This window comes from Camelus dromedarius, chromosome 18, assembly GCF_036321535.1.
Source record: "Camelus dromedarius isolate mCamDro1 chromosome 18, mCamDro1.pat, whole genome shotgun sequence".
NCBI classification, from domain to species: Eukaryota; Metazoa; Chordata; class Mammalia; order Artiodactyla; family Camelidae; genus Camelus; species Camelus dromedarius.
The window spans coordinates 5,964,047-6,108,225 of record NC_087453.1 but is presented as its reverse complement, the minus strand read 5'-3'; the positions used below and the strand labels follow the sequence as shown (position 1 = coordinate 6,108,225).

At 44.3% G+C, this 144,179-nt stretch overlaps 1 protein-coding gene across 10 annotated transcripts; it reads right to left on the bottom strand.

Moving 5' to 3' along the window:
• Positions 1 to 49,174: 49,174 nt before the first annotated feature.
• On the bottom strand, positions 49,175 to 134,666 carry BCAS1 (brain enriched myelin associated protein 1). Of its 10 annotated transcripts, XM_031433583.2 has the most exons (14): positions 134,547 to 134,660; positions 124,523 to 124,599; positions 122,195 to 122,273; positions 109,742 to 110,298; positions 109,089 to 109,130; positions 91,787 to 91,933; positions 90,558 to 90,602; positions 88,061 to 88,195; positions 81,449 to 81,625; positions 73,930 to 73,971; positions 66,317 to 66,487; positions 58,503 to 58,568; positions 53,079 to 53,327; positions 49,175 to 50,184 (listed from the first exon to the last, which is right to left on the bottom strand). In XM_031433583.2, exons 2-14 carry the CDS (start codon positions 124,592 to 124,594, stop codon positions 50,110 to 50,112), a joined length of 1,857 nt encoding a protein of 618 aa, XP_031289443.2. In that variant the 5' UTR covers positions 124,595 to 124,599; positions 134,547 to 134,660; the 3' UTR covers positions 49,175 to 50,109. The 10 variants fall into 10 exon arrangements, with proteins under 10 accessions (XP_031289443.2, XP_031289446.2, XP_031289445.2 ...); XM_031433586.2 differs by lacking the exon at positions 88,061 to 88,195 and having other exon boundaries at positions 134,547 to 134,666; XM_031433585.2 differs by lacking the exon at positions 73,930 to 73,971.
• Positions 134,667 to 144,179: the final 9,513 nt, after the last annotated feature.

Sequence of the window (144,179 nt, the reverse complement as noted above, 5' to 3'; positions counted from 1 at the left end):
ATGTGTCTTTCTGATGACTCCCCATCTTGGAGCAAAATCTAAAGTCCTTCAGTGAGCTTCACGCATCTGCTTCTCCCTGACCCCCTCCCCCACCCACCTTCTTTCCCTTGCTTTCTCCACTCTAACTGCAGTAGCCAAGGACACACCCCCTCAGGCCCTTTGCACCTGCTGCTCTTTCTGGAATGATCCCCTAGATGTCCCACGCTGCCTCGACTCGCCTTCGGGGTCTCTGCTCAAGGAGGTTTTCTCCAGCATCTCTCCTCAAAATTGCTCCCCTGCATCCTGACCCTATTTCTCTCTTCTACTTAATTTTACCCAAAGCACTTGGGACTCCTCGGACATATGTCACAACGTAAGTTCGAGGAGGGTGGAGATTCTTACCTCCTTTTGTCATGGCTGTTTCCTCATTGCCCACATTAGTGCCTGGCAGATAGTAAGCACTTACAGGTGATTACTTAACTGAACGAACTTATGATGAGATTCATCACGAAAAGTACATGCTAAAGATTTAAGTCCTCACTGAGTGAGTGAATAAACAATAACAAAACTACCAAAGTCATTATTAACTCAACAAAGACATACAGAGTTTTTACTGTGGGTCTGAAACCAAGCTAACCTGATCTACAGTTGTATATACAACAGAGAAGATCTCTGGTCACCTGGAATTTGCAGTCTATTTGGGAAAAGCAACAGATGCAACAATTACAAAAGACACACCTCATTACAAACTCGGTATTGCTGGGGAGAAAAAGAATGCTCTGAGAGTGTAGCTCTATTAGAGAGATCTGGGAAGGCTTCTTGGCGGAGGTGACATTTGAGCTGAGATGAGAAAGTTCAGGTGTACAGGGGAGGGAGGGGCCAGGGAGCTGGGAGAACATTTGTGGAAGAAACTTCCAATGCAAGGGCCTCCCAAAACTTCCAAGCCAATGGGTATGGATTAATCATTTATATCTTACTTTTTCCAGGATCCTAGTGAGGTTTGATATTTTGTTTCAGATATTTACCATTAGGCTGATTTTTTTAGCTGCCGATATAATATAGTGATGGTTGTGATTTTTTTTCTCTAATGGAGGTGGGAACCACCTCCAAACTCAGGAATCTGATTAAATTCAGAGACATCAGAGTTTATGCAGTGCGTGGGGTTGGATTTTTACTTCGTCCTTGTTTGTTTTCTTCTTTTTTCCAGTCCTTCAACACTGGCTGGTCATTAAAATTTAGAGCTCACCCTGGGTTAAGTGGATGATTTCCTGGAAAACAGCTGGTTGAGCTTCCCCCTGTATGCCTCTGAAATAAACATCCCCTTTGGAGAAAGGCTTTCTTTAGTGCCTTCCTGCTCAGAATCTTTTTTGCAATTTACATTCCTGTTTTGCATGACTTCTCAGAAGAAATCTAGAAGAATAATCACTGAAATAACAACCAAAGGTTATTGTGCACTTCTCTGCATTACCAGCCCTGGGAGCTGGGCACTATTATTATCCTCTATTCAGAGACGAGGACCTGAAACTTGGGAAGTGAGTAATAGGTCTTGTATCCATCAATAACTAAATGTGGCAGAGGTGGGTTTTGTGTCCAGACCAGTGGACTCAAGAGCTTGTGCTCCTAACCATCAAGCCTCAAGGCCTCCTTGACCCCTAATTTGAAAGTCTCCTCTGAAGTTTAATTTCTCCCGCTGTCAGATGAAGGCGTGGAGGCCAAGGTTCTAATTCTTACGGTCCATGCGCAGACAGATGGGTTGGTATTTTCTCTTGCTAAGGCAACCAACTCTGCCTTGTGCTGAGAAGAGTTTAATGGATTGATAGTGAGTAACTTGCAGGTGGGGATTTGAGAACTAAGAAGGGAAGAGAAGTAGGGAGGGAAGGAGAGACAGAGAGAGACCTAGAGCAGTCCCATGCATCTAGGGAGCAAGCAGACATCTCAAAAATGTTCTTCTGAAGTTGGGGAGCTGTACCGTGCTGCCCACCCTGCCTCACTCTGGGGAAGACTGACCATCCCAGCACCTAGAGTGTGATGATTTACCTTGGCCGTGGATTCATCCCTCGGATAGGAAAGGGCAGGGTGCCCTGACAGTCCCACTGGGGTGACTGACAACGGGGTGGGTAATTCCTCAGCAGAAAATCAGTGCACTACAACCGCAGGAGCGGGAAATGGATGCTGGGCTTCTCCAGAACTGCTGACCCCACTCTAGCTTCCTCTTGCTCACCTCCTATAGAAAGGCTGGGGGTGAAAACTCCAGTCTTGCCCCCACTTTGAATGGCTCATCCTTATCTAAAGGATGCCTAGTGCAGCACCAGGCCCGGGGTAGGTACTTAGCAAGTAGATGTGGAATAAATAAGTGAACTGAGAAGAAAAAAGCACATCCCCAGGGTTGAATCACTGCTCCTGCTCAGAGACCAGACCTCACACCTCACTAAAGCTCGCGTCCCCTGCGATGGGCTTTTGGGGGGAAGTCCCTTCCCTGCTGGCGTTCTTAACCAACTGAGAAACAAGACAAAAGAATAAGCAGGTTGTCTCAGTCCTTTCGAGCTGCTATAACAAAAATACCACAGACGGGGCAGCTACCAACAATAAAAATGTCTTCCTCACTGTTCTGGAGGCTGGAAGTCGGAGATCAGGGTGCGGCATGGCCAGGGGAGGGTCTCTTCCGAGGGACTGACCTCTCACCGCATCCTCATGGGACAGAAGGCCAGGGCACGCTTGGGGTCTCTTTTATAAGGGTGCTGATCCCACACATGAGGGCTCCACCTTCATGACCTACTTCCTTCCCAGAGGCCCCCACCTCCTAATCCCGTTACATTGGGGGTTAGGTTTCAAGACACGGATTTTGGGAGGGGAGGGACACACAAAGAGCCAGCCTATAGCAGGGATGGGCGCCAAAATGTCACCTTTATTGCTGATAAATCTAGGTATCTGTGGGCTCCTGGGCTTCCAACACTGACCCCAGAATGAAGTGAGTCTTCCAACCCTAACACGGGAGGAGAGAACAGCTCCCCGCCCCACAAGGAGACAAGAGCAGAGGACAGCTCAGTTGCTCCCCAGTTCACGCCTCCCCGCCTGCAGGGGAGTGGGCGAAGGGCAGAGAGGGCCGTGGGGCGGCCTGGGGAGGCTGCACAGCGGGTGCTGATCTGGGCTGATAACATCTACTCCGCAGTCCACTCCTAATTCCTTGCTTCTCTGCTGATTGCGTTTTTACAGCGCTGGCTAGAGGTTTTCCCCACACTCGGGAGACACCCAAACACCTGGTTTTGAAAAGCGGAAAAGTTTGTCCAAGCGCAGTGAAAGTTCTCTTAAAATAGAAATGTTAAAAGCCCCAGAAAGGAAGATATAGTAATTATGATCATCATCAACTCGGTGACATTCGAAGGCCTGTCTGCGCGACGCTGGGGTGACGGGCCCGGAGAACAGCGGACACTGAGCTTCCAGAAGTCTGAACTTCGGCTCGCTCCTTACTCACCGTGTGAGCTGAGGCTGGCTGGTGCTTCTGGACCTCGTTTCTGCAACTATAAAATGAGAATAATAGCTTCCATTCCGAAGTTTTTTTTGGTGACGATCCACAGAGATAATGCACTTCAAATACACAGACCAGGGCCTGGCACAGCATGAGCTCTTAACGCATCGCAGTTAATGCTATTATGACAATTTTTTGGTCGTTGGTGATGACAGTTAGGGTCCTTGTGTTCCCAAGAAACATTCTTTTTATTCTTTTGCACCATCCTCTCGTTGTCTGTTTGCTAATGTGCAACAGAAACAACGCTGGGAGAGGAACCTGGGGGAGTCTAAGTTCAAATCCAACCTCTGACACTTTCTAGCCGCGTGGTAATTGACAAAAATCACAAACCGTCCCTGTACCTCAGTTTCCTCATCAGTTGTGGGTGACAAAGAATAACAGGAGAGCTTAATCTGAACTTGGAACACGAACTTTTCCTTCCTTGAAACGTTCTTTCCTCGCCTATTCAGAAGTGTTCAGCCTGGGTCTCAGTTCACCCAGCCCCACTGCGGGCGGCCCTCCCCCGACCCGTTGTATGTACCCATTCACGCCACGAAGTTTAACCCCGTGCGCCAGACACTGTCCTAGAGCCAGAGCGATGGGTAAGCAAACATGATTTTGGGCTTTCAGAATCAGGAGGAAAAAGTCAGGAGACTCTTCTCTGTATTGTGTCCCCCAGAGTAACCCCCTCTCCTGGGTCAGGCTTGCTCTAAGTTGTGGACACAATCAAGATGACCCAGATCTAGAAAAACACACACACACACACACACACACACACACACATACACACACACTCTCTCTCTCTCTCTCTCTCTCTCACCTGCTCCCTGGACCAGGGCCTTGTAAATCTACTTATTGGATACCAGCTGACAACATATTGAATTTCCCCAACAATAAGTTCTCGAAGCCTCAGGCCTCCCCTTCACCCCACAGGGGGTTATTCAGGCTCATTGACTAACTTCTCTCTCAGAGCATATCTGGGCAGTCATGACATTATAGGGGCACCAAGTTCCTGACTCACCTGAGAGGTCTTGCCATAGGCAGACACATCCAGAAAAGCAACCAGAAGTGGGTAGGACCTGTCCTTTCTCACTGTGCCTGCTGAGAGGCCCTGGGCCAGCTTCCCCGGGCAGGCAAGCTGGTGAGCTGAGCTTGGACAGCACGCGCTTGGGCTCCCCCTCTCTTGGTGCCAGCGTGACCTTGGGCAAGCAACTGACTTTTTAGTCCTCAGTTGCCTCATCTGTAAAATGGGGATGATGGTATTTACTTCCTCTGATCATCATGAATGTTAATGGAGGTAAAGTATGAGAAGTGTCATGCTTGGGGCACAACTGCTCAATAAATATTAGCTCCTATTCCTATGCGGACACATGGCATTATTCTCACACAGGGAACAGACCAACATGGTTTGCTAAAAATGCATGATGCAAAGTGCATGGCCTGCAGCGGAGCCTTCTCCTCCTCCCCTCATGGCTGAATCCTGTTCACTTTTGAGGTCACAGCTATAATGTTACCTCCGTTATTCTCAACCTTGGCTACACAGTGGAAGCACCTGGGAGTTCTTACAATTAGTGACGCCTGGTCCAACCTCCCGAGGTCCTGATTGAACCAGCCTGGACATGGGGATTTTTAAATGCTCCTCCAGGAAATTTGCCTATTTTATGTTACTTCAGGTAAGTAGAATCATACATGATTCGTCCTTTTGGGTCTGGCTTATTTCACTCAGCATAATGTTTTCAAGTTTCATCTCTGTTGTAGCATGTGTTAGGATTTCATCCTCTTTATGGCTAATTGCACTGTATATATATATACATATATATATATACACATATATATATATACACCTGTTTATTCACTTATCTGTCAATGGACATTTGGGTTGTTTCCACCTTTCGGCTGTTGTGCGTCGTGCTGCCGTGAGCACTGATGTACACATATCTGAGTCCCTGCTCCCAGTCCTTTGGGTGTACGTCTGGATGCTGAATCACATGGAAATTCTATGTTTAACTCTTTACTCTTTTCCTTAGGGGCTGCAGCATTTTACATCCCCACCAGCAAGGCACAAAGGGTCTAATTTCTCCACATCTTCCTCAACCTTTTTTTTTTTTTAATAATAGCCATCCTAATGGGTGTGAGGTGGTATCTCCTTGTGGTTTCGTTATAATTCCTTTTGATCTCATCCAAAGGAGATTATCCGTCCCCTATTATTCTCTCCCCCACAGAACGCAGCCCTTTACTTTCACGCTGTTCTCACAGCGTGTCCTTCTGTTTGTTGAACGTCTGTCTTGCTGTGTAGCCCAGGACTTGGCAAACTCTGGCTCGAGGCTGCGGGTCATGTCCGGCTACTGTTTTTGCATAGCCCACGAGCTAAAAATGATTTTCACAGTTTTCACTGGTTAAAAAAAAAATAAGTAGTTTGTGAAATGTAAAAACCATAGGACATTCAAATCTCCTTGTCCGTGATTAGTTTCCTTGGAACGCAGCTACGGCCGTGTGTTTACACATTGTCTCCGGGTTAGTGCACTATGCATTTGCACTATGAAGGCAAAGTTGAAAAGTTGCAACAGGGACCATCCGGCCTGTAAAGCCAAAGACAGTCCCTACCTGGCCCTCTTTCTATGTAAAGAAAAGATCTGCTGAATCCTGCACTCGACCCTGAACTTAGGAACAGCCATCCTGATGTCTGCACAGTGCTGGCCGTGGAATTTGTTGATCTGGATCTCCCCCACTAACTCCAGACACACAACTTTGAGATGGGTCGGAGGACCAAATGTAAAAGCTAGAACCAGTACTCTTCTGGTAGAGAAGACAGAAAAATAGCTTTGCAAACTTGGGTCAGGCAACGACTTCTCAGGACACAAAATGCACTAATCATAGTATAACTTGGACAACATCAGAAGTTTTAAGTTTTTGCTTGTTCAGAGATACTATTAAGAAAACAGACCAAGCTACAGATTGGGATAAAACTTTTATGCCCGCATGTGATCAAGAACTTGCCTCTAGAATAAACAAAAATTTCCGACACCTAATAAAAGACAAAGATAACCTATTTTAAAAATGGGCAAAAGACTCAGGCATTTCACAAAAGAAGATGGAGGCACGGCCAATCAGCACATGAAAAGGTGCTTAGCGTCATTAGTCATCAGGGAAATGCAATCTAAACCCGCAATGAGATACAATCAATTTCACACACGTTAGAAAAGCGGAAAGAAAAAAAAAAAAAAACACAAAACAGTGAGTGTTGATGATGGGAGAAGCAACTAACACCTTCACTATGGCTCTGTTATTTAACTGCTGCAGGAAGCACGGCAGCTTTGGGGAACTCTGGCAGTTCCTTACAATTCTACTCCTAGGTAATACCCAAGAGAAATGAAAACAAATGTCCACACAAAAGACCTATACATGAATGTTTATGGCATTTCTATTCACAACAGCCACAAGCTGGAAACAACCCAAATGACATTAACAAAACAGATTTTTAAAAAATAAGGTGCATTCATTGGACGGACCTACTCAGGAATAGAATGGAAAGAACTGATAAATGAAAGGACATGGATGAATCTCAAAATTATGCACAGCAGGAAAAAAAAAAAACCAGACACACAGGAGCCCAGGCTGTATGAAGTCATTTATATGAAGCTCTAGAAAAGACTAATTTTCAGCAACAAAAGCGGATCAGTAGTTGCCTCTGGAAGGTGGGTGGTGGTCAGTATTGCTTAGAAAGGGGGTTTCTAAGGTAATGAGCACTTTCTATCATTAGTTTGGGGTGGATGTTAATTACAGGGGTGTACATAAATCGTCAAAACTCAGACCAGTTAAGATCTGGGCTTAGTATGTAAATTTTACTGCTATTTAAATAATGAGTGGATGGCTGAACTTGAAAGGGAAAAATACCCCTTTATAGTGACCAGTCCCTAAGGGTCAGCCTCTCCTGCCCCCGATGAACCCAGTCAAATCTGCAAAGGAAAAAGAGAACGCCGGTGCCCCGATGTCTGTCAGCCCTCCAGTGTCCCAACAGCGCGTTTCCTGTTTTAATCTGAGCTCTCGTGTGAAGGAAGTAACAGCCACCGCTCCTCCTCTAAGCCTGGAACTGGGAGACTAGAAAGCCATTTCCTAGTCTTGCAAAAAGACAGCTCCCTATGCAGGGCTGGAAACACCGTCCACCTGTTCCCGCATGGAAACTGCCGGTGGCTGGGGCCCCACCGGAGGGCAGCCTGGCCGCTATGGCTACAGAGACCCCCCCCCCGCCCCCCAGCGAGCACGCGGGTCCCCACGCGCAGGGCGGTGGGAGAGGCAGAAGCAGTGGCTGTCTCTGTTTTTTTTAGAAGACAAGTGAAACCCCAGCTGCCTCCGGGAGACCAATGGTCCAGACCCTAATAAACCTGGGGCCGGAGTCTGAATCCTTCCTTCTGAGTAAGTTTCCTAGGCTGCTGGAACACATGACCATAAACAGAGTTGCTTCAAACAATATCAACGTATTAACTTACATTTCTGGAGGTCAAATTTCCCGTGCAGGCCTCCTCGGGTTAAAACTAAGGTGTTGGTGGGGCTGCGTTCCTCCCGGAGGTTCTAGGGGAGAATCTGATTCCTCGCCTCTGCCAGCTTCAGAGGCCGCCACATTCCTAGGCTCACCACCCCGTCCTGCATCTTCAAAGCCAGCAACATCGACCCCGCCATGACTCGCTTCTATCGTTCCCCCTGCCTCCCTCTTTTAAGGACCCTGTGATTACATTGGACCCACCTGGATAATCCAGGCTCCGCGCCCTAACTTCCATCTACTCCGTACTTTCAGCTGATGAGCAAGCTTAGTTCCATCTGAAACCTTTATTCCCATTGCCATGCAAGGCGCCGTATTCACAGGTCCTGGGGATTAGCATGTGGACCGTTCTGGGAGCCATTAGTCCACCAGCTCCACCTCCTGATGATCAATTCCAACGTTAGCTCCCAGCCTCTTCACTCCCTTATAGTGGTCCTGGATGGATAGTTCAATTCTGAGATTTACAAGTTGTGTGGATGACGACAGCCACAACAGCAACAGTTACAGCGACCCTATATTGAGAACGTGCGGTAAAGCAGGCACAGGGGACACCAGGTCTCATCTGATCCTTCCAGGACCCCTGTGGAGCAGATAGCACCATCCCATTAGAGATGGGGAAACTCAGGCCCAGGCAGTATAAATAGCCAGCCCAAGCTTTTAAGTGGCAGATCCAAGATTGGTGCCCTCGTTTATCTGACTTTAGTGTCTTTGGTCTTAACAGCAACTGTCTTAAGAGCAAACCTCTACTACATCTCCAAGTCACCTTTTTTCTGGGCAAAGATTTTATATGATGATTAAAGGTAATGTCTGCTCAATGCTTAGCACGTGGTAGACCCATGACATGGAACTTTTACAGGTCACTCAAAGATAGCCCCGTTGCCTCTTTATGCCTCTCCTATTCCTTCCTTCCATCTACCCAACCACTCATCCATCCATTCATCCATCCAAGGCACCTTTTAAAGTGGATTCAATGTTGTGTAATAGGATCTAGTCCAGCAATCCCACTCCTGGGCATCTATCTGAAGAAAACACTAATTCTCTGATTCAAAAAGACAAATTCACCCCAATGTTCATAGCAGCACTATTTACATTAGCCAAGACATGGAAACAACTTAAATGTCCATCGAAGATGTGGTATACATATACAATGGAGTACTACTTAGCCATAAAAAATAATAAAACAATGCCATTTGCAGCAACGTGGATGGACCTGGAGATGGTCATTCTAAGTGAAGTAAATCAGACAGAGAAGGACAAATATCATATGATATCACTTATATGTGGAACCTAAAAAATGATACAAATGAACTTATCTACAAAACAGAAAGATTCACAGACATAGAAAACAAACTTATGGTTACCAAAGGGGAAAGATGGGGGGGGGAGGGATAAATTAGGGAGTTTGGGATTAGCAGATACAAACTACTATATATAAAACAGATAAACAACAAGATCCTACTATATAGCACAGGGAACTATATTCAATATTTTGTAATAGCCTAAAATGAAAAAGAATGTGAAAATATATATGTAACTGACTCTGTTGTACACCTGACATTAACACAATATTGTAAATCAACTATACTTTAATTTTTAAAATTGTTTAATTAAAAAAATTTTTTTAAAAACTGGGATCTGGGCTCAAAGTTTAGGCTGCTGTCTAGCTTCAACTACTAGTTTTAGCTGCTTCCACCTGGGCCCACGTCACCTCTGCAAGCCTCAGATTCTTCCCCGTTTATGAAAATTGGCATGTAATTATATCTACCTTATCAAGTTATTGGGGGAATTGGGAACAATCATGAATTCATATAACACACAGTAAACCGTCATGATTACGTCACTCCCACGTGTCCACTGCTGACGCAGGGAGTGTGCATACGGAAAGAAAGTATGATCTTTGTTCACAGGGATCTCTCCCTCTCTCTTTCACACACACACGTGCCAGCTAATGACATAAAGCGGGAAGTTAGGAAGGACTTAAAATAGGAGCCCAAGACAGTTGATAACATGGTTCTAATTTGTGGTTAGGAAATCCATTAAGGGCAAGGTTGATGTGTACCCAGAGAAAGGAAGGATTCCGTGAGAAAGAACGTAGGGTGAATCACACAGGCCGTCACTGCCTGCAGCCCTTGAAGAGGCCCCTTGACCGTCTTGCCGGGCTATTTTAATCACCAGATGTGATCCAGCACAGAAACTCACACCCAGCCCTTCACATCTGAACGTCATGATTTTTTGCCAGATCTGTCCCTGCCTTGTCTACTATTTAACATTTTTCTTTAGATAATCCACTACTTAATTAACATTTATATCAAAAGGAAACTTAATCAATGGGAGACTGACTCTCTTGCCACAGGTAGAAAGAAACTGTGAAAATAAAACCAGTGTTAAAATTAATTTAAAAATTTTGTCCATACATCCCCCAGTGTCATTCTGTATCCCACCAGTGGCCATCATAACATCCTTTGGGATGCACCATTCTTACGGAAACACACAGAGAGGGGAAGTGGCTTGGCCCCATCACACAGCTTATGACCGGAAGAGCAGGAATGTGAAGCCAAGTCCATCTGCGTATTAACTCTGGACTGCCGTGCCTCTCTGTGCTACCACATCCTGGGGGCAAGGAGCAGTCAAATTAGCTCATGCTTAAGAGAATGTCCTGGGAGAAAGAGGGGAGGATATTTATGGGTGATTAGCATGGCCAGACCTCTTCTACACACTTTCAGTATTCACTCATCCCATCCCCAGAGCAGACCGTGATGGAGGTCTTACTGTGGTTCCATTTTACAAACAAGGATGCCAAGGCACAGAACCTGTAATTAACCTGCTACTAGTCCATGGTGACCCTGGATTGGAACCCAGAGCCTAGGACTCCACAATTCTATCAAGGCAAACATCATGCAGATGGCACGACTGTTTATGTCACTGCCTGTGACAGTTCCCACTTTGCAACTGAACATTTATCAGTTGGCCCCAGGTCTTACCTAGCCCCTTGCCAAGCCCCACCTTGCTTTATTTCCTGTTTAAGGTAGAATTTAGATGACGTTGGCCTTCTAAGAAATTAACCTCATGCCAAGAAAGGGCTCGTTCATTCATTCAACCCTGTGGAGGCTGACTCTCTGCCTGGTGCTGGGCTCGGTGTCTCAGAAACAAGGAAGCAGCTGGGGGTGGGGTGGGGTGGGGCTCAGATGGGAGCCTTGCGATCACAGAGACCCAGGATCCACACCCAGCACCAGCAGTTTGCCAGCTGTGGGGCTTTGGGTTCAAAACCCTCTGAACATCTGTTTCCTCACCTGTAAAATAAGATTACTAGAACTGCCCATAACTTTTTTTTTCCCGCATAATTTACTTTTTGGAGAGAATTCTTGGAGTGAGCGTTTACTTAATGATACCCCATTCCTCCATTCTGTTCTGTGGAGTAGAGGAGTTTCATGATACTTTCCATGTTTTTGTTTGTTTTGCTGATTATAAACGTCACATGGACCCACGGTCTTACGTCCTAGATGGATTGTGTAAGCCGGATTTTTTTTTTTCCGATTTGAGGTATGTTCTTCCCACACTGAGTATCAAATAACACATTAATACTTCTTTAAAAAATATATGCATTTTCACATCACCTGAGACCATCAGAGCCCTCAGATAAACTCAGGAAAGTTCAGATTTGCTGTCCAACAAGCTCTGTGGATTTTTGAATTGTGGGTGAGGGATAATGTATAAGACCTGCACAGGGCTATGGTGGAAAATTTGGGAAAACACAATGATGTATTAAAAGCCAAATAATCATATTAACAAGAGATAATGACTAAAATTTCCACCTGTCTTTCCTAATTCACTGAACTATTCAACAATATTATTGAACACCTATTATATGGCCAGGCCAGTGGTTTTCCACCAGGGGTGGATTTGCCCCCCAAAAGACATTTGGCACTAACTGGAGGTATTTTATTTGTCACAACTGGGTGGACAGAGGGTACCACTGACATCCACTGAGTGGAAGTCAGGGATGCTCTCCACATCCTATATTGCACAAGGCACCCCACAACAGAAAATCACCCAGCCCCAAACATTAATAGCACCACGACTGAGAAATCCTGGTCTAGTCAGGACCTTGATTTGAAAAGTCACATTTTATCTGAAACTAAGTGACAACAGCAATAATATCATGTAGAGTAGGGGTTGACAAATTCTCCATAAAGAGACAGACTGCAAATATTTTTGTGCAGAACTCCAGGCTCTTCGTCAGCTGCTGAACTCTGCCTTGGTAGGCTGAAAGCAGTCACAGACAGGATGTCAATAACATGCATGGCTGTGTCTCAATAAATCTTTATTTATAAAAACAGGCAGGGCCCAGGGAGCCTGGTTTGCTGACCCCTGATCTGGAGATGTGGGAGAGAGGCCGTGTATAAGAGTGAGGATATTCCAAGAGATCCAGGCTCAAATCCCATCTCTACTACTTAATGGCTGTGTGACCCCAGGCAAGTTGATTAACTTCTCTGAACATCATTTTTCTTGACTCTAAAAGGGGACTCACTGGAGTATCCACCTTATGAGTTTGTTCTCCGAATCAAATAGAACAATGCTTGAGTAACGTCTGGCATAGGCCTGGGCACATAAAAGTACTTAAATAAAAGATAGGTTAAAAAAAGAAAAAAGAATACAGGGGTTGTTAAAGTTCTTATCTCATTGTGTTTGGGTTTGTGTAACTATTTTCTCCACGAACGTGAACGCCTGAAGTTCAAGGACCACATCTCATTTGAGTGGTCAGTGCCTAGTGCCTTGGCACATCGTGGTCTCTAGAAGCGGAAGTAGGGATGTGGACTTGGGGCACATGGTTTAGCCCGGGAAAGCGCAGCAGGGGAGGGAGGGAGCAGGACATGGCAGGGGACAGAGTTAAGCAGGACTTGGAGTCTCACTGCAGTCTGGTCCCATGGGGATGTCCAAAGTATATACTGCACCACAGTGTCGCCTGGAGGCAAAGGGGCTGGCCCTGTCCCATGGATTGTGAGGGACCATCTCCCGAGTGATTTGTTGCCTGTGGCGCTGATGGGCACCTCTGAGGATGAGCAGCTAAAGCTGCCATCAGCACCACAGCAGCCCGGGGAGGTGTTCTGCCCAGAAGGGAGATCCAAGGGGACACAGACCACCTTCCAGACAGCGCCCAGTTATTGCTGGTTTCATAAACACCGATGTGTTCTGAGGTTGTGCTCTCAGCCACCTGTGAGACACAGCTGCTCAGAGGAAAAGGGAGAAGGGCAGAGCGGGGGTGACTAGGTCATCATCTGTCATGCCAAAGACAAATTGTTTAGCTTAGAGGCTGAACCCAGTGATGATGAGTACCTCTAAGGGGATGTTCTCATTCTGCAGGGACAGGAAGTGGCCTCTTTCCCAGTCACCTGTGGCATTTCCTTTGCCCTGAGTAATTAATGAGTGGCATCACCTTGATGATCCAACAGGGTGCTTGGCACAAACAGCAACGACATCACCGTTAACGCCTGCCCAGGGTGCTGATGTCTGGCGGGAGTAGGGTTGAATCCTGGCTATGCCACTGTTGCCGTGGCACCTTGAGCCAATGACTTAGCATTCCTGAGCCTCAGTTTTCTCATCTGTAAAATGGGGATAGCAGTATTTCCTAATTCACAGTGTTTTTGTGAAGATTAGAGTTAAAACTTAGAAGATACTTTATAAGCGGCAGGTGCCAGGCATCTAATTAAGCTTTAATATGTGGTATTTTTTTTCTTAAGGTGGATTCATTGTTTTTGTTTTGTTTTGAGAAATGGTACTGTCCAGCTCACTGTCATTTGCAAATTACTTTGGATTTTTGCCATATCTGTTACCACCTGCACTATTTTTTATTTCATGTACATGAACAGACTCTAAAAAAAAAATCTTAAACACTATAAACTTGCAAATAAGACCAGGGCAATAATGGTTTAGATGAACCAGGGCCTGGCACTCGACAAGTTTGCTATAAATGAGAGCTACTGTCACTATCCACGTCGAAACTGAATGCCTGTCAGTTTGGCTCATTTCATTCCTTTCTTTTAGAATCAAGTCTCTTGCATTCCCCCCTCTGAATGAGGTCACATCTTCGCTCCTGCATGAGCTCGTCGATGTGTTCTTAAAGAGGCTGGCCTGGCTAGGAATTTTATGCATAATATTATCAGGGGAATTTTTTTATTCCTGTTAAATAACTTGGGCTCCGACAGATTACAAGGAAGTGGTTACTCAGAGCCGAGAGCTCACAACTGATTGGGGGAGGAGTGGAAATTCCCCTTCTTTGCCTAAAATAGCTAGAACTGGAACACGACAATATGAGCTTTGTCCAGGCTTGAAACAGTATCCTTTCCAAGCAAATTTTGTACGGAAATACTCACCAATATTTAGTGGTAGTTCTCACTGACAGAAAAAGGTTAGTCATTCTGTGTGCGTAGCTAAAAGGGCCATTGTTAGGGACCATGAGTCCCAGGGGAGTGGAATTGAAGGACGTGGACGTGGTAATATTGGATTCACCTGACTTCTCTCTGCCCCTCAGCCCCTTTGATTTCTTTCCTATCACACACACACAAAAAAATCTAATTCTGGAAATAGACATGCTCTCCACTTATTTAATTATTTTTATTGCGAGTCTGTTCGTGACAATGTCCTCCCGGATACTCTCAGGCAGATTCGGAGGAAATGAGAGAAGGAAATGCCCAGGTTCTTAGAGTGGAGCAGAGTTCAGAGTGGCTGAGTCAGGACACACGTCTGTGAGTTCAGATTCCATTGCACTTCTAATCCCATGCCTGGAGCTGCCTGGGTCAGAAGGTCCGTCATTAGAACGAGGGCAGGTGCTCTGCCTGGGTCCGACCCAGGAGGAAAAGAGCGGGGACTTGGTTTGGACAAGTATCCTAACGCTGAACTGTGATTCTGACTGTTGCAAACTTTAAAAAAAAAAAAAAGGACTGGGCAGGATCTCAAGGAGTACTTCACTGTCTGTGTTTAAAAACGTTATTATCATTTACAAAAATGTAGTAAAGGCTAAGAGAAGGGGGGCAGGAATGAGAGGGGGGCTCATAAATCAGTTTTTTTAGGCTTGAAGAAACTCTGTTATTTCTAGTTGTGTTAGCCAGTGTTAAGATTTTCTCTAGGCCTGAAGTCTACTGTGTATGATTTATTACGATGAAGCATCCATGTCAAGGAAGTTTTCCTGCTAAAGGAAGGAGGCAGAATGTAAAGGTCCTTTGACTTGGTTTTCCTGGCTGAGGCTCTGTCTGTCCACACTCTGGACACAACAGCTCCAGCAGGGTCCCCCTTCCCGCTGGTGCAGGATGGAAGCAGTCAGGACAGGGATTGGCTCCATCCACAAAACGAGGCTCATTGATCTGGGCATTTAGCAGTGACTTCAGAGCTCACTCATGCCTTCAGCCAGTGAGATTCCTCCCTGGGACTTTTGTTCCAGGAATTGGGAAGAAGGTGCTTGTGTGTTTCCTTTGGACTCACCAGCCATGAGGATCGTCTAGGCCTGAAACTACAGATGATTACGCCACAGTCACATGGAGAAAGTCTACCTGAAAATAATGCCAACATAGGGGAAAAGAGAGCCAAGAAATGGAGACTGGCATGCTCCTGCTAACAGTATTTGACACCTGGATCCAGCTATACCTGAAGTCAGCTGTAAATCTGGATGTGTCAGTTACATACAATGATAAATTCCTTTTTATTCTTAAACCAGATTGAGTTATGCTGCTGTCACTTGCCACTGAAGTAGTCTTGGCTATTACCTCATCCTTCTGATCTGAACTCCAAATGGATAGGTAAATACTTATCTTGGTTAATGACCAAACTTTGTAAGAGAGAAAAATCCACGAATCCAAGAATCGTGTTCTTAGGCTTATCTACGCGCAAGGTTGGACTTTCATTTTAAGAAATTGGGCTGCTTCAATTGTAGACAATTTGTCCAAGGGAAACAGAAAGATATACTAATTGAAATGTCTACTGAATAGACATGGCATAATTTGGGATCAGTCAATGTTTGTATCAAATGCTGACATCTGTGATAAGTGCAAAGATCTCTTTAACAACCTGTTTTCATCACAGACATATAAACTCACCCTCTGAGTCACTGCTTGGCTAATAGTTCTTTCTGCCACTGTGGGATGGCTTTTCACCCAGATTCTGAGTTTATGGTAAACACACGCACTCCCAAATATCTACCCCCAGTGAGCCTCGTAACGCTCTGGCACGTGGGATGTTGCCTCGTAATCCCGCGGCTTGAGTCTAACCAGGTACCCATTTTTCGTGGCTGCCCACTGACGGAGCGCTGATTTCACCATCCGGGGCACAAGCCTCCGACTTGTTTTTCTCGTAGAGATAGTGCTTCGTGCTAAGTCATCCACAGAACAGCATGTCACTGGGGACAAGGCTGAGCTGTCTAGAGATGCAAAAGGAAAATTGTGTAAGCTGGTTGCATAACCATTACCTCCTGTTAGGGCTTGTGCCTGAGAAGTCTGTCTCTCTTACTCAGCCTCCCAGAGAGCTGTGTGGCCCCCGGCAACGAGGATGACGGGGTTCTATCTGGAAGAATATGGATATTAAACGGGTATAGGACTCAGGACCACAGAGAGTCTGGGAGAGGCCAGGCTATGCCTACTTGCTGAAACTTCTGCCACCTCAAGAAATGAAAATGAAAAATTGCCAAAGCAAGGGCTACCAAAAATTACAGAATATTTTCAGGTTTACACTGGACAAAATAAAAGTTTGAATACACACACAAATTACTGCGCCCTGCAATGACATTGTGCTATATATGGAATTATAGGATTTATGAGACATAATATCTTAGAATGAACTATAGGCAGCATGATCTGCGGATGGAACACAAGTGCAAAGTTGTCCTATTACCATGTCCCTGTGAAGGCCTGCAGTATCTTTGGAGATGACATCAGAAGATCAATACGAGGCCCAGGTCGAATGTCCCCTAGACCTCATTGCCAGCCGCACTCCATGACATTGAAATTAATTTTTAAAACTTAAGATTAAAAATGATTCAGGTGTGTCTTGTTACTCTTGACTTCTTAGACCTGGAAATGAGGGCAGCTTAAAGTAGCAGAACCGTCACTTGATGGGGATCCAAAGGAATTCAATGCTGCCTTTGTGGCTTTGCTCCAGCCAGCTGTGTGACCTTGGGGAAGTCACTTAACCTCTCTGGGTCTCCCCATCTATAAAAATGTAAGCCTTGGATGAGGGCCTTACAAGTTCCTTCTACAACTTTATGATCCTACCAGTTCCATGTGAGCCGTCTAAGTACTAGGGAAAGAGTGGCGGGGGGGAAAACCCCACTCCACCCAGATTCAGTCCCTGCCCACAGGGAGCTTCCATTCTACGTGGGGGTTGGGGGATGAGGACAGGGAGGGGTGTGTGTGTGTGTGTGTGTGTGTTGACAATCAGCAAAAATGATACTATACCATGGAAGAGGGGGTGAACGCCACGAGGAGCAACACAGGAATGAAAGGAGAGAGAGCGGTCAGGGAAGTCCTCTCTGAAGAGAAGACTATCAAAGCTTCCCATCTGATGTGATACTCCTTCAGCAAGACACCAGTAAAGGATGCGCCGTCCTGGTAGGTGGAGGCCTCAGTGGGCAGAGAGGCCACTGAAGGATCTACTGAGACAGGAAATGACTCCTGGTGAGTCAAGAACAGAAGCGAAAGAGGAGAAAGGAGAGCAGTGATGATCAGAGCAGGATTCCTGCAGCTCTTCTGAGCGCACGTGCCGTCAGGCAGGTCTGGATTTGAATCCCAACTCTCACCACTTTCCAGCCGTGTGACCTTCTGTCCGTCCACTGGTCTGATCCTTAGCCTCACCTGTAATAGCGGAGTAAGTAGGTGAGGGTGAGATGGAATCACGTCTCCAAAGGGCTGAGCACAGGACTGGGCATGTGACTAAATGTCCAACCTATAGTCAGTATAGTGCTTGCCAATATGTACTGAGCACCAACCAAGTCATACTCAATATGGATTACCCCCCTCCCCCAAACAAGCCTCAAGGCAGACATTACGATGATCCCATTTTACGGATGAGGAGGCCAAGGTCCCTGACTGGGTCAAGGCGTGAGCATTAGTCATTGCTATTATCTGCCCTCTGACAACAGCAGAGGAGGTTAGGGTGACCCAGCAGCTTAACAAAAACATCAGCAGAGACAGGCACCGGCTGCTGAGGGTGGCGCTTCTCCAAAAGTGGAAAAGGGAAGAAATATCACAGTTGCCAGAAATATGTTTTTTTTTCAATCCAGCATGCTTGTATCTTATTGTAGTCTGATTTACATGCAACACAACGCACCCATGTTAAGTCTTGTTCGGAATTCGGACAAAGACATATCGCCCTGTAACCATCGCTACAACCTTGGCAGTCACTGATTTGTTTGGCCTCTTCTAGAATGTCATATCATACGTGTCTTGCCCTGAGCGTCTTTTTGAGATTCACGCATGTTCCTGAGCGTGTTAGTAATGCCTTCTCTTACGCTGCTGTGTCCTAGCCCATCGTAGGGATGTACAGCAATCTGTGTATTTCTTCATCAGTGGATGGACCTTCAGGTTATCTCTAGTTTGGGGCTTTTATAAAAAGAGCTGCTATGAATGACGTAGCACAAGTTTTTGCGTAGACGGATGCTTTCATTTGTCTCGGTGACGCCTTGGGAGTGGGATTGCTGGGTCTTGTGCTGAGTGTATGTTCCACTTTATCAGAGACACCGAACTGCTGGAGCAAGTGGCCGCACCATTTTGCTTTCCCATCAGCCCTGGATGGAAGTTCCAATTGCTCTGCACCCTTGCCGACCGCTGGTATTATCGATCTTTAAAATTTTAGCCATTCTAGTGGGAGAGTGATGATATCTCAGTTGTGGTTTTAATGTCCGTCTCCCTAACGACCGATGATACCGATCATCTGTACATGTGCTTATTTGATATTCTTATTTCTTCTTTGGTGCAGTGTTTGCTTAAACATTTTTTCCACTGAAAAAAATTTTGTCCTATTATTTATATATCTAGAAAATATAAGGCATTCTTTATATATTCTAGATTCGAGCCTTTTATCAAACATATGCTTTGCAAATATTTTCTACACTTGTGACTTGCTTTTTCATTTTCTTAATAGTGTCCTTTGAAGATCAAACGTTTTTCATTTTTATGAGGACTAATTTATCCATTTTTTCTTTTATACAGGTGATCTTGTGTCATAAGAAATATCTGCCTAACCTAAGGTCATAAAGATTTTTCTCCCACGGTCTTCTAAAAGTTTTGTAAGTTTATGTCTCACATTTAGGTCTATGAGCTCATTGGTCCATTTCAAATTAATATTCGATGTATCCTGTGAGGAAAGGGTCAAGGTTCATTATTTTTTCATACAGATACTCAATTGTTCCAGCATCATTTGTTAAAATGACTACCATTTTCCCATTAAATTGCTACCTTTTTATAACATCAATTGATCATATTTGTGTGGGTATATTTCTGGATGTTCCACTGATCTACAAATCTTTCCTTTTATCAATAAAAACCCTGTCTTGGTTATTGTAGCTTTATAGTTAAGTCTTGAACTCAAGTACTCGAAGTCTTCCAATTTTGTTCTTCTTTCCAGGGCTCATTTATGGAGTGCCAACTGTGTGTCCAGTCCTGTTCATTTGTTCACTGATTCATTCAAGAAATACTCTAGAGTGTCTGTTATGCCAGGCTTGGCTCTAGGAGCTGGGACACAGTGATGATAAAAATATACAATTCCCTGCCTTCGTGGAGTTTGTAATCTACAGGGGGTTGGGGAGATGGAATGAGAAACAGAAATCTGTGTAGATTATATTTGTCTGACACATACTCCGTGTGTGTGCAGTCAGACAATAATAAGTGCTGGAAAGAAAAATAAAACAAAGGAAGGAGGAGGCTGTTGAGAGAAGGGCTCCCTGAGGGGGTGAGAGTGAGGGGGAGGGGTTGAGAAGACCAACAGTATCCTCTTCAGGGCAGAAAGAAAAAGAAGAGCCCAGAGCCTGAGCAGAGTGGGAAATGTTCAGATAAAGTTTCTGCACCCTATTTGTATGGAGCTTTAAAAAAAAAAAAAAAAAACTGCACATAGGGGTTATTTCTATGATAAATGGAGCTGGACAACAGGTGGCATTGAGACTGAAATCATCTTAGAAGATGAAGGCAGTTATGTGAAGCACTGGATAAGAGCTTCCCAGGATCAGGAACAGCACGTGCAAAGTCCCTGAGGTAAGAAAGGGCTTGGCGTGTTTGAGAACCAAAAAGCAGGCTAATGTGGAAGAGTCTTTGAGACAAAAACCCAACACAGAAAAAAGACCTATGGGGTTTCGTGAGCCAGAGGTTGAAAGTTTGGATTGTATTCTAAGGGTCAATAGGCACCACTGGGAAGCTTTAAGGAGGAGGAGTGAGAAGATTGATTTCTGTTTTTAAAAGGCTGTGTGTCCTTCAGTGTCACTTAGTGGCCTGTATTTCAGAAACTTCTAGAGTCCTGAGAAACCGCTGGGGTGTGGCTATGCCATCTGGCAGCTTCCTGTAAAGCCCCTGATTGGGGAGAATTTATGAAAATGTTAAGGAACAAACTTTATATTTTGACTGTTGGACTGTCTTGGTGCAAACAGGAATGCTTCCTTTTATTGAGGTGAGAAGCCCCATGAAAAAGACCAGCAGGACCCCTAGGCAGGGCCACTACTCTCCTGCCAGCACCATCCAGTTCCCTGGCGCAGGGTCTTTATCTCACATTTTGCCTCTAAAATGGCTTACAATGAGGAAGTGGAACTTACCCCTAAGATTCTATTGGTTCCCTGAGCTAACTCCTGATTGGTCCATTTGTAGCACCTCATTTGCATGTAGCTCACTCCTGGTTGGTTCATTTCTGTCACTCTTGATTGGTCTATTTCTACAAAGCTGGTTCCTAAGTAATCAACTTTGTTACACCTTATTTGCATATGATGTTGCAAAGTGTAAACTGGCAGCCTATAAAAGCCTGTGTAACCCTACAGACGGGGTCCAGAGCTTGGAGTGTTAACTCCTCTGGGTCCGCTGGCATAATAAACCTGAGTTCTCCAACTCTCCGAGTGCTGCTTGGTCTCTCACCCGGATCCAGGTTGCTGCCACAACTGAGCTGTAACACACTTTGTTGCAACATTATTAGTAGGAAGTCTGACTTTGATACATGGAGAGGGGGGTGTGTGCGTGCGTGTGTTTGGAATTCTTAATCTTGATGAGTCACCAAGTGTACTTCCACATTTCAACTAAACGAACATTCTGTTTATTGTTTACAGTCTTTCTCTGTCCCCAGCTTTTAAAACATTTTTTACTTGAAAATAATTTCAAATTTACCCACTAAGTTGCAAGTACAGAAATCTTATAGATAACCTGTATACCCTTTGTCATATTTACCTATTAATATTATTAATGTTTTACTCCATTTGCTGGATCATTTTGTCTCTCTCTACACACACACACACACACACACACACACACACACACACACACACACACACGTCTTTTGTGATATTAGCATGAAGACTACAATCCTTCACAGGCCACCTGCACCATTGTAATAGAATGTTCCTCAATTTGTGTTTGTCTAATGTTTCCTTGTGACTCGGTGTAGGTTACACACTCTGGGCTGGAATGAGGGGCAGGGAGGGTGCTGTATCCTTCTCAGGATATCAGCTCTGCAGGCACGTGATGTCCATCTGTCTGTCACTGGTGATGTTAAACACCCACAACCTTTAATCCCATGTTTGTGGATGACATGAGGTGGGGGAGGGAGGAAGAAAGTTGAAAAAACAAGGAGGCATATGACTCAGCATTAATTAAGTTCCTGAGTCATCTGTGTGGCTGATTTAATCACACAAAGGAAGGTTTTGTGTAATCACAAGGGACGAGTGCACACAGACACACAGATGCACAGACACACACAAGACACAGACGCACAGACACACACAAACCTAAGCTCAGTTCTACTCTGCATTTATTTTTTAGCTCCCACCAGAGTGGCACATGGGGCACTGGAAGAAATAACATGGAGAGATTTCCAAATTCTGCATCGAAGCTTCACATATAATCGTTTCTTCCTAATACTTCCTTGGGTCTTAAAGGATGTGGTGCTATGTTTAAGAGATTTGTGGGCACCAGCCAAGCGTAAGTATTAGCTTAAAGCAGCAGTTTTCAGCTTTGTGCATTACATTCTCCGGGGTGTCTTTAACACCCGCTGTTGGGCAGACCCCATCCCAGATCCACTGAATCAGAACCTGATGGTGGGGCTCAGGGATGGAAGAGTTTTAAGGTAAAGAACCACAAAGACAAAGAACCACCAGCTTAAAGATTCTGAAGCTTCAACGATCCCCAGTGGTCTTTAACTTTCGGTCAGCTGCTCCGTTTAATAGCTAAAGTATATCAAGCACTTACTGCGTGTCAGGGGCATTTATAGATTTTGTTTACACAGCATCTGCTTTCCATCCTATGGGAAAAAGCCCCCTGGCTTTTCTCTGGCTACCATCACCCTCGCCTGCAGCTCACATGGTTTGGAGGGAGGCTGACCCTGAATCCTGACTTCAGGGATGAACGTTATTTCCCAGGCTTGGCAAATTGATCCATTCATGAATGGCCTAAGTTGATCAGATGAGACCTGGGCTAAGACTTTTGCAGGAATTGTTGGCAAAGAGGTGTTTTATTTCCACTGGGACTTAAAACTGAGAGAATGTAAATGTGAAGTTACCAGGGACACCCCTAGAAAGGGGACCTACCCAAGAGTGAAGCCAAGATAGAAGAAAACAGAAAAAGAGATGAGCTTGGTGGATATGGTTTGAGCCTGGGTCCTGGATCCAGCCATGCCTGAAGCTATCACCTCCTAGATCTTTAAGTTATATAAGCCAACAAACTCCTACTTTGCTTAAGTCAGTTTGAGTTGAGGTTTAAGAAGCAGGTAAGACAAATCTCAGCTATAAGGACCTGATAACTTGACCCAAGTGAAAAAGTATCAGAGGCAGGAAAGCCTTAGGGAAGGAGGAGAGCTAAGACACTGGCCTCTGGCCCTTGGCTGTGGGACATAACAATCGCTCAGTCTCCCTGGGCTCCTGCTTCCTCCTCAGTGGGGCAGGGGTGGGATAATGGGGCTGATCCCACAGTGTGGCCTCAGGATTCGGACCCACAGCCTGGTAAGACCATTTTTAGGAGCCTAGTAAAATTTAAGCAGGCGTCTGGGGAATTGGTGAAGCAGGAGATGTGGATGTGTCTGAAATGAAAACTGCTTCCTTCAGCTACTGCCACATCCGCTCTGTTTGGGGGTAAATGTGAGCAGGACATGGGCAGGAGGTCTGGGCTCCTGTTTGCAAGGTCACTTTGTCTTCCCTCCCCCTCCTGTCCCCCAACGTAGGCAGGAGACATCATGCATTATCCTTGCCCCTGTCGCATGGTGTGTGTCCTCCACCCTAGCCCTCTCCCTCTGGGCTGGCTGTGTCACTGGCCCTTTAGATGAACCTAATCTCAGAGTTGAGCCCTAACAATGTGCAAGGCCATCTGAGAGGTACCGATGGGCCCCTCTCCCCAACCCCAGATGAAGTTCAAAAGAAAAATATACTAAACCATTGAACAGAATCCTATCCTTGACCTGACATGCAGTATTATATGCTACAATTAAGTTCTTTCAAGGTGTTCTCTTTCTTTCTTGGGGAGGTGAACCCCTTCCTCGCTAGCCTTCAGCTGAGCCACTGGTTGCCTGCTGAGAAAACCCACGCTGACCATGCACCAGCACAGGCCAGAGCACCTGCCGGCTGGTCACCCCGCCGGCTCCAGAGGTGGGTACACCCAGCAATGCCTGGTTTCAAATGGAAAAGTGGACACGCAGAGAGATGAGGTGATTTGCCCATGGTCACGGAGCTATTCAGCTCCGCAGGTACAATGTGATGCCTGGTCCAGCTCTGTTTGTCTCCTGTTTGTCTCTCTCTCTCTCTCATTTATCTATCTATCTATCTATCTATCTATCTATCTATCTATCTATCTATCTATCTACCTGTTTCATCTCTCTACCTACCTATCAACCACCTATCATCTGTCAATCTATCTGTCCATCCATTTATCTATCACCTACCTATTTATCTGTCATTTATCAATTCTCTCTCTCCATCCTCTATTTATGGGTCTTTGTCCCTTACTCCTGACTTTACGCTTACCCACGCCTGGTGTTACATATCCTGTAGGGCACCCTTATCGGCTACCTGGTCGAGCACAGCTGGGGCGTGGAAGGAGGCACAGTTGGTACGGAGGTGAGCCCTGGTGCTGCCCCAGGCGCCCTGCGGTGAGTGGCCGTGAGGAGGGCCGCGGCGGGCGCTTAAGGGCTCCACAAAGGTGTGTTGCGTGTGTTTTATCAGCAGTCTCCGAGGGGTGGTAAGGAAAGAGTGTTTGTTTCATTCAGAGAGAAACTGAATCACAAAGCCATGACGCGCAGAGGAAGTCACAGTCACACAGGTGAGGTGGGGCCAAGCCTCTCCCGCAGGTTCCCAGCTCAGGTAAATACAACGCTCCTTCCATCAAGTGTTTGCGCTCAGAAGCCAAGCTCTAGCCTCCTGGAAGGAGCTCAAGGCAAAGAAATAATAAACTAGCGCTCGCTGGTGTTCAGCGAACCCATGCCACGCCTTCCGTAAGCGCTTTACCTGCCCTGTCTCACTTATTCCTTAAGGAAGGAGCGATTATTACAGAAAAGGAAACTGAGACTGCAGCCGCCAGATCACTCGACCCCAGGAGACCAGCCGCAGGCTTGAAGGCTTGTCTCCTCCGGACAGGCGCAACGGAGTAGTGCTGGGGGCTTGCCCCTGAGAAGCCCCTTCAGAAAGCTTTTCCAGGAATCTTAAAAAGGGCGATGAACGTCCACTCAGAAAGGAGCTTTTTTAATCTCATAAACATGTTCATGGCACCCAAACAGGCAAACAAAATAACCCAAACCCAAACTTGCCTCCGCACCTCTTAGATACAGAAAAACAAATCACAAACTGTGCTCAGTAATGAATTAGTAACTCCGAGGGGCGGAGAGCAGGCAGCTAATCGCTGGGAATTTGGGCCCCCTGCCGTAGGGGGAGGGGGACACTGCTGGCAGAGGATGTGGCGCGAAGAATGAGGAGAGAGGGAGATGGGGGTGGGGGTGGGGGAGGGAGAGAATGAAACAGAGACTGGGAAGGAGGGGGTGGGTGGGGGAGAGAAATAGATTGAGAGAGAGACTGGGGAAGACAGAGAGAGAAATGGGGGAGGGGAGAGAGACTGAGAGGGAGAGAGATGGAGGAGGGAGAGAAAGAAAGACTGAGACAGATGCTAGATGGCAGAGAGATGGACAGGTACTGGAATGTTGAGGGTGGTGTGGAGAGCGGCGGCTAGGCCAGTTGCACACAAGTCCACATCTGGTCCCTGCAGCCACCTCCTTCCAGTCCCCACCATTTTGTTCGCCGGCCGGGGTGTGAGATGCCAGGCTGATTCCAGAATCCCCACAAGCAGCAAAGCCAGCATCGGTGGGGAGCTCCCGGGGGCGGCCTCCAGCCCTCCAGCCCTCCAGCCCTGGCTCGCGGGGCGGCAGGGACTGCATGGAGCACAGCCGAGGTCCTTCCCTCGGAGCTCCGTTCTGCAAAATGGTGTCGCCGCGTTTGCACCGCGGCTGCCAGCGCTGGGCGCGCGCGTGCGGTTCCCCAACCAGACCAACGGCTCTTATCTCCACGCTCTGATGACATGTCCTTAAGGTGACCTATATAATCTGGCACCTCAGATTGCTGCTCACAAAAAAAGTAACACTGGAAGGAAAAAAAAAACCCAAAAACCTAATGATTGTGTAAATATTCTTTCCCGAGAATATTATACTCAGACGCCCTCTGCTGGGCGAGCAGGGAAGCGCGCTGCTGGCCGGCCGGGCCCCTGCGCTGCGAGGTCTCGGGAATAGAGGCCGCGCCCAGGGGTCAGGGGCCTAGATGGGTGGGGCCTGCCTCCCCTCCTGGTGTGACCCACCGGCATCACTCGGGGCCACTGCGGCCAACCTGAGCTCTTTCAGGCAAGGGAAACTAAAAACCAAAACTGAAACTGCTTACAAGTAAATCATTCATCTTGGGAGAACTGACAATTTCTTCACGTGAATTTTTTTTTTCCTTTTAATAGATACTGTTGAATTTGACAGGTGAGAGACAATTGGGGAAAAGGGCAGGGGACTTGCTGACATTGCCAACTTTTTCATCAAAGCAAAGGATTTGGGGTCTCAAGGAAGTCCTGGCAAAGGAAGTCCTGGTGGGGGGTGGGGCGCTGCAAGGAGACGGTGACCAAGTTCATTTCCATTCTCAAATTATTATTTCCTAACTTGGAGAGTAAAAGAAAGTGCTAATGATGACACCAGCTCAGTAGGTGGAATCCAGGAGAGCCCCAGTAAGGTCAGACTCTAGCCCAGCACTGTCCAAAAAGAACTTTCTACGATGATAAAAAAAAAAAAAATTCCAGATCTGTGTTGCCCAGTATGGTAATACCAGCCCCATGTGGCTACTGGGCATTTGAGGCGTGGCTAATGCAACCCTGGAGATGAATTTGTAACTTCCTTTCATCTTTCTTAATTTAAATTTAAATCATTGCATGTGTTTAGTGGCTAGTGTATTAGGCAGAAGAACTCCGGTCATATTTTTCACAGGAAAAGACCAGAATCCAGACATAAAACTTACTGAGAAAGATCCTCAATAAGAATTTGTTGAACAAATAAAGTCATTCATCAAAAATCACTCATGCTGTATCTCCGCGGTGGCAGAAATTCAGACCATTTCTTGAAGATTTCCAGGAACTTCGAGAAACACAGCTTTGCCTGGAGACAGCCAAGATCGCATGACATTTCCTGTCAAACATTCAAGGCTAACCCCAGGTCTTGGGTCCACCCTGGCGTGTGGCACTGGAATCAGCAGTTGGAAAGATTATTTGCTGTTCCCAGTGCCTTCCTGGTAGTGTCCCAAAAGCCAATGGAGTTTCCGGCTGATCAGAAAAGACCTCTTACATTTGGGGTTTCACTAACAACTTTGAAAATTTCTTTGGTTGTCTCCTGGTGTTCTAGATATGGAAAGAGATATTTTTGTTTCTAATTATAAATTCCTGGGTGATGTCATTGAGTCCCCCAACACCCACTGGGGCAGTGCTGAATAGGGGAAGACGGCATGCTAACAAGTTATCTGGAGGTGTCAGAAAGAAATGATGGAAAACAGTACAGTTTGGGGAAATGTTTTCCAGGCTGCTTTCTGGTTTTAGCAACTGCACTGGAAGAGATAAGATACACATGGCTCTTATAAGGAGGCAGCAGGATCTCCAGGGGACATGAGGCAGGAGAAAAGAATCAGGCTGAAAACATCCAATCATCACATTTTCACTGAGACACAGATTACAGTATAGCAAAGGAAGCTCTTCAAGGAAGGGCCCCTATGAGGACTTTTGGGGCAAAGATTCAGTGGGCTCTGGGACAACCTGACTTCAACTCCATGGTATTTGAATAATCTGCCAGCAAGAAAGAAGATACAGCACACACGGTCAGCGTTGAAACTCTCCGTTTGACTATGAGTAATGTTCAGCCATGCCCAGAGGTCAGGCCTACGCTCACTGAGAAACAAGCGGGGAATTGAAGCCGTTATTCAGAAATCCAAGACGTAGCTACTGGCCAGGGCTGCTTCCCTGATTTAGCCCAGAAACAGTAACACCATTATAAGCTGTTTGCGATTTGTAGGGCTATCTTGAATTTATTAAGGAAAGGAGATCACTGAAAAAATCCAGAATGTCAGTGGGACCTCAGTCAGGTTGAGTCACATAGACAGAGTGAAGTGGGAGGCTGAGGGGCTCTTGCCGCTGAAAGGAACATCTTGCTTTCAGCCAAAATGGGACTAAAGATTTGGGTTTAAATATTTCAGATGGTCAGTTCTTTATATCACTCTTTATTATATGTGCACAGTTGCTAAATTTCCCGTTAGATTGCACTTGGGCCGAAAGACAGAAAATGTTAAAATAGCACATTAAGAATTTGAGATACTATGGGTAAAGGAATATTTACAGCTGTCCCTTAATTAGTCCCTTCTGGTGATTTTTTTGGTGAGCTAGCCAGAGGTGGAAATGTTTTTTCTCCCTGCTTTTTCAAAGTAGCTTTGAATAGAATATAGTTTACCTGCCTATGAGAGAAAACCTAAATTCCAGATGCCTAAATAAAATGAATTTTTCCCATTTAGTGAGAAAAATATGTTGATGTAGTATGTAATGTGTTGGTGTAGGATGGATTTTAAGGCTAAAATTGTGGATCCTTTTCCCATAATCACAGTTTTTCAGCTAGCAGAAAAGGAGAATGGCAAAAGAGATCACCTGAGTCTTGACCACACCTCCCCACCCCAAACCTTAAGGAGATTTATGGGAAGTCCACCCAATTACTTCTGACTTCTTGGCCAGTGCCATGTTAAATGGCCCCAGGTTGCAAAGGATGCTGGGAAATGTAGTTTTAAAAAATGTTTTTAAAAAATAATTTTTAGAGGGGAGGTAATTAGGTTTATTTACTTATGTATTTTCAGAGGAGGTACTGGGTGTTAAACCCAGGACCTCATGCATGCTATGCCTGCGCTCTACCACTTGAGCTATACCCCCCCTGTGAAATGTTATTTTTAATGCTGAAGTTTTTAGTCTCCCCCATCTCCTCCATTAGAGTTGGCATTCTGTTAATAAGAAAGAAGGGAGACTGGATATGGGATAGGCATTGAGTAGACTTTACCACTTCAAAGCATCTTCAAACAAACAAAATTTTAAATCTCGTTTTGTAAAAATAATCCTTACTCAGTCTTTCTGAACGATTTATTTATCACTAATTACTATGTGGCAAAACAGTGCTCAGGCCCACTGTTAAATACACGTCTCAAGGAAGAAAATCAGTTAAGAGGAGCATATGTGTCTCTGTGGGTTTTCTCCACGAGGGTGAGCTGCATTCCTACTGCCCGACAGTCTTCAGGACATTTCTCCTGGGGGTTCACGTGAAGTAGCCGTGCCTTTGTTCTTCAGCCCCCAGTCCCCTGCCAGTAGAATGTGAGCTGAGCGGGACATTCCTGAGAACAGACTGCAGAGCTTCAGTAGGAGTTTCTTCAGCCTGAAACGCACTGTCTACAGCAAGTTCAACTTCATTAGTGATTTGAAGGGAGATTTACTGAACCAAAGGGAAGACCTCAAGTGTGTCTACCTTGGTTTAAGTAACTAAAACAGTTACAGTATTTGAGTGGTGCTGAGAGTCAGGTCTGAAACAATTTCTTTGTGAGTCGGGAAAGGGGGAAGAAAGGAAGTTGAAGGGAGGGGCTGAGGGAGTCGAGGCAGGGTGAGAGTGGGGCAGAGGGGCGAGATCATCACACTAACAGGTTGAAATTCAGCCTGTAGTTCAGGGTCAGGCAGTAACACAAGTACATGAGGCTGGATGGGGTGAGAAAGTAGGGATGGGGGCAAAGCCCCCAACTCCCCACTGCTGGGGGCCAGCCAATTAATTCCATGTGAGACCGCAGATCCAGTGCTGCCAGCCAGCCAGATCTTCCAGGAGAAGCCCAGTATCTGAATGTTTACATGAACTCCAATTTGATAACATTGGGTCAAATCTTATAATGCTGGACCAAGGGCTGATCAAATGTGGCTGCTGTTGGCAACTTTGCTTCATGAGCAACATGGCGCTAGTAAGGCTATCTGAGCAGGTCATGGGGTGTGAACTCTCTAGAATGGCGAGGAGGGTAGCACACGGGTGGGGGCAGTGGGTTATCAGTGGGTGGCAGGAAGGCCACCTAGAATGCTCTAACACATCGCAGTCACAGTCAGGGTGAGATTTGGTGAGTTCTGGAACTCAGGCATGAGGACAGAAGGCTGGGCTGGATTCCGGCACAATTTCTCAGGCAGAATCAGAGGATTAGTGATAGACCGGATAAGGGACAGGCCCAAGTAAGGACAAGGGGAATTGGAGAAAGAGACAGGTTTTATTTGAGGTAGAAGTAATCATCTGGCATCTTGGCAGCTGAATCATCCTCATAGGTGTGTTTTGTGGACCACATGGTACTAGAATTTCTTTTAAATTCCAATTCTTAAAATATGTGAGCATTTGACATTCCAGTCTAGATTTCCAAATCCTTTTGAAAAAAAAATTACCTGAGAATATTATTAAACAGAGATTCCAAGAAAGCAACCACGTCTAGAGTTGGGGGTGGGTCGGGGCCTGGGTGGTGGGGAAGAGGTGCCTGGACTCCCCAGGGTTTATTTTACCCCCCTGACTCCTACACGTATTTGAGTCTGTGACCCCTGAGGGAGCCAGTTGTGCAAGTCACAGGAATACAGGGGATCACTCAGGCAGAACACGAAGTGAGGGATTCCAGGCAACGGCTACATTTTAGGACAGAGAGAGTAGAGGAAGATTTCAAAGGGGATTTAGAAAAGACAGGCTGGGAGAACGAAAAAGCAACAGGAAGGAGAAGCAGAGTGAAAGGTAGAAGGGTCAGTACTCCCTCACATCACACACAAACACAAACCCCAAATGGTTTAAAGACCTAAATATAAGACACGACACCATAAAACTCCTAGAAGAGAACACAGGCAAGACATTCTTGGACATAAACTGGAGCAGTATTTTCTTAGATCAGTCTCCCAAAGCAAAAGAGATAAAAGCAAAAATAAACAAATAGGACCTAGTCAAACTTAAAAGTTTTTGCACAGCAAAGGAAACCATCAACAAAACAAAATGACATACAGGATGGGAGAAAATATTTGCAAATGATGCTATGGACAGGGGCTTAATATCCAGAATATACAAACAGCTTATACAACTCAACATCAAAAACCAAACAATCCAATAAAAAGGGCAGAAGACTTGAGTAGACATTTCTCCAAAGAAGACATGCAGATGGACAATAGGCACATGAAAATATGCTTAACATTGCTAGTTATGAGAGAAATGCAAATCAAAACCACAGTTAGGTATCACCTCATTCTGGTCAGAAGGGCCGTCATCAGAAAGTCTACAAATAATGAATGCTGGAGAGGGTGTGGGGAAAAGATAAACACTGTTGGTAGGAATATAAATTGGTGCAGCCACCATGGAAAACAGTATGGAGGTTCCTGAAAAAATAAAAATAGAGTTACCATATGATCCAGCAATCCCAATCCTGGGCATATATCCAGAAAAGACAAAAACACTAATTAGAAAAAATACATGCACTCCAGTGTTTATAGTAGCACTGTTTACAATAGCCAAGACACGGAAACCACCTAAGTGTCCATCAACAGATGAATGGATAAAGAAGATGTGGTCTATAAATACAACAGAATATTACTCAGCCATAAAAAAAGAATGAAAATTGCCATTTGTAGCAACATGGATGGACCTAGAGATGAGCATACTAAGTGAAGTAAGTCAGATAGTATCACTTATATGTGGAATCTAAAAAATAATACAAATGAACATTCTTACATAACAGAAACAGACTCACAGACGTAGAAAACAAACAGATGATTTGTTTTCCAAAGGGGAAAGGGAGGAGCGGAAGAGGGGAAGGATAAATTAGGAGAATGAGATTAACAGATACAAACTACCATACATAAAAAAGATAAACAACAAGGTCCTACTGGATAGCTAGGGAACTATATTCAATATCTGGTAATAACCTATAATGGAGAGTGATCTGAAAATAATATAATTATAACTGAATTACTTTGCTGTACACCTGAAACTAACACAATATTGTAAATCAACCATATTTCAATTTAAAAGAAAAAAGAAGTAGGAGAGATAGTATAACTGTGCCATGCTACGGAAGAACTCAGCATAGAAGGACTGACACCAGCTGTTCATGTAAACCGGTGCCGCCACCTTGGAGGCGGTGATTCATCAGCATGTGTGAACGTTAACGGGAAGAAGTGAGCGCTCAGCGGCCTGGAGGTCCAGTCTCTGCGTTTGCCCTAGAGGAGTGAGATTCCCACACAAGTGCCCAGAGAGACGGGGTCAATTATACTCTTTCCTGCATCCTTGTTTGTGACAGTAAGGAACTAGAAGCCACCTACTGTCTATTTGTAGAGCTACTGAGGTGGGAAGCCCCATAAAAAGACCAGCAGGACCCCCACGCAGGGCCACTGCTCTCCTGCCAGCACCATCTGGTTCCCTGGCCCAGAGGCACTCTCTCACTTTTTGCCTCTGAAAGGCCTTACTTACCCCTAAAATTCTATTGGTTCCCCGAGCTCACTCCTGATTGGTTATTTCCTTCACTCCTGATTGGTCCATTTCCCTAACTTTTGATTGGTCCGTTTGTAGTACCTCATTTGCATGGAGCTCACTCTTGATTGGTTATTTCTCTCCTGATTGGGCCATTTCTACAAAGCTTTTTCCTAATTAGTCAACTTTTGTTATACCTTATTTGCATATGATGTTGCAAAGTATAAACTGGCAGCCTATAAAAGCCTGCGTAACCTTACAGGCAGGGTCCAGAGCTTGGAGTGTTAACTCCTCTGGGCACAGTGGCGTGATAAACCTGAGTTTTCCAACTCTGAGTGCTGCTTGGTCTCTCGCCCGGATCCATGTTGCTGTCACAACTGAGCTGTAACACATTTTTCTGTAACACTACAGGTAAATAAACTGTGGTCCACGGTATTTCTGAGCCAAGGAGACACAAGAAACACTTTGAAAGATAAGATACACTAAGAAACTTCCCAACAAAGCAAGCACTACCTGGCACGTGTTTTGTCTCCCTCTCTTTCTCTCGGTCTCTCTGTATGTGTAGGTACAGGACCTGAATCAGCCCCCGCCCCAGCGCCCCCACCATACCTGCAACGCTAGCTATCCTTGTTGAAGGAGAAAGTTTCCAAGATGAGGGATGGGTGTTTACCAGGGACTCTACCTTTATCTTTAAGTGATTAAATATTTTAACTAGGAAGATGCCTTTCTGTATCACTTGTGCAGTTAAAAATTAATTGAAAGCATAGTTCAGTGCACCTGGTGTTTTGCAACACTGTTACAGCAGGGCAATGTGTATGGAAAAGAGATGGCAGCATCCTGAGGGGTGGATGGGAGGTTAAGAGGCAGAAACTGAAGCAAAGGGAAAGAGGAACGCTAGGCTACAAAAAGGCTCGGTCGGGGGAGGGTCAAGGAAAGTTGTTTATTGGTTGGCTTTTAACTGGGATGACTGGAAAATCTCAATAATAGGGCATTTTAATATAGCACAGGGAAATATATTCAATATCTTATAGTAGCTCATGGCGAAAAAGAATATGAAAATAAATACATGTATATTCATGTATAACTGAAGAATTGTGCTCTACACCAGAAATTGACACAGCATTGTAAACTGACTATACCTCAATAAAAAAAAAAAAAAATAGGGCATTTCGACTTCTTACAGGGTATTGCTTCTTCAGTGGAGCATGGGGTTTGCTTCTGATTCAAGATCATTCCTATGATTTTCCCCCCAGCTCTACTGATGTAGAAACGTCTAGAAGGATTTTGATGGGAGATTAAAATTGTTTGGTGGGATTGGACCATGATACCTGTGTAAAGCCAAACATTCATAAGGATAAAATGTTGCTTGAAATAGCATAAAAAGGAATGGCCACCAGTGGAGAAATGATTAAATGTTATAATAATTGGTGGGGGTAGACTTGTAGGTAGTTATTAAAAATCATGTTTTCCAAGTTTTTAAATTTAAAAACATGGGGAAATACTGGTAATGTAATGTTTCATTTAAAAAATGCATGCCACAAAACTTTATATTCAGTTTACAATCGCACTTACAAAAATAAATATATATGCATAAGGGAAAAAAAAAGAAGGAAACATTCAGTTGTTAACAGTGCTCTTCTCTGGGTGATGGGGAAATCGGTGATTTTATTTTTCGTGCATTTCTGTTGACACAACAATTTTCTATCGAAAACATGATTGCTTTTATAATTCCTCATAGGAATCGTTTTTAAAACTGTAGTTTGAAAATGACTTCCAAGGGAAGACAGCCAAGAGAGGATTCCTGTTTGGCGAAGGATCAGGAAAGCAGACCTCAAGCAGCCTTTCAGAGACTTTCCTCCGCCCCTTGCACCCAAATGTCAATGTCAGGCATCCACACAGTTAAAAAGGACCTAAAACAATCAACTTCCCTAACGTTGGGTGACAAATGTCAACTCCTTCCCTCCTCACAACCCAAGGGGCTGTTGTGTGTTCTTAAATTTACAAGAAAAACACAGAACTTGAGTAGCCTGGAGTCACAAGCTGGCCACGGAGGTCTGGCCCCCGTCTCCTGAGACTGACCCTGATAGAGTTCTAGAATATGTGGACGGGAGAACGAGGCTCGCTCCCTCCCACTGAATCTTCCTCCTTCCCACCAACATGGCAGGAAGCAACACAGCCTCGTGATTAAGCCTGGAAATTTGGGAATCAAACAAACCCATGTTGGAATCCTTGTGTTTTTTTGTTTGTTTGTTTTTTAGTTTTTTTTTTTTAACTCAACAGCTCTGCGGCTTCCGGCCAACTCTGTGACTTCTTTGTACTTCTGTTTTCTCATGTAAAATGGGGATGGAGATCCCCACCTCGTTGGCTTCCTTTGAAGATTAAATAGGATAAAAATCCAAAGAGTGGACACGTCATAATCATCAAGTCAGTGGCTTTATTCTCAGGTTACCTGTTTTTATGTTCTTCTCACCCTACCTGAGGGTCACCATTCATGGGATGGAAAAAGAAAGGACAGTTTGTGGAGGAAGATGCTCTTGTTAACCTGCGGATTTTCCTGTGAAAAGCTGAACCTCCCAATTCCAGGCTGGCATCCATTTGGAACCAACGAACCAATTTGTTGAGCATTACGACCTCCTAGCCAGTGTGCCAAAGCCCCCTTTCAGGCTCACGACCAGATTCCACATAGCTTGTATTATCCTGTCATGTTTTATTCAAAGAAGTCCTGAAAATGGCCACTTCTCGCCACCTCATCAGCACCCATGCTAGTCCCAGCTGACATCTTCTCTCAAGAGGGGAACAACAATAACCTTCTTGGCCTCCCCGCTTTCATTCCTCCCCTTTGCGGTGAACTTCGGGATCAACCAAAATAGGAGAACAACCAGTCTGGAGAGAGTAGCATTATATATGGAAGCCCAGGGACTTTGGAGACAGGGACACCAGGGACTGAACCGTGCCTTGGTCAGTTACTAACTTAGCTTCAATCACAACGTAGTAAGTGGCAAAGGTGCTTTTCATGCCCTTGGGAGCCTGGCTCCGGAGACCCGACTCTGGTCCCCCAGGCTTGCAGTCACCCATCATTGCTGTGACAAGTAAACACCAAGGTGCGGCTGGCTGTCTCTGCGTTGCTAGGTAAGTGCCTCTCACTTAAATGGACTGCTGTGATTCCTCCTTCCTCCCTGCTTTGCCAGCACCATGACAGGGGTGTATCCACCCATCACTTCCTAAGACGTGGGGGGCGCTGCTTCAGGAAACATAATACATGGCTGAGAACTTTTCTCTGTAGCTTTTTAAAGCAGATCTTTGAATCAGCCAGGGCTCTGATGAGCTTTTTTTTTTTTTTTTCTTTTTAACATATATCTACTAAGAGTGAGTGTGTTGTTTTTGTTTATGAATCCATCCAAATATTCATGTCTTTGATTGGTCTGTGTTGGGGAAATTGTGGGTTTTCATACAGTTTTTGTTTTTGCTCTTTTTTTTTTGACGTTTTTACTTTTTTTTAACATTTTTTATTGATTTATAATCATTTTACAATGTTGTGTCAAATTCCAGTGTTCGGCACAATTTTTCAGTCATTCATGGATATATACACACTCATTGTCACATTTTTTTCTCTGTGAGTTATCATAACATTTAGTGTATATTTCCCTGTGCTATACAGTGTAATCTTGTTTATCTATTCTACAATTTTGAAATCCCAGTCTATCCCTTCCCACCCTCCACCCCCTTGGCAACCACAAGTCTGTATTCTCTGTCTATGAGTCTATTTCTGTCCTGTATTGCTTTTGCTTTTTTTTGAAAGAGTGAAAAGCAATATTTCAAAATGAAACTAGGCTCAGACTTGGTTTTTACCACCTTGTGGAGTTCATTTCATTACAACTTGGTCTTATGGAAGGAATCCCATATTGGTTTAATTTTCTGGGGGCTCCCTTCTCAGCTAACTTAAAGGTTTAGCTTGGAAGGTTTAATTACATAGTCTACGATTGCCTTAGGAAATTTTACAAAAGAGGCAAACCACCTTTTATGTTTACTGTAGTGGCGTCTAAGCAGAGCGATCTGTAGTAAGTCTGCATATGTCAGTACAGCAAGAGAGAAATGGCTTCGCTCAGCCAAAGCTTGCACGTTGACTTGAGATATCCTGGAGCCATAAAAATGATAATCACACAGCTTATGAAAAAACATAAGGGGAATGTACATGCTATAATGATAACATTATCATATATAATTACAATTTAGGTTCACAAAGTGTAACACAAAATAGTTTGCATTGAATTGATCAGTCAGGCACTCAGTATGCATTTTATTGACCACCTGCTATATGCCAGGCACTTTCATAAATATGAAATAATCAGTATAAAAATATTTGAAGGGACTATGTGAAAATAAGACTGGGAAGTCAGGGAGATGGGATTCTCATGAACTGTTTAACCTTTATTCTCCCCCAGCATTAAAAGTATATACATATATATGGTTTCAAAGGGACTGAATTAAGCTTAAAATCTTTTGCACAGCAAAGGAGACCATTAACAAAACAAAAAGGCAATCTACGGAATGGGAGAAAAATGTCTGCAAATGATGTGACGGGTAAGGGGTTAATATCCAAAATACGTAAACAGTTCATACAATTCAACATCCAAGAAACAACGTGATTTAAAAATGGGCAAAAGACTTGAATAGATTTTTGTCCAAAGAGGACACACAGATGTCCAACAGGCACATGAAAAGATGCTCCACATCACGACTTATCAGGAAAATGTAAATCAAAACCACAGAGTTATCACCTCGCACCGGTCAGCATGGCTATCATCAAAAAGTCTACAAATAACAAATGCTGGAGAAGGTGAGGGGAAAGGGAACTCTCCCCACTGTTGGTGGAAATATAAACTGGCGTAGCCACGGTAGAAAACAGTATGGAGGGTTCTCAAAAAACTAAAAATAGAGTTACCGTATGACCCAGCAATTCCCCTCCTGGGTGTATATCTGAAAAAAATGAAAACACTAATTTGCAAAGATACATGCACCCCAACGTTCATAGCAGCATTATTTAAAATTGCCAAGATATGAAAGCAACCTAAGTGTTCAACAACAGATGAACAGATAATGAAGATGTGGTATAAATATACAATGAAATACTACTCAGCCATAGAAAAGAATAAAATCCTGCCATTTGCAATAACGTGGATGGACATGGAGGGTATTATGCTAAGTGAAATAAGTCAGACAAAGACAGATATGGTATGGTATCACTTTTATGTGGAATCTAAAAAAATACAACAAACTAGTTAATATAACAAAAAAGAAACAGACTTACAGATAGAACAAACTCGTGGTTACCAGTGGGGAGAGGGAAGGGGGGAGGGGAAATACAGGGGGAGGGGATTAAGAGATACAAGCCAGTACGTATAAAATAAGCTACAAGGATATACTGTACAACACAGGGGAAGTAGCCAGTATTTTATAATAACTATAAATGGAGTATAATCTTTAAAAAATACAATTTCATATTTTTTTTTAAAAAGGAAAGAAATATTTGAAGCAGCATGATGATACAAGTTGCAAATGCTAATTTTGGGCTAACTTAATCCCAGGCACTGCTCTGAGCAGGCTGTGTATTTTATCTAATTTACTTCTACAATTATGTTATTATCAGTAATATCACTCCCATTTTACAGTGGAAAAAACTGAGGCAGGGTATTTTATACAGGCCCAATGTCTCAGAGCTAGCTCACAGGAGAAATGAATTCTAGAATGTTCTTAATTACTACTCCAAACATATTGCACAAGGGTACAGAACACAACTAGGCATGTGGGATTTCCTCCAGCGTTTCTTTGTTATTTGGCCTTGGGAGTGGGTGCTTCCTCAGCTAAACTGGAGTGTTCTCTGCTTGTCTTGTGTCTCTCTCTCCCAGGCCCAGACTCACAACTGATAATCAGTGGGTTGAGCAATACACCAATCCCACTTTGATAAAAAGCAGCCAGGAATTCAGGCATCCACTTCATTTTTTCAGAAGCATCTGCCAACTCCATGGGCCTTTCGTAGACATTTTTCTGTGCGCCCACCATTCCCAATTGAAACAGGTGATACCAACCTAGTTCACAAGATCAGCAAACACTAGCTGAGAAAACAGTGATCAAATCAGGGACACAGTTCACCCTGGGAATATTCCAGAAACCAAGTTTGAATAATTGCTTCATGTGCAGTAGGACACAGGTTCACCCCCAGGTTGACTCACACGTATAAATATTCCTGTCTTATGACTGCTCGTACAAACACCCCCCCACACACACCGACTCACACACTCTTATCTTTCCAAAATGCTAATTATGCAGCAAGAATCGGTCACTTTTGATTTCAGAGCACTGAGTCCTTCAAGGTCAACCTTGCCTTCTGTCTTTCTCGCATACTTACATTCAATCCAACAGCAAACCCTGCCTGCCCCATCTTCTAAATGTGACGCCTCCTGTATAGGCCAGCACATGTCAATTTTGGTAAATATTCCATGCGTACTTGAAATAATATATATGTATATTTTATACATATATGCAGTTATTGGTTTCTTTGTTCATAAATGTCAGTTAAACCAAGAATGTAAACAGCGTTGGTCAAAATTTCAAAATTTCTATTGATTTGCTTTTGTCGGTTTGTCTGTTAGTGACCGATCTAGGAATGTTGGCACCTACCAGCGTGACTGTGAATGCCTCCATCTCTCCTTTTAGAGCTGGGGGTTTCTGCTTTACATTAAAGCTATATTAGCAAGAGTTTGTAGATTTGGAACTGTTCTATCTTTCTGGTGGGACTGATCCTACTTATTATAAAATATCTCTCTTTAGCTAAGTTATTGCTTCTCACCTGAAAATCAACTTCGCCTGTTACTATCCTTTCTATACGTTTATATTTCAGTGTAATCAGAATATAGTTATTTTTTTAATTTAGTAAGACAATCTGTATTTTAATTGGAGTATTTAGTCTATTTACATTTCATGTAATTACTCATACATTAGTAATAGAATATTAATATATTACTAGCTCTTTTCAATTATTTCCGTCTGTTATAAGTTCCCTTTTCTCCCCTCTTTGACCTTTTACATTAATAAGGTCTTTTTCCACATCATTCCGTTTCTCTTCTCTATTAGCTTGTGATCTCCATATTTTCTTTTTTTAAAATTACCCTACAGATTACAAGTATGAGCCTTAACTTATTAGAGTCTAATTAAAAATAGTGCTTTTACTACTTCTTAGGCAATACAAGGAACTTAGGACATGCTTAATTCCCTTTTCCTCTTATCTTCCTTATTTTGCTGCCATAAATTTTAATTCCGCATATATTTTAAACTTCACAAGACATCATTGTTACGTTTTAATGCAGACAATATTCATTTAGATTGATCAACACACTTATCTTTCTGCTGCTCTTCATTTTTTCCTAAATCTTTATTCTTCCATCTGAGATTATTTTCTTTCTCCTTAAAGGACTTTCTTTAGTCTCTCTTTGGGTTAGAGTCCACTGGTAATTCCTTCACTCAGTTTTGGATCATCTAGAAATATGTTTAAATTCATCTTAAGTTTTGATGAGTATTTTTTATTGGATGCAGAATTACAGATTTGCAGCTATTTACTTTCAGCCTTTAGGATTTTTTTTTAATTCTTTTTTTTTCATTGATGTATAGTCAGTTACAGTGTGTCAATCTCTGGTGTACAGCACAATGTACATTGCATATACATACATATATTCATTTTCATATTTTTTTCCTTAGGATTCTTTTTAAAGTGGTTTTATATTTTGGCTTCCATCAGTTCTGCTGAAAGTCAACTTTCCAGTCTCAATGTTGCTTTCTTTTGAAGTAGAGAACTGTGTCTCTGTTCTAGGAGGCCTTCAGACCAATTTTTAAATTTTTTTGTCTAACTTTTGCAGTTATTTACAGTAGCTGAGATGGTCTGCAACTAGCCATTTGGACATTTTTGCAAAGAGAAGTTTTATGTGTTTAATGGCTTTGGTTTTCCCCCAGATGATGCTGGAGATAACGGTTGGAGGTTGAGGCGATATGAGGCCATCAGAGGGAGCGAGGTTAAGACAGGGGTAGCTTTACTTAAGAGGTGTAGGCCCCAGAAGATTAGCAGCAGTCTGGGGCCAAAGGAAAGACACAGGGGACAGAATGACACTTCCTGAAAATAAGTAGCCCCAGAACTTCAGAGGCTACGATAGCCAACATTACATTTTACTTTCCTCTTTATTACACTGCACTTCCCTGAAGTAACTGAGTCCAGAGAGGCTAGTCAACTTGCCCAGTCTCACACAGCCAGTATACTTACTAAGACTCAAGCCCATACCAGTGGAGTCCAGAACCTACACTTTTAAACTTCTAAACTATGTAGCAGCCAGAGTCTTTTAAGCTTTTCTGATTATGAACCAAGGTAAGAAATATCTTGAGTCTATATTCATAGTCAAAACTAACCTTTCTCAAATCAGTATTACCCATATTACCTGTAATACATCATGAGATCTATTCCATCTCCATCCATCCCATCCCATTCTGTATACTGGATCAACGTTACTACGATTAACAACATTGATCCCAGTTTCAGATAAAAACCACTGCTAAAGACAAGAATTAATAAAGTACACAGCTCTGAATTGCCAGGGAATACTCAGAAAGTGAGAAGGAAAGGTCAGAGGAGCCACTCATTATTGTCTTTAGAGACTTTAACCACAGAGCAGGTTTGCTTGGCCCACTTCAGACCCTCCACCTCCAGTGGCTGCTGCGACTTTCTCACCCAGCACTGAGCAAGCGGGAGGTGATTGTGGCCACGTGGGAGCCCACCTCATCATCTCAGCGCAGTGCCAGGGCAGATGGGCACTGAGCAAATGTCTGCTGCCTGAGTCAAATAAAGGGTCAGATGGGGGACAACTCAGTCTTTCTGCTCCTCTGCTCTAATAGTCTCTAGCCCCTCCAACATTTCCCTCTGAGTCAGAGTCAACAGCAAAAAAAAAAAAAAAAAAAAAAAAAATCTAGCATGGTCATTTTCCCCGAGTTTCTATCCTAGGCTGCCACGGCACCGAGGGATTAAAGAAAGCTCACCCACCCCCCCACCCCCACCTCCCCATTCCAGAATTTCCTGTCTCGTTCTGCGGTTGACTTAGAACATTTCAACTCCCGCCTCCCTGTTTCTCACCATCTCTTCTTCATGGTTAAAGAGGTTATACATTTGCAAAGGAAATGATTAAGCAAATCCAGAGATCTGGGCTCAGGGACCTGAGTTTTCAAGGCCCTGGTTTTTGAGAGAAAAGTCTGTCTGATGAAGGGTTTGCACATGAGTTTTTAGCTTTAGTCAGGACTGGTGCATAATTTCCTGTTTTTGTATCCTCAAAACTGCTAAGCTACTTGTGAAGGACGGGCAGGCCGAAGAGGGAGGGGGTGGGGGCTGCAGAGAGGGGGTTGTGAGCCAAGACAGTGGAGGAGGCGGTTTCTCCTTCAGTTCTGGCAGGACTTCTGTGAAAGTGGAGAAGTTTTTTGGGTTTTTTTTCTTTCTGTTTAAAGGCAATGAAAGTGGGGGGGGGGTAATAGCTCAGTGGCAGAGCGCATGCTCAGCATGGGTTCTATCCCCAGTACCTCCATTAAAAAAAAAATGAAGGCAAAATAAAAACTTAGCAAAAAATAATAAAGCCAATGAAGTAGAGGCTGGAGGCAGATTCTGAGATTCTAGACTGGGAGTTGGGGGTTTGAGTGCTGAAGAAGAAGTGAGTTTGAGCAGGAATTTTAATGGGTTTCCAGATACTCCAGTGACAGTTGACTCTCAAATGTTCCGATAAGAGTGAACATTTATTAGGCACTTACTATGTGCCAGGCGCGGTGCTGATTGCTTTGCAGGGAACGTGTCACTCAGTCCCCACAGCAACCCCATGAGGCGGATTCCGTTATCATCTCCATTTTGTGGACAAGAAAGGGAAGCTGGAAGAAGTTAAGTGACTTGGAATTCCAGCCAACAGGCCTTTGGACCCAAAGCCCGGGGTCTTCACCACTCCTCTGTTCTGAAGATGAAGAAGGTGGCGAGGTTGTCACGGGGACTGGGAATATGCGTGCTCATTTATCTCGATTCAAGGGAGGGGGTGAGGCCCTAACCAGACTTGCTCCCTGATTTTTCTTTCTCAAAGCAGGGCCTCAGATTGTGCTGGGCATTCTCCTATTTGCTCTTCATTCCTCTTTCCATGCTTCCCTGCAAACTGCCTTTCCCAGGTCCCGCTGCCAACTGGCTCGGTTCAGCCAATGGGAGGCACTGGCACCAAGACTCTTTTCCCTCCCATCAGCAGAGAAGCAGTGCTTCCGGACAGCCCCACTCTGGTCCCAGCCCCGCTCAGGCAGTCTTCCCCACCTTCCCGCCCCAGACCCCTACCAGGCGCTCCGTTTCCCACAGGGCGTCCAGGGTCTCTGGCCCTGGTAGCATCACCACTCCCTTTTATCTGTCTGGTCCAGGGGAGGGTGTAGCTCAAGTGGTAGAGCGTGTGCTTAGCGTGCCTGAGGTCCTGGGTTCAATCCCAGGTACCTCCCCCAAAAATAGATAAATAAATAAACCTAATTAAAAAAAAAAAGAGAGGAAGGAAACCTTTTATCTGTCTGGTCCTAACAGTAATTACAGCTTCCTTCTGTATCTCATCTCTGGTTGCTCACCTTGTCAGCTCTTCCGACACCTTTAAAACTAGTACCCATAAGAATACCCCTCTATTAAAGGACTTGGCACCAGCTAGGTGTCCCTGACAGAACCCTAAGAGGGATGCAGATGTGTGTGCTTTAGACACAGACCCTGAGAAAAGAAGTCGGAGGCAGGTAGTTTACTTGGGAAAGGATCCCAGGAGCACAAACGAGGGAGAGTGTGTTCATGAGGGTGTGTTCATAAGGGTGTTACCACAGTGGGCAGCTGGGTTCAACCTTGCTGGGGACACTTGTGGGAACATGCAGAAAACACCTTCAAATGGTCCTTAAAACAGAAGACATACATTCTACCGTGGGCAGATGTCTCCTGCATCCTCATCAATAATGCCTACTGAGCACATATTGCCCGCCAGGCACTATGCGAATGAGATCTAATTCATTGTCTTGCTTACTCTTCTCAGCAAGTCTCTAAGTTCCATCGTTCTCATTCTGCAGAGGAACAAACTAAGGTGACATAACTTAGGGAGGATCTCACAGCCTTGTGTCATAAGTGTGGAAAATCGGGATGGATTTGGGGGCCAAATTCCAAGTTCACATTTATGATACTTGGAAATAAGCATTTAAGCATCCTTTTAAGGACCAAAGCCATTTAGAGGTTTTATCTAAATGAATATTTCTTATATGCATTAAAGAGTCTTAAAAATAAAATGATTACACACTTTATGACATCTAGTAAATACTTCAGGTCACTCAGTGAATCCAGTGAAGATTAGTTGAATTGAGTTTGTACTAGATCCTACCTGCAACCAAAATACAAATCTGATTATGTCACCCTCCCGCTCAGATCTCTACCATGGCTCCCTACTGCCATCAGGAGAAAGTTTACACTTCTGATTCCAGGCTCCTCACTGCAGGTCTTTGTTAATCTGGTCTGTGCCTCCTCTCCAGCCGTCACCATCTTCTCTCTCCTCCCACCCCACAGCCTCACTCCAGCCATCCTGAGCAACTTGCTGTTCACCCTGTGGACTCTGGGCTTTTGCATTTCTGTTCTGCTGGAAACCCCTTTGGCCATCGTTGTGAGTTAGCTCAACTGTCACTTCCTCAAATGGCCAGCCTCCATTCCCAGTAGTCTGGCGGCAGTGCCGTCTGCTGAGCTCCACAATGCCCTGCATTTACTTATCTGACATTATATTATGATGGTCTTTTTATTTGCCTGTCTCTCGCACAGACATGAAAGCATGCCTTTAAGAGCTTAGGTTGGGCTTCAGCCTTGGCTCTGACCTGTATGTCCTCCGGCAAAATTGCTTCACCTCTCTGAGCCTTGGTTTCCTCATCTGTAAAGTGGGCAGCAAACAGAGGGCATCGTGGGAAGCACAATATCTGGCATATAGTAAAGTCCAATGTTAGCTGTTATTATCTGTGCATCTTCAGGGCTGGTCTTTTTTAGTGGATGCTCAGTGAATTAATTGCTCTACCTAGACCAGTGATTTTCAGTTTTTTCTTTCTGCATCAGAACCCTCTGGAGGGCTTGCTAAAGCACAATTGCTGGGCTCCACCCCTAGAGTGTTTGATCTAATGGGTCTGGATTGGAGCTTGAGAATTTGCATTTCTAATTAGTTCCCAGGTGTAGTGGGACCACACTATGAGAACCTCTGGGCTGGGCACCTGGGGAGGGTGGACATCTGATTATAGTCATCAAACACTTGGACTTAAACTCATACTGGAGCATAAGGCAATCCACTTCCCAATGGATGTAAACATGGAATATTTATCTATCAATGTATCCATTCAACTGCTACTGATTGAGTATCTCTTAAGCCCTAGCATTGATGACAGAGCAGCGACAGAGACAAGACGGTCCCTCATGTTGACGAGTTCACAGTCTAACGACCCTGCTTTGTAGGGCAGATGTCTTAATTGCTCAAGTCCCATCAGTTTGAATCGCAGGGGCATGGCTGGTTTGGGGGATGGCGAACTGTAAAAATACTGATACTCATAACTGCTTTGCAACTGAGTGCATCACCATAGTTGCCTTCTCAATATCGATTTCAGCAAAACGATAAATCAAAACTGTCTGTGGTCATCCCACTAGCCCCTTGTCCGGCACCGTGGCCAGCATTCAGCACTGGTTTTAGGATGAATTCAACTCCCGGAACATGGCAGAGTCCCAGAGAGCCAGAGCCGGAGCCAGGCTGTGACGGAACACCTGTCACATGAAATGATAAATATCCGCACCATTGTCATTATTGGTATTAGCCAATTTGAGGAGGAGTTTCTCCATTACTTGGAGCTAAAATTCCCTTTGCTGCAATAACTCTCCTTTACTGTATGTTATGCATCAGCCACCGCACGAAGTGTCTGGCATGTTCCATCTCGCTCCACGCTTACAGCAACTCCACCAAGTAAGCCCTGCTATTGCCCTGTTCTTTAGGGAGGAAACCAGCAGGTTAATTCATTTGTCCCCTCCTCTGGTTGGCTGAGGAGACGGGAGAGGTTAAGGCTGCTTTGCGGACCATGAGAGGCTGGTGAGGGTGACTTACATGCTTGGCAATGACACCGACTTAAATGGTTTGCAGTCACACCATCCTTCCTTACGCTTCTTGCAAAACTGAGCTGATAAGAACGGAGAAACCGTGCAAACAAGCAACGTTATCTTTGTCTGGGGGCCTGGGAATCACAGAAGGCAGTTGACTCACCGGTCTGGCCCTCTTGCTTTAGTTCTCTTCATTAAACTTGACCGCTTTCTGGAAGTTCATCAACAGACACATTCGTAAGAGTTGCCTCAGCTCAACCTCCTGGTTAGGCAGTCAGGGAAAAGGGCGGGCTAGGGACTGCGGGACCCCTGGTCCTGGAACGCCCCCACGTGGCCAGATTGAAATGAAAATGTCCTTCAGTTGAGAATCAGTCACGTGGGCAATGAGCAATCATTGCCAGAATTGCAGCTGGGGGCCATTTTGTCAAGAAATGTGCCTTTGGGGGAGAGGAAAAAAGCCACACCGGCCCCCTCATAGTAAAAGGTAACAAAGGAGGTAATTAAGTTCAGGTGGGGGCATACAGCTTTACATTAGGTAGTGTATTCACAGAGCATCCTGTAGACTGTGGAGTGTGATCATGGAAGGCATTATTATTACCACCCTTAAGTCTGTGAAATCGCACGTGTGGCCCGTGCACGGCTCATTAAAGGGCCAGGGGATGGAGAGGCACCAGGGAGTAGCTTTCTGGGGAAAGGAAACAGCAGCGAAAGGGTTAAGCTCCCCAGAAAACCAATTTATGCAAAGGGCTGGATCCTGACTGGCATTCAGGCCAGCGAATGGAGATCTGAATTACAAATTTACAGAATTTGCTGCTCTGTAAGTAATTTCTTTTCTTCCTAATGGAGCCGGTAATTTCCAGTGGGCTGGTGCCACTTTTATTTCCCCCGACAGAGTGAACAAGACCTAGACCACAGAGGAGACTAATTCTACTCCCCGTGCGAACTGCCTTTTTAAAAGGCTGAAAAAGGGACATTGGGAGGAGAGTTAAGTGTACATTTCTGCAAAACGCACTCCCTGCGTTTGCAACTTGGACGAGTTAATAATTGAAATCATTTTCCCTTCCTTCTCCTGGAAGTCCTAAGGGTAGGGAGGCTAGCTGATTTTATTTTGTTAAGGCTTAAGATCAACTCGGGACTGTTTGACACAAGAAATGAGGCTGGTCAGGTCTGCTCCCTTCCAGGCATTTGGAGAAGACCCAGCAGGACACAGATCCTAGTCTCTTGGAATCTAATTTAAGGGGACCCCAGTGCATGTGGACTGTTTGCAAACAAACAAACGCAGTCCTGCTGGAGAGTCTGTGTGTGTGTTTAAAGCCCTGATAATCTGTTTAAAGAGCAGGGGGTACAACAAAACCTCACTCTTTCTTTTCCTTCCCTTTGGGCACTTCTATGCGTGGTAGGTGCCCCCTTCCCCAAGATGATGACTTCCTGAGGGACCTCAGGGCTGCTGTGCTTTTGAATGAATTCTTTTCTGGATCTCAGTCCAAAAGTCACCTTTGGCAGGGACTGGAAAGCAGAGGTTTTTTTGCTTTTGTTTTTCTCCCCCCAAGTGGCAGTCATTTCAGCTCAATAGTCCAATGCTTGGAAAGGCACTTCGTCTTGACACTGGAGAAGACGCTCTTCCCTCTGCACCTAAAAATAAATAAGTAAATAAGTGAATGAGTATGTCAATTTAAAAAAAGTACCTTTGCCCCCTCCTGCAGGTTTTAATTTCTCTTTCAGTTTCAGGCTGTTCTTAAGACTGCAGTGTGTGCACTTTTGCTACTCAGATGGCATTCCTGGGCTCTGCATCTTGGGGAACTTCAGTCCCGCTGTGAATTCGCGTCCCAAGAGCTCTCCTGGGCCCACTTTGGGGGAGGAGCATTTGTTCTTTTCACACTAGTTTGGCAGAAGGCATGGATGTTAGTATTTACTGTAAACGCATCAGGAAGCAGCGCTCCACCCAAAAACAAACCAACCTCACAAAATCCAAAAACACAGTTTTAACTCACTTCTTAAGCCACAGCTGGCTTTAGAATCCTCCTAATAAGCCATTTTTGAGTTTTTTTCTGGCTAAAATGTTCTTGTCTTAAAAAAACAAATTTTTTTTTTTAAAGGTTGCTCTCTTTTGGCCAAGAGGATAGGAAACCAGTTACAGAAACTGTTCGCATGCTTTGCAGCAAGATTCTCAGCAGAGAACTTCTTTTGAAAAATTAAAAAAAAAAATTTTCCGGGGCGGTAGGGGATGAGAGGGCTCCTCCTGTGTCAGTGACTCAGTCCTGCCCTGGGGACATTTCTCATCGGGGCCAAAAGCCCCTGTGTCCAGTGAGGTGAAACTTGCAAATCACACTGTCACCTTTCTCACTAGACTGGTATGCCTGGGAGCTCGAAGGCTGTACCAGGCAACCCCCCTGGTGCTTAGAGACAAAGTAACCAGCTGCCTGGTTTCCTTGAATCATCCCATGTTCTATGATGGTACTGGTGGAGGGAAAGTCACCCCCAGCCAAGGGCTTCCCCAAAGGGTTTTTTTTTCCCCTGTTTTGAGCCCAATTAAGCACTCAGACATGAAGAAGCATGCGGTCGTTCTCAACTGGGTGAGTCATGGACACTGAGGAATCTCCAGGTTTGGACAGGAGGTCTGAAGATGCCAACCCAGCTGCCAGGAAAAGGTCTCTCGTCTCTATTTGGAACTCAGCATTCAGCCAGTGCAAGCTGGGAGCCATGAGACTCAGGAGCAAAGGGCCCCCGAAGTCTGTTTTATAGAGATACCATTTTTGTCCCCAACACATTTTCCAAGTGCCTTTTTGCCCAAGCCCTGGTTTTATTTGCCTAAGGGACAGACTTGTCAGGAGAGGAAGGTCGATGTTAGTTCTAATCACTGGGATGGACTGTACGTGTGATGGATTTGCACGAGCCAGTGTGTGCGTGCGGGTCTGTGTCAGCTACACGCATCTATTTGTATGTGTATGAATGTGAATGTGTGCGTGCATTGATCTAGTCCTGTATGTAAGTCAGCCTGTGTTTGTAAGTATGAACGTATGCACGTGTGGCTATAAATCCAAGTCTGGATGTGTATGTGTGTATCTGTGGTGGACACTGCCGATGCCCTCAACTTCTAGCTGTTAAGGAAGCCCAGCTTCTCAGCTCAATGGGAGCAGCTTGCCTGTCCCAGCCCCTCCCAGGGTGGCCCACGACTCACCAACAAGGGTACAAAGGCTGGCCCCCTTGCCCATACATAGAACCAACTTTATGGTGCAGTTCATGCTCTAGGGCCCCCTAGGGAGATCACGATGGAAACTTGACTCCAGTTGAGACCAATCCCTGCCCTGTCGGTCTCTTCCTCCCTCTACCCGGGAGCCCGCCTTCAGAAGATCATGTGCATCTGAATCCCTGTCTCAGGCTCTGCCCTAGGCAGCACAGCCTAAGGCAGTATTTATATCTATGTGCACGTGTGCATATATGCAAATATCCATGTGCACACATTTGTATGTGCATGTTCTACAAGGAAATCTAGGAGGATCTGGGAAAGAAGACAAGATGGTGGGAGATCACTGATTTTACGCTGTGGATGATGAAGGCATCTCAGACAGAATACGAGAGACCTGCTTTAAAAGTTGAAAATTAAAAGATCCTTTAGATGTAAATGTATTTTTTTTTATTAAACCAGAAAAGAAAGATACAGTATACATGATATCAGTCAATCAGATGGCTACTCTGAATTACATTTTAATCGACTCATGGTCCTATTTACTCCTCTGTACAAGTATTAAAACAAAAAACTCAGGTATTTGAATAATCTTCTGTAAATTTTTATTATTAACTGGGGTTACGGGGAGGGTTTTATCAGAGCACATCATGAGAACATTAGGAAATTACAGACAGACTTGAGATAAGTGTCAGACAGAACAGATGAAGCAAGCCCCTCCGCCATCTGAGAAACATTAATAATGTAAGATTGCAGAGACCAAATCTTTGTTAGGGATACAGGATGCAGGATTAAAAATGGAGACCTCGGCGCCCCCTAGTGTTGCAAAGTAAACTCGCCACTTCATTTGTTTTGTTTTGTTTTTTTGAAGTTGTAATCATCGCCCTTGTCACTGAGCCTCAAAAAAGCAACTGTTTTCCCAAATCATTTCAAGTCCTCCCCAGTCACCCTCTTCCCTCTCGTCAGTAACGTTCAAGGACCCTATCTGAAAAACAGCTCTTACTCATTCCTTTCTCGTTCCCCACACATTCCATTCCAGGAAATTGGCAACCTCCCAACACAGAGCCCACGTCCTCCCTCCTTTAAACATGAACTTAAACAAACAGGGTTTTCGTCTCTCCTCTTGACGCTCCGAGGATGAGCACGGATTTACTACAAAGCTTAATTCCTTCCAGAAGGCATTTTCCTTCTGCAACTTACTTGTCACTGTCATTTTTCATAACTTTACCAGAATGCCTTCCTCCGCCCTCTTCCCCAAACCCTGCTTGGCAACCGCCAACTCTTCTGACCCGGCTATAGTTAACCTGCTAAACCATCTTTACAGTTATGTACCAAGAAAAGACTGGACCAGAGACGTAAATTATACACCTTAATATACAACAGCTCAGGCTTAATTTGTAGGCAGAATTTCATTGGATGGCCGTCAGAAGAAAAACTATGTACATGGAATGGGGCCGGGGAGGAGGTGGAGTAGGGAGAAGGCATCTTGGTGACAGAACTTGGTGGGAACCGTGGTGATTTGTTTACTTGGATTTGCCAACTGGTCCGATGGAGACGGGGTCTGTTTGCACTTGAGCATCCGACATCCGCTTTGGGCCCTGGAGAAAAATATGAAAGAAGGTGCATTGTAGTGAAGATCTGTAATAGCAGCAGCAACAATGGCCATTTATTTAGCGTTCACTCTGTGCTAAATCAATACACCTTATTCACAGTGGCGGATGGGAGAGTGGTCTCCAATGAGATGCCTGAGTTCAGTGCCCAGTTCCACGACGTCCTAGCTTTGTGAAATCTTGGACAGAAGACTGAACTCTTTGCGCTCCAGTTTCTCCATTTAGAATAGGGGGTGATAGCATTTGTCTCAGAGGGTTGTTCCACGCTGAAGTGAGTTCTCACTGGTAATGCCCTTAGGATGGCGCCTGGGGTGTAGAAGACCTTCCCAGGTAGAGCCCACATCAGTCACCCTCTCTAGTCACTTTCTAACCACATTGCCCTGTTTAACTTTCTTACAGAACGTATCTTTCTCAGAAATGACCTCATTGTCTCTGCTGTTTGTCTAACATCTGTCTGCACGAAAGCCCCGTGGATTCTGTCTGTTGCATCCTCCGTGCCTCACGAGGGCCTGGAACGTCGTAGACGCTCTTTCGCATCGACTGAATGCGGCTGAATACACTCCACGAGCCAAGTGCCATCTCTGCTGTTGTTATTATTAGTGTTATTTCTCTTTCTGTGAAGTAATTTACATACACTAAAGTCAGCCCTTTCTGTGTGCAGCTCTGTGAGCTTCGACTAACACAAATAGTCATGTAACTACCACCAAAATCAAGATACTGAGCAGTTTAATCACCTCCAAAATCCCCCTTGTGCCGCTCTGTAGTCAACACCTCCCCCCACCCCCGGGCCCTGGAAACTACTGACCTGCTCTCCATCCCTAGAATTAGTTCTGCCTTTTCCAGGATGTCAGCTCAATGGAATCAAAGAGCACAGCAACTCTGAGTCTAGCTTCTTTCACGTAGCAGGATGGAGCTGAGATTCACCCATGTCGCATGTGTCAGGGGTACTATCATTGTGGGCCCTGACTCACAGTACAGTTTATATAGTAGAGTATAACATGGGACAGTATAGCATAGCAAAAATAGTCTTCAGAGGTTATAAACAAGGGTCCAACGCTCCCTTGCTTACCACCCTTTCACAGCTTCCCAATTTACGGAGGATTTCGTCAGCATTCTTTGCTCAGCCTGCACAGCCTGCATGAGCTGCCCCCTCCAGCATCACTCCCTTTATTACCCACCTGGCTCACCACCTCCCAGCGACTGGGGCTTCCTTTCTCGTCCTCAAACACGCTAAGCTCATCCCCACCCCAGGGCCCTGGCACATGCTGTTCTCCCCTGGAATAAAGAGCGCCCCTCTCTTCCTGCTTGGAACCAATCATCATTGCTGTCTCATTTCAAATTATTAGCTCCTTAGAAACAGAGGATCCATCAATTCCAAGGAGCACACATACCCCCTCCCCGTACCCAGCATGACTCTATCACATTGCCATGTTTCTCCCCCTTCCACGACTTCCCACACTTAACATTTCTGTTTTCTAATTTATCAGCTTTCTAGTTCCACCCTTCCCCACTAGAACATGAGCTTCAAATTGAGGTTTTGCACACATCCTCAAGGGCACAAAGACTAGATAGAAATAGATGACACTCATCACAAAACTTTAAACTTTGGGCCTGAGATTCAGCATTTCTATAGTTCTTTATTCTTTTTTCATTATTTATTTTAATGGAGGTAGTAGGGATTGAACTCAGGACCTCCTGCATGCTAAGCATGTGCTCTCCTGCTGAGCTACAACCCCCCCCCCCATTCCAGATTCTGCATTTCTAATGCTCCCTAGGGATGCTTCTGGAGACCAAACCTGGACCAGGGGAACCAGAGCTTCACCTACCTCTATCTATTAGAGGTCACCAATGCCTACGGATAGTCAGAGAAGGAAAGACTTACAAATGAGCAAATAGGTTTAGGACACTTTCCTTCATGTAACTATCTCACCTTTGTTGCAACATGAAGGTTAACCCCAGTGCACTGGCCCCACAGCTGAAGTCAGTATTACCTCCCTGCCTGGCCCTCCTGGCTCCACCCACACTCCCACGGGGGCTCGCAATGACTCCACTTGTCTTTCCTCCTAGTTCACGCTTGAACATCTTGCTTATTATTTGGGTAATGAGTCTTCAGACTCTCCTGGCCAGAATTTCCATTATCCCAGACATAATGAAATGTGTACTAGTGTCATATTTTGCTCCATCTATTCGCCCATCAACAAACACTGCTTGGGTGTCGACTGTGATCTAGCCACCACGCTGAGGAGGACAGCACGTCTGCCCGGGACACGTAGGGTCACTGGCCTCCCACAGCTACCAGTCTCGGACAGGAGACAGAACAGACACAAGTAAAGAACCCAAAGCTGAACTCATTATTTAATGTCTGGCATCCACTCACCCTCCTGGGCTTTTGGAAGAAAGGAGCTAAGTTTTAGCCTCGTCCCTATACCCAACACCCAGGGCCAGGCTCAGAACAGTTACCCGGGTGTAAACTCCTCAAGGTTCCCTTTGGCCACAGACAAACATCGCTGTTTCTCATCATTACCTGTTCCATGGCCTGGAACACACCTGCCTTCAGACCGCCCCTCGCCGCCCCCCTGGACAGGTTAATCTGAGGCCCTACCATATAGGCAACCTCCTCTGAGAAGCCCTCCCCACACTCCCCTCAAACCCAACGCCAGGCCGTCCTCCCACCCAGGCTCGCTCCGCGGCCGGCCTCTCCCTTCCCGCGCGCGCAGCCCCTCAGCCCCGCACCTGCCACGGAACAGCGAGGCCCGCCCGCGGCCGCCTGGCCCCCCGCCCCGCGCCGGGCGCCGGGCAGGTGCTCGCCGAGTATCCGTCTGGCAAACGCCCCCCCACCCCGGCCCCAGAGCCCAGGGAGAAGACGCGAACCGCCCACCCACCAGGCCTTTGAAGAAGCCCCCGAGGGACTGCCGCCGCTTCTCCGGTCTCTTCTGGGACTTGTCCCCGTTCTGCAGCGAGTTGGCCTCCGCCGCGGCCGGCTCGGCACTCGGGGCCGGCTCTCTGGCTTCCTGCTTGCTGGGCTCGGCAGCCGCCTTCTTGTCCTTGGAGGAGCCGTCTTTGCCCTTCTGGGCCGCGGCCGCCGGTTCCGGCTCGGGCGGCGCGGCGGCCTTCTCCGGGGACTCGGATGTCTACGGCGAGTTCAAACAGAGCGCATGTTTAGTGACTGCAAGACGGTGCTCACTAGCAGCTGAATAAATACGTTAGAACAGAGAAGTTCAGAGGTTGGATGGTGTCTACGTTTTCATGAGCCGTGCGTGAGACGGTAAAAAATAAGGAGAATGTGTAAAATACTTTTTACTGTCGGAGGTCACGGTAGGGGACACATTTATCTGAAAATTCATTCATTCATTCATGCTTTCCCAGGAGGCATTGTTTAAGACTTCTTGAACTAGAACCTGGATTTTCCTTGGAGAGCCACCCTTCATTCATTCCCTGTAGTTTCACGCCTGGACAAAGGCATGTGACTCAGGCCTGGCCAATCAGAGCACGACATGTGACTGGGCTGCTGTGATTGGCTTAGGCTGGCCAAACTCACATAAAACTGAGTGAATCTCAGAGCTTTGCTAAAACCACCAAGAGAGAGGTCTGTTCCCTTCCCTTTGGACTTGAAGCTATGAAGATGGAATCCTAGGGCTTGCAGAACCACCACCATTTCCAGGAAAAATCTGCTTGAAAAAGAAGCCATGTGACACAGAGGAAAGCAGAGCTGAGAGATGGAGAGAAGAAGAGAAAGAGCCCATGGAGGGATGGCATGATATATGATCCTGGATCCTGGATCTAGCTGTTCCTGAAGCCCTTTTTCACATGCGTCAGCTTTGAGAGGATTTCTCCCACTGGCAGCCACATGTGACTCTTCTTGGGGATGCCTATTCTTGTCTTCATGATTATGCCCATCTTAATTTCTGGTGTGAAAGTGTCCTTTCATTTCATAAAACAGTGGTAAAAGAAGATAATTGTTTGATTTTTAGTTTTGAACATACATCTTTTCATGCTAAAGTGAAATGTTTGCAATGCTACTTGGATCCTAGGATTTGGACGAATGGGGGCTATAGAATCCAAAATTCTAGAAACTACCAGGTATATTGCAGACAACCAAAAACCTGTTAGGAAGTAAGAGCCTTCTTCCCCATAATTTACATGAATCGAAATGGCTATGGGGGCCAGGCAGATAAAATAAAAACACGAAACAGGTTAGGGGTAAGAATGTGGTGACCTTATTTCCCCAGTTGTGCAAGCAACATAAGGCCAAAGAAATACTCCTCTAGTGTGAAAAACAGTTCAAGCAATGCTGGGTTTGATGCTGGGGAGACAATTTGGAGTAGGGGGGGATTATGGTGAATTGAATGTCACATGCCTTGTTTAAAGGGGCAGCAGTGGCTCAGACCCACCAAAATATCAGAGGTAGGACTACAGCCCCTGTTCTGTCAGATCCTCTATTTTTTTTCCCCAATGGACACTTGCATTTGAATTACTTTAAATTCAAAATATGTCGATTTTAAAATACTGACATCAAAAGTTTGCAAGCCCTGTTCACAGCAAACCACCACAGCACAAGTACCCCTGTGGGCTACATTTGGCCCAGTGGATATATATTTATATTTTATGATTCATAAAAGTTACATATTATCCCCAGGTCACAAAGTTCTATGACAAAGTGGCAGTTCTGAGTGAGAGGGCAGCAAGCAGAGAACTGTCCTTTCACATCAGTGGATCAAACACATCCCTTAGAAATGAGTGAGAAGATAGTGAAAACCCCCCCAGTCCTGAAGGCCTCCCCAGGCTGCAGCTCCCAGGAGGGCAGAGTTCCTTGGAGAATGAAGCATCAGACATCCAGTGCACCCCCAAGAAGTGGTCACATCCTGAATATTTCCATCCGATCCCGACTGTCAAAGTTGTAGCAAGTGCTAAGACACAGATGCCAAGTACGGCAGACAGATACTCGTCTTAGAAGGATACAGAAACTCCCACCACGCTGCTCTGCAGGAAGGCCGGAAACCAGCAGCCCCTGTTCAAACACCCTGGTAACTTTTTGTTGTGTGGAAGATTTTAAGACACAGTGAGCAGCTAAGAGCTTAGTGTCTGGAGTCAAAGAAACAGTGTGTGGTTCTGGTTTCATTTCAGCCTTGCTGTGTGACCTGGAATAAATTGAGCTCTCAGCTTCCTGTTCTGTATGGGAGGAACAACAACAACAACAAATCATATCTCACGGCGTTGTGAGGATTAAATTAGCAATAATGGAAAGCCCACTGGACATGGTGTCGGATGCCAACATTTAGGGACCAACTACTTCGGTCTGTCTAGGAGTGAGGGGGTTCCAGGATATGGAACTTATAGTTTTAAAACCAGGCAAAGTCCAGGGAAAACTGAGATGAGCTGGTTGTCCTGGCTTACCACTACCGGCGGTGACTGAGAGACCGTGGGTCCAAGTGCCGGGCACAGGTGAAGCTCTCAAGAAATATCCTGGGGCATCGAGTCCCCCTGCCCCTCTCTAACCTCGTCTCCCACCCGTTTCCCTTCTGCTCTTTCTGTTCCAGCCACATGGCCCTTTTCTTCCTTGAACAAGCTTGTTCTCAAATCAGAGCCTCCTATTTGCTGCACTTCTGCTTCAGGACTGCTTCTTCCCTCTCAAGTCTCGGATCCCAGGCCCCTCCTTGGAGATGCAGTCCCTGATTGGATGGTCTAAAGAAGCCTGGGTCCCTTCTTGGGGAACACTGATGAATTTTCTTTGTATTTACAGTCATCTCGGGGATTCCCCTGCTCACTTGAAAACGTTCTGTCTGACTCTCTCTGATGGAAGGAAGCATAAGAGCCCCAAACCCCTGTCTCTTCCACTGCTGTATCCTTCGCGCCTAGCCCGACATATAGTAAGTCTCCATCAAAATGGGTTGAATGAATGGCCTGCAACTCGTCTTCCAAATGTCGCCAAAATATTTCCCTAGACATTTCTCTTAGGTGCAAAGTGGGAAGTCCCCACAAACCAATGGTGCTCATTGGACATTGATTTCTTTTGAGGGGAGATTTCAATGGATCATGTCCATTTACCACATTGTCACTCCATCCCTATTAGGCTTAAGTTTTCTTTTTAAGGCTTAGAGGCTAACTTCTGAAAACCATACATGGCTGGCTCCTTATCTTCAGAGTAAGCCAAGAGTCTAAACTGTGTATGAAATGCAGATGACTTAGAACCTGTGCTTGATCCTGCCTCAAAATTTACGACAAAAATTATTCCCATGTGAATCACTGGAGTGTATCCTCTCCTAGAACCCAATGATGCTGGCAGGAAGCTGGACAAGGTCATGGGAACAACCCATTTGATTCAGACACTAGAAGCCAATCAGGCTGGGAATTCCTTGGGCTTTTTTTTCATAGAAACATTGACTAAGGCTCTTATAACTCTGACAGGGCAAATCTAAAACGAGATGAAACTGTCTGCTCCCACCCCTCAAAATTAAACTAAGCCTTGTCATCTCCCAGTGGTACACACCAATCTTCTCATGACTGGATCCAAGGCCCTGGAAAACAGAATTCTCAAAACATCCCTTGATGAGTGTAAATGGAATGACATTTCCAGCTCATTCAGATTTCCACTGACTTCATTCAGATCTTGAATCACCAAAATGATTGGTAAAACTGTTTCACTGTCAGATTCCAGACAAAATGTACAAACACATTTAAGTGTCTCATGGTAAATGAAGTAAGTTTATCATGTTTCCAAGGGAGTTACCTTTGGGATTATTTGTTCCAAAATGGCCTATAATATGGGTTTGGGGGCCAGGTATAGCAGTCAGTTAAAAGAGAAAAATGAAAATAATTTGAATGCAATTAAAAGCAATATATTCCATGTTGAAGTACATAGGATAGACCAATTATTATGGAAACAGAAATATAAATTATTTAGTCATTGCTGGTGTGTGTGTGTGAGATAAACAACATTACAGGGTGGTAAATCCTTAGCAGCAGCATAATAATAATAGTCATAAAACAACAGCAACAGGTCTGGCTTTATATGTCAAAGCCCTAACCCCCAGTGAAGGTACGTGGAGTAAGAAAGTAATTGAGGTTAATTGAGGTCATGTGGATGGAGCCCCGATCTAATAGGATTAGTGTCTTTGTAAGAAGAGACACCAAAGAGCTTGCTCATTCTCCTTTCTATGGTATTTTGTTATGGCAGCTCATGGTGACTAACACAGCAACTAACAATTATTTATTGAGCCTTTTGTACCAGAAATGTTCTAAGTGCTTTACATGTAGAGATTCACCTAAATATGACAGCTCTATGAGGCAGGACTTCTCCTGGCTCCATTATACAGATGAGGAAACTGAGGCACGGAGAGACTGGTAATTTGCCTTTGGTCACCCAGCTGAAAAACAGCTGTGCCAGGATTCAAACCCAGGTAGTTTGAGTCTGCAACCCAGTCTCTTAACCACCTCTCTGTACTGCCAAAATTAGTAGAAGAATATTTGATGACATTTTTGCAGAGGTATATTTTCAAGCTAAGAAAGAGTACTAGCTGAGACGCCGCCTTCCTGGGCTTGTCTGGAGTGGTTCACTTCCGACCCTTCCCTACTTGGACAGCACACTGTGTTGTGTGCTACTTATGTGTAACAAACCAAGTGGTACATAAATTGAAAAAAAAAAAAAAAGAAAGAGTGCAGATTATAAAATAGAGTGTTGAACATGAGATGATCCCATTGGGGAAAAAGGAATACATATAGTTATAAAAACATCATAGCTGTTTCTTTAGGATAGAGAAAGTAACAGAAATGAACCATATGAGATCCCATGTCTTTCACTCACCAATTCCAGAAATGGCTCCTACTCTGTACCAGGCACCATGCAAGGTGCTAGAAAAATAGAAGAGGCCCCTTCCTTGCTCCACACATGCTCCAGATATGGGCAGGAAGCGGGAGGGGAGACAGGTAACTAATGGGCAAATGATTTATTTCAATGAGTAATAAGTACCATGAAGTAGAACAGGATGCAGTGATGCTGAGTGGAAAGGGAAGGGCTCTTTGAGGAGGTGATATTTGGGCCAAGCCTTGAAGGCTGGGAAGGAACTGTCACATGGAGAAGAAGGGAGAGCATGTGTGAAAGCTTTGCAGTAAGAAACAGCCGAGGAACTCTAGTTCGTTCATGCGTGTGTCTGCAGAGCCCAAGATGGTGCCTGATATACAGTAGGTGCTCAGCTTAGAGATGGCAAATGAGTTGGCCGTGATTGAGGACTGCATTGGAAATGAGGATGGATAGAATCAAGAGCATGCCAACTAAACCCACCACCAAACCGAGTTTCCAGAACACTTACTTGGTAGCTGGAGTCTTTCCCATTTATTTCTTCCGAGTGGGTGGTCCCTCCATCCCCTTTCACTGACTAAAACAGCAAACAGACAATGGCCTCTCAGCTACCAGAAGCACAGCAACGTGGCGAACGCAACAGAAGTTCTGCAATGGATGACCTCAGTCATTCATTGTTGAGAGTCGAGGGCAAGGCAAATGGGAGACTGACTAGAAACATATTACTCATGAGACATACACTCTCCATGCGGTCTGTAACCAGAGTCTGATTAAATTCAAGTGTTGGCCTCTAAAAATAACAACAGTAAAAGTCTTAAATCCTGGAATTAAGTAATTCTGGGATAAATAAATGATGATGAAAATACTAATGTTGGAACCAGAAGGTGGTTGAACATATTGAATGAATGAATAAATAAACAATTAAGCCATTGGAAGTGTTATCTACTGGTAACACTTAAGTGGTGAGTGCTTTGTTGTCGTGTTACCCACCACCCACCCTCACCTCCTGTAGAGAGACGGGTTATGTTGAACATTCTATTTTCCAACCTTTAGCAGCCCCTGTGGCCAGTGGCATCAGTGACAGGGCTGAATGGGGTTGAACTCACAGCTTTGGCTCCTTCAACCAACAGTCTAAGCTAATGGTTCTAAAAGTGTGTACCGGGACCAGCAGCTTAGGCATCACTTGGGAACTTGACAGTAATACAAACTCTTGAGAACTACACCAGATCTCCTGAGTCGAAAACTCTCAGGGGTGGGGCCCAGCAATCTGTGTTTTAACCAGCCCTCCAGGTGATTCTGAGGCACACTTCAGACAAATGCCGACCAATATTGGGGTCTGTAGGTTCAGCTGCGGATTTAGTAATGCTTCTCTATGCTTGATGCTTGATAAGAGACCTAAGAAATTTGGCGATTAATCGTTCAGTTATTATCAACAGTTCAGACTGTGTTCTAATTCCTGCATATTTTCTCAGTGCTTATGGTCTCCTGCTCCTGGCTATGGAGGGAAGGGATTGTAGGAAGTGAGCGTTAAGCTCTGTGGGGCAAAGAGGAAGACTTCAGATTCCACGGTTATTTTCTTGGCTATTCTGCTTGTAGACAGCAAGAATCCATAACACTTGCACTAAGAACAGTTGAAAACATCAAAGGCACTCAAAACTTTTTTGGCTGATTAATATCACATGCCCCCACAATCTTAAATTAGCAAAGGTAATGAAAATTATTATTTATGAAGACTAAGTTTTAGTGGAGTGCTTACCAAGTGCCCAGAAGTGTACAAAATGAGATAACAACATGTGTTAGTCCATCTATTTATCATGCCAGAACCTTGAGATAGAGGAACAATTTTATTTCTCTTATTTCACAGGCAAGAAAATGGAAGCTCTGAGAAACTAGCACGAGTCATGAAACTAGCAGGTTAGGGAGCCATGATTTGTCACTATGGCAACGAGTCCGTATTCTGCACTCTTAACCACCCCCTGATAGTACCCCTAGAAGGTAGGAGGTACCAGTCAGCGAATAGATATTTACTGAGCACCTACTACGAAGCTGCCTAATTAGGAAAAATGATCAGGGCTTGGATAAGATGAAGGTTGAAAATCTCAAATATGGATGTTTGTGGGACACGCCTGTCATCAGGGCACAAATGTGCTCATCTTTACTGCTTGTTCTCCAGTTCAGAAGTCCTGACTAGGACTGTCAGTGCTTTAACGCAGTATGAGAATTCCTAAGTCCCCCGTACCCCTAGAGCAACCTTTGCAGAGCTAGCCATAGGTTAGAACCTCAATACGTACTTCTCCACTGGTCAGGACTGGAAGAAGTCTTTCCTCAGCCCGAACTCCTGGTGTCCAGAAATTCCACACACTTTTCTTAGCAGATATCATTGCCATGGGCTTCACCAAGCTGTTCAACCCAAAGGCAAATGTGGATCTGTAGGTACGACTGTGCTCAGACGGAAAGTGGTTTTTGCCTTCCTCTGGGTCTTCTGTCCTGTTGTACAAGGCTCATTTTGCTTGAGAACATTTAGAAAAATAAATGGACTCTCTTGGTGATTCTCTCTCTCGCCACAGTCAGGTCTCTTAGCTCTTACCCAAAAGTTTTGTCATCTCAGGGTTTCACTGGGCTTCCAGAAACTCAGGCTGTGTTGTAATCGTCCCTCCTACTCAGACACACTCCGGTAAAGTGTCCTTTAGGTCCTGTCCTTGTGAGCTGGCTGTTAGGGAATGTCGAATAGCGAAAACCAGCCAGCCAACCAACCAGACGAAACGGCTTTTCAGGCAAACCGAATGCTTTTCAGGTGGCATGTTACTCCCCCTAAGGGAGAGAGGTTTTTAATTTCCCTTTAATTGTTTCAATTTGGTATCATGAGGTAGTCTGCCAGACTGAGGTTTAAATTGACCTTCTTCTTTCCTCCTTTCCCTGCTAGGAGGAGGTGAATCTGGATTGAGTCAGAAGGCTCTCTCAACAGCAGTGGACCTAGGCTACCCTCCTAAAAGCAGACCCTCCTGATGCCGGACATCACTGCAAAGAGGTTCCAACTCTTAAAAAAATAAATAAATAAAGGAGAATGCCTCAACCCTCTCCATGATTTTTCTCTGTTGTTCATTTTGAGGCATATAAAGCTACATTTATACAAAGGTGACTGCTGAGTTTAGTCTAAGGGTCTTATTAAGCCCACCTGAGGTGTCTTCAGCAGCTGTTATTGACAATTCCTTCCTTCCTTCTTTCCTTGTTCCTTCTCTCCTTTGTTTTCTTTCTTTTAAAAAAAATGTTTTCTTCTTTGTTTTCTATCCCTCCTCTTTCCTCTTTGCAGAGCCCTCCTTCAGGGACAAATTAAAATAGTTTATGTTGGGCTTTGTATTCGAAGGACCATAAGCACAGAAGCTTATTTTTTCCAGCTGTCAAAAATAACAGAGTTGCTGTTGAAAGAGACTAAAATTCTTTCAGAGACTATTTAGTCCTTTAAAGAACAGTTTGAAGACTATTAAGTAATTTCAGAGATTTCCCAGTGTGATACTGAGCAACTTTCCTTACAGAGTTTATTTTTATTCATGAGAATCAAAGACGAAGCATCTTAGGGCGTCCAGCCTGCAGGGCTGAGATGGGATCTTAGTTGTGAATCCAAGCCTTGCATATTAATGAAGTCACTTCTAAATTTCTTTCATTGTGTCAGGCATTCCTATAGCTTGATACTCTGAAGGGTGTTTGAACCACCTCCCATATGTATCACGTAGATAACTCAAAATTCTGGTGGAAGTGTTTGTTTGGTGGCCAGTTCACCTTTCTTTGAAAGAAATGCAAATGTATTTTGATAGAGATTTAATCCAACTGAAGTCAAGATTTAAAAGAAGAATTGGGATGACATTTTAGTTTACTCTGAAGACCTCAGCACGATTATTTACCAGATTAGCCTTATTACAACAAATCCAAGGAACTGGACCTGCTAGAAATTCCCAGGATAAACAAAGGCTTTGGGTCCAACCTTCGTGCTTTTCCAAGATACTCGCTTGAAATGGAATCGGATGATTCAGACAAAATTACACAGCCTACGTAAATCTCATTTTAGTGACAGGCATATTCAGAAAACTCGCGCCCAAGCGCTATGTGAGTCATGCGTTAATTCTTCTTTCTTTTGCCTTGCTGTAATTTCAGGTAAGTGCAATTTTAGGTAAGCCCAATACATAAAAATGATGCTTCCACGGAAAAGGTTAATAAGAGAATCACAAACACGGAGCTATGGTTGTTCTCTGTTTACTCTCAAAGAACACAGCTGGCAATAATGTGCAGAAAGCGGTAATAACATATGAGTTCAAGGGTGAGCTTCAGCACCACTGAAAACCTGAGTCAGAATTCTGGCTCTGCCCTTTACCGGCTCTGTGACCTCGGGCGGGTCACTGAGACACTCCGAGTCTTCCTGAGCTCATCTGCACAGTGGGGCAGTAAGAGTGTTCGTTTCACAGGGTTTTTATCTTCATAAATGAGTTACTGCCGGCCATGTGCTTAGCACAGGGCTGGCTGCATCATTTGCATGCAATAAACAAATGGGAGCCATTATTATTATTACTATCAATAGCTGAGACATGTGCCAAATGACTACCAAATCCCCTTTTGGGGTGGGAAGGAATACAAGTCGCTGGTGAAGACAGGAATTGCCCAAACAAATGCTACTTTCAGAAACCTCTCCTCAAAGAACAACTCAGTATTCATATTTAGTACTCAGGGAAGAATCTGAGATCAAAAACTTTGGCTAGAAGACTCTTGGTTTTTGTTTTATAATGAACCTTACAACCCACCTTCTTTTTTCCTCTAGACAGTGCATTTCTGCAGATTTTCTTAGACTTATAGATTGAATGTAATCAACAAAAAACCTCTGATTTCACAGCTCTCTCATTTGGGTTTTAAATTTGCCCAACATGAAAGCTCACTGTCTTTCTTACCTAAACCGGAGAAGGTTATTTCAACAAAGACTTTCTTACAAAACTATGGTCTAAAGAAAGAGACAGGAGGAGGATTCAATGAAACAATGTGTGTGATAATAGTTTGGAGGAGGAAAGCACTTTTCAAGTGTAAGGTGTTATTAACACTGACAATTTATAAATCTTCATCTCTGCTTTTCCATCTACCACCTTTCTGGTTTCATCTGCCTACCTGGTTTGCGGAAACATGAATACAGTTCTCTACCCACTCACTTTGTAAAAATATACTAGTGCTTCAACTATCCAATTTCTTGACATACAGTTGAATTAATACATATAAGAATCTTTTTCTATTTAGGGCATGACAGATGTCTTCGTTATTCCTTGTGATTATTCCGAAAGTCTGCAGGAGCACACGGAATTTTTGTGAAGTGCTGTACCTACATGTGTCCCGTGTGATGTTAAGATTTATAGGACCCGACTTCCTTTTCCCTGAAATATAATTATTTGAAAAATGATATTCATTCTATTTTGAATTCTTACGAAAGGTTAACTTTTGGAAAGAGAAAGCTCTCTTTAGAAATGAACTGGGCAATGTATTTATTAAAAAAAACCAAAAAAACCCACTCAACCAAGAGGTCCTTTGCCCTGGGAGAGTCAAATATGTTATCTGAAAGAAATTTAAGGGAGGGGAAGGCTAAAAAGTAAGAAATCAATGATCAGATGAATGGAAACGCTGATGACAAAAACAGGGGTGACTCATTTGCAACTAAGTTTTCTCTTCAATTAAATCAATTACTTTAAAAAACTATATTTTGCCAAAAATATCTAAAATTATTTTAAAACATTCACTTACTCAATTATAATGCTCAGGCACATACTCAAAGAAAATTTTTTTTAATCCCATAGTGATGGGGCAGATGCCGTCTCTATTTTCAAGCACTTAGAGCAGTTGTTTTTTTTTTTTTTAACCTCTGCATAAATCCAAAGACTAATAAATTAGTTTGGAAGCCATGAAATGTTACCTGAAAGTATTTCCTGGAAATAATTGCAGAAGCTGACTTCCAGGAGTCTACAGGATGGGGATAGTAACACATGTGCACAAAATCAGTGTACAAGGATGTTCATGCAGGTTAGTGAGGCAGCTGGGGTCACGTGTGGAAGACACATGGTGTGCGCTCACTGAATGTGGCAGAGGCTTAAAAATAAATCCCTGTTTTCCTAATTAGGCTTTGTTCTCCATGAGGACAGGGCTCACATCTATTTATGCTCCCTGTCGTATTTCTAGTGCCTGGAATATTGTGGGTGCTTAATAATTAATTATTGATTGAATAAGTGAATAAATGAAATGTGAAAAGTTGGAAACAAACCAAGTGTCCATCAACAGAGCAATGGTTAATCAGAATGTGATCAATCCAGACAATGTGATTCAGTGAAGTTGTTACAAAGAGTGAGGTGGCACTACATCAGGGGCTGCAAACTCAAATACCCACAGGGATAGGACCAGTAATGTAAATGAGGGAGGTGGGTTCAGTGTGATACCGGGGAGTGGCGGGGATTGTGGTGAACTGGAAAACCCACGTGCTTCGTGCATTTGAATTAATCACAATGGTAATATAATATTCTAATGAAAACAAAACAGAATGTCAGACAAGAATAATTAGGATTATCTGGAATTTTAGGGGAAACCCCAACAAGCATGGAAGCCTGGGGGTTTAAACCTGAAAAGGAAGCAATAATATTCAAGCTCCCAGGCCTAACCCTTTTAATGGGCAATAGAAAATAAGACCAATGGACATTTGGGGAAAATGTGTCCTTTTTTTAATCCCTATCGCTGTCCCAGGGAAAATCAATTCCAAAGGACTCTTGTTTCCAATTTGTTCCCCCTAAGAGTTCAGACTCACACAGTTTCTCCTGCTAGAAAATATCCCCCAGTTGCATACAATGGGTAACTCTGGAGGATGAACTGAAGCATGGAACCTCATTCGAATTTCAGGATTTGTTTTGAATGTATGCAGAGGGTGGTTTGGAGGTCTTTCACGCTTTACTTGGAGTCTCTTATATTTCCCCCCTTTTTAAATGAAGAAGTCTCATGTTGAGTACTTGGAAGAGAAAGTCATTCTGTTTGCTTTTTTTTTTTTTTTTTTGTATCCCTCAACTCCATCCAGAAATGAGAAAGCTGGATCATCCTCAATGTTATGATGAGCTATTTGGGGATCCCATTTGTAATTCAGATGGGTTGCCAGAAACAGGCCAAATGTTCTTTTCTTTCCCGACGTTGTGGAAAAATGGATTTTTCAAAAATCTCAAACCTTGATGCCCACGTTCAGGGCCAAACTGCAGAGTAAATGGCCAGGAATGCAGACGGGGCTCCAGCCGTACGGGTCGCCCACCACTTCTTACTCCAACAAGAATCCGACAGCAAAGGAAAAGGATTCCTGGCAACAATTTCTAAGAGAGTGATTTCTAACACGCCTTCTCTCCCGCTGGCAAGGTTTTGTTCTGTTTTGTTTTGTGGACGAGAAAGAATTCCTTAACAGGTTGAGCTTGTGAAATGAAGAGAGTTGCTTTCTCAAAGGATTATATTCCCAAATATTCCTGAAAATAAAGGCCCATGATGATGAAATTCTTGTTTTTCGTTAAGAGAGAATTAAACCAATGATCTTTTACTTGGGTTTTTGGTTTTTTGTCTTCCAACCAATCTGGGTCTTATTGCATAATATTATTTAAGTTCCTGGATGTTTAGATATTCAATGCATGTGACTCTTCATAGACACGGAAAGATGTCTGCCCACTTTCTATTCAGAAGATTAAACGCATGACAAATCCACCAACAAAATTATACATACTCACTATTAGAGAATTACATTGTCATTTCCTTCCTGGAATTATCTATAAACCAGCTTTGCCCAAATTTCTGCCACTCATATGTTCATAATCTTTCCAACATCAATATATAACTTGAACTATTTATCACTTAATCCTTTAAAAATGCCTTATGTTCTTTATGTAAATAAACATTTTCAAAGGAAACTGCATATCATTACACAACGAGAAAAGCAGTCTCATTTGCCATAAATGGAAGAAAACTTAAAAAAAAATAATTACAACGGAAAGTAAACAATGATATTAACTTCCTGGTGGATGCTGTTGTCTGCTGGAGCTCAGGACCCAAAGCCAGCTCCTTCTTTGTTAAAGAGGTGGTCAGTGGAGGTGAGAGAGGTTAAGGAATATGAGCCTCTGTGATCGAATCACAGGGAAGAAAGGAGATTTTCTCACTGCCCAACTCCTACTCCGTTCCTATTCCATTGACACCACCTAGAAGCACGTCTCGCCACCTGTGACGTGGGTACTGTGGTCTCGGAGGCTCAGTTCGTATTTCAGTTTCCCTGCCCCGGAGGCAAGGGCTTACCATTTGTCTGAGAAACGCCATCAGGGAGGGTCTCTGCGGTTTGCGTTCTTCTCTCTTGGGTGTCACTTCCGCGGGTTCAGGTGCGCTATCTCCCTCCTCGCTGAGATCCACTGTGTGTAAGGCTGCGTCTACCTCCTCGGACTTTACCTCTACTGCTGATTCACACACCACCTGGATTATTTTGCCAGGTAACAAGACAGTGAAAAGAAAAAAAAAAACACCCCCAAAACATGCTTTATAAAGTCAGGTCCTGGTTGCCCCTTGTTCACACAGCAGCTACAGGCTGGAGTCTTATGGCCATTTCTCCGCGGGCACATCTTTGAAGAGAAACACTCACATCATATCACGTGCTCTCCGAATACGCTGGCATGGACGTGGCAGCATGCCTGCCCGACGAAGGTACAAGGCTTAGACCTTAGGTCAGGGCGGCCCTTCAGAGCATCCTCAGCACCACTTCCAATCTAAGAGACCCACCTGTTTGGTCTGCCATTCAGGTGAACACACCTGGCCTGTGTAAAAACCGGGAGCAATCATTTCCTTGAGGGTCCAACCTTAGAGATGGGGGCCGTGACGCCGTCCAGTCCTCACCCTGGCTCCCCTGGGGATGCTGGAGAAACTGTGCTCTTTGCAGAAAGGATAGTGTGAAAGCAATGGGCTCGACTTCCTCGTGAACTCATGTCCCACCTCTCCCCAGCCCAGTCACTTGCTCTTGTTCCTTAACTGAAGTTCCTGCTTTCAGAAACAAGATAAACTTGGCAAGAAAACTATTGCTAAGTTCCTTAAGGCCCCCAGCGAGCTCCTGAGTGAGCTCAGCGCCCTGACTGTCCGAAGGGATGGGCCAGCACTGGTGAGGGGTGGTTAGACGGGAGGTCCGCTTCACCTGCGCTCTGATTCCAAATTTTGTTCATTTGCGTCACCTCCCTCCCTGTGTGCTGTGCCCAGTCACGTCTGAGACAGCTTTTGTATCTGCGTTGGTCCCTGAAACACGACAGAGTTAACTGGCTTGGAGAGAGTTTCATAATTTTCTTTTTGTTTCCTCAGGCAAGGTTGGCGAACTACTACCAAATTCATCCCAGAGCCTGTTTCAGGATGGCCCCCGAGCTAAGAATAGATTCTACATTTTTACAGGGTTGTAAAATTGTTTTAAAAGATGAAAAGTAGGCAACAGAGACTATATGTAGCCGGCAAAGTCTGAAACATTTACTACCCGGCCCTTTACACGAACGTTTGCCGTCCCTGCCTCAGAGGGACGTGCTCTAGAGCCAAAGGCATCTTGGCATTTGTTTTGGCCGATGCCAGACCCACAGCTTCCTTGGAATCTCATTCTGTGGGGGAAGGGAACTTAGTCATTTCCAAAAACACAGAGTGATTGTAGAGAAATCATTTCCCTTTCCTTCATGCAGAATATACTATTGGTTTGCACATAATCCAGTTGATCTGAATTGAGAAGGACCCTTCATCTTGACCCCATCAGCTCAAGCAGGAAGATGGCCATCAACACATCAGCAGACAGGAACATCCCGAAACACGGCAATTAAATCATAGCATCCTCTCCCCACCTTCCATTTCTTAAGATATTGACACAACTTCCAGCATTTCCCCTTTGTCATCAAAGGTCTAGGTTGGGGAGTTATAAATTCAAAAGTAACCAGGATACAAAGCAAAGGGAGTGATACCAGCGAGGTCTGACCAGGTGTAACACAAGGCGGAGTGGTGGGGACTATGGCAAACAAAAGTCAAATTGCCCCCATCTAAAGACGTTCAAAGAACAAAGGCACCGGACTGGCCAAACAAAACACGCTTGTGAGGAGGCTTCTGCTGCCGGGCTGCCCATCTCTGACCCAGGCGTGCCTTTAGGAAACCAGGCAGAGACTGGCACCAAATAAGAAACTGGACTGGTGGTCCAACGTGGTCATGGGCTTCCCCATCTAGGCCCGATTTAATGCAACTGCATTTCTGAAAAATAAGCTTCAGCCACGAGAGTCCTGGAGTGAGTCTGAAACGTAGGCAGCCTGGCACAGGGGTTGCGAGTTCACTTTCTAGTGCCAGCCTGCCTGGGCCTAAATCTTAACTCTGCCCCTGAAAGGGGCTCTAAGCCAACGTCTCTACTCAACAGCTCTGTGCCCTCGTTTCCTCATTTTTCAAAGGGGAGAGTACACACATCAGAAAGTTGTTCTGAGAATTAAATCAGGCAATGCGTGTACAGTTCTTAGAACAGTGCCTGACACTTAACAGGCACTCAGTTAATACCAGTGGTTCTTACGCTAATTGAGAGCCATTTACACCATGGCCATGAATTATCTGGAATCACCCACCATGCACATGTCCACTATTTGGAGATGTTATTAATAAATATCTCTTACTATGTCAGATGCTGTGCAAGGCATTTTTAATAATTACTTCAGTAAATAGTTACTACTTACTCAAGACAGTTCAGAGTAAATAACATTATCCCTATCCGACAGATGAAGAATCTGAATGATTGAATGACTTGAGCAAAGTCACACCACAGGTAAGAGCCATTTCAATGAGAGTGGAGTTGTTTACCAGTAACTGAATATCTAATCATGACTTAACAAGTAACAATAAGGAATAACAAGTTCGAAAGTAGGAAGTTATGGGCTTGGCTCAGTGGCTCCACAATATTTCCAAGAAGCTGGGCTCTTTCTATCCTTTGGCTCTGCCATCCTTGTCAGGCTGGATTTTCATCCTTTTATTTGCTATCTCATGGATCTAGAGTAGCTGCCACAGCTCCAGGCATCACATCTTTAACCCAATGTCCTAAGAAGGAAGGAAGGTCACAGCAAAGTACCTGCTCCAACTGAACTTCTGTATTTTGATCCTCTACCTCAGGGTACATTTCATCGGCCAAACGTAGGTCACATCCTTACCCCTAGACTAATTATTGGTGAAAAAAAAGGGATTATTGGTTTAGACAAATCACAGTCAAATACTTCAGGGCTGTGGTAGTTGCCAACCTTACATAAGATCAGGGGGAAAAGGGTGGAGGAATGGGAAATGGCCTTTAGTTAAGTAATGAACAGAGTCTGACTCACTGACTCTGTGTTCAGAATTATTCTGTCTTTGAAGCAGCAAGTTCTTTTTTTGTGTGTGCAAGGTCCTGAAGGGACAATTACTCATATGATAAAACGACTGTATGGTAATAACTCCGTAAATCAACTTTATTTGAGCACCAATGGTTTTCTTGCTGGGCCTTTTCAAACGTCAGGGGTTGTCAACTTCTAAATTCTAGCCCAGCGTTCATTCTTCAAAACACAACTATTTTTGTAGGCCAAAAAAATAAAAAATAAAAAATGGAGGGGGGAGGGAACTTCTAGAGACTCTCATTAGCTTTGAAGTCAGGCCAAGAAGTTGGCTTTCAGCAGCCAAGGAAAAAATCCACCGACATCCAGTGTGGAAATCTAGAAAGATTTGAGCTAAGTGAGGATCTGATTTGCATATACAGACATGAGAATTTGATTTTTATTTGGATAGTTTTCTGATTTCCTTCCAGGCCAGAGCTTTGGAAAAAGTTGTTCCTTATTCAGAATATGTGACTGCATCTGCACATTTTAGTTTTGGGTATGAGGGGCATAATGAAAATCCAATTTCAGCGCTGTATTTTGGAACTAAATCTCCTTTGCTTGATGTCAGTAGGAGATATTGTATGTTGCATAAAGATGGCTAGGATGATTAACACAGACAATACACATTTCAGCAAAAGGTGTCACTTTTTTGCCTCTAATATGATACCATACTTATTCTTGAAATTTGGTTTATACAGTTCTTACTAGAACTGTGAGTTTTTCAAACAGATATATAGCAAAATAGATTTCCTCCACTTCAACGACACCCATGACATGATCATATTGATATTAAAATTTTTTATTTTAGAATCTTTTTAAGATTCTTTTTGATTTGATTTATAACATGATTACTTGATTGCAAAGACAGCGTAGAGATTTTATATTCCTACCCAGTGACTCATCCACATTCTTCCTCATTCACAGCCCCCTAGTATTGCTTTGGGGGAAAAAAAATCTTCCCTAACTTTAAGACTACGTGATTTGGATGAAGTTGGTTGAGCGGATGTAAGCCAATCACCATGGTCTCGCTCTTTGGCCAAATGAGTTCAGGGATGGGAGTATGTGGCAGAAAGTACTATTTTCCCAATTATTCACTCTGTGTGTCTTCCTCTGGAGAATGGAGCATGAGTGGATGTGATGTAACCCTCGACTGAGTGGCTGTTTTTGAAGCCATTCCCTGGCCCACCCACGGTACTGTTTTCTCTGTGTCACTCCAGCTGCACATCCTTGTTGAAGGGGCTGCTTTTTCCATCTAGATCTTAGCAAGAAGAGGCCATGAGGATTACCCACAAGCCAACTTACAGCTTATATGCAGCATGAATCAGGGGGGACAAAGAATCTTTGCTGTTGGAAACCGCTGGAATGTGGGGCTTGGTTGTTACTGCAGCGCAACCTGGTGAATGCTGACTAATGGAGCACGTGAAAACACTTAAGTCAATGAAAAAGAACAAATTCCAGGACACGTAGGGCTGCTGCTGGACCAGTCTTGCCTTTACTCGGCCCTGGGTTACGTGAAGTTGGGAAGCTGAGAGTGTAGCCAGGCCAGGAAGTCTGAGCCAAGGGAGAGCCCTGAATCCAGATTCATCCGAAACCAATTCTACTTCCCGTTGATGAGCACCAGAAATTCCATTTTTTTAAAAATCCAGGTTGACTTGGGTTTTCTTTCACTTGCAACTGAGAAGTTTCTCACTAACAGAGAGAAACAGCAGAGACACCTGTTTTCTTTGATCTTATAGGTGGCACGGAAGGAAAGCTGTTTCCCCCCATTAGTTAGAACACTAACTAAATTAACCAGTGGACCAAACGTTTTCAGATTACAACAAAAGGACTCAATATTTCCTGTGGTCAGGATAGAGAGATTTTATTTCTGGTAGGACCAGAAGCTCACTCTAGGAAACGCGCTAAACTTCCATGGGCTTACCTTATTTTTCTTTCCCTGAAAAATTTTGAAAAACGTTGAAATCCCTCTATCCTTTGCTCTGCACTGGCTGACAGACTGGTTTTAGAGACTTGTGGTAGGGAAATTTAACATCACACTTTAGCCAGAAGCAGTTGCACGTGAAAGGACTCTTGTAATATGATTAATGACTCTGAATGGTCCTGTCCTGAAGGTCTAGAGTACTGTCCATTGTTTTGACAAATGCCATCTCTCTTATCTGGGAAAAAGAAAATTAAACTAATTGTTTTCCCCACACCTTCACTCCACGTGGTCGCTGAGTGAGGTGTGTAACTTCCTGAGGAGATACAGTCACCGATCACAAGGAGGCACACACCTCCTGTCACAACTCCTGTGCACGGACATCACCGCAGGGGCGGCAAACCTCTCCTGCAAAGGGCTCTGCAGCTACTCAGCTCTGCCCCTGTAGCCGCAGAGCAGCCACCGACCGCGTACAAAGGAAGGGGAGTGTCTGTGTTATGATAAAACTGTATTCATAAACACTGAAATTTGAATTTTGCATAATTTTCACAAATCACAAAATTTTTTCTTTTGATTTTTTTTTTTCAACGATTCAAAATAAAAGAACCATTCTTAGCTCATGGGCCATGCAAACACGGGTGATGGGCTGGATTTGGCCCGTGAGCCATAGTTTACCAACCCCTGCATAACTGAATTCTTCCTGCGTTTCAGGCACTGAAGTACGCACGTTATGGGCATCATTCAAGGAATTCTCACAAGGATCCTAAGGGGTAGGTAATATTATTATGGCCATTTAAGAGATGAGTAAACTGAGGTCCAAGAGGGAGCACAGCCTGGGGGTCATGGGGCCAAGATCACAGCTTTTGAGCCTCGTTCTTTCCAACTCATAGTCAGTTAGGAGCCGAAACGTTGAAACTTAAAAACAGAAATGTTATTTGGAGGGCTAGGCAATGTAAAGCAATTTCTTAAATGCTTCTGTATTTTCTTGACAAAATATTTTGCTTTCACTTGCATCTCATCCAATTTTGTGTTATCTTTTGGTAGCAATCATTTAACTCTGACTCATGTTATATTTCTGTTTCAAATTTTATACTAGAAAATGACATGTTTTCTGTTTGCCTGCTAGAGATCACCTCTGCATTTTTGCACACAAGCTGCAAGAGACATGGGGTCCCTCAGAGAGACAACTACACAAAAAACTTCTGAAAAGAAGTTGTTCTTCAAAAAACTCGGAACCTCAAAACTGACAGATGCTTCAGATTTAACCTGAGGCTCTGACATTTAAAATTCCCGGGAAAAAGACTCATGGAGTCCCTCCTTGGTGGGTTGCTGAAATAGAGACTTAGACTCTCTAGAAAATAGCCAGTAAGTTTATGAGAATTTTCTGGAATTACAAGAGACCAGAGCTTTGTGAGCTACTAAGTTTGGCTCAAAAAAGAGAGAGAGAGAAGAAAAAAAGAAAGAGAGAGAGAAGGAAGGAAAGGAAGAAAGGAGAGAGGGAGAAAGAGAGGAAGGGAGGGAAGGAAGGAAAGAAGAAGGTAGGAAGAGAGGAAGGAGGGAAGAAGGAGGGAGGGAGGAAGGGAGAGGAGGAAAGAGAAACAACAGTAACAACAAAGCAGATTTCAAAGCTCCTTCTCCCACCGAGAATGACCACACAGCCATTCTAATTTTTATGCCACATCACAGACAATGTTTCTGGAACATATTTGGGTTTTCCATTTCTGCTCAGTTCCAGCAATTAAATACAAGTGGAAACACAAGCGCTACCCATGGCAAGCGAACAAGAGGCACCTAGGAAGAGCCAACATATTTTGCTTTGGCAAAATGGTAACCATCAGTTTCTATCTTAAGGAGCCATGGACTTCCTCATCCCGCTTATAACATTTTCCAAAGACCGTGCTTCGTTCAGAGCAGGAAGCGGCTGTTGTGGGTCTGAAACTCACGAGGCCAATTGATTCATCTCCCCAGAAGATGTTCTGGAATGACACATTTTGGTGGTCTCATAGGGAACCATCTCCTTCAGACGTGAGCGCACTGTCTTGAAAGTTTTGACCATCACTCTTGGGAATTAAAGGCCAAAAAGAGTGAGGTTCAACCTAGGTCTGTCAGCTGTCGACCCACACAGTCGGCTCTCTGGCCCGAGACCAGCAGTCTCCCAGCATCTACTGCAGCAACATGCTCCCATGCCTGATGCGCCCACCTGTCCTGGGTACCACCCACAGTTAGTGGAGAATCTGGGTTGCCATGGAAAGAAAGGCAAAAGAGCGATCAAAGTGGACTAGAGCAGAGGGCGCAGCATGATTGTCCCTTAAGGACGTGAAGGTGATTTTACGTCTAGTAGACTCCTTCAGCCCTTAAACGGTAACAAATGTTAAAAATTTGCGCGCTCTGGTTTTGCATTTAGTTTGCGTCGACTCAACGAGCCTTACAAATACCCATCCAAAGTTACCCCGCGATGGTCCCTAATCACGCAAAAGGGTGGAAGAGTCTGTAGGGGACGGATCACTCTTGGAGCATGCAGGGACCCAGGACCCCAGAGCCGGCACGCCCCAGGCCCATCATGCCAGAGATGAGGATGGACTCATTCCGTCATTTAGCGCGTAACTTACGTTCTCCTCTGCACCTGTGGGGACTGAATCCTCTTTAACTGACTAAAGGGAAGATAAAAAAAAAAAAAAAAAAGTAAGAGTCAGGATGTTACCAAAACCAGGGCTAACAGCTTTCTGGTGCAATTCTTGGATATTGCTTTTGTATACTTTGTTCCAAGAAGAATTTGAAGGAGGTTTACACAAATATAAGAGCGTAGCAAGATAATACAAATTATGTATTTTCAAAAGCAATAAAGGAAAAATAAACATACAGATGCAGCCAGGAGACCAGTGGAGTGAGGAGAGCGGCTGCTACAGAAAACACAAACCACAGTCTTGGCTGTGGGCGAGGAACATGTTGTGTGGTAGCTGATGAAGAGAGGAAAGGATGTCAGTCACTCGATATAGTCACTGTTAGGTAAAGACACGTGAGCTGCTCAGGAAAATTCTGGTAATAAACTCAGGGAAACTCATCCCCTGGTCCTCATAGAGCAAGCAGGCACAGATGTAAGAATCAGGGACCTCAGCCTTATCCTGACAGGAGGAAGGTGGCCAGCATCCAAAGCTGCTTCTTACATCAGCCTTCAGTGTGGGCCAGTGTCATCACGCCCAAGTGCAATTTGGTTAAAATACTTCCACGGAGGGCCAGAGGGCTGGGCTCCAGCACATCCAGCTTCAAACACTGTTGTTCCCTGAAGTCATTCTGGCATCTACCATCCGGCCCTCAAAGAGAAGAGGAGTTACCCAAATTCTGTCAAAAGCCAAGGTCACAATCATGATACCAGTTAGCCAAGCTCCAACTTGGGAGGTCATCTTTGCGTATTTCCTGCAGTTGTTCTGAAACTTTTCGGGGTGGGCGGCGTTTACAGGCCACTTTGAGACTCCCCTGACAGAGCTGGACTCTCTTCCCAGAAAAGTAAACATAAGATATTTTGCAAATAATTCCAGGGTGTTCATAGACCCTTGCATTTCTTCTCTTGGATTCCAGGATAAGGACTCTTATCTCCATCGGTTTTGTTCCATGTCCTGCCTTGATTTTTACCTTTAAAACGTGCAGTGAGGTGGGGAGGAGGGAACTCACAGTTACAAATGTATCTTCTCCATTTGGCAGTCTTGTTTCCTTCAGTGTCTGGCACGTGGAAGAGACAATCTGCTCAGAATCCAAGTCCAGAGCACCCTGGACTGGGCGGTCAGGTTCAAAGTCACTGTTTTAGCTGTGCAATCTTGGGCAAGTCAATTGTACCTCTCTGTGCCTCAGTTCACTGACTCAAAAGTGGGCTATTCGACTGTCTACCAAACATAGGGTTGTTCTACAGAATAAAGATAATAAAGCATGTGATGGGAAAGTCACGGCTGAAGCAGAGCTGAGACGCACCTCCGTCTGGTGGCTGGGGTCGGGCCACACAGCTCCTCCTGGTATGTACAGGAAGACCTCAGTTTCCAGGGGAGTTGAGTTAGAGACTCTGGAAGGTGTGTGTATGCTGGGGAGGAACAACTTGAACCATGTTTGTAAAGAGGGTTTAGTTGTATGTAGTCTTTTCTAGAAGTCAAGGTATATGGATGGAGCAGAAATAAAGATTTTAAGAAATGGACAACAGAAAGAATTCACCGATGGAAGGAGGACTCCAGGTGGACCGGCTACCTGCAGGGTCAGTTCTGGGCAGGATGCTGTGAGAGCAACTCAGGCCCGATCAGCTCCCCTGGAGTTGGCAGAAGGGGGCCATGTGGATGCTGAGAGGGCGTCTGGTTAAGTGGTGTCCCTCTGTGCCCCACGCAGCTGCCCCCGGAGCTGGGCATAACACAGGCTGCTTTCTCCTCCCTGCTTTGTAAGTGGCAGGTGGGCTCTGGCGGGCTTGTGAGGACATCAGTGATGTGTCGGGCCAGGTGGCAGGGATCTTCTCCTTGGTGGCTCTGGTGGCAGTGGTGTGGTCTGGCAGTGATCACCCACAGGGACATGTGGGGGCCTGGACTAATTCGTGACCATTTTTCTTAGCTTCCTAGAACTTTGAGTGGGATGAACATTGGTGTGGATTTTTGTTCATCAGTCTATGAAAACCGCTGATGTTAGTTTTGTATATGTAAAGCACTCAGCACAGGGGGGCCCGCACAGAGCATGTGTTCAATTAATGGTAGCAGTTTCTGTGAATGCTGGGGAGCAGCGCCTTAAGCTATGCCTATGAGGCCTGTTTATGACTTTTCTTGACTCATTCCACGTTGCTCTCGTAATTTCCTTACGTCTGGCCCAGACAGAGTTTGCCCCTGGATCCGTTATGAGCAGCATTTTTAACACTGCTCTTCGGTTATGTTCGGTTCCGGAAGCGGAATGGGCACAGGAGGACGCGGATCTCAGTTCCATCCTGATGAGCCGCTCCCTAGAGGACAGCAGCACACTGACCTCTGTAAAACAAAAATTCTGGGGCATCCTAGCTTCAGTCCATTGTGCCAGCGTTTTGAGATCTTGATCGTTTATATTGGGGATCACATTAACGAGTGAACCCAGCTTGCAACCTTGATAAGGCTGCCTCGCAGGTCACTGACCAAACAGACTCTGAATGAGCAGGCCCGAGGCCAGATTCCAGAGAGCTGCGCAAAGACGGCTCCTTGCTTGTGGCTTTGACCCTTTACTATTCTTTGTTGGCCTGCGTCTCCCCATCCCGTGAATGTGCACTCGATGCACTTCCGCAGAACTGAAAAAAAGCAGCAGGACTAACAAAGGTGATAATGGAAACCACCTGGACTCCAGGGCTGTATGCTAAGCAGTGGGTTAGTTTTTAACAATAGTGCTCCGTGTCTTCAAAACGGAAGCAGTTCTCCCCTCATTTCTAGGCCTCTGCTCCAACATCTATTAACTTCTTTTTTTTTTTTTTTAATGGAGGTACCAGGGATGGAAGCCAGGACTTGTGCATGCTAAGCATGCGCTCTAGCACTGAGCTAGACCCACTCCTGCTAAACATTCTCTCTTACTCTAAAACCATAGATTTCGAAGACTGAAGTGTGTCTCTATTCTCCTTCCAAGCTGACTGTGTCCTGGATCACACAGTACAGCATCCTGCGTCTCACATTTAATGTGTATTTGTAACTGGCTTGGCTTCCATGTTCAACACACAATGACAGACGAAGTGGCCTCGGACAACTGCTTCCTTTTCTCCTCATCCTTTCCGCACAGAAGAACGCCTACGAGCTGAGGAACCAGCCACCCCAGATTCCAATTCCTCATTGCCCCTGCCGAGGGGTACGCGGTGATGGCTAACCTCTGGAGAGGAGAGAGGGCTGCCTCTTCCATGTCGGGAATGGGGTCCTGAAGGGAATTTCAGAGACGGGAAGGAAAATCGGACGGTGCTGCTGACAGAGCAGCTCACTTCAAAGTGAATGAGAGAGAATGATTCTCAAGTGCAAGGTCGACGTCTGCAGACCCAAAGGCATTTCTGAGGTTCTCAGGCCCTGCAGTCAGAGGAACGTGATGCGGCGCGGCGGCCGGTCAGGAGAAACACAGAGCGTGGGATTCTCATTCAGATCTCAAACCCAGAAACACTTTGATCTGTCTCGGTGAACTGTACATCTGGCTGTTATCTGGTGAGTCTAAAAACTGTCCGGTCTCATTAACAACAGCAACAAAGACCCAGTTTGAAACCTAAAGGATCTTGTTTGGACATTTACATTGCTGAGAATAAAGCCGCGCAGTTATCATATAAACGTCACTGACAAGAGCGCCTCTCCAGTCAATTCTTAAAGGAATGCTGCTTTAACATGCTGTCACCTGGGAGCACTTAAGCCAGCAGGCACCCTGCTGCTAGCAGGTCTCCTGGAAGCACCATTTGGATCATGTGACCGCTGTTCCGCGTTCACTGATTGCACGGTGGACCTAAGACCTTTTCTATCAAGCCCAGATATTTCAGCCCACCTTCCAGGTGCCTCCATAATCATCCAGCCATACGCCAGACTTTCTTAACCGAGATCCTTGTGGATTCAGGGATCAAACACAGGATTCGGGTTTTGAAACAAATAACCCAGCTGAGTCAGAGGAATTTTTCATTTATTTTCCTACTCAGTTCTTCCTGGCTTCAGGGCTCGCATTATTTTTCTACTTCATCATTTGTCTCCCCCAAAGGAAAGCAGGAAAAGCACCATTTTAAAGATGCTCCAAACGTTATCATTTACTAATTGTGTGCACGCACATACGTGTACACATGCACATGTGCATGCATTCGTATGTATCTTGTTCCTCCAAATGGATTTCAGTCTTTTGATGTAGCAAGTAAGTCTTATACTTGTTTTGTACCATGGGTGCTGTTGGTACCAGAAGTCACACATGGATATTTAGATCATAACCAGCCATGTCATACTTGAAGAAATGATGTTAACACCGTTCATTGAGCACTTACTATGTCTCAGACGCTTTCTATGTAAATTATTGGATTCTCATAACAACACTGTGAGATAAACACGGTCCCTACTTTACAGATAAGAAGATAAAGGCTCTAAGTGGTCAAATAATGTGTCTGAAGTTACAAAGCCCCATCTTTCTGATTCTGGCTATTAATGCAAACTTGCCACACACACGATTTTTTTTCAGATCATCTATTCTAATCATTTCACTCAACAAATGAGGAGAAAGAAACCCACAGTAAGTTACTTTTGTAAGGTCACACAGCAAATGGTATCTCCATTAACCCAGAAAAACAAACGGCATAGTTTGCCAGAGTAACTGGATTTAAACTCTTTTTTGTCAAGCACAACAGAATTCGAAATTAATTTTCTCAAAGGTTATTTCTGTTATTTTTTGTTTACAATAAGAACCACTTCAGCCATCAAGACGAAGTCAAAATACCGTACAATTTCATATTGACAGCCTTTTAGGGGAAACATTAATTTCTGATGTTCATAATTGCAGACTTACAAACGTCAAAATTTGCTTGTTGAAAAGTTTCTCAATTAAAAGAGAAGAAAGAGAGCTTAGGGTCAGTTAGCGGAAGTGTCAGAATTTTCAAGGGTTTCTCTTTGTTTCTCAAAATTTTTATAAGGATGGTGTTATAAGCAAAGCTTATTCTAATTTAAAGAAAAGAGCACAAAGACTGTCATTTTGTCTCCTACTGGGAGTAAGTGCCTCCAGGAGAATGTAAGTTATAAGAAGGCAGCAGTCCGTTCACTGACATTTCCTCAAAGCCTAGCGCTTGGGGGACACACGCACCCCTTAGTACGAAGGAAGCGACTTACAATATTGCTAAATGAGTGACTCTCCCCATGTCACTTCTTTACAGAGCTTTTTCTTCTGATTGGGTGGAAGAAGGAAAGACAAGCTTTATAGGTGATGTGGTTTTCAGTTTCTCTTAACTTCATTATTTTTATGATCATCGAAAGAAATAAAGGCAGAGAATGGTGAAAAAAAAAAAACAAAACTGAGAGACCGGAATAAACGAACTTCTGTCATCAGAGAGAGGAATGCCATGTGGTCCTGACTTTCCTTTTCAATGGGAATAGCTGGAATTTCAAAGAAACCAATATATCCTTTATCGACCATGAGATAAGATAAAATATTTGAGGTTTAGAAGCTTAAAAGCTTCCCCCAAGTGGATGGCACAGAAAGATGAAGTGGACGGGTTAATGCCTCAACCATCCTGGGCACACAGCAAATAAACGACGTTGGAGGAGAGATTTGCCCACGGGCCGCTGTTGTGGGAGCCCCAGTGTCCGGGGCTTCCCAGCATTACTTAATTTAACCCTCACTTCATTTCCATGACATAGGTACGATTATTATTTGCATCTCACAGATGAGGAAACTGAGGCTCATCCAGGTGGACTGGGACTCAAAGTGGGACCTGTCTGACTCTAGACTCTTAACCCTTATATCAGTGTTCCTCAAACTTCCGTCGTTTGCTGACCTCCTGTATCATTTTTGGTGCACTGTACGCACTACTGGCATCCATTACTGTGTTGACGCTGAGGCCAAGCTGCTCCCAGGAAATGACTGAGCACAGAGGGTGCTAGACGGTTCTTTGTGCCCCATGCAGAACCCTCGCAGTGGGCAAGCCGTGCTCTGCGATTCCCCACCGGTTCAGCATCACCCTCAGTCTGAGGTTTTTCAGACCCTCTCTTCTTTCCTTCTCTCCCTTCACAGGTGTCAGGCCCTCAGTGTGGTCTGCAGCCTCTCTCCCCCTGCTCCTGCCCCCTCTTTACCCTCCACAGTCGGTTTCCTCCAATAAATCTCCTGCACATCACTCCTGTCTTAGCTCCTGCCTTCTGAGAACACCAACTGACCATTATTTACTTACTGTCAGTACCATTAATTATATAACACTTTCCTTTTAACTGGATTCCTTTTTAAACTAAAGACATGCGGTCTCTCTCACCGTGAGCAAAATACATATATTAAATCTTGAGTTCATTGTGCCAGTTCTATTTTTCCCAATACACTTACATCTGTATATGATTATTTAAGTAAAAATATTTGAATGTGAGTCACTTAAGTCATCTCCTTTGCCACCAGTACATGTATGTAACTTACTTAGAAACTGTTCCCTTCATTACATTGCCAATAAAATATTTTTTGGAAAAAACAAAAGGGTGGGGAAGGAGGATTAGAGCAGAATGCCAAATGACATCATCCAAAGTTTTCATGAAGTTTTGGAGTTTGTGTTCTGGGCAGAACCTACAAGGAAGATTTCTGGACAATACAAAACAAACAGGAAAAAGTTTTAGCAATCCAGCTGGATTCTGGACATGAGAATAAACTAACACCACGGTGGCATGGATTTTATCACCTTCCTCACATTGTGTGCCAAGTGGCACGGATGCTTTGTCGAACTGGCTAAATTAGATTTTTTCCTTTCTATGGATTACACCCCTGCCACCCCCAACTCCATCCTTGACTTCTCGCTCATCTTTTGACTACATTTAAAATGGCTCTGAACGTGTGTGGCAGCTGGGGTTTGTTCAGCAAGGATGATCAAGGAATAGCTCTCAGAATTACTCAGCCCCGCACACCCCGTTTCCTTGCTTGGCAACTTAATTCTACAGGAGGAAAAAAATCAGGCAGTGGTTTGAGTTTTCCTATCACACAGCACACTGTGTGCTTGCCCTGATGGTGACCTGGCTGACACCTTGGTTTTCCAAAAGGAGAGAGAGACCTAGTGATTATCTCTGGCCAGGGGAGGAGAGAGAGAACCCGGAGTTGTTTCATCTCACCAGGAGGAGAGAGCTCAGAAAAAACCAGGAGGAAACCAGAGTAATCCACCATTTTAGAAAGAAAACGAAATCACAAAATACCACGACCCCTCTGTGATGAACCAGAGTAATTCCAAGAACGAAAAATTTACTTGTTCCATTTCCTTTTCTTTCCCACGAAACATATGTTTATCACAAGACAGGCATTTCATTTTTTTCCCAGGAGAGAGTTTAAAGTCTTCAACTCAGCGGCAAGCTGAGTCATTCTGGAGGAGAAGAAGCTCCACGCGCTGCTGAGTACACTGGTTGGTCCAACAGAAACCATTTCTCAAGTCATCCTAATCCCAAGGACTCTCCAAATCTTGAAGACAGGACTTACCTTTTTCCAGAACAGTTTGCCCAGAGGCAGAGAGGTGGGCCCGCCCTTCTCCTTGGCTCCTTCCCTTGCTGCTTCAGTGGATGTAGAATTCTTGGCTGCCCCTTGGGGCTCCTGGGGCGTAACATGGGCTTGGTCTGACTTGATGTCGGCTGGAGTGGTGGGTGACTTTTCGGCATCCTAGAGGAGTTTAAAATTATTTTCAATGATCTCAGGCTGTCAAAAGCAAAAGGTCTCTTTTATACACATGGGCTGGGGTCATGCCTGTTAACTGTCTTCTTCACAATTGTCTGTCTTTTCCAAATATTCCACATGGATGTGGATTTGTGTTAAAATCTTGGAAAAAGTCAAGTTATTTTCCTTTTACAAGAAATACATAATTAGAACCATGACGTATTATGTTTATGGAAGTAACGCGTTAGGAATCAAGGTGATTGTAAGAGGCACTTGCTGTTAGAAGGTTAGTTGGTGTTGAGCCCATCAGTTGGCAAATGGTTTTGATCATGTTCACGGCAGAAAAAAACATTCTGAGCACACACTTCCCATACTTGCGTATTTATTCATATGATAAAGATGCACTGTTTTACTCATCCAAATTTGAAATTAAAGACGGGTGACAATAAATATACTTTAAAAGAGAGGTGTCTAAGATTTCCTCCCAAGCTCCACTTTAGAGATCCCTGACCCAGTCTGCAGCGTTTGTGTAAGGAACTCACTGAAGAAGTCTGAGTCTGAAGACCACCCGCAACCCCTGTTACTGCACTTTTAGATGCAACGCCCACGTCTAAAGTAGATGCGACTGAGCGGATTGTAATGGACAGAAAACTGCAAATGCTCTTCATTCTGTCCTTTCTCTTTCTCTCTCCCACCTTCTCTCTCCCGGCCCCAATCTCCCCTTCCCCTCTGAGCAGACATGCTGAGGTCCAATTCTGGGACACGGGACCTTCTCAGCTCCCAAGTCATGGGACAAAGGAAGAGTTCAGAGAATTGCAGCCTCTATTTATCTCGACAGGAGGGAACACTGCATTAAAAATTTCAACGCTGGGCTCATCTGACCTAACTCCTTCATCTTCAGCATCTTCGTTTGAATGATTCTTGCTCCAGGGACTTGGGACACAAACCCTTAAATTCCCAGGGGTGTCAGATCTTTGACTACATTTTCTGATTAAAAGGAAAAAAAAGATCTGGCAGCACAAACAGGGTGTGGAAAAACAGTACTCTTGACCTTGGAAAGAGTCTTAGCGACCACCTAGTCCAATGCCCACGTTTTCACAGATGGGGCGAGGGAGGCCCACGACCTGATCTGCCCGACACGGATATGGGGCACAGTCTGGCCTCGGATCTGACCTCTGGCTCCTCCCTGGCGCTCTTTCCACACAGCACAATGCCTCTCCAAAGGGTGTTCACCAATGACGTGAATTTTGCTGTCTGATGCAAGACGCAGTATCTTCCACACTGACTTTTTTGATACCAAGAGGGAGTCATTAATTGAGCAGATTCTATGTTTGAATCTGGAGACAAAGGGCCGATGTCTAGAAATTACTTTTGTGACAGGTGATCCTGGAATAATCCCAGTTACATTTAAAAATGGATAAAATCACATAATGCTGGGGTTTAAAATAAACTCTACCTTGTAGCAACAGTGAAATCAAAATGGCTGAGCTCATACGGTCCTGCATTTATGCATGTCCCAAATGCTCTCGGACACCTGGTGCTGTCTGAGCTCTGAACGGCAATTACACGAGCGAGGGCTGGTGGCAAGGAAGTGCCCTCCACCAACTAGCTTGCTCACTTTTTCAGAAAATACGAGGAACGTATTATTATTTATTCACATACTCATAAAAAATGCATGGAGTGTCTTCTAAGACCTGGGATGTGTACTAGGTGCTGGGGTTACGTGTCCTCATGGAGAGCAAGACACTAAACAAATAATTCCACAAATGAATGTAAAATTTCAACTATGATAAGTGCCGTGGTGGGGAGGGGAGGGGAGGATTCGGTGCTTTAAAAAACAAACAAACAAACAAAAAAGGCTGAACCAGAGAATCAGATCCGTCATGACAATTAGGGAAGGCTTGACCGAGAAAGGGGGTGCCTGTGCCAATGATCTAAAGGGTGAGCAGAGGTGAACTGGAGACGGAAGGAAGCACACCCCATGCACAGGGAACAGGATGCTCTCAGAGCCCTCGGCGAGCATCAGAGGGACGTGAAGGAAGTAGAAACGGCAGGAGTAGCCTGAGCTGGTCCCCAGCGTCAGCTCCCCTGCTGCTTTCCTGGGAGAATCCCCGGGTGCGAGACCAACGACCTGGGGGTGGAGCTGACCTCACTTCCACCTCTCAGAAAGGGTCCTTGTTGGCTTCAGTAAATCATGGATCCGGCTAACGTCACTGCAGCAGGCGCTCCATCGCTTCCTGACCCCACGCTGCTCTGATTTAAATTCTGTTGCTTTGCTTTCTGCACTTTAGATGCTGTGTTATCCGTCCAGCTCATGGCTGCCGCTTCCTCGGTGCTCAGTTTACTCAGCCAGAGCCACAGGGGGCTACAAAAAAACAAAGGCTGGCTCTGGAGTTCTAGAACCCTTCCAGGACAGGTCCAGTTTACTCACTCCATCACACACCTCTGGTTTGGCTGGTGTCACTGCTTCCTCTGGTTCCCCTCGGCCTCCTCTCTCTCTCAGCCCCCTGAAGCTGGGACCATGGTCCCAGGGGGACTAGGCACAGAGATTTCCGACTTTTAACTGTGACTGAATAATAACAATAAAAGGGACCCGTGCCAGGCAATGTTCCAGGCAACTGAACGTTCTAACAACAGTCCTATGAGGAAGGAACTAATTGTTACGTCCATTTTATAGTTAGGAACATCTTGATCCCAGGTGGTTAAATAACTTGCTTGTGATCACAGTCATAAGGGGCAGAGTTGACCTCTGAAGCCAGGCAGTCCGGTGCCCAAGCTGAACCCTCAACAGCTACTCTCTCTCTACTGCCTCTAACACACCAAGGTACCCCACTCCATGGGCTGTACTCCCCATCGGGGATGGACCGTCTACACCACGCATGCTCAGCCAGGGCAATATTAGCTCCAAGCAGGGGGAGAGTTGGAGGTGATGTTGCCCTGCTCTTGGGTGATGTGTTTTGGAAAAGTTTTAGATATTAATATACTCTCGGACCCTACTAAGGGCCATGGCACATAAACAGATAAACAGTATACATGTTGTACTAAAATTCCATGGGGGGAAGGGCAATTAGGGATAAAAAAGCTTCCCGGTGGAGAGATGAGAATGAGAAAAAGACTGAGAAACACATCTATACTGCTCAGTTTCTCTGGGAAATGGCCAATTCTCTGCCCTGGGAAGATACCCTGAGATCCTTGAAAAACATCACAAGGGCAGGACTCTATCAGACGTATAATAATATCACTCTAATATATCTGTGTAATTGTTTGTTGACTATGCTTCTCCCTGGCCAGGCTGTGGGCTCTGTGAAGGTTCAGGGCTGTGACGCCTTGATCACCGTTACTTCCCTACCTCCCATCGGATTCAGTGTCTGGCATTGAGTAAATAACAAATTAACTGCATGCGAGGGACCACAGAGAGGTGCCCACACAGCATCCTGCCACGCCGTGTTCCCGCCCGCCACCCGCTCCTTACTGGTGGAGTCATAGACCACCGTGAGTCATCTCTCCCCCCGCCCACTCATCTCCTCACTTTCCAAAGAAGTGCTCCGAATGGCGTTCTGCCAGCATCAGCTGAATTACTCCTCTTTGCCTGCGTTCGGGAGGAGACTACAGAAATTCTCTCCGTGTTTTTTGGAAACAATCCCCTGAGTGGGGTGGCCAGACCGAGCAAATAACAGGGAGAAAATACGGTGTCCTGTTAAATCTGAATTTCAGATCGACAAAGAATCATTTTTTTTTTTTGCATAAGTAGGTCTCATATATTGCCTGGGACATACTTATAGTTATACTTAAGAAAATTTGCTGTTTATTGGAAATTTGAATTTAAGTGGGTACCTCTATTTTATCAGGCAACCCTACCCATGAGATTCTAATGTATTAGATTAGGGGACTGCATATCAGATAACCCTTACATTCTTCCACAATAAGTTCTCATCTTGTGTTTATGTCTGGGTGTGGGAGAGGAGAGGGAGGTGTTAGTAAGATACAAATGTTATACCAAGAACCAAAAAAACAATGAATGTGCGGCAGAAGCTTATGAATCACATGAGGCAGCTGCTAAGATTTTAGCTGCCTCACAAGAGAGGGAAGGCACTGAGCAAGCCTGAGTGGGGAGAGGCACATTTCCGGGCATGGAAGACATTCTAAAACAACGTCCTGCCTTGTGTGCACGTGGTCAGGTCCACTGTTTGGAGGACGGGTGAAAAAGTGTTACTCTGAGGCATCGCATGTGATTAAGCCAAGAACCAAAAAAAAAAGATTCAAATTCAGCAAAGAAATGCTGCTGATTGCCTTATGATTTATAACAATAAACATTTCATTTATTAATTCCAGGCTCCTCCACTCTTTTAAACTAAGAAAATTCTTTTTATAGGGGGGAAAGTTGACATATAAAGAAATGAACCTTGGAGTTAACCAGAATTGATAACCATTGTGGTTGGTTTTTTGGGGTTTTGGGTTTTTTTGGGGGGGGGGGTTGAGCAAAACTAGAAGATAATGCTTGGACGTCGTCTCTTCTGTCCCAGGTTACACTGAAATCAAGGTGGATGTCTCACACCTCCCATAACAAGGTTCATCGATAGAATCTGTCTGGTCAGTTTTAATGGCCCTATTTTCCTATCTTTTTTGGGTGACAGAACAATCAGTCCAGGAAAAGAAAAACACTGTCCCAGGCATGAAGGTAAAAGCCAATGAGATCTACCAAACTGATGTATAAATGAGAATTAAGAACATCTGAGAATTGTCCTCTTAACTTTGATGTTAGGGGGAAAAAAAAAGATTGAATATACATCAAGGCAAAACCTCAGGTCTGTTTTACAGAAATCCCAGAAGGGGTTGCTACTTCTATGTCTTCTACGCCCAGTAGTTCCAGAACCTTCCCCTACCCCAAAATGCAACTCAGTGGGAGGATGTGAGGCCAAGGATTTGGAGAAGCCCCAGGAATTCTGAACTTGGGTGGTCCACTTGTGGGAGGGGCAGAGATTCTGGAGACGTGACACTTTGCAGTGCATGCAATGAATGTCATCATGAGACACACATCTGCAAGGTGGGGGGAAGCTGCACACGTCTTGGGCATTCAAGGCTCCCTGCTCACAGAAACCCCATGTGGAATTCAGCTAGGTTCCTTTGTACCAGATCTGTGACACGTGTCATTAGCAGTTACCAAACTGTCTCCCACGTACAGTGGTGCCACTTTCTAATGTTCCCTCCCCCACTGCAACGTCTCCCATCCACCTCCTCCTCTCTTTACAGAACAGAATAACTCTGTATGGAAACTGAAGGGTGGCTTCATAACACAGTTTGTTTATCAAATGCAGATTCAGCCACGAGAGCTTTCTATGGAGCGTTTATTTGCATACACAATCCTGGGACTATCACAGCCAGCTGGGGAAGTTCTTTTTAATAAGTTCATTCAACTTAGCGGAGAATGGTGGATATTTCAGGCACATTCAGAAGCATGCTAGCCCATTTCTGGGATCCCTTTAATGGATGGTTTTAGACAAACACTGGCATTTTCTTAGACATTAGAATAGTGAAATCTCCCAAACCGACTTCTCTGCTGCCTTTACTTTCCAAGAACATGGGAGACCTTGCTCTGCCTTCCCTCATTGTTTGATTCTGTCTGGGATTCCGTCTGGGTTCAGCATAAGTTTAGTTAACACAGGGAAGAGGCGGAACAGACCACAGAAAGGCAAAATTGTTATGCTGCGGTTAGCAGAGTATTTCCCAAAGTGTAGAAAGCATACCATTGCTGGTATCAGAGATGGCTTCAGGCTGTGCTGAGATAGCATATTAAATAATATTAAAATCAGGAAAATACTTTTCCCTTTTCAATTCTCATCATTCTAGGGCCATTCGGCGGAGAATCTGAGTCGGGTACTGGTGTATCTGTAACGCGTCTCTACCTCTGGCTAATTGCCCTTTAATAAGGCTGGAAAGGGCAACGGACTCAGAGCTTTAAAATGAACGAGGTAGCTACAATATAATCTCTTTTTAAAATTATCCTTATAATGGGAGCTTCCTCTTACGAAAAATGTTTCTGGTTTTCCAAGGGTGATGTAACATGAAGTTTCTTTTAAAGATACCTTCAAATAGAAAGTGAGTCGACTTCAATATAAAAGTACCCAGTCAGTAACCGTACACCTGTCAGAAATGATGCAGGTGGTATGCAAGCTTTCGACATTTGGGAGACACTGGGTTAGAAGGATAACCCCAGAACCCTGGTCCACACGGGGAAAATAGTCTGAGATGTTTATAACTGAGAACTGAAAGAAAAATCACTGAAACTTGATTCACATCATATTTAATTCCCCTCTAATGACGCCCACCACCCAAGGCTCCGTCTTCACTGAAGGGGAGCTGGGTGGAGGCAGGAAGGCACATGTGTCCTGTGGTGAAGACCAGGGTTCTTTTTTCCCCCTCCTAGTTTGACAAGATACAGACCTTATGCCTAAAGAATTTCCTAAAGGCGAGCCCTAGCCGGGGGCTATGCAGGTGCTTTTTCTTGGCGCCTTTAGCCTGGCTCTCCGCCGTCTTCTGCCCAGCTTGTCCGTCACAGACACTTTCTGCTTTGGATGCCTTTCGGGCAACAGCAGTCACAGCTTAGAACTTTTGTTTTTAAACAAAATCCATTTTTCGGTTGTTTTTAAGTGCAGTAATCCACTTCGACAGTTAGCTGCAGGTATGTTACCCCTGTCTCCCCATCACGAGACATCATGGGGATGTGCATCTTTTTCAAACTTTCAAAGATGATTTATTACAGAGCATATTCACCATCTATTTCAGGTACACATTGACTTTCGACACAGCAACCTATTTAAATGACCCAGATTAATGCCACTCCATGTGCTAAAGACAATGAAAGATATTTAAGCTTTGTCTAGAGGACTTGAAGCCAGGTGACAATTTTAAAAATAAAAAAGATAATGCAGTCCCTACCTGACAGTTTTTAAAATCTAGATACCATTGTCACATGAAAAAGAAAAAAAAATACTTGAAGACAAGCAATTTATTTTTGCATCCTGGAGTCAAGGCCAGCACTGCAGCTGAGTGACTTCCACTCTCAAATTGATCTCTTTTTCAGTATTGGAAACTTTAAGGAAGCAGTATCACCCACAAAAATTTCAACTGACTTCCAGACGGGCAGCTGTCCCAGGCAAAAGATGTCCTTAGTGTGAGCCATTCCACTGAGCCAAAGTGGGGGGAGATTGGAATAGAAACAGCCCAGTTACAACCATTGAGAATTGCTGACTCAAGGCACAAGTGTGCTAAAAAGTGCCCAGGGCCAAGTGAGAAGATGGACAAAGCACGAATCCAAGTACTTCAGTAGAAAAGATGTTAAAAGGGCAAGGCATGGGAACCAGGTTGGTAGAAAGAGGTCTGTTTGTGGGTGTCACGGACAACCTACTTTCACAAAACCATCTTTTGAGATCCAGTTCCACTAGCGTTGGGCCCACAGCACTCTGGGCGGGGCCACGAGATTGCAGCACTAGGTGCGTTCAGCTGGGACCACATTCTGGGTCGGGGAAGAGTCTTGGTGCATGAGCAGCTGGAGAGAGTGAGGGCATCGGGTCACTTGGGAAGCCACACAACACACCCACACGCCCCGCTGCTTGGGGCCTACTGTGCTGACTATGGGACTTCAAACAATGCGAGACACAGAACGGAAAGAGAAACACTGGGACCCAACCATTCACTGAACTTGACCCTGGCTGCCTTGTAGCAAATAAATAATTTTATAGGAAAACGCATGTGTATGCCTCAGATATAGACTTTTTTCCATGGAGGGAGAAAATTCTAGAGGAAGCAGTCAACACAATACTAATGTAATCACAGTGTTCAATCTGTCCTGCAGTGACTGTGGGAACAGGGATCCCCTACATCTGAGCAGAGCTCCCCGGTTTACCAGGCGCTGTCACGACCTTCATTCAGTCTTGGGGAGATAGACTTTTTATCGCCTCACTTTTACAGACATGGGAATGTGGGTCCAGACCGGTTAGGATCACACAGCTATCAAGTAGCGGGACTGAAGCTCTAACACAGAATCTGTCTTCTCTGACAAATTCTAGGATCCTTCTCACAACTCAGCCTCTTCAGATCTGGGTAGCAGATGCCCCGGGCTGGCCAAGCCATTTGTTTGGTCCCAGTGTCTTTCAAAGCCCTTTCAGTTATCAAGAGAAGGACACAAGACACTTATCTGTCACCAAGTTAAACTTTCCTCATGATTCCCGTGAAACTTAAGCCATGTGTTCTACTAGAGATGATCGGCTCTGTCAAGTATAAAGGAAAAACATCTCCAGAAAGTAGCCACTCCAAACAAAATTTATGTTGAGGGGAACTGGCTGAGTTTCTAGGATGACAGTGAAAAAGTGCCCGCTCTCGAGGGCATCCTAACTCCTCTAAACGTTCCTACGTTTGGCAAGTGTTGACTGGTGACTGTTTCGTTTCACCAAACAACTGCCACTGCAGTGAGATTAGTTTTTTTTTCAAATTACACGAAAAACAAAGTAAGACTCATTTTTTTAAAAACCAAAAATAGAGCAGCTTACGTCTACTTTAAACTGAGTCTCACCATTTTCTCATTTCCAGAGGCTAATTTTTACTCTATTCCCTGGGTCTCTCCACACACAGCTAAAAAAGACTAAAATGATATACAATGATTGGTATTCTGTTCTTGTTCTATACAAGAAATTGGCTTTTGTGACATTCTTTAGCCAGAATTGGTACATTTCCATCTTCCCATCAAAATTTTCATTGAAACACAATTAATGTAAATGGAACGTTTTAAAGACAGTCTAACAGCACTACGAAATCGCTAAATATGTAAACATGTGTATACATCTATACACATGCATAAGATTCAAACAATAAAGAAGCACACATAAATCCAAATCCAACTCTATACACAAACCCAAACATAAACACGCTACAAGCTACTCACCGTGTCTTCCGGATCTTTCTTTGTTTCAGCTTTGCTGGGTGAAACCTTAAAAGTTTGAAAAAAAAAAAAAAAAAACAAATGTTAAAAGCCATAGCTCTTTAGGGTGATTTTATTTCATAAATACATAATTTTTTAGGGTAGCCCAGTCCACGCTACAGGTAAGGAATGTAATCATGAGTACTTTTCGTTTAGCAGAAACTCTCAGACTTCTGGGTCACCCCTAAGTATACATAAGTTAACAAAATTAATATTTTATAACAAAATGCATCCGATCTTACACATCCACCAAGAGCTTGGCCCCACTCAAAACTGTCTCCTGGAGGGCCACAGACTTTATTTTTTCCTTTTTTTAAAACTTACCCTTTTTTTCCCCCATCTTTTTCTTCTTTTTGGTTATTTTTTAAAATTTTGGTTTCATTTTTTGGTGTGGGAGCTATTTAGGTTTATTTATTCATTTTTTCATGGAGGGACTGGGGATTGAATCCAGGCCCTCATGCATGCTAAGCACGCGCCCCACCACTGAGCTAGACCCTTCCAGCTACAGTCTTCCCAACAATTCTACCACTAAAACAAACAAATGCACAAGCCTTTGGTGTTGGTGGCACATTCTGTTGATGTTTCCTGTCTTGCCTTTTGAAGTCAGTCTTGGTCTTTGGAAATAGCCCAAACACTTCGAGCTATCTGTTTAATTATGCATTCACTCATTCAGCCCTTTATTGAGTGTCTGGCATGTGCCAAGCTGTGGGCTCTGAAGACACACAGATGAGCAGGCAATGCAAGACATGGGTCCCCGCCTCCACCCAATTTAAAGGGAGCTGTAGGTGTAACAGGACAGGAAGAGACTTCTACAGTTTGATTTGCCATTTGAGTGGCAAAACTGCTTGGATAGGTCCTCATCTCAGGGAATTATTTTCCAATTATTTGTAGGATCAACAACTGGAGGACATCCAATGGCAGCAGCGCTCCATTACAACACAGTTCATGTCATACAGTTAGGGCACCCGCTGTTCATACCACAGTTCCCAGCACCAAAGACTCCCTCACTGAAAGCCAACTCCCTTACGAAGCACATCTTGTCCCTGTTCTGCAGTGTCCCAGCTGCATCATGGTGACACCCCATGTAGAACGAAGACATTCAAGTGCGCATCATTCTTAGAATTAACAAAACTTTCAAGCAATAGAATAAAATAGAATTTTAAGGAACAGAATGGAGAAAGGAAACTGCTTACCAGGGTTTTAAAGAAGCTCATGATGGAATTATTATTCTCTGTCTGGGGGTCTTCCTTTGCAGTCTCCAGTTCTTCAGGGTCCCCAGGGACAGAGCAACTCACAGTTGTGATTTCCTGTCCTTCCCTCCTCCTGCCGTCAGCTATGTCCTAGGAGGAAGACAGAGTTTTCACAGTCGCGACTTGTTGAATGTGTGGACTACCAAAGTAATATTTTTGCTTCGCGCCCCTTTCTCCCTTCCCGCCTAATTCCAGCCATACTTCTTCTGCCCACGGCCGTGTAGAACAATCAGGAGCTTATGAGCATCCCTCTCCCTTCCCCTCCCCCTCTTTCTAACATATTCAGCATTTGCTGTTAGCTGGAGGGACATTGTTTGGAGCCAGAGGCTCACAAACACAGCAGTGCGTGTTGCATTCCAGACAAAAACTCTTTTCTCCCAGCTCTGCAAAGAGGTTGTGTATGATGCCAATATTTTGTGGTCTTCTCGTCTAATCATTTGTGTATTATCCTCAGAGATGCTTCTATCTGATTTCCCACAATCCCCACAGTGATGAACTGTATCAACGAAAAAAAAAAGTACTGATGTTTTAAAATAATATTTCCGTTTTCAGGATGTGAGAGTTTACGAGTGCAAGGGGTGTGATTCAGGGACTGGTTTTCTCCTCTAGCTCACTCAGGAGGGTAGGATGCATTCTGAACGCTCTCCTTTTTTCATCTCCACTCCTGTGACCCTGGCCCAAGCCAGGTGCCCATAAGCCCATCCTTTCTTCAGGCTTGGGCTCAAGTTTACTTCCTCCACTGAAGTCCTTCTGGGTCCCAGCAGCCACGGGACCTGTTCCCTTCTCTGAGTTTCTATACCACCACTCCCTGCACACTCACGTGGCACATGGGTGGGTTACCTTAAAGCCAAGGACCAGGCCAGAAGAGTCTGCATTAAAAATGGGGCTTTTGGGGAAAGGAGATAAAAATACATAAACACATTCTGGTGAATATTTTAAAAGGTAGTAATAACGCCAGTATTCCGCAGGGTTTCGCTCAGCCCTGGTACTCTCTCTAAATGGAGCAGAGCTTCTTGTGAAACGCCTCATAAAGGGCTGGGACTTCACAAACCAAAAGCAGAGAAAAGCCATGGTCTTAACAAGCTTTTAAGTAAGTTCTGAGGATCTAATATACAGCATGGTGACTATAGTTAATAATACTGTACTAGATGCTTGAAAGTTTCTAGGAGAGTAGACCTTAAATGTCTTCACCACAAGAAATAAATAGAAATTATGTGAGGCGAAGGAGTTATTAACTAAACCTACTGTGGTAATCTTTGCAATATATACACGTATCAAATCATCAAGTTGTACACTTTAAACTTACATGATATTATATTTCAATTATATATCAATAAATATAGAAAAAACAATACCACTTATAATTGCACAAAAAATGAAATACAAAACAGGTATAGGACTTACATGCAGAAAACTTTACAATACTGAAGAAAGAAATTATAAACGATATAAATAAAGAGAGACATACAATGTTCATGGACCGGAAGACTCCACACCACAAAGATGTCAATCCTCCTAAGTTGATATACAGGGTTAGTGCAATTCTTATCAAAATCCTAGCAGGATATTTAGAGATAGATGAGATTATTCTAAGATTTAAAGGTCAAAGGAATTAGAATATCTGAAACAATTTTGAAAAGAAAGAATAAAGTGGGAGGAACCAGCCTACCTGATTTCAAGCCTTGTTATACAGCTATAGTATGCAAGGCTGTGTGGTATTGGTGGGTGGAGGCACAGACACATATTTGAATGGACAGAATGGAGAACCCAGAAATAGACCCACACAAATGTGCCCAACTGATTTTTGACAAAGATGCGAAAGCAATTCAACAGAGGAAAGATCATCTTTGCGATAAACAGTGCTGGAATAATTTTACATCGAAAAAAAAAAAAAAAGAACTTCAGTCTAAGTCTTATGCCTTATACAAAAATTAACTCAAAATGATCAAGGACTAAAATACAAATGTAAAGTATAAAACTTTAAGAAAAAAATAAGAGAAAATTTCTAGAATTGATGACAAAGAGTTTTTAAACTTGACATCAAAAGCATAATCCATAAAAGGAAAAAATGATAAATTGGTCCCATCCAAATTGAAAGCTTTTGCTTTGTGAAAGATCCTTTTAAAAAGGATGAAAAAAAAGCTAGAAAGGGGGAGAAAGTATTTGAAAACCACTTATCTGACAAAGGACTAGAATCTAGAATATATAAAGAACTCTCAAAACTCAACAGTTAAAAAAAAACTCAAGCAATCCAATCAGAGAATGGCAAAGATATGAAGAGACATCTCACTGAAGATACAGATGGCAAATAAGCATGTGAAAGATGTTTAGTTTCATTAGCCACCAGGGAAATGCAAAGTAAAACCACAACAAGATACCACCACACACCTATCAGAATGGGGAAAGTAAAAAACAGTGACAATTTCAAATGCTGGCAAGGATGCAAAGAAACCAGATCACTCACACACTGCTGATGGGAATATAAAGTGCTACAGCCAATCTGGAAAAGTTTAGCAGTCTCTTAAATAACTAAACATGCAAGTATAATTTAACCCAGCAACTGCACGCCTGGATTTTTTTTTTCTACAGAAATGAAGACTTATATTCACAACCCAATACATTCATGTTCATAAAAACTTTATTTGTAATAGCCCCAAACTGGAAACAGCCAAATGTTTTTCAATGGTTGAATATTTAAACAAAATGTGTTACAGCCACAGCATGGAATACTACTCAGCCATAAAAAGGAATGAAGGAAAAATATCTATTGATAGACTCAATGACCTGGGTGGAACTCCAGGGGATTATGCTGAAGGAAAAAAGCCTGTCCAAAAAAGGCATATATTGTGTGACTCCATTCATATAACATTCTTGAAATGATCTACTTACGAAAATGGAGAAGAGATGTCAGAAGTTAAGAAAGGGGTGGAGGAGGGAGGAAAGTGGAGGTGCCTATCAAAGAGCAACGTGAGGTGGTGTCGCCATGATGGAAAGGTTCTCTTATGCATTATATCCAGGTCCGCATCCTGGTGGTGATGTTGTATTGTAGTTTTGCAAGATGTTACCATTGGGGGATGCTGGATAAAGGAATTTCTTTGTATTACTTCTTACAACTGCATATGAACCTACAATAATTTCAAGATTTAAAAGTTTATAGAAAGTATTACAGGGTAGTACTGAAAAAGGAAGAATGAAGAACAATTAAAAAGTCTCCACTCACAGCAGCACTGTATACAATAGCCAAGATGTGGAAGGAACCTAAATGTCCATCGACGTATGACTGGATAAAAAAAACTGTGGTATATTTATGCAATGGAATACTACTCAGCTATGACAAATAATAAAATAATGCCATTTGCAGCAACATGGATGGACCTAGGGATAGTCATTCTAAGTGAAGTAAGCCAGAAAGAGAAAGAAAAATACCATATGATAGCACTCATCTGTGGAATCTTAAAAACAAAAGACAAAAAAGACACTATGAACTCGTCTACAAAACAGAAACACACTCGTAGACATAGTAAACAATCTTACAGTTACTGGGGAAAGGACATGGGAAGGGATAAATTTGGGAGTTTGAGATTTACAAATGTTAGCCACTATATACAAAAATAGATCTTAAAAAAAGTTTCTTCTGTATAGCACAGGGAACTATGCTCAATATCTTGTAATAACCTTTAATGAAAAAGAATATGAAAATGAAAAAAAAGATCCAAAGTAGGAAAAAAAAAAAAGTCTTCACAATTTTGGAACAGGTAAATAAAGCAGCATGGGGTATGAACATATGAAGTTTACCTAGGACCATGTGACAGAATATTCTGCAGCCATGGATTCTTTGAGGGATGTATAACGAGAAGAAAAATGTCCCCAGTAAAGATAAAAATGACCAGACTCTAGATGTCAGGCCAAGGCTAAACTCCTTAAAAAGATCTCATTTAATTCTTATAACGATCCTGAGAAGTGTGGACTATTTGTCATTCCATTTTCACTGATGAATAAATTGATGCATAAAAAAATAAATAACTTGCCTTTGGTCAGAGAGTGAAACTCGGATTTGGCCCCAATAATTTCAGAGGCGAAAGGCCTTTAAGCACCATGCTGCATGGCCTCGGCCATCTCCTTCCCTTTAGGTGTTTATTCAGATATCTTCCCATCAAGAGCTTTCCTATTTTAATTTTCCTTGGCTCCTTTCCTCTTCCCTGCTACTTATTTCCCCCAACTTTTATCATCATCCACATATAACACATTTTAACCAAAGACGTGTGAAAATTCAGTGTAAGATAAAGATGACACCTCAAACCTACTGGAATGAAGGAGGACTTTTTAATACAGATGTAAGGATGACTGGGTGGCCATCTGAAAAAAAATTAATTTAGTGTTGAAATCCCATACCAGGATAAAATCTAAATGGATAAAAGTACTAGAAGAACACATGGGAAAAAAAAAACTTTTATAATTTTGGATAGAGAAGGCTTTTGTAATTTTGACTCAAAATCCAGAAGGCATGAAAGATTGAAAGTTGAAAAAACCAAATGTTGGAAACCATTTGGGAGGGAGGCTGGGATGAGAAGCATTCACCCTTATACGTTACTGACTGAAGTGTCAATGACTTCCGTCCTGATGGAGGGCGGAAATTTTGGCATCGTCAACTAAAATTTTAAAAAGAAAATATTCTTTCACCCAGCAATTCCACTTCTAAGAGTTGATCTTAAATCTCAATTCACATCAGTGTGGAATAACAAATATACTAGCTTATTCATTGCAATGAGGTCATAGCAAATGTTTGGAAACCATCCCAATGTCGTTAACAGGGTCCTGGTTAAATAAATCATGGTACATCCATTCAATGGAAAACCATGCAAGTATTACAAATGAGGAAGCTGTACAGATATAGAAAGTGGTGTTAACTGAAAAAAACTTCATAGTATAGAACAGAATGTATATTATATTACCATTTGCTTAAAAAGAGGAATGCGAATCTACGCTTGTCTTTTGCTTGTATACGCTCAAAGAAACCTTAAAAAGATTCATTTAAAAATATGAACAGTGGCGTGGGGGTACAGCTCAGTGGTAGAGTGCACGCTTAGCATGCACAAGGTCCTGGGTTCAATCCCCAGTACCTCCAATAAATAAATGAAGAAATAAAAATAAGGAAAAAAATACAAACAGTAGTTATCTGTTGGAGGTGGCACTGATAGACAATAACACCTTTTTTCTAATTTCTTACTTTGAGCCATGTGAATGTATTACCTATTAAAATTAAAATTAACACAAAATGTGGGTGACTAATTCCAAATGTTCAAAAACATCCAGAGAGCCAAACTCAATACAGTTGGGAAGCTGATCCAGTGCGGGGCCACTAGTTTGTGGCCTGTGCATTAAATAGTGGCTTATTCCTCCTTAACTACAAATACTTCTTTGTTATTCTCCTCAGGCCCCCAGATCGTTCTCAGCAAACAAAAATTTTAGACAGAAACACAGACATTTCCCAGGAAATATCTGGAAACTTGTCTTTAAGCAAACAGGTGTCCGTGGTATCAGCTTATTTCTCATCTGTGCGGAAGAAGCCCATATATTTTTTCCCCTTTCTGTTGGCTTCAAAGGGCAAACAGACAGGAACACCAGTTAAGTGATCACAATTTGTCATGGTGAAAAATTGTGCCGTCTTTTAAGTTGATTGTCTATAATCAAGCCCACATGCAACTTCTGGCACCTTCCTTCAAGTGTAAATTGCATTTGGATTTCATCCTCCTTTAAGCAAGGTCTATCTGCAACATCTAGGTGAAAATATACGTGAAGGCAGGATGACCCAGGCTAAAGAGAAGCCTTGTCTGGAACGACTTGTGATGAATGTCTGCCCCATCTAGATTCCCCATCGGCTGTGCATCACTGGTTTCATTTTGAGTATCTGTACCAACAATCAGTGCCTAACGTGAGGTTTAACACAGGAAAATCTGTCTCAGAAACGTTGACCAGTACAGAAACCCATGACTCCACTCTTTCCCATCTGTTAGAAATTCGAGCCACATGCTGTCTGGGATAAAAGGGAAAGCTATGCTTCCTCTCCCACTCGGTTGCCCCAGCAGCACAAAGGACATCATTTACTCAGCAACAGTGGTCTCCAGACAAATGTTAAGTCTTTACTTTTCTGCTAAAAGCACAGTCACCTGCATCCACCCATTGTTAGATTTAGCATGAAAAATCAGATTTGGTGAATTCTTAAAGGTAAATTTATCCTCCCGTTTTCCTAGAAGGGAAAGCAAATTAATTAATCAAGCAGGAAGGAACTGTAAGATCCAAGTCTACTAAAAATGGTTTGTGGAATGTCAACATTTCTGAAGCAGTCTGAAAAAAAATTTTTTTTTAACTTTGTTTTGCTACAAAGCTGAAAACCACTGAAGGAGGCTCTATCTCCATAGCCAATTTTGTATTTTTACTTTTCCCACTATTTCTGCTCAATTCACATCAACGGATAAAAATGCACTCACATCTTTTAAGCTCCTGCCAAGAAGAGGGAAAGAACTCAAGTAGCACAACTGTGAGAAATGCCAATAATGAAAGGACTTCGAAAACTGCCCATCCACGAGGAAACTTCTCCTTCCAAAATACACATTAGCAACACGTGTTAAAAGTCAGTGTTATTTCGGAACAAGGAACTGCCACGCAAGCTCTGGACTGCACAGTTCCAGAATTATTTTAAGTGAAAATAACCTCTTATTAAACCTCTTGTTACTACTGGAGTTTCTAACGCAACTCAGGATGCTCAAGCTTCACAGCGCCATCTAGCGGAGGGACCAGGAACGACCTCGGTTGCAGTACTTTCCTTACAGCCCGGAAGCACCCTGTTCTCGCTCCATTTATATAAAAAAAGAGAAAATCTAGATGAGCAAAGGGTAAAAATATAAAACGCAACCATTATCCCATTACAGGAAATAACTACTACTAAAAATTTGCAATTTTTCCTTCCACACCCCTCTTTGGGTGGAAGGATGAATACCAGTGGGCAGGCAAGGAAAACATGATTTTTACCCAAAAGGGATCTTTCTGTATATACTATTTTGAAACCCACTTTTTAATTTAACATTATATGCTATTATGACCGTCCTCACATGTCAATCATTCTATTTCTATGCCGTCCTTGTTTATGATGCCCTGTGTGAGGGGTTCCTGAATCAGTACAAAAGCCCTCCAAATAGGTCTTCAGATCTTCCTAACTTTTCTCTTACAGACAATGCAGGACTTGAAAAAAAAAAAAATACCCTTGTGGGTAAAATATTGCCCATTATCTCAATAAATTCCTAGCTGTCAAAGTGCTCATTCAAATTTCTTAAGACTTTAAAGTTGTGAACCACTTAAGTGCCACGGCTGAGAGAAACTTCCTAGTGATCCAGGCAACTGAGTAAGATCTTATCAGACGCTTCAGAGGGCAATAAAAGTAACCTAAAATACTGAAACATGAAATCTAGCTTTTCATTGTCTTTGGGCATGTTTTCTAAGAGGGGGAATCTGCATGACACAGATCTAAAAATGCTCCACTCACCCAATTTTCCCACCTCGTTTTTTAACTTAAAAAATTTTATAAATTTTTTCTCTCATTATTTATTTATTTAATGTTATTTTTTTAAACTTTGGTGGGGGGGGGAAGGTAATTAGGTTTGTTTATTCATTTTAATGGAGGTACTGGGGATTGAACCCACAACCTCATGCATGCTGGGTACACACTCTACCACTGAGCTATACCCTTCCCCCTTTTTTCTCTCATTTTTTAAAACTGAAGTATAGTTGATTTACAATGTTGTATTAGTTTCTGGTGTATAGCATAGTGATTCAGAGAGAGAGAGAGAGAGAGAGAGATACACATTCTTTTTTTATATTCTTTTTCATTACAGGTTACCACCAGCCATTGAATATAGTTCCCTGTGCCATACAGTAGGACCTTTGTTGTTTATCCGTACATAGTAGTTTCCATCTGCCAGTCCCAAATTCCCAATTTATCCCTACTCCTTCCCTCCGCCTCCCGCCCCCAAACCCCAAAGTTTGTTTTTCTGTGTCTCCTCCTCTTTTGGGGAGGAGAAAGGCAACAGTGTCCATTTTAGCTGCTTCTAATGGAATGAAGCGAGGCTGGACCAGCTGTCCAGTGTGATGCTCTTGATTCTTGTTTACAGATCATAAGCTCACCACCTGTTTTAACAGTCAATAGACATAACCTCAGGGTATTAAAAACTCATCCTACACTTAGGCAGCAGAAGTCTAATACAGCAGCTTTACATGGTAGAGCCTCATGAATCTATGATATTGATCGATGCAGAGATGTTATATTTTTAAGATTAAATAAACCAGTTGTTCATTGTAGTCACAGGTGAAGAGTGCAAAGAAATCTATCAGAAAAAGCAATTCACATTTTCTTCCTATAAATAACGGTTTTCCATTTTCTCTCTCAGCAACTCCTCTGCTTGCGGGGTGAGTGAATTTGTCGACTTGATTTCCAATGGCAAGTGAAATGTGGGTAGAGAATTAAGCAATAAAATGTTCTTTTCTCGCTGCTTCTTTTTTTTTTTTTTTTTTTTGGCAGCAGTAATTACTCTGGGGTATTGCTAAGGACACATGAGTTAGCACTCTCTTACGTAAAGTCCACTATGGATGATGGAAAACAGAAAAATCCATTTGTTGTGGGCAGAGAGAGGGTGGAGAGTGATTCCCAGGTCCCATCAGCAAAAAAGGATCTGTGGTGGATTCTTCTGGTCTATGATCAGTTCCAGCATGTAAACCTCCAGACTGACAATGACATTTTACATTTATTAGAGGAAAAATATCCAACATTATATAAAAAAAACCACTTCAAAATACAAAAGCAAATAACCCACAGCCTAGAACAAGTTTCTCATCTGTTTAACAAACACTTCCTATTAGTGAGAAAACTGTTTTGAATACTGCCAAAATTAGGCTGCAGATTTTCTAAGAAATGTTTGGACTAATGTAGAAAAAGAAGAAAGGAAAGTCACACCCTTTTTCCTGAGTTTTTAGATTAAATCAGACTCCTTCCTTATTCTGCCCACTCCCCTATTCTAATGATCAGCCTTCTCTCTAAATTCTGTGTATTTCATATGCAGCCCTTTTAATACACTGGAACTGTTCATTTATTTATTTCCTTGTTTATTATTGGTCCCTCCACTGGTACATGGTTCTATCCATCCTGAAATCATTCTGGCACAAAAAAAAGCACTCAGATGTTTGTTGAATGAATAAACGAAAAATATTGGTGCCTCTTACTTATTGTTTAACACCAGCCGACAAATTGACTCTCAGGCTGGATTTACAGTTTATTAACCAGATGGTCACCTAAATTGCTTCAAACTGCCTTATGTGCTATGAAGGATGAAAAGCGGTCTCTGATAACAATATTTTATTTTACTCTCAACTCTACCACCAGAAAATAACAAGACAAGTGTTATAATGAAGGACAACTCACATGTTGGCAACTGTTGGGAATAATAGGGAGGGGTGGGGACTTGGATGAACTGGAGAGAGAATGCCCCATCTCGAGGGGCAGTCACAACTCCCACCCCACCTGGGGACATAGGATGAAACTTCTCACTTTTCAGAAATGTCTGGAATACGGAATTCTATTTAAATCTCATAATTTGAAAATACTGTCAACTTTGTCAATTTCAAAATGTTATCAATTAATTAAAATATTATTTAAAACACTGGGTGGGTCATATAAAACCAATCTGTGGCTTGATGCATCCTACAAGAAGTCGTTTTCCAACTTTGGTCTACATGTCTAACTCAGCATTTCCTAGAAGAACTATTCCTTGGAAGATACACCCAACTGGTTAGACGGCTAATAGTTCTATGGATAATTAAATCTGAGAAACACTCAGTTAAACAAAGTCAAGCTGGTGTGCTTGCTGCAGGACTTCTCAGAGCCTTTAGCAGGCTGACATCCATTGTGAATCTTCAGGAAGGAGTATAAAGCAAGTACGATTTTCAAAAACTCTTTGATGATGGGGCCCTAATTCTAGGCTGATCTTATTGGACAGATGAGTCCACAAAATATTAGTTTGCGACATATGAGCTTCAGAAATTTAAAAAAGATATAAGATGTTTCAAAAGGTTTTAAGTGCTCCCTCTTTTGAATTTATAGGCACAGTGGCTAAGTTGCTGGTGACGAATTTCAGTTCTGCTTCTTTCTAGCCACATGATTGTATGAGAGTTACTTCACCTCTCTGTGAGTTAGTCAGTGCTCCATAAATTAGGGCTGTTATTATAACCTTGGAAGGAGAGAATCAGACTGAATAACACCAAAGGGAAAGTAAACTCAAAAATCTATTTTGCAAATTCACTGCAGAACACAATTCACTTGATATTCAACCATGATGAGTAACACCAGAATATACTAAAGACTGAGTTAAAAATACCAAATAAGTGGTAGAGATATATGATTCTGCATAGTTTATCTAAGTGGAAGCATCTAGAACATACATAGGTTTTGAAATCATTGTTTATTTAAAGTTGTGTTAGGCAGAGCTGATCACGAGATTGCAATAATATATTCTAACGTTCTCTGAAAAATCGTAACATGATGTGTACCATTAGTATTCTTGGAAGATTCATCTAACAAACATTACTGCATGCCAAGGTGTGCCGGGCAGTGTGCACTGGGAACAGCCAGTTGCATAAGAAACAGTCACATCCCTCAAGATCGCTGTCTCCAGACATGAAAAGGGCGATGACGGTAGAAAAGAGCTTTTCAAACTTCAGATTGTGACTATTAGTGAATCGGAACATAATTTAATGGGTCCCAACCAGCATTTAAAAACCATCAAACAAAACAGACTAGAAAGATTACAAAGCACCAGCCTGTGTGCTTAAGAATCGTACTATTTTGTGAATTCTTTGTTTCGTGTACGTGCACATGTATCAGGCCAGGATGTAACATCTGTTTCTCACTGTGGGTCACAGTCAAGTTAAAGAGCTAGTTTGACGAGTCTATTTAAATAAATTACCATAAGGGGATACCACACCAGCCTCCTCTAGCTCCATCCACTTAATGATTTCCTAACATAAAGCTGACAGACAATAATATGTCTGGTTTCTATCTGTGGCAAGTCATCTTTGCTGGAAGAGCCTGCTTTCTATTGTAGAAGCTTTCTAAACCCTCCAGGCAGACACGTGACTCAGTTTCACCAATGGGTGAATCTTAGGCAACTCCTTTTTCACTTCATGGGACATAATGACCATCTGTATGCACTGCTTGGAACTATGGCAGCCTCCTTAAAACCACAAAGTCAGTATTATGTAATAGCTGTACATGGAGTATGACCTTTAAAAATTGTGAATCACTATGTTGTACACCTACACCTTACATAATGTTGTACATCAACTAGACCACACACACACACACACAAAATGAAAAGCAAAAGAAAAACCACAAGGGACCAAGCCCGTGAACCAAGTCGATCAGTTCACGGAGGGCAGTGGAGACTGACGCATCTGGGGGCTGTAAAGACGCCGCACCACACTGAACCCCCCTGCTTCTAGAGTTCTTATTATGTACAAGAAATAGTACATTCTCCTCATTAACTAAGACATACTGATTGAGCATTTTTTTTTGTTTGTTTGTTTTGTTGTTGTTTTTTACTTGCAGCCAAAGGCACCCTAGATGATACACTACCCAAATTCCATCATGCTGGAAAGCCATTTGATGTTTCATAGTCTTTATTTCTAAGCTTCTGACAATTTAGAAAATGGACTGTTTCATTTAGCATCATTACCACTGACAGCCCGTGCCTCCTCTCCCCTTGTAGTAGCCCCAGGGCAGGCAGGAGCTTCCCCTTGTGGATAAAAACACAAGGTTTTGAAATGACTGAGTGTGATGGATCTTGATTCCAGTTCTGCCACTAGTGCAGCTGTGTGGCCCTGAGCAAGTAACTTAACTTCTCTGAGCTCTGGTTTCACCATCTGTTAAATGGCAATAAAAATGTCTACCCTGTCGGGTTGTTATAAGAATCAAAGCAGATAAGGTATGCAGAATGCTTCCTACACAGCCCAGGAAGAGCGAATTATTCAAAACTGGGGCAACTATTATTTGCCTCTCCCACAAGGCTAGTAAGTGGTCGAGTCTGAGTTAATTCTTGTGTCACTCAGGCTCCTAACATTTGCACGTTACCTCCGCCACTGCCAACGTTTTATATCAAATGATTCTTAGTGCTAATTTATAAAGTTCCTAAAAATTATAGTGTTAAAGCTGAAAACCTTGCTTACTCCCTAACTTGAATAATTTAAGATGGGTTTTTCCTCTGCACTGACGCAGTCTTTGGGTGGATGGTTCTCTTTACCTGTTGAAATACCATGGCCTGCGGCTGGAAGTCAACAAAATGAAATTTTAAAAAACCATGGCTTATAATTCGCTTGACTTTCTAATGTTGGAATTAAGTGATTCTTTTCTTTTTTTCCTCTTTGATTTGAGATTCACTTGATATTCCCCGTTTTGCACATACTAACATTTTTGCATAGCAGTTCTTCACATTAACATTACTCAATTTGGCATCGTTGCAACCTCACTGCAGTTTCAAATAATTGGTAAAAACATAATATTAAGCATGGAAAGCATGGGCGTTGGAGACAGACAATTCTTTCTGAGCTGTGTAATCTGGAGTGAGTGACTTAGTTTCTCTAAAGCTTTGACTTTTTCATCTGTAAAATGGCAAAGATATAAAAATGCCCTTCTAAGCGCTGATGTTTCCATGCGATGATTCCTTCAAAGTGGTTTTATCACAGAATTTCATTTAACATATAGGATAGGATACAAGAAATAAAATACTGCAGGGATTCATGTCATGAGAAACCCCTCAGGAGAGGGGACATCTGGTCAGCTTCACGGGGAACTTGGCACTTGAATGTGAAGTAAATTTTTTAAGCAACAGAGACAGAAAGAGCTACAGGCAGAGAAAATACTTTGAAGCAGACAGCATCTAAATAGGTCATGTGTTGGCCCTTCTGACTGGGCAAATTTAAAGGAATAGGGGAAAACACAGTTAGAAACACGGACATCGGAAAGTTTGTAGAGATCCTTGAATGTCAGACTAAGAAACTGGGGCTTGTGGGCACCGGCAGTTTAATTTATATTGTTTCTAAAACAATTTCACGACTCCTGCACTTTTTTTCTTAAACCCGAATTAGGACTTAATGCCTTTGGCTACATAGTACTCAAATTAGATTCTATTGTGCTGTCTCTGCAAGTTCTAGTTGAGGGTTATAGAAGGGAAAGGTAAAAAGAATAAAATGTGAAGTAATAGGGAGAAAGCCATTCTGCTGATAATTGTTACATCTTATTTTTCTCAAGATGCGATATCTCTGTGTTAATTACTTTACATGACTTATCTCACTTCACTTTCACAAGTGTAAATAAACGTGAAAATGTGCTTGATACTATTATCATCTCCATTTTAAGGACAAAGAAACGGAGACTCAGAGAGGTTAAGTAACTCGCCCAAGGTCACACAGCCAGTAGGTGACAGAGGCAGAGTTGAAACCTCGGCGACCTGACTGCCAGGTTTATGTTTTAATTCACTACTTTATACCACATAGAAAAGGACTCTTGGGACCTTGGGTCTTTGATTGCAATTCTACCACTAAAGAGCAGTGGTAGGACGGAGTTGCCCTGAACCAAGACGAGAAAAGCCTGTGGATTAAACAAGTAGGTATTTCGTTGTCACTGGACGTGAATGAAGAGTTCGGTGGTGGACATATCGCGGTTGAGCCGCTCAGGGAACACTCACATGGAGATGTGGAGATCCAAGCAGACGTGGAGAAGCGGCAGCTAGATCCTGAAGTCTGGGCTTCAGGGGCAGATCTGGGCTACAGGCGTCAGGTTGGGACTTGTCAGCAGAGAGCTCTATGTAAACCCCTGGGGCTGGGAGAGCGCCAAGGGAGTCAGTGTAGTTAAAGAAGAAGACACCCAAGAACTGGACTCTGGGGGAGACCAGCGTCTAGAGGATTAAGACTCGGCAGAAGAGACTGAGGAAGAGCAGCCAGGAAGCGGGGAGCACCCAGAAACCAAGTGAGGACGATGTTTCAGGAAGGAAGACGTGCAGGGCTGTGTCAGCCTTGACTGGCAAGCCGCATAAAGGTGGAAAGGTATCCAGTTTGGCAGCTGAGGCGAAGGGTGGCGGGAAGGTGCCACATCATGGCAACTTTGACAAGAGCAGTTTGTATGGAAGACAAAAAGCCTGGATGGAGTGTGTGCAAGAGGGAAAAGGAGAGAAAATCCCTGTTTCTCTTAATATCTGGAGCCTGAATGAATTTGAGGATTAATGCACTTACCACAACCTCCCTAAAACATGTGTCTCTTACTAGATCATATGATCTTTGAAGAATTAGGACCATTTAGTCTTTAAATGCCCTGCACAAAGTTATTTAAATAACAATTGCAGAATTTAATTAAACTTTTAAAGAAAATGAATATTCTTGTTTAAATCTCCTGAATCCATGCTTGGCAACACTTTAAGCACCTCCCCCTGCCCCTAACACAAAGACGCTTCTGGAATTACCAGTGACAACAGAAATTTCGTGTGGTTTTTTTAAACCAATAAAGCTCCAATTTTCATTATGTGATCAATTTGCAGGGGTGGGGGCGAATGAATCTCTTAAATGCATATCTTACAGTTCTGGTTCAGTTGTTGAAGGGGAGAGAAAAATTAAAGAGAAAACCCCACCCCTGCCAGCACGTTGCTTTGAGTGAATCACAGCTCAGTGAAACCTTTCAGGCATATAATTTATCTTTTCTTTGGCCCATGCAGTAAATGCTTCACTTGTTCATGAATTCTGGCCTTGTTTTAATTATGCCTATGTTCTGAATGTAGTTTTATGAGGCACAAAAATAAGATTGTCGTTCTGAAGACACAGAAGATTTGTGTGTTTCCCCCAGAATGCAATGGTGGCATCCTTCTCCCAGTTCACAGCTCTGTGGGTTTGTGGTTGGAATTCCAATCCAGCAAGGAACACGCAGGGGAACCGGGGGGAAGGGTTTGCGTGCGTGGGTGGGAGGGCAGGGACGGCCAACATGGCTGAGCCCAAGGCATCATTTTACCCTAAGGATTCTGAATCAATACATTGAGGCCATGCATGCACAATGCAGCGCTCCGACCAAGAAAGCCGTTGATTGAGAAGTTTCATTCCTGTTACTTTCTGAGAGCTGGGTTCTCTCATTACACTTCCAGAATGACTGATTTCCGCCCCCCACAAATACAGACTGTACAGCCAGGGATCAGATCAGAAATCTTAACAAACAGAAGGCTATTTTGTTGTTGTTGTTTTTAAAAATCTTTGCAGATACATATATTTGAATATCCACAGGTTCACAGACTGAAGGAGAAATGAGTGGCTATTTCATAACTTTTCCACTTCTTATAAGCATAGAGTTCAAAGTTGTCATCCATATTTCAAATTCCAAAGATATTGTATCAACAACAAATGGAAATCTGTCATGTAACAAACACAGATGCAAATTTCATGGGTGAATCTAAGGAAACGAATTCACTTATTCCAAAAGGAAGATAAGCTACAATTTTTAGATCTTCTGAGAGTTACTATAACTTCAAAATTATCACCCAACGGCTTGGTTATACTATGTACCTGCCATGTTCCCAACACACACCTCAAACTCTGAATCAAATCTCATTTTGGAACTTACTCCATTCCAGCTGAGGTGTGGTCCCTAAGAGCCTTCAATGAAAAAATAAAAAAGCTGAGTTGATAAAGCACAATTGTAAAACTCTGGCGCACTTGTCTTAGAATAGGAATAGATTGACTGCATTAAGGTTTTATATGGTTATACGTTCAAGGGTCGGTTATCAGATGCTGAACTGGTTTACTTAAACAGAACAGGGATTTGGATGCGTCACGAGATACCAGTTCAGAGATGGGTAAAGCTCAGTTCTTCACTCTCTTCCTATAAATAGCTCAGTTTTTCTAAATTCAGGCAGTGGGCTGGCTTTAGGTGCCCACGTAGATGAAACATGTGACATTCAAAAACTCAGAACCTTCAGATGACTTCAGGAGCTCGTGACCAACAATGAGGATGCAACAAGAGTGTCCCCACGCAAAGTGAAGTGGTAAAGAGTTTCTCAGATACTCATGAGTGTTGAGGATCAGTCTGTTGTCCCCAGGATACGGACCTTTCGGGCTCCAGGTTTATACATTTGATGGGAGGTTCCCTGGGCCAGCGAGGCTTTCTCCTCATCCTCCCCAGCAGAGCCCTTGCATCATAACCGTGAATTTTTGGTATCTCTTCTCTGGCTGGACCACAAACTCCCTGAGGATAGGGACCCTGTCCTGTCCACCATGGTGGCCTTGCCTCGCCGGTGCAGGGCAGTGTCACACTCAGTGAAGATTTGATGCCTGAATACATTTGAAGACTCACTTTGAATTATACAGAAAGCTATTCAGTTGGCTTCTGAACTGGTTGGTGCCTTTGGAGAAGGGGGCATTGAAAGGGCATTTTTTCTTTTTTTTTAACTTTTGAAAGAAAATTTAAAAATCAGCTCTTGGAGAAAAAGTTTACAGTAACAACAAGGATGCTGATGGCATGAGCCTAAACACATCAGCCTTATCTTTTCCCCAATTCTAACTGTCCAGAGTTTTCAGCTGGTGTCTAATATTTACAGTGTAATTCTTGATACCACCCTGGATGAATTAAAACCATAGATTGGTGGTGGCTCAGTGGTACAGCGCGTGCTTGGGACGCCGGAGACCCTGGGTTCAATCCCCACTGCTTCCGTTAAAGGCAGGAAAAAAAAAAAAAGGCAAAAAAATTAAACCACAGATTAATGTGACAGTCATTTTCCTGAAGGAAAATAGTATGTGGACAGTGCTTAGAACAGAGCCTGGCACATTTTAAATGCGAAATAAATGACAGCCAGTGTTATTATTAGCAACCTGGCAGGGAAGCTAGTTGTCATTAAGACAAATATATGGACACCCACGATACACCACCATGTAATAAAAAACAGACCATCTAACTTTTCCCCGGGTCTAACCTCAACTAGAGGCACTTTTATTCCCAAGTTCTGAAAAATACTGTTGTTTAAAAGACCATCAACTAAAGAAAGAAGTGCCTTAAAGTACAATGTATCTACTTGTACTCCCTTCTTCATTTAAGGAGTTCTTTTCAACCGCCCCAAACACAAACAAACTCTCAAGGTTAAGAGCAAATGCTCTTTTTAAGATCAAAAGAACTTGCCTTTCTTTGTTCAGGAAAGAAAGCAACCAGTTCAGATGCCTCCTTAAAAAAAAAAGAAAATCCAGTTTTTACAAAGGATTACTCCAGCCCGTTGGAAAATAATTAGTACACAAAAGAGTCTTCTTCCCAGAGCCGTAAAACCTGTTGATTTCAGCGCACACTTTAGTGAAAAAGACAGTTGAAGATCAATCCAAGCTATTAAAAGTAAGAAATGAAATGCATTCCAATACAAGCCTATAAACATCCTATCCGGGAAGCAGGCTACTGAGACGGGGACAGGTATTTAAGTCTTTGAGGAACCGTTTTTACTAATGCCTTTCCCTCCGGACTCCATTGATCATAAACGCAAACTGTCCACCTCTGCCTTTGATGAATGGAAGGATGAATTCATCTGTGTGTAACTCCCCTCCTCTCTTCTTTTACACTAAACAGATGCCACAGCTGTTACTGTTCCTCCAGCAGATGTTTCTGCCCACGGAAACATGGGCAGGCACCGCGCTACAATGTGCTGTTTGTTCTAGAGGGATCCACGGCTTGAGACCCTGTCGGGACCCCCTGGTGACTAGAGAGCCACACGTGTGCAACAGTGTTCCCCCACGAGGCCCCCTGAGCTGGCGTTAAGAGCAAAATGGATCGTCCCTGTCAGCACTTACCCCCTCTGCAGGGACATCGCTCGACTGCGTCGATGATCCAGGAGTTTCGCGCACCTGGTCCTGATGCTGCGAGCACTTGGCTTCCTGCTGGCTGTCGACTGGCGTCTGTTCCCGTTCCTTGTCCAGTTTGAAGAGTTTGTCAAAGAAGCTGGGGTCCTTCGGCTTGGAGGGGGCTGCTCCCCCTGACTCAGGTCCCCAAGTGGCAGAGAGGCCGAGCTGAGCGGCCGGGGTCGGCCCGGGGGTTTTATCTGGGTCGCGCCCCGGTGCAGCTGCGCCCGGAAGCGCGCCGGGCTCACTCAGGTCTTTGTTCCTCGGGGCTTGACTGGAGCTGACATCAAGCTTCACTGACCCAGTGGATGAATCCGTGGCTTGGTCTCCGGCACGTCCTGGTACAGGCCGAGAGAGCGTCAAGAAAAAACGAGATCTAGCAGCTGGTGCCTGGGGTTTGGCCTCCTTCCCGAGACTCTTCCCGCTGGCATCCGCAGCAGTGCTTATCTCCGTTGTGGTGGGGGAAGCAGTGGCTGCATGATCCTCCCGGACACTTGCTCCCAAATCGACTGTAAACACAAACATAAACAGCGGTCATTCAACCAGCGAGGAAATTCAAGCATGGCTGATGGACTCCGAACGTCTCATACACAGAGGCGGTGGTGCAGACTGGGGTTCTGTTGTCCTCGGGTCCCGGGCCTCTGCAGAGCAGAAGTCAGTCACCGAGTGGCTTCTGGCCCTGTTCTCGGGAGAGAGAAGGGAGGTCAGTGAGGAGGAAAGCCGAGTTACTGGAAAGCACACAGCAGGTGCTATACTAGACCTAGGGACACAGTCACCATCTTCTTTTATCTCCACCGCCATCCTGTGAGAAGCAAATTATCATGATGAAAGCTGGGGGGCAGGGCTGCAGTTGCCGGGTTAGGAGAATAAGGTTTTCCAGCCTCGGGGTTACTGACAGGCCGGGCCGGTTCATTCCTGTGCGTTGTGGGCCCTTTAGCTGCACCCTTGGCCTCTACCCGCCAGATGCCAGTAGCACCCCCTAGTGTGACAACCAGAAATATCTCTGGATGTCGCCAAATGTCTCCTGGGGGCAAAGCTCATTCACTCTTGAGAACCACTGAGCAAGATTATCTTTTTGAATCTGAGTTACTTAACTTTGCTGTGCCTCAATTTTCTGGTAAAATGAAGCAAATAGAACCTATCCCATAATTTTGTTATGAAGATTCCATGACTTAATATTCTTAAATATTCTCAAAGCACACCGAACAATGCCTAGACTATAGTAAGTGCTCATTAAATGTCATGAACGTTAGTTATTATCATTATTCGTGAGTGAGAAAACGGACAGCCAGAGAGGTTGATATACCTTCCCATGGCTTCCCAGCAAACAAAGTCTAGTTATGGGCAGAAATCTGACTCCAAAGTTCATGCTCTGTCTTACCATAGACCTATGTTACATATTGAGAACACTGGAAGATTTTAAAAAGGAATACCAGAAAGTTTCCATTTTGAAGGCTGGAAGAGCAGATGTCTACACGGGAAGGCAGATTAGATCTCGGGCTGCGGGAAGGCAGAGGGTTAGGGTCAGCTGTGCAAGACTGTGCGTGGGAAAGCAGGCTCTGCCTCCTCCAGGGAGGGGCGCTGTTTCCAGAATCCCCCTGTTTCTGTTTTGGACTCTGCATGGAGGTGATTGAACTGCCTCCTTTTCTCTGTCCCTTTTATAAAGCAGTGCGATAGGGAAAATATACCACAAAATTTGAAATCACAGTTAAAGATCTAGATTCTCTACTGATAAGCTGTGTGACCCTGGGCAAGTCACGAAAAATCTTTACATGTCCTCAGACGTAAAATAGGAATAATATAAGCTCCCTTGCAGGGTGGCGAAAACGCGTGCAAAGGATCAGGAGCCCTGACTTTTCCACAGCAGGTGCTTAATAACTGACAGATACTGTGATGGTGTAGTTTGTAGCCAACCGCTTCTTAGTATCTATTTGCAGGAAGAGCGAGAAAGAAGAGAACAGAGGTTTCTTTCCGTCTTCTCGTATTGCCCAGATGAAGTGAGAAAGACACACATACCCCCATTAGCAGTTACCTTTGCCAGACTCTGGTATCTCACAGTGTCTAGAGTCAAGAACAAACAAAACAGGAAAGAGAGAGAGAGGGACAGAGCACTGGATTCTTGTGCAGAATGGTGGGCTCCTCATTAAGCACCAAGGAGCAGAGCAGAAATGGTACAGAAGTCCAGTGACAAGCCCTGGGCTTCCTCATAAACTCAGACCTTAAGGAAATCATCCTGTATGAACACTGGTTTTATCTTCCGGCTCTTCCTAGCCGTTTTCTCTGTGGTCCTGGAATTCATAACTGTGGTAAATATCACACTTGGAAGGGAAGGGAAGGGAAGGGAGAGTATGGGAATAAGGGAGTGATGGATGGATGCGTCAGGATGCCAAGTGAACAAGTCAGGCAGTTGAAGTGTCAGCGAGAATATAAATGAATGGTGGGGACTCTCCATGCCAGGGGAAGAGGAAACAGTTGACAAAAAAGGGAGCGACTAAGATTCAAAACAAGGAAGGGCTTTTCAAAATGCCAAGAACATCAACTGGTCTCTTTTAGCCTTTTGCCTCTCTTGCTTACTCTCTGGCTGGGAACCAAAGGAGCTAATGGTGAGTAAAAGTGTTACGCTCAGAGAAAAGTCTCTAGGGAAAAAAAAAAAAAAACCTTTCCATGGACAGACTTTTAAAAGTGCCAATCTATTGCTTTAATAAATGATCTATTCCTTACAGTCAGGTATACAGACTAGACTTCAGTGCATTTAGAGTTACAGCAGATGCAGACCAAAGCTCTTGATGTCAGAGAATGGGTAAGGTGTTTTTGATAACCTGGAAGAACGAGGACTTTTTAGATAGGACAGCCCATAACAGTGAAGCCCACAAACTTGGGTGAGTGTACCTCCAAGTCCCTTGCCTGGAACTTCTATGTCTCTTGCTAAAATGCTCACCTCCTAGGTAGACACATGCCCTAAGCTAGACTGAAAAATAAACCCAATGACTTTTGCTGACCTGCGAGTACAGAGTTACAATCTTTGTGCTTGGGCTGGCAAACCCGTAGGGGGCACACCTGGAGGTGGTGGCCTTGGCTAGCACGTTCGGGAGTGCTTGCCTGAGAACCAACACAGAGGAAAGCAGAGCCAAGAGATCTGTGGGGCACATGTCCAGTGATCGCATTTGGACACCTGGATGCAGCTGCCCCTGAAGCTGGATTACCATTACCTAGCCAGCAAATCGTTTTCTTTTTCTTTTCTTTTCTTTTTTTTTCACATAACCCATACTTAGTGACTTGGAGAGAACTTCAGGGAATTGGTCAGGATTTATTTCACTTCTTAATTAAGAGCAATCAATCTTCTCTTTGGAAAGTTGTCTCCAGGCCTTTCAGATATGTTTGGGAGACATTTAATATGGGAGGAAGGAGGGGAAAGAAAATGAAATGAGAGAAAGTGAGTTCTTAGAAGCTCACTTTCCACAGAAACAAAAAACATTTCCTCAGGAAAAGTGAAGGAAAAAAAAAATCTACTTGGGAAAAGATATTACAGTCACTTGAGATCTTAGATAAACATTACAAAACAAATAAAGTATGTCACAAAACAGTAACTTACACACACACACACACACACACAAATCCAATCTGTATGGATGAGAAGGAAGAAAACCTATTGGAGTTACAGGTTTTCTACTCTTGCAAAGACAGGCATGATTCACATGCCTTCCTCACATTATTACAGAAAAAGCAAAAATTTCCTTCCTTAGATTATCAGAACTAAGCTTTCCGTTTCTATGAAAAATCTTGGGAGAAGCCCATCTGGAATCTGGTTTCAATAAAAAGTTTTCTTATAAAGCAGACAAACAGATGACAAAGAGATTTAACTCTTCATAAGGAAAAATGTATGAGTTTAAGGAAGATAAAAAGAAATCAAGTATGCAAATGGCAGCTCTCAAATGTTCAGGAGAGTTGAAAATTTTGATCTCCTTAGTGTAGAAAAGATAGTTTTGTAGTGTGTGTGTGTGTGTGTGCGCGCGCATGTTTTAAGAAAGTTGTTTTATCTAGACGTGATGGAAAACTTATTTCCAGTGGCCTCTTGGTGTCACTGTTAAGAGCTTAGACTGTGGATCAAAGGGACCTGGGTTTTAACTCTAAAATATTAAATATGTGACCTGGACAAGTTACTTTATATCCCCATGCCTCAATTTTCTCATAAAACAGACAAAAAAAAAAAAGTGCCCTCTTCAAAGGGTGATTGTGAGGATTAAATGAAATAGTTCCTACGAGGCATTTCACATAGGCTAGCATGTGATGAGTTTTTTAAAATATTAGTTATTTTTGTTATATTTATATATTGTTACTCTAATTACTATTTAATTTCCAAAATATAAGTCATAAGGAAAGGAATTATTCCAATGGTTTAACCTGTGAACTTGGGTGCTCTGGAAAGACTTTTTAAAATAGTAATGATGTAAATTAATTTATCTTCAAAAATCTAAGAACCTGGGCCTGAGAAGTTTCAAGAATGTTTTTTCCAAGCACCAAGTATTCTTAGTAAAGACAAACTGCTTTGTCAGAATTCTACTGCACATTTAAAACACACGCACACACACAAGGTTTGTATTACACTATTCAGAACTTCTGAGGAAGAACTGTCTTTTTTTTTTCATGTGTCAAAGCTAAAATTTTTACTTGGTACAACTGTAAACATAATAGCTAACATTCACTGAATGTTTTCCAGGTGCCAGGCATTATAATAAATGCCATACATAACAAGAAATATTTTATTTATGTATTACAGCAAATCTACAAGATAGGTATGACCATCGTTCCTATTTTACAGGTGGGGAAACTGAGGCTTCGAGAGTAAAGTTACTTTGCTAACATCATCCTGTTCGTGACTGGTGGAGTCAGGATTAGAACACACGTTTGCTTGATTCCAAAGCTCAAATTCCTGACAATGTGTTGTCGTAGAAGCAAGCGCAGAAGAGGGAGGGAGATGAATGAAACAATTTGGTTAAAAGAATTAGTGGATTTTTCAAGAAAAAAATTTGCACAAGGGGGACAATAAGCCCTGTGCTTTCTCTTATCTGGTAACACTGGTGTGCGATTTTTGTTTGTTTGTTTTAAATAAAAATTAGATCATATCCTTCCTCCACATGAAACTATCCAAAGAGGGCTTCACTACAAGTAAAATCAAGTTCCAAGCTCTGCCTTGTCCACACCCGCCAGAACCTCAGCTCGCACCGTGTGCTCCCTCTCACCTCTCCGCGCCCCAGCCTTGTTCCCACCTGAAGCCCTTGGCACCGGACCTTTCCACATGGGAATGCTTCCCCTAAGATTGTCCCTCGTTATCTTTCAGGCCCCAGGTCATACCTTTCTAGACCCTTCTCTCTAAAGTAACCCCTCCCACTCATCCCCATTCACTCTGTAGAGTTTGCAGAGCACGTCTTGGTCTCTGAAATGATCTCATTAATTCATCGTTTACTTGTTTCTTCCCCATTAGAATGTACGCACTGGGTGGACAGACTTGGTCTGTTTTGATTACAGCTGCATTCCCGGTGCCTCCAGCAGTGCTTGGCACATCCTAGGATTAAGGCAGGGAACAGGTAAGGCAGCGAGCAGAGCCAGGGGCAGACCAAGCGCTCAGCAACCATGATGTTCACAGCAGCCAAAACAGCCATGTGTGTAATCGTGGTGGTGGCAGAGATGGAGTTCTTTCCTTTGGAGAATTCCATTACCCAAATCTTCAGAGTTCTTACAGGTAAAGAGGGAAGCAGAGAGAGGCTGAGACCTGAGACCTGGGACCCTTTACCGGAGTGCTTGCACCTGGACAAACATCTCCAGCAACAGAATACAAAGAAACTATAAGGGACTAAAAGTAAAAATTACTGCACACACACACGGTTGGGGCCATTGTGAACAATATAATACAAAAAGGCCACAAAGCAACTGCCACCTCTGAGGTGCCAGGAGCTAAAGCAGGGCACTGCGCGTGATCCTGGCACAGGGCACCTCCGAGGGGGCGGGCAGGCCACCCAAGCTCCACCTCCTGCCCAAACCAGCTCCTGCTGTTACCCCAGTTAAGGAATCAGCTCGCCCTGCCCATCTCGGGAACAAGTAAGGGCACCTGTTACTTGTGTTCGCTCCCTCGTGCTGCAGCCCCAGCCTCAGTGAAGCCTTGCCAGTGAAGCCTTGCTCCTTACCAATTTCTACTGATTAAAAAGTCCAAGGACCCAGGTCGGTAACATCGTTATAATTTCATTCACAAATGAAGTGTCTACTGACGATTCCCCACTCAGACACCCCTTCCTCTGTGACACCATCATGTATGCCAATGTGGTGATCCGTCAGGATAAAGGTTAAATGAAGAGGAAAGACAATGCACCCCAACTGCAAAGGGAAACTGCAAATCTTGCAAAAGGCGGAGGGTGCGGAGAGTCATGTAAAAATCACACACGTGGCTACTGTCGGGTGAGGATCTGGCAGACTTAAAGCAGTGCGCCAAAGGAGAAGGGAAAATAGAAGGGAAGGTAGGTGACGACACTCCAAGTTCTTCAAAGGAGAACTGCATCTGAGTATCAAAGGATTACGACGGTCCCTTGGGAAAACTCATGAAGGCCTCAAAATGTTTTGCAAAAATGACCCTGTCATTCGCGGTCAGCCTGCAGGAGTCAAATGACACTTCAAACAACTGTGGCTTTCTGTGTTGTGTAAATGCACTTGTTGTTTTAAAGGTCTTGAAATAAGGATTCATGCGGCAGATACTCACGGCTTGGAGGAAGATGTTAGATTTGAAAATTTCACTGAATGATCAGATTTCATGCTTTCCATTTCAAAATTAAAAAGCCAGGATGTCTTCTTCAAGAAACTCTAGCATAAATAAAAGAAAGGAATAGGGTTGGGGGCAGGAGGGAAGAATTCTTGGCTATTGGTTGGATACAACACATCTGAACATTGGTGATGAAAATGCTGGGTTCAAATTATGTGGGCCAAAGGTAACTGCCCACCCCTCGCTCTCGAGAGAGCATCCTCTAAAGTCAGCCATGAGTGTCGGTCACTGTGGGGCAAGACTGCCCTGGTGAGGCTCATGCTTTCCCCTCTCCTCTTTACTCACACATTTCCTATCATTCATATGCCTACAAAAGTCTGGAACAAAGATAATTCAAATGCAGAGCCAGACTTTGCGCCAACATGAGTAAATATTGTCACTCAAAGACACTTCAGATGCTTGATTTTTTTTTTCTCAGTTTGCTCATACACATTTAACATGTGTTTACTTCCCATATGATCAATCTCTCAACTCTTTTCTTTCCTTGTCTCCACCCTGCACCCTAACTGCAGGATGACCAACATCTGCAAACCAGTGTGGCTTATCAAACTCCGTCCCTGCTCATACAAATATGTACAAGTATCCCAGATACATGCACAAGGGGGTTGCACTTGTCCTTGTTGGTTTTTATAAACATAGGGTTATATTAGACACAGTTTGTGATTGTTTTGTGTATCATTGTCATGGATTGAATGTTTGTGGCCCCCCTCCAAAATTCATATGCTGAAATCCTGACCTCCCACTGCGATGGCATTAGGAGGCGGAGCCTTTGGGAGGTAATTAGCTCATGAGGGTGGGGCTCTCATGAATGGGATTAGTGCCCTTATAAAGAAGGTCCCAAAGACCCCTCTCGCCCCCTCTACCACGTGAGGGCACAGTGAAAAGACTGCAGACTGTGAACCAGGAAGAGGGCCCTCACCAGACGAGGAATCTGCTGGCCCCTTGATGTTGGACTTCTCGCCCTCCAGAACTGCGAGAAATAACACAGGGTGTTTAAGCCATCCAGTCTATGGTATTTCTGTTAGAGCAGCCCAAACAGACTAAGACAACCACAGTTCTCCCTCCCAGTCAATACATCCAAAGCTATCTTATCTCTTTAATAGCTGCAAAATACTCCTTAGTATGGAGATACCAAAAGACACCGAAGCCACTGCCTGATCAGTGAATGTTCTGATAGTTTCCGCACCACTTTTTCTATTTCCACTACAAACAATGCTGTGGAAAATTTCCATGATCAAAACTCCTAAGCTAGTGCTTTGTTTCTATAGAATAGAGGCCCAGATGTGGAGCTGCTGCACCCAAATTAATGTACATTTAATTTTTAAAAACAGACACTGCCAGGTCACCTTCCCCAAAGAGGCTCCAAAGACTCACATTTCCAGAGGAAATGTGATGAGTGTCTCCCATCCACAAGGGTGGCAGGGATGCGAAGCAGCCAGAACATTGATCACAAATATAATATTAAGCACCTTTTAAGTGGTTAAACAAAAATTTACCAGGGAAAATCATACATCATTCTATTAGTGCCCTCAGCTGTTAGGACACAAAGAGTAGGCTTTGGAGATAGCAGTTGGGGACAGGTTGGCGGGTGGGTGGCGGGTGGGGGGCAGGTGGGATTCAGGCCCACAGAACACTGCTAACGAGTGACAGTGACTAGCCTGAGGCCCTGGGGCACTGAGAGGGGCTAGCCAGAAAGTACTGTGAGACAAGGCGCTCTGGCGGAGAAGGCTGGGGAAAAGCAGTCAAATCAAGAAGACGTTACATTCCCCAGGGCAGAGCTACAAATGACCAGTGAGCACATAACAAGACACTCAGCATCATCCGTCATTAGTGAAAGGCAATCAGAACCACAGCAGGGTACCACCTCACAGCCACGAGGATGCCCGTAATCAAGACAGGCAATAACCAGCGTCGGTGAGGATGCACAGAAATCAGAACCCTCGTACATTGCCGGTGGGACATAAAATGGCGCAGTTGCTTTGGAAAGCCGTTTAGCAGTTCCTCAGAAAGTTAAACATGGCGTTACTAGGTAACCCAGCAATTCCATTCCTAGGTCCACAGCCAAGAGAACGAAAACATGTTCATACAAACACTTGTACACACAGGCTCGGAGCAGCATTGTTCACAACAGCCAAAAGGTGGAAACAACTCAGATGTCCATCAGCCGATGAATGGATAAACAAAATGTGGGGCATCCATACAATGGAGGCTTATTTAGCCCAATCAGACACTGAAGTACCCCTACCAGCCACAACACAGGAGACCCCTGAAAACATCACGCTAAGCGGAAGCATCCAGATACAAAATGCCACATACTGTACGAAGCTCTTCATATAAAATGCCCAGAACAGGCAAATCCACAGAGACGGAAAGTAGATTAGTGGTTGCCAGGGGCTGGGGGAGGGGAAATAGAGACGAACTGCTCGAGGAACCTCTCTGTGCCGTGATAAAAAATGTCCTGGGATCGATAGCGGGGATGGCTGCACCGCCTTGCTGATGTACTAGAAAGCACTGAATTGTACACTTTAAAAGGGTGAATTTTATGGTTTGTGAATTATATCTCAGTCTTGAAAATGAAGACATTTTATAAACAAACCCCCACACAGTGGGTGATGGGGTCGGAGGGTGAACACCCAACCCCGAGCAGAGAGTCCACAGGGAAGACAGACGGCTGGATTTCAAGCCAATGAAAAGATGTTCAGTCTCATGAACAGCAAAATACAAGCAAAATGAAATTACAGCAGGACTTGGCATTCCCCCTACTAAACTGGTGAAAAGGGAGACATTCAGGAACAAGCAGGGGAGAGAGCGTGAGAAAGGACAGCCACACCTATTGTTGGTGGGAGTGTAATTTGGCCGTCTCTTTGGAGGAGAACTCAGTACTATATATCCATATTTAAAAAGTCACAAACTCTGTGAGCTTTAATTTCTGCTTCTAGAATGCTACCCTATAAATATAAATGCACAGAGGCACGAAGTTACATATAACACACACTATCTGCTGGACTATTGTCGTGGTGGCAAAATGTCAGAGACAAACTAATTGCTTATCAGTAGGGACCTGTTGAGACCTGGTCAAATGAACGATCGCTCGTCCATACAATGCAATACTCCCCATGCATTGACATGAGAGGCAGGAAGAGGCTGGTGACATTTTCTCCTCCTGTGGTTGCCAATCCTGGCTGTGTATCGGAATCCTCTAGGAGCTTTTACCAGTTCAGATCCCTGGGCCTCAACCTCAGGGTCTCCTAGACAGAGGCTACAGGAGGGGACCTGGGCATCTAAGTTTTTAATAAGCCACCCAGGTAAGATATTGGGATATAATATAATGAGAAGTACATATTTGGTCTTCATCCCTGTTTCTGGGACACAGCTTTAAAACTTAACTTTACAAGCCACGGGGATGACTTTTGTTTTTCGTAACAAGCCAGCCCCTTTTTAACCACATCTGAGTTTCTATTAATGAGGTGACTTCTGAAAAGCCCTAAGGGTGGGGGCCCTGGTTGCCAGGAGGACAAGTCATATGATTAAAGGTTGGGACTTTCAGCCTCAGCCCCCATCTCTGGGGTGGGGAGAGGGTGGGAGTCTTGAGTTTCATCTCCAGTGGCCAGTGACTTAATTAAGGTGCCTACCTAGTCAAGGATCCACAAAAGTCCCTAAAGGACAGGGTTCAGAGAGCTTCTGGGTTGGTGACCACGTGGAGGTCCTGGGAGGGTGGTGTGTCCTGAGAGGGCACGGAAGCTCCACTGCCCCCAGGATCCGCCCAGCCTCCCACCCCCACAGCTCTCCCCGGGAACCTCTCCCATCTGCCTGCTGTTGAGTTGCATCCACTTATAATAAACTGGTAATCTAGTAAGTACACTGTTTTCCTAGTTCTGTGAGCCATTCTAGCAAGTAACTGAACCTGAACAGGAGGTCATGGGAACCTCTGATTTGTAACCACACAGGACAGAGGTTGTGGGTAACCTGGGGACTCCCCATGTGCAACTGGCAACTGAGGTAGGAGGGAGTCCGGTGGGACTGAGCCCTTAACCTGTGGGAACTGATGCTAACTCTTGGTGGATGATGTCAGAACCGAACTGAATTATAGGACACCCAGCTGGGGTCACAGAACTACTTGGTGTGGAAAACCCACACATCTGCTGTCAGATGTGGTGTGAGCAGCAGAGCGCAGAGAGGGGAAACAGAGCAGGTGTTTTTTTCTTATACTAGGAAAATTTAAAGCCTCCAGAACCGATGATATGATTCATCACCTCACTGTTCAGAAGAAACTGAAGACCAGAAACTTACATGTAAATGACAGTAACCATAACCACCATGTAATCATGACTGCTAACAAATACAGAGCACCCACTCTGTGCCAGGCACTGAAATATGCTTTCATTGTATTTGATTCCTATACTGTAGGTACTATTATCATCCCACTTCACAGACAAGGAGGCTGAGGTTCAGAGAAGTTAAGTAACTGGCTTAAGCTCACACAGCTGGTAGGTGGCAAAACCAGCAGTCTGATTCAGAGTTCCTATCCTCAACCACTAGGTTATACTACCTCTTCTTATGTAATTTATAGGTATCCTTCACATAGTAGAACTTAGTCACTTTTGATGCTTCTAATTTATAGCCTTCTACTCCAGGATAAAAATCAAATAGGTAAGTACATTGTCCAGTTTTAACACTGCCCTCATGCAGAGAAAATTCTGTTGTCTTCAATACTTTACTTGGTTTGTTTTTTTTGTTTTTTGTTTTTTGGATTCTTAAGTGCTGGGTAATACATAGAACGCTTTGTGAATGATTTCCTTGAGTCCTCTCAGCAAATCTGTGATGCAGCTGTTCATATCCCCACTTTAGAGATGGGAAAACTGAGGCTTAGAAAACCAAATGACCTGCTCCAGATCACACAGCTAGTATGTTGCAGAGCAGGGATTTCAACCTTGGTCTGTTAGACTCCAAAGAGGCCAGCCTTAGTTTTTACTTTATTGCTTTTAACTTATCTGTCGTAATCCTCGGCTTTCCAAACATACATACACAAGAGAGGTAAGTATTGTGAAGAGTTGAATTGCACTCCCCCTGCCCCAGAAGATAAAGTCCTAATCCCCCAGTTCTTGTGACCTTGTTCGGAAATAGAATTTTGCAGATGACCACGTTAAGGTGGGGGCGGTTGGGGTGTGCCCAATCGCACGTGACTATGTCCTTATAAAAGGGGGAAGTTTGGACACAGCGACAGACATGCATAGAAGGAAGATGCTGGGAAGACACAGTGAGAGCACCACTTAGAAGACGAGGAATCCGTGAGGCTCCCTGCAGCTGGGGCAGAGGCAGGGAACAGAGCCTTCCGCCTGGTTCTAGAAGACGCCAACCCAGCCGACACCTTCATTTCTGACTTCTGCCCCCTACCATGGTGAGAAAATAAATTTCTGTTGCTTATGTCACCCGATTTATGACACTGTGTTTGCAGCCCCAGGAAGCACACCGGTGTCTTTCACATGCACCTATGGCTTCACCTTTTCGATTTTGTTTCACCATCAACAGAATCAGCAGCCCCTTCCCTTCCCCTACCCCTCACCCCCCAGGAGAAGCAGTCCCGGCATTACACTGACCTTCATCATACTGTTGAACAGGGTGGGGCTGTGAGACCACCAGCATCCCGTTTTGATGACACTCGCTCTCAGGCATCACCTGGAAGAGAACGCGGGGCAGTGTTAAGCGAGTCTTTTGAGAAAAATCAGATGAACTCAAGGAAGAACCTCAAGGCCACAAGGGCGTCTCACAAAATCAAACTTAATTTCAAGGCTGCACTTCCAGAAACTACCTCGCTTTCTGTCACGCCTCAGAGAAACTAAACCTGCTCCAAGGACTGGATTCCTGTGTTGATGAGAGCTTTCCATGGTCGATGTCTCATTTCAGTAAGCCCCCAGCACAGGGAGGACGGACCCCCTCACACAGCTGGGACGCACGGGCGAACTGGGGCACTGGTCTGACCTGCCGGGATCAAGAACTTGCAGATTTCAAACCCTGCGAGGTTCCCTGCGAGGTTCCTTGCGCTCACTGTCCTGCAGCAGGCCTGTTCTGTTGTTTATTGCAGCCATCAAAAAGGAGTGACTGTATATATATACAAAATATATACATATGTAAAATGTATACATACACAAAAATGTATACATATACTCGCAGACACAGACTGGCAAGGAAGGAAAAAGGAATGCATGTTACATAATGTCATTTTAAAAATAAAATAAATGGTACCCTGGGTAGTTGGCATCAATTGGATATTGATTATATGCTAAGTGCTTTGTTTATCCTGTCTTATTTTGCTAATACGATTAGTAGTGTAATACATATTAATAAATTCGGAGAGAAAAAAAAAAACTGAAAGACTAAATACCAACCTCCCGATGATGGGAAACTCCTGGGGCGATACGGACGCCTTCTCCTTTCTTTACATTTTTGTAAGAGTTTTGTTTAAAATAAGCCTGTCTTCTTGAATTTATCATTAGCCCTACCAGGAAGTCATAAAATCTAAATATCAAACCCATGTGATCATTTGGCTCTGAGGTCACACTGGCACCCCTGGGGTAGCACTTGGTGTGCAAATTTGATTTCTTTGGCTCACAGAGGGTTTTTTTTTTAGTACTTTGGAATCAGTTGCCAATATTTAAAAATCAAGTTTCATTATCACTGTTTTCCAGCTCCTAATGAAAAACAAGGCCCTGGGACCACGCTGAGGGTGCGGTCGGCCAGAGCCAGCCGTCTTCAAATGCGCTTCACGCTCCTGCCTTGTTCATTTCTGTTACTCCCTGGCCCCTGGAGGCCAGAGGCTCCCAGGCCCGGAATCATTCGGGGAGCCTGAGAAACTGCTGGTGGCTGGGCCCACACCCAGAGGTGTGTTTTAGTTGGTCTCAAGTGGGGCTGGGCGTCAGAAGTTTTCAAAATTTCCCAGGGAATTTTAACACACAGTCGGGTTTGAGACCAACTTTGAGTTTTCAGCCCATGTCTCCAAACCCGGCCTTCCATCCTGAGCAGGAATGCCCTAACTTCTGACTGATATTCAGGCATAGGGATGACCTCCTCCTACAATTATTTCCATCTTCACCTGGGCTCCAGGGCTGAAATGGAATTGACTGCCGAAGCACTGACGGTGGAAACTTAGGTTTTCTGCGACTTGCATGTAGACCTATGATCTCAGGGGAAACACTTGGGTGTCCCTGGCCTCGGCTCCCCAGAGCGGTCTTCTACAGGGGGGATTTGCAAACAAGTTCTCAGCCCTGGCTGAATGTACAACAGCTGAGGAGCTTTGAAAATCCAGATGCCTGCCCTCGCTCCCACACATGATTCCGAGTTCATTGGTCTAGGGTGCCACACCAGCCTCGCAATTTATTTTGAAGCCTCCCAGATGAGTCTATTGTTCAGCCATGGTTGTAAGTCACTGATAGAAAACTGGGTTTCTCATCCTCTCCACTGTTGATCCTTTGGGCTGGGTCATTCTTTGTTGTGGGAATGTCCTGTGCGTTGTAGGGTGTCCATCCTCATCCCTGGCTCTAGTAACTAGATGCCAGTCGCACTACCCGAGTTGTGACAACCAAGAAGCATCTCCAGACACTGCCCAGGGTTCCCTGGTGGCGAGGCAAAATCACCCACAGTTGAGAACCACTGGTTCAGACCCACCTGACAACAGGTATCAAATTGTCCCCATAGGAATCAGTCACCATGGGGGTGCTTAGAGACACAGGATCCACAGGCTCCCAGCCCAAGAGCCTGCACTTTTAACAAGCTCCTTGATGGGTTCTGGAGGTTGGACCACAACTGAACAAGCCATGGGAAAGCAGCAAGGCATCACTCACGTCTGTGTGATGAGCCCTGTCGTTTATCCCGCCGTCATCCCAGACTCCACATACTAGTAGCGAATGACCCAGTGGGAACTACGCTACCTTGTGAGTGTCTGTTTCCGACTCATTCTCTTGGTCCTCAAGTCTTTGGGGAACACTCATTTGGTTACCCATTGTCCCTGCAATAGAGAAAAAGAGGGAGAGACACAGAAAATTTAAAACCCAAGACAAACAAAAGTCTCACTCCAAACTAACGTGTAGAGATCTGTCGTGTTACTATGGGTGTGTTACCACAAGCCCAAGGCAGACCGATAGCTTATAGTTGTTTTGGGAAATGAGAGGAGGTTTGAGGCTCATATATTCAACAGAATTAAAGTCAAATGCAGCCTCGACTTTTAACTGCATTTCATTTTTGGGGGGATATTATCATCATGGAAAGTATATTCGGTGCAGATAACATTTTCTCCCTTTTTGGCCAATCACAGCTATGATACCGAGGAGGTTTTAGAACGAGGACAGTTAAAATAATACATGTAATTTTTAGTATTCTCTGACCCACAAACTAAATTAGGTCCCCTGTTAAAACCTCTCATAGCACTGGCGTTTTTTTCTGTTTGTTTTGTTTTGTTTTTCATAGTACTTAGCACTACTTGTAATTACATATTTATTTGGCTATATTTTCATTCATTTATTGATTCCACAGATACTGAAGATGCAAAAAATATTGAAAACCAATTCTGCATCTTATGCTGTGCTAGGCAGTAGGGTCAAAGTTGTGAATTTAAAAAGATAAGGCCCCCTGACTTCAAGGAGGTGCATTCTGGTGGGTTGACAGGCAATGAATAAATAGACAATAAATCCACAAATCAGGCCATTTTTGATAGTTCAAGGCAGCATGGTGCAGTGGTTACAGGCACAGACCAGGAGCAAAACAACCTGGCTTGAACCCTCTCTCTGCCCCTCACTGCTGTGTGTCCTTGGATGTGTGTCCTTAGCCTCTCTGTGCCTTACAGGATGGCTACATGGCCACAATGAGTTAGTTCTTATAAAGTGGTTACAACAATGTCTGGCTCTTAATAAGCAATCTATGAGTGTTTGTTAAATAAAACACGTAGGATTCAATGTTATAAATAAAAGGAAATTGGTAGCATAACAAGTGGGGGGCCGTGGTGGAAGGCAGGAGGTGGCAGCACTAGATAAGATGGTTCTGGGATGAAGTAATTGATCCAGAGCAAAACAGAATATTGAACTTCTGTCTCCCTTTCCCAATAGATTGTAAGCACCATGAGGGCAGGAACTGTCTGTCTTTACCCATCGTAATATCTCCTATTCTCAGCGCTGCATCTGCATTAATTAGATGCGACATTATTACTTATTAGTTGAGTGGAGGGAACAATCGTTTGTAACAACCCCTGACCCGGCAGGCACTGAACTAGGCACTTCCCCACATCATCACTAAACCCTCTCAAGGGCCTCGCTGTAACAGTAAAGAGGACAGTAAACATTTATTCAGCCTGTTCTCAGCTCCAAGCCCTGTCTTCCAAGCGCGTTTCCGGTCTGGTCGCTGGTAGCCGTACGGCGCCTTGTGTAACAGGTGTCACCATCATCTCATTTTAGACGGGAGGGAGGAAGCTGAGTCACAAGGAGGTTAAATTTCTTTCCAAAGGTCAACCGCTAATGACGGCAGAAGCAAGATTCAAACACAGGCTGCCTGTGCTCCCAACCGCTGGAATGTTCCACATACTGTGGTCTCCCAAACTCACCCAGGACACACATCCAGAAAACAGCCGAGTGAGAATCTGACCCAGCGTACGTCTGGCTCCAGAGGTGGGGGCTCTTTTAGGCACGTCAAGCTGCCTTACTACCCAAAAGCTTTTCTTACACACATTCCCAGGTAGCCCCTCTCTAAAGACCTGGCTGCTGGCCCTTCTGCCCTGGTGGCTCTCAGAAGAACAGCCAGGGCTTCTGATTTCTGGCTGAAAGCAGCCGGTGCATCTCCAAGGATTCCCACGGGCCTCTGGCTCATGGTATGAGTTTTTGTGACCTGGTAACAGATTCGAGTGATCAGAAATTATGGAGGCCAGGAAAGGGTCACAGATCTCACCACCTGCTTTCTCAGGGGAACTTGGCAGATAGCAGAATCTGGGGATTTTATACATGTGCTAATTGAAACATGTAACAAAGCTGAACAGTGCGAAAGCGTACAGGACACTAGTTGTGTTGCAATATTTTCTATTTATAAAATCCAGGATATGCACACTTACAACAGGCTATCACTTCATGTACAAATGGGACATTAGGAATACAATATTAAATAGTCAAGACTGGGGTCAGCAAATGACAGCTGTGGGACAAATTCAGCCTGTGGCCTGTTTTAGGATGGTGGGGGCTAATGGGTTTCACATTTATAAGTGGTTGGGGAAAAGAATCCAAAGAATCATAGATTGTGACACATGAAAATGATATGAAATTCAAATTTTGGTGTCCATAAATAAAACTTTATGGGAAGACATCCACGTCCATTCATTTATGTACTGTCTACGTGTGGCGGCTTTCACACGCAGGGGCGGAGTTCAGTAGGTGCAACAGAGACCAGATGGCCTTCAGAGCCTGAGACATTTACTGTCTGGCCCTTTCCAGGAAGTTTATCCATCCTGCCTAAGATCACCCCAGATAACATATACCCATTTTGCAAATAAGGAGACTGAAGCAGCTGAGAGATTAAGTGATGCCCGAAGGAAGACTAACCAGGATTTGAACCTATGTGTATAAAAATAATAACCACAACAACTCTAATAACCATAAAATATAATAATATTAACAACAAACTTGGTGAGAAACTGTTCTTTAAGCATTACTTGCAGTAAGCTGATTTATTCCTTACAGCAAATCAACAAGGCATCACCATTCCAATTTTACAGATGAGAAAACTGAGAATCGTAGGTTAAATGCCTCGCCCAAGGCCACCTGCAAAAATGTATACACACTGGAAGATGCCTCCAGCTAAATCCAACTTCTTATAAAATTAAAAATTATTTTCCAATGGGGTTTACAGATTTTTAAAGTTCCTATTATTCAATTTACATTTAATCCAATTTGGGGGCCACTTTCAATACAAATATTTGAGGCTGTGAAAAATCCTTGGACTGGGAGAGGTGTCATGTGTGCAGGCAAGAGAGAAACTTTTCCAACCCACAGAGTTCGAATTCCTTTATCCAGATCATTGCATGTTTTAAGAAGCCCCTTGGCAAATTCGAGGCCAAATGGACTGAAAGAAGGAAAATCCATTTGCATGCCTCTTGCAGGGACAACTTGGATTCAGATAATAATTGCTTTCCCCCAGCAGTTATAACATACGTGTTGTGAAATTGCTCCTGCCCTTCCTTCAAGTTTTGTGAAGAGCCAGATTTCTGTGTCAGAAACAAATGGTTACTGCCACCTATTGGTCAACATCAGTATTGGAAGAAATGAAAGTACTCAGCCTACAGGGGGAGGTCAAATGTCTGGGGGGAGGGGGGGGTTCAAGGGAATGCTTTTACGTTTAGCAATTAAACCTTCTGTCAAAAGTTGGCAAGAGAGTGGCAAGTCCTTCCTCTAATGCCCCCAAGATGGAACAACTAATAAGACAATGATAGTGATCAAATCTGACTTGTATGCAGGGTGCCCCCTGTGCCAGCCCAGTGCTGAGAAATCTAGGAAGAGAGCGGGGTGGCATACAGGACAAGAATGTGGGCTCTGGAGACAGAGCACCAAGCTGGAATTCCCCGCTTGGCCACAAACTGAATGAGAGACCCCGGGCAAGTTGCTGAGCCTCGCTGGGCCTCAGTTTCCTCTTCTGTAAAATGGGGACAATCAGAGCCACTGAAGAGGTTGTTGTGAGAGTTAAAGGAGTTCATACAGGGAAGGTGCCCCAAGCAGGGCGTGGCACACAGTGAGTATCCTGCAGGTGCTCAGAAGGACCGTCATGATCCGCATGGGCATTTTCCGTCAGTCTCCCCCGAAGTGCCTGATACAATCAACTCAAGAACTTGGCAGCACTTCGGATTCTCACTGTCGTCGAACCAAACACGGGGCCTTGGGTCTGTATTTTTAGCAGATGCACACAGGTGAGTCTCAGGATCAGGCATGCATGGGAAACACCGTGGTGGCAGCATGTGTCCAGGTCATCCTGGGCGTGACGCATTCTGGGATGCAGGACTTTCCTGTTAAGCTGGTAAAGTCCCGGGCAAACCAGGATGAGTGATCACCCCGGAAGCCAGCTCAGGGACTCTGTGAGGCAAGGACTCTTTTTACTCCACTTAACAGATGGCAAAACTGAGGCTCCAAGTGGTCCAGACCATAATCCCTGTCTGTGATGAAGTTTTCTCTAGTCTCCAACAAAGGAGAAACATAAATCAGATGACAAGTTTTTCAAGAAAAACATTCTTTGAAAGAGCTAGGTCTTATTTAAAAAAAAAGAAAAGAAGTTTAAAGGTGATGTCAAAATGCCCTTTTTTAATGAACCAGCGGTTTTAGCTGTTTTGTTTTTATGACCTTATCTGACATTAAACACAAGCCTCCAGACAGCAGAGCGGTTTTGTTTTTGAAATTGGACTCGTGTCTGAAGGCCTAGTGTCGGGGTAAGTTTTTGGCTGGGGGTCATCCGCCTGAGAAAATCCCTTTATTTCTTCACTTCCCAGCCATGTTCTTGAGGCCAGTCTTCAAATTAGGTTACACACCAGAACCACCAGTGGAGAGTTAGGTCCCGGTGCCCAGGCCCCAGCCAGACTGATTCCATCAGGTTCTCCGGGGTGGGGCCCGGGCACTGGAATATTTTCAAGATCTCTAAGTGACTTCCATGACAGCTGAGGCTGAGAGGCGTGGATTTGGATATTCTGGAGCAGTGAGCATCTCCAGGCCGGGGGCTCTCCCGGACACCGGCCACCCTGAGACACAGACCCAGGATCTAGACCCTCAGATGGCGCAGGACCTCGGTCTTCAAAGCCCACAAATCACAGTCAGCCTCGAGCATCTGAAAACACTCCCAGCCCTTTCAAAGCGCTCCTTTCGGGACCCTCTGTTTTGTCAACCGGCATATCAAGACGCCGGGAGGTTTGGTTCCAGTTATTCAGAACTATATATTTATATTTCATATTTTAGATCTTGTCCCATTTCTTGATGAGTCACATTATTACATGAAAATGTTCTCTTTAGAAATGTGCTTCTCTTTGCTTCTTACAGTAATTCAAGGGTGGTATCCCCAGGGGACATTTGGAAATGGCATTTATGATGGCCATGACTCAGGGTGGGGGATGCTATTGGCATCCCGTGGGCAGAGACCAGAGACGCTGCTAAGCACCCTCCAGTGCACAGGATAGCCCCACAGCAGAGAACCATCTGGGCCCGATGTCACTAGGGTGGACGCTGAGGGACTCTGGACTTAGGGACTGTTTTCTTGCGCTGATGGCCAGTGTCGCCCGCATTTCTGAAGCGTGGGTAGAGAACCAGTCCATGGTGGTGACACAGAGTCAACCCTCCCACCCGGGCGGGTGTCCTGGCTCACACCGGCTGTGTGCAGAAGCCTCAGCTCCTGGTCTGTAAAGGCTGGGGTGGAGAAAGGACCGTCAAGTCTACCCTCCCAGTCTCCCGTGAAGGTGAAAGGAAAGAGTCCGGGCAGTGTTTGGCCCAGTGGCTGGTACAAAGCGGTGGAGGAGTAAAGATCAGCTACTGTAAGTGGTAAATTAAATGTGCCATTCTTTAACCATGGTAATACCTAATATTTCTACAGGGCCTTCTCGGTACTGGGCGTTGCTCTAAATGCTTTTCTATATCCCATCACATTACAGCCTCCCAAGAGCCTTATGAGGCAGGTATTCTTTTCAATTTTTTTTTTTAAGCAGGACCGGGGATTGAACCCAGGCTCTTGTGCATGCTAAGCATGCGCTCTGCTACTGAGCTATACCCTCCCCTTCGGGTATTCTCATGGTCCCCATTTTACAGATGCAGCACTGAGCCCAGGGAGCCTAAGCTCCTGGCCTAGGAGCACGCTGTGGGCTGAGCTACGGCCCCCCTCCAAACCCAGTGAGACTGTATTTAGAGACACGACTTGTTAGGAAGTAGGTAAGATTAAAGGAAGTCATAAGGGTGGGGCCCTAACCTCAAAGAATTAGCATCCTTATAGGAGGAGACACCCAGGAACTTGCTTTCCTTCTCTCCCTACCGAGTGAGGACACAGAGGAAGGACAGAGGGGTGAGGACTGCAAGCCAGGAAGAGAACTTTCATCAAAACCAGAATTGGTTAGGAGCTTGATCTTGGACTTCCCGGCTCCCAGAACCATGAGAAAATAAGTATCTCCTGTTGTAGCCTCCCAGCCCACGGCATGTTTTTGTTACAGCAGCCTGAGCTGACTAATACAGATCATCTGCTAGTAAGTGAGTGGGGGCCTCAGGACTTAACCCTCAGCATCCTGGCTCCAGAGCTCAAACTCTTAGCTTTATACTTTCTTACCTTTACTGTCTCCTCTGCCATAGAAGTTATTCTGTGGTTTGTTAAGTATTTGTATATAACATAATATAACATAGAATATAAAATATTGATTGCGTGTCTGTCTTTGCAATGTGAGAAATTAAAATCATAACTAGTCAAGAAGGTAGCTAGATCTAAAGTGAGGAATAAAGAGTTGAAAAATCATCAGTAATCTTTGTAAAGATTTTGCCAAGGGCTCAGCAGTAGTCAGATGAGAAAATGTGACTGGTGTTCATGTGGCCCCATTTGACTTAATCAGTCAATTCATTAATTTAAAATTTTTTATTGAATAACTTTGACATGTGACACTGCATAAGTTTAAGGTGTAACAGGCGTTGCTTTGATCCATTTATATATTGTAATATGATTGCCAATGTAGCAAGTTATGCCTTACACAGTTAATACAATAGAATTGTCTATAATCATTATATGAGGTGACATTATCTGGCTTATTTACTACTCATTGCAAGTTTGTACCTTTAAACACCACTCTTATCCCCCCCACCCCTCCCACCACCTCCTATGTTGCCTCATTTAATATTTTAATTTTTCTAAATTAACTTTTTTGGGGGGAGAGGTAATTAGGTTTATCCATCTATTCATTTAATGGAGGTACTAGGGCTTGAACCCAGGACCTTGTGCACGCTAGGCATGAGCTCTACCACTGAGCTATACCCTCCCCCATCACCTCATTTTCGTCACAGGTTAACAGTACGCCCACCTCTGGGAACAGATCAAACACCAAGCATGTTACAAGGTGCCCTGGAGAAAGCATTTCTGCAGCTGCCGGCAGCTAAATGACTGCTGAATGGAAGGAGGAGGTCCCCGAAGGGTGGAATGGTGACAGAATTAGTCACTGAATAAACAGAAACACCTTTGATCAATGCAATGGAATGCTGTCGGCAAACTGTGGCCCCTTCTCGCCCCATTGAGGGCGGTGCCCGCACGGCCAGGTGTGGTTTCTGGTTCCCTGATGGAAGGCTGAATGATACCGTGGCCATGTCCTGACACCCTGATATTTTCTGTCTCAGCCCCATGTTTGCTTCATTTACAACTCAGCCACACTGTGAATTTGTTCATGAGTGTTTACTAGGTTTTTGCCTGTGTTCCTACCTGGACTATAACCTAGGCACGCCCAGCAGAACGAGCCCTCTGCCCCCAACTCCCAAGGCAAGGTCAACACGAGGAAAGAGAACAGACCTGCTCTGCCGGGTCCCATGGCCCTGCGTCTCCCCATGGGCCGCTCGTGCAGTGGTGCCTGCTGCCTCCTGCACAAGGGGGCACATGAGGACTGAAACCCATCCCTCACTGTGCCCCCAAGCCCTGAGCTCTGTTCCCTGGTCTGGGTCTGTGAGGGCCCAGGGGAAGGGGCTTCTCTATCAAAGTCGTGCTGAGTGTTTTAGGAACATTTGGTAACCGATGTCTTGCCATTGGAACCCTGAATTGTCTTTGCATCCATTTTATGGATTGCTGTTCCCCGAAGGGTTAGAGCTCACTATCTTACTCTGAGTGTTGTACTGAACATCGTTAAGCTAATAAGGCTAGCAGGTAGCAGCAACTGCACGCTTACTGTGAGCCTGGCAGGGCCCGAGGTAGCGGAAGGCAGGAGAGGCGTCCGGGTGCAAAATGCACGGAGGCCTCCCTCTCCCGGTTGGACAGGCGCAGAACGGGCCTCCCCGCGCTTCCCTCTGAAGGTGCCTGGCTTGCTTCACCCTGGGGCCAGGCACCTTACTTCCACTGTCTCCGTTCTCCCTCATGGCAGCCCATGACTCCCCCATTGCACAGATGAAAAAACTGAGGCTAGGTGGTGCCACCCCCTCCTCCCTAGTAAACTCCTTCTCCTGCTTGCACAGGGCAAGCCCTCAATTCACACCTGGTGATTAAATGGTTGCAGGAGAGTAAAGTAACCCTGATCAGAGGGAAAGCCTCGGAGAGGCAGAGCTAAGGCGGTACCTGCTTCCACATGCCTCAGGCACTCGAATCCTGGCCCAGCTCTGGGCAGCAATAGAAGCTGGGGACACCATGACACTCAACAAACATTTAACACGCCAGCTGCACAGGTGAGCCTGCGTGGGGTGGTGGCGCTGACTCCCCTGGGCCTTTTGCAGCCTCTCTCCCAACTCTCTCTGCATTCCCTGTCATCGGAAACCAGCCGGGAGGGGCTCTTCCCAGCCCATCGCTCTCCTGAAGCACCTGCCTTTTCCCCCAAAAGACAATCTTCCCAAATTTCAGAACCCTTTGGAAAAAAATTCCACCTTGATTTGGGACCCCTTAAACTGAAAACTATGTTAGCCCACCTCTCTCTTGGTTTTTATTTAGGGAGAGCACGGATCTCTGCACCCTGGCTTCAAGGCAGTGCAATCCCAGCAGGGGCGATGAGGGTGGAGCTAGGCGCCCCCTGGTGCCAAATTTAAGGGGGCACCGGAAAACTCAGCCTTCAAGGGAAGTAATATATTTTAACACAATAATTTTAAATAACCAAAATTAATGCTGGGTCTGAGCTGCTCTTTAATGAGCACGTTATTGTGTTCATGGTGGATGTTTTGGCCTTCATTTTAAAATCTTAAAATAGCGCCTGAAAATATAATTTATCTTGCTGACTAAGCTTCTTTGTGTCTCTTAAATTCTGCACCCGAGGTCACTGTCTCACTCATCTCAGTGACGTCCTGTCCTGGACGGAATTCCAGTTCTACAACTTCCTTTCTATGAGATCTGGAAGGAGTCCCTCTCACCCCCCAACCCTCCCCCACCAGCCTTATTTTCCTAACTATCACCCGGAGATGATGATAACAACAAAAATAGCAGCTAAAATCTATTAAGCACACAGGCATTCCCGTGCATCAGTCCCCTCAGCCCTACTGGACGTCACTTTGATCTCAGTACTATTATGATGCCCACTTTACAGATAAGGAAACTGAGGCCCAGAGAGTCAAGTCACCAGCCTCGGGGCACCCAGACACCCCATGGTGCAGCCGAGGCATCTGACAGTCATTCAGTCAGGCTCTGGACCACCCCCATCCTCTTAACACGTGATTCTTGAAGGCAGGAATCCGCGTTTCTCAAGGCAATGCAAATTCTAGAGCCTTGTTGCTGGCATCTGAATCCTCCCTCAAGGAGTCATCTTGAATGTTAAATAAGACAATTTCTGCAAAGAGCCAGACTCACAAAAGGCACTCTCAGAGTCCTTCCCCTTGTCTCCATTACTTCCTAGACAATGCCCCTAGACACAAAGCTGACTTTACTCAGGGAGGGGGGCGCTTCTTGTCCTGATGGTGGTCTCCAAATTGCATAGCACACCCCTCCAAATGCTGACTTTTTCCCAAGTTTTACACTTGAAATGACACTCAATGGTTCCGTGCAAATAGGAGCTACTTCTGGTGCTTTGTCACTGAGACGGCCAGCACCATCATTTAATCCTTGTGTGACCCTTGTAGGTAAGGCTATCTTTGGGTCCATTTCACAGATAGTGAAACTGAGGCTCTCATTTGACCAACGCTGCAGTGAATCACCGGCAGAGCCGGAGTCAGACTCAGCCCTCTCTGTCCCCTGGCTTACACATTTCACTGCCTGCCACAAACAACAAACCCTCAAGCCATGCTTAAAGGATCTGGAAGCAGTTACCTGTTGAACCCCCGGTGGGAGTGTCTTCAGGCCCCCGGAGTCACCTGGAGCTGCTTCTGCTCAGAGTGCCGTGTCTCCAGCTGGGCTGCGCAGTGCCAGGCTGCCAACTGAGCGCGGCTCCCTGCCCTTTGCTTCCTCGTCCGGAACCTGAATACACAGAGCAGGGCAAACACAAGTCTGGGTGGGGCCCTCCTCTCCCCTGACAGCCCTGTAGAAGCAGGTTTTCTTCCTGGATTCAGGAGCCGTCCTCACCTCTCCAGTAAAAACCAGGTACCTGGCTTCTCTTGTGCTAATGCCTCCCTGGCACTGCAAGCATCCTGTCTGGTTACCTTCATCCACCCACCACAGCCACTCGAGCAGACCTGGGCAGCTAATCCCCTTCCCCAGTGACCAGGGGTCATGGGCGGGGCCGGGAAAACATGTTCTGTAAGGTTCTGCAGTTCTGTCTGCCTTTCACCTTCATTTTTTTCCGGAACACCACCTAACCACCACCACCTAATCGGAAGGAAATAGCATCTCACCCCTGCCCCACCCCTAGTCATGCAAACATCATGCCCAAAGGGCTTTGGATACTGGAAAGCAGGTAACTGAAGGGTGGCTTATTGCTCTGGAGACAGAGCATGGCATTGGAAAGAGCATTCTTTTCCTCTGCAGGCTAGAAATTAAAGACAGGCTATTGAATTGATTTAATTCCAGTGAGGATATTTATTAAGGTGTCTTAGAAAGACGTATGCAAACATAAATAAAAAAGAAAACAAAAGAAGATAGAAAAATAAGAGTGGGTACATCGAATGGGACCAGGACCACAAATAAATGTGCATGTTGATTTATGAACTTGTTATAAAGGCTTCACAGATGTGGCTTCGGGCTTCCTAATAGCTAATGCAAAAAGGGAAACATGATAAATTGTATTATTCATTGATCTTGAGAAAACATTCAAGACAAATACAAACCAGCAATTATTGTGGCTTTATTCATTAATATGTGCATCCACATGCCCATCACAAATACTCATTAAGTACCAGGCTATATATAGGCCTGGGTTTAGAGAAGTGAGGAAAAGAGGCCCTGTCCCCACCCTACCTGGGCTCATTATAAACACAGAGTCCTACAAACAAACGGAGAATCACAGGGCGGGAGCCTCATTATGAAACAAGAGCTGAGGTTGCTAAGAGAGAGAAACAGGGAGAGCTAGAGGAGAACCCTTCCAGAAAGCCACATGTAAGGGACAAAAATACTCCTTAAATAAATGCTGCGTTTACAATTGGATGCACCATAATTAGGTCTATAAACTCAGTTCCAGCTCGGCGCTGCACCTTTAAGTCTGGAATGTAATAAACCCAATTGCTAAGCAGCTGCCAGGCGCGCACGCAGAGCCAGCACGAGAGCAGAGGCGGTCTGGACTGGACGGCCAAGGGCTTGGGCTCGGCCCAGCGCTCAGACTGGGATCCTGACCAGCTGCGGAGCGGGAGCCACTGCCCACCCCCGCCTCCGTCTCTGACGCCCCTCCGGGCTGCCAGCGTGTTTGTGTTTCTGTCGTGCTCATTTTCGTATCCCTGATCCTGCAGAACGAACCAGACAGCCCTTTGCCTGCATTTTACTCTTTGCAAAGCATTTCACCCCCATCCATCTCAGTTGCGTCCACACCGTGATTAGGAATTTTGCACCCATTTTACAAATGAAACACACGAGGCTTAGGGCTGCACTGACTTGGGCCATGAAGGAATATCATTCTGGCACTTGGCGGCATGTGTGGCATGTCATGGACTCTCCTCCAGTGTCAACTGAGTAGAAGCGTCGGCTGGGCTGGGCTGTGTGATTGGCAGGACCCAGTGCAAAAGGGAAATGCACAGCCCCTCGTTCTAAAAGCAGGAACGAGTCCAGTTAGAGGTCCTAAAATAGAGCGTCTTCCTCTCTTCCGCGGTCTCTCTCTACTCACTATATATTTTATTTGCTATTCTAAGTCACTCTAAGTAAAGAAAAATGAACATTTTAAATGATTAGCTTGAATCTTGCCATTCATTTTTCTATTGTGCAATCCCGATTTTACACGCAAGGAGCTCACGTGCAGAATCCCCCAAATCACACAGGTCCTATTTCTTTTTTAGTAAAACCGAGTAAGCCACACAGACTCGGTTGCTTTGATTTCGCTTCTAGACACACACATCCCCCCGACACGCTCCACTTCCAGTGTACCGACGAGGAAGGAAGGTTCGAAAGGCAGAGAAGCTTCCGGCTGCTCCGTCTTTCCTTTTCTAAGTCATCTTTGTCACACATTGGTTCTCACAGGGAGGTAACATGAGTAAGAAAGGGTACAACAGGGTTCTTCTGCTGTTCATGTTTCTTAGAATGCATTACCTTCCTTCTGCGTCTGAGACGATTTCTGATTTGAATGGAAACTGTGGCTTCTCAGGGCCACCAGTGTGGCTACGAACTCAGCTGTAGATGTAACATGCTTATCTGGTACCGCACCTGAGGCTCACTGAACACCCACCCATCAGCGTGCACTGCAGCCCTCCGCCCGCCGGGTACCATGATGCTGTGTGAGTGCAGCAACGCACAGTGGGCGTGTGTATTGCACATACTTCCTCGGCTCACGTACATGCTTCCTTTCTCATCAGATTTTTTTTAAGACTCCTTTTTTAGGTTCTGAGCAAAACTGAGAGGAAGGTAAGGGGCTCCCCCATATACCACCTGGTCCCACACACGCATGGCCTTCCCCATGATCAACATGCCCCACCAGAGTGGTACATTTGTTACGATCGATGAACCTATGTGGACCCATCACATTACCCCAAATCCATAGTTTTGATTAATGATCACTCTTTTTGTTTGTTTGTTTGTTTGTTTTGTGTGTGTTTTAATATATATATTTTTACTGAATTACAGTCAGTTTACAATGTGTGTCAATTTATGGTGTACAGCACAATGCTTCAGTCATATAGGAACATACATATATTCGTTTTCATATTCTTTTTCGTCATAAGTTACTACAAGATATTGAATATAGTTCCCTGTGCTATACAGTATAAACTTGTTGTTTATCTATCTTAGTTAGTATCTGCATATCTCAAACTACCAATTTATCCCTTCCCACCCTCCCTTCCCTAGCTGGTAACCATAAGTTTGTTTTCTATGTCTGTGAGTCTGTTTCTATTTTGTAAATAAGTTTGTCTTTCTTTTTTTTAGATTCCACATATGAGTGATATCCTATGGTATTTTTCCTTCTCTTTCTGGCTTACTTCACTTAGAGTGGCTTCATTCACTAGAATGACGATCTCTAGGTCCATCCATGTTACTGCAAATGGCAGTATTTTATTATTTTTATGGCTGAGTAGTATTCCATTGTATAAATACACCACAGCTTCTTTATCCAGTCATCCATCAGTGTACGTTTAGGCTGTTTCCATGTCTGGGCTGTTGTACATAGTGCAGCTATGAACATCGGGGTGCATCAGATCACTCTCAACATTATACATTCTATGAGTTTGGACAAATGTATGATGACATGTATCTGCCACTGTAGTATCATACAGAACAATGTCCCTGTCCTACAGATCTTCTGTGCTCTGCCTAGTCATCCGTCCTTCCTCCAAACCCCTGGAAACCAGTAACACTTTTAATTCTCCATAGTTTTGCTTTTTCCATGTCATATAGCTGGGATCATACAGTTTGTAGCCTTTTCAGACTGGCTTCTTTCCCTTAAGAATTTAAGTTTCACTCAAGTGCCACTTCACTGGCATTTAAGTTTCCTCCATGTCTTTTCATGACTTGCTACCTCATCTCTTTTTAGCGCTGAGTAATATTCCACTGTCCGGATACACCTGTTTATTTATCCATTTATCTACTGAAGGACTTCTGGGTTACTTCCAAGTTGGGGCAATTATAGATAAATCTGCTTGCTGTAAATATCCGTGTCCAGGTGTCTGTGTGGACTTAACTCTTTAATTCCTTTGGGTTAATACCAAGGAATTCACATGCTAAATCATATGGTAAAAGTATGCTTAGTTCCATAAGAAACTGCCAAACTCTTGCAAAGTGGCCATCACCTTCTGTACTCCCACCAGCAATGTATGAGAGCTTCCGTGGCTCCACATGCTCACCAGCATTTGACGTCATCAGTGTCCTAGTCTGACTATTCTAACAGGTTCTCCCATCAGATTTCACTTCCACAACACGAGTTCAAGGATAAAATTGTTAAAAAAAAAAAAAAAAAAGATAAAATTGTTAAGAATTTCAAGATGGTGACCACAGAGTATTTTTTTAATTGAAGTATACTTGATTTGCAATGTTTCAGGTGTTTAGCAAAGTGATTCAGTTATATATATATATACATGTATTTCTTTTTCAGATTCCTTTCCATTATAGGTTATTACAAGATACTGAATTCAGTTCCCTGTGCTATAAGTAGGTCCCTATTGTTCATCTGTTTGATATACAGTAGTGTGTATCTGTTAATCCCAAACTCCTAATCCATCCCTCCCCACCGACCACAGAGTATTGAGTCAAGTAGCAGAGAGTCCTCAGAAATACAGACTTCTTGGTGGAAGAACTCACTTCTCACTGTCCACACGGCAGGCGCTGCCCCCAGCTGTGCATACTTTACGTGGTGTTCACAATGATGTCTCCCGCCTGGTTCTCCCCTTAATCTTCTTTCTTGACGATCTCCACCCCTCTTCAAATATTGACAAACTCATGGAGTTGTCAGCTCCTGTAATCAAACTGCCTTCCTGGAATCTGGCCTGGAGCTCGTCCCTGTGCCCGAGAGTCATCGGAAAGCTGGAATCTGAAGTCTCTCTGCACCTTCCAGGCCTTTCCTTCCTCCTACAGGCAGGCCTCTCGTGGACCCTGAGCCGACTTCAGCGGTGGTTTTGATCACTGAGCCAGAGAGGGCATGACCCAGACGTCACAGCGTGGTCACGCATACCCGCCTGCTTCAGCTGACACAGAAAATCTAATATGCCCACTGTCTTTTCATTTGTCTTTACTTCATTTTTCAGATCACTTTCTTGTGCAGTATCCCATGTGTTCCTTAGTATAATCCTAGGACATAAGAAGTATCTACTTGGGTGAGGAGGAAACAGAGATTCAGAGAAGACAAATGTCTTGCTCCAAATCAAACCACGAATTGACACTGGAGCCAGTAAAAGGCTAACCCCAGGGCCCAGCCTTGATTAGAAACCCAAGCTCTGGAGTTTGAAAAAGAATCTTGGCTTCAGCAGCTGATCAGCTGTGTGACCTTGAGCAGGTGGCTTGCCCTTCCTGTGCTTCAGTTTTCTCATCTGCAAAATGGGGGTCCTGGCAGCACCCAAGTCATAGAGCTGTTGTGGGAATTAAATGAGATGATTCAGAGAAAATATTTCACCGAGAGCCTGGCACAAAGTATGGTTCTGGGTTTGGAAAGAAAGGGACTATGTTAGCTTTTCTATGACAGCACTGATGGGAAAGGAGATCTTGACTTTAAGGATCCTGGTCTTGATCTGAGGACCAGATTTACAGCATGGACAGGGTCAGGGGGCTGACTCAGCCTAACCCACCTGATTTCGCAGACGAGGCTCCAACACCGGCTTTGTGGTGGTGTCCGCATCCCCTGCTTCCTCAGAACCTACCTACAGGGACATGAAGGCCATGGGCGGAACCACAGCCTTGGAGGGGCCACGGAGAAGGCGCAGAAATCCACACGGGCTGGCTGGAAGTCAAACACCACGCTGGAGTCCCACAGCTTTAGTCACTGGGTTCTTTCTCCTCATCACTAGAATCAGTGGCTTCCTGCTGAGCCCTGTTCTTGGCGGTGGCTGGAGGAGAGAGCTCTATTTTCTGCCATTTTCTCGCTTGTTCCACGCCTGCATTACCGTGAACATACGGTAAAATAAAACTGTCCAAATATTGCACTGTTATCAATGGGCTCTGCTTCAGAGACCTCAGTCAGAAAGCTGTTTTAAATTAGAAGCATCGGTAAATCCTTCTGCAGATAGAGTTGGAAATAATGGTATTATGAGGTGCTAATAATTTCCCCTCAACATGTGAATCCTCACGGGGTTTTCCTTCTCCCAGTGAATGAAATAAGAGGCAGAAAATACAGACCCGAGGCCAGGCGAGGGTTGGCTTTGTTTTCTTTTCCTTCCTTCAGGAAGACGGATGGAGTTTTCCTGAGCAGCAGGGTCAGAAAACCACCTCAGTTCTCCCGCTCTGCATTAGAGCAAGCATGAGCTACGAGACAGACACACGCCAACTAGAGACTTCTTTATGTGGAGGCTTCCAGAAGAGAGAAAAGGGTTCTGCGTCAGAGAGTCACAGGCAGCTACTGTATCCACTACGGCCGTGTGGGTGTAAGATGCATTTGTAGCCCCATCGCTGGGTGCCCCTCAGTCTTCAGTCTAAGATGATGGGCGTGGATACTTCTATGTCAATTATTTCACCTTATTGATATTAACCCTTCAGATTCAAAGTGATTTGAAGGCATAGCTTCTACAGATTCCTTTCCCCTTCCTGGTCAGTGAGCTTAATCCCATCACTGAGGGGAAAGTGTGTAAACCTCCAGGGAAAGTCCTCCACTTTCCCAGGATACGTCCCACAAGAGCCCAGGGTGAATCACACGTGGACCTGCTCATCACATTTGCAAACGACAAGTGGATCAGATTCTCAGCGCGGGAGGAGCAGAGAGCCCAGAGCCGGCTGCCCTCACTTGGGACAGGCTGATGCGTGGATCCCACCCGTTCTTATGCCGTTAACTTAGGACTGGTCCAACGTGGTGGTCATCCACACTGGATGGCTGGATAGAGCCTGAAGAAAGTGTTCTGAGGGTCGCTTTACAGAGGCTGTGGAGTCAGATGAGGGGGATGGGGTTTCTAACCCCAGCTCTGGCACTGACTAGCCACGTGGCTGCAGTGCCCCAGATGCTGCGGTGCCCACCCAGGGCTCCCTCCATGTCCGAGTGCTCGTCCCCAGCCTTCGGGAGGATCGGCTGTGGATAGCTCTTCTCTCTGGAACTTGCCCTGCTGCAGATTACGCACCTTCCCTGGGCAGTCAGCATCTGATGAGAGGTTGACATGAAGACCTGGTCACCTTGCTTCAGTGCGGACAGCCCTGAAAGGTGGACTCAGCTCCAGAGCTCCCTGTCAGGAGGCCTGAGGCCTTGGTGAGACTGTGAGACAGTGTCCACCTTCTCCCTGCACCCAGTCCTGCCCCTTTCATGCCCCCACAGGACTGGTTTACGAAGGCATGCCCTCATAAACTCCAGACGGGCAAATCTCCATCTCAGTTTTCTTCCCATGGAATCAGTCTATGCTAATGACCTCAGGAAAGTTGATTTTTTAAATTGAAATGCACACGAGGAAAAGTAGAATAAATAATTCAAAAGGTTATTCAAACAAATGAAAACAAACAACAACAAAAAAAGTGGCGCTATGACTCCAACTCTCCTAGGCTGCCGCCCGAAAGCTACGCGCTTCCTTGTGGATAACTTAAGACAGTGATTCTCGGAGTGTGGTCCAGGAACCTGTGGACGTCTCTGACCCTATCAGGTGGTCCGTGAGGTCCTGCAGTCTTCATAATGTGGCTAAGATGCTATCTGCCTTTCTCTTGCTCATCCTCTCACAGGTACAGAGAGAATAAAAAGTTCATTACATGGTTGCAGATTTCACGTTAACCTTAAGAAAAACTCACTTGTCAAGTTTTGGTGTAGTATCATAGGACACTACCACAACTATTTGAAAAGGCTGTTAAAATAAAATACTTCTCCCTTTTCCAACTACAGAGCTGTCGGGGGACTGGGTTTTCTTCATACACTTTAACCAAAACAACATACGGAAACGTATCAAATGTAGTGCAGACAAGAGAATTCAGTTGTCTTCTCTTAAGGCAGAAATTCAAAATATTTGCAAAAATGTAAAACCATACCAATTATCTTTGCCTTTTGGTTCCTGTTTTAGAACAAACTAAATAGTTTTGTTGGAAGCCATTGGAAAAAGAGTTGTTTTTCACAAAAATGTTATTTCCATTCACATGTAATGGGTTTCTTATTATGATTTAAAAATGAATTTATAAATAAATACTTTTAAAAGTTTTAGTTTTAATTTCTAATGTGATCAACTTCAGTAGCTCTAATCCCCATAAATAAAAGCATTTGGGGGTCCTCAATAATTTTTAATGGTTTGAAAGTTTTCTAGAGAACAATGCTTCAAAAGCTGTTCCTTCCCCCCCCCCCCCCATTACAGAAGGAATAGGTGCCTATTATAGAATATGTAGGGAGCAAACAGATAAAGGAATAACAGCCTATAATCCTATTACTGAGCATTCCTCTCTTTTGGTATTTCTCTCCTTCCATATTAATATCACACTTGTATTATTCATTCTGAAATACTATTTTGAAGCTAAGACCTTTTTTTTAAAATCATTGTATATTCTGCCAAAAGGGTCATTTAAAATAGGGTTGGGAGTTTCTCTGAATGGCTGTGCCCCAGATAAATTAACCACTGGCCGTGCTGTACATTTGGGTGTTTGACATATGCTGCTATTATAAACACGGCAGAGAAGGACACCCTTGCAGCACTATTACTGAAGTCATTTCCTAGATTTTTCTCTTAGAAACATTTCCCAGATGCTGAGCATGGGATCAAAGGGTAGTCATGTTTTAAAGGCATTTGATACACATGGCCAGGTTCCTCTGAACTAAATGGCCTTTCGCGAGGCCAGGCACCAGGTCTCCATCAGTCATGACGATATTCTGCATTTCCACAGATGGACAGATGGACGAATGAATGTGTAAGAGGGACAGGTTCTTTGAATCCAGGTAAAACTGGGCATTAGCAGGTGGAAATTTTATTTTGTATTTGCTTAGTGGAGAAAAAAAAAGACGATTTCTCATCGGTATTCCGTCTTGTAATTTTCTCCCCCTTGGTGACCATGAGGTTGAGAACCTTGTCGCGTGTTTACTGAACACGTCAAAGTGACTGACTCTTGACAGCGGTATTTTTATCCGCCTGGACTCAGCCTCCCTACAGTGCCCACTGCTCAGCCACGGCAAAGGCAGGAACACGTGGCATGAGGGCTGCGATCTTAGTGACCACTCTTCCCTGATGTTAGACAGAAAAGCGTTTTGTTAAAAGCAGGAGCTGATGCAATAATCAGGGAACCTCATATGAAAATCCCCCGCTCTAACTCGAGAGCGCCTGGAAATATTTTCTCATCGCTGTGGACTGGCGCTGGGTATTGGCTGCACCTTTTAAAGAGACAAGCTCTTTGTTCAAGTTCCAGTTCACCTTGGTGCCCACGTCTCTCCCCACCACCCTTCCCCAGCCCCACCTCTCTCCCTCTCTCTCTCCGGTCCCAGCATCATTTGTCACTTACCCTCACCTTTGTGCCGCCATTTTTCTTAGGGTCAATTGAAAAGAACCATGAACTGTTTCTTATGCACAAGTTTCTATCAAAAGAAGAGCAGGAGACCCCACTGTCTCCATGAAAATGTGTAAGTATCCTTGTGAAAGTGAGATGACATATATTTTTGCCTATGATACACATTTAATGTGATTTAATATGCTATATATTTGATGCAATGCATTTACTATGATATATAACATATTATGTATTATATAAATATAGCTGCATATATATAATACACAAAGTGTGTTTGAA

Coding starts and splice junctions, on each gene's coding strand:
- BCAS1 (XM_031433583.2), bottom strand. CDS start 124,594: ATGGGTAACCAAATGAGTGTTCCCCAAAGACTTGAGGACCAAGAGAAT. Junction 73,972..81,448: donor GCAAACTGTTCTGGAAAAAG/GTAAGTCCTGTC, acceptor TCTTCCCTTTAG/TCAGTTAAAGAGGATTCAGT. Junction 50,185..53,078: donor GGGGCTTCTTCAAAGGCCTG/GTGGGTGGGCGG, acceptor ATTTTTCTCCAG/GGCCCAAAGCGGATGTCGGA.